We start from the raw sequence: 144,179 nt of genomic DNA, 5'->3' as shown, positions 1-144,179 counted from the left end.
ATAATTGATTGCTATCATGGAAAAAACTGAATAAAAACTTTTGCGCTACCCCCCCCCCCCCCCCCCTTTTGAAGTTAGTGCTTGCTCCTTTATGAAAGCCATTTTGATGATTTGCAGATACATGTACTAAAAATATTTTGATTACGCATTAGAAAACGTAGGCTGCATCAGCATGCTTACAGACAAAGAAAATGGATTGAGATGTTAAGGAGCACTACATTTCTATCTTTCCTGTTTGTTTCTTTTTCTTTTGTTGGTATTTTTTCTCCAATGAGTATTTGGCAAAAAGGGGGGGGGGGGTAATTTTTTTTTATATATCTAAGTGTATTTTAACGGATCTGAGATACTTACAAAAAAAAGTACCTCACACTTTTTTAAGTAATGCATTTATTAGTGAGTAGTTGTTTGAGTAAAGACTAGTGGCAAATATTTTTGTGTACGTCCAGTCAATTTAAGAAGACCTTTTCAAACAAATTATTTTGGAAATGGTGATGCTTTTAGTCTTGATAAGGGGTTAATAAAGCTACATTGAGTGTTATTTATAACATAGAAATATATCAAGTTTATACAAATATCTGGTAAAGAACTTAATTAATAATTGTTATAAATATCAATTTTATTCACAAATAGCTCCTTCTTTATATATACATGGTAAAATTAATGTTCTAAATGCCTAGTTTTGTGTACACTTAACCTACACAAGGCCTACATTGACTATCGACTGCATGTTGACAAAACATGATTTAGACTACATGTAAACATTGAGTTTTATCAATGGGAATGTAATTTTGTTTAGTTTACATGTGAGTTACACTAACACAACTCCGAGTTTAGGTCAATGTGAACACTGCCTAAGAGAATCAAAAAGGTTACAGGATACATTAACAGAGAAATTTCCTAAAAAGGCTGCATGTGTTTTTAATGAAGACAGTGCTTTCCTAGCTTTTTTTGGCTAAATCTGTTAAACTTGCAGTTAGCTATATAGATTTCCATTATTTTTTGTCAGAGCGCCCAGAAATTTATACTCAGTTATATAAATGAAAGAAGTTTACTATTATTCTAATTTTTTTACAGGCGGTTTAACTCCTTCCAAAATTCCACATTTTGTGAAGGACGCTCACCAGCGATATTAATTAACTTGATCATTTGATTCCAATGCAATCTTATTTTTATCGACAAATTTCTACTGGTCCGCCGGACCACTAGCTGACAAAATCTTCTGGTCTGACTACCGGTCCAGCGCTAATTTCGACCCCTGTTTAGATAGTTTTGGATGAATTTAGATGATAATTTACTTTATATGTCTTAAATGTATAAAAAATTTGGTTTATATCACATTTTAGCATCATTTGTTTACGTTTCCTTGTTGTGATGATTTTCGGTTTCAATGTTGATATTCTTACGTCATCATTCTATGAAGTCGGGTAGTTACTCTTTAAAAGCATACATTTTTTATGTGGGAGTCTGATCAGAACAGCCAAGGCAATATATTCATATTTTACCACGGGTGTGTAATCAAAGCTTTGAAGGACATCATGTTAGAATTTGCAGTATCTTAGTATTTAGTAGTATTCAACACTACAGTACAGATCAAGACAGCTTAACTTAGCCCCAAGTCCAGCTTTGTCGACACCTTTCAGTTTCTTGTCATGTCTGTTAATTCCTTTTCTTCCAGACATAAATGTAGTAGACTGTGAAACTCCAATGAGGAAATAGGGAATTTTTATCAGGACTCATACTACAGAGTTCAGTCTGTGCAAAACTTTTGACTATTGTAGGGTTTGTCAGACCTACCGGTAAAGAGATTTTTTTTTCTTTTATCTATGGTTAACCAAAAAATCTAAATATTTCTGTCTGAATGACTGTCATAAAGTGAAAAATTAACTGAACTTGTTTTAGAAATGAAGTTGTAGAGTTGCCAATGAAATAAATCCATTTCCTGAGACTGGCCTGTATAGCCCTGATAGTGATACATCTTAATGTTCACAATAGTCATACTTGCCCACTTTCATTTTTTGTGGGGGAATCCTGGATTTCCCCAAAGGAGGCTCCCAATTGGAAATTTAAAACAAAACAATAAATTTTACCATTGGTATAGCATTGTAAAATTATGAAGAATCAAATAAATAACAAAAAATGAATTTGAAGGCCCTTTTAAAGGTTTTGTAGGACCATGGCAATCATCTTGCATGTAAAATTCTCATGGGCATTTTGAAATGTTGGCAGGTATGAATCTTCAATGTTACAGCTGTCTTAAGAAATTCATGACTTAACTTGTGTGATAATATAATCACCTTGCCACCACTTTTCTCCAATCAATAACCAAGGGAAATTGTTAAAACATAAGAATATGGGTTAACTCTGCCCATGGACAACTCCAAAACTCCTTATGATTTTTTCTTCAACAATGCAAGGAATGTTTTTTTCTCATCAAAACCATTTTGACAAATTGACAACATTCTACTTTCTTCAATGCATTACTGGCTGCTGGTGCATGTATTTACCTTTAATCATCCTTGGTGGGTGGCATACATGTATGTACATTTTTATTTCAAACAATTAAATTTCATTCATTAAGTTAAAAAATATTGATTTAGATTTTAATGCAGTAACAGTATTTAGTCTCACCATGGAAGTAATATTGGAAGGAATAACATCGTCGTCACTTCAAAGGTTTCATCTGCGTTACCGCCCATCTTTCAATAACTCGTTAATTGATTCAATATCTGGCATGGAAGTTTATTCTCCGCATGTGATCGATCAAATCACTGACACTTATCGGTCATTTTCGTGTTCACGGAGAACTACGAACAGACAAGTTTTTGTCGAATATACATGCGAAGTAACCCGAATAGTCCATTCGTTACATTCCGTTGATGTACGCTGCCGAAAAGAGTCATTTGTTCAATTTTTATTTTAGTCCAATTTTTCCCTATTTTTGGTTAGTTTGAACTTAATAGTTAAAACCGACAGCTATCACATACGAAATTGGAGAACAAAGTTGTGTCATTTCAATTTTAAAATTTACAGACAATTAAAAAACCATTTCCGTATAAAGTTAAGAAGATGACTGTACAAAAAATACGTTTGGACACCCTTTATTAAAATACGAAAAATCTAAATCTCTCGTGTATTTATAGTCAATTAAATTATTAACAATTCTAAACGGTTCTATCCTTCAATTTAAGTTCTTGATACATAAACTAATTTGTGTAAAAATGAATTTACCGTAAGACAGATAGATGCAAGCCCATTTCGTCGGTTTGTTATATTTTTTGCTGTATAACTTATTATATAAATACAAGCATTCCACAATAAACACTTTTTAAATATATATTTATGAAAATATTATCCCCGTTTTAGTTGTCCAGTTTCAATAATGCAATCAATGACATTTATGACATAAACATAAATTTAGAATACTTGAAAGTAAATATTATTTCATTCAATCTCGATAAACTTTGCACATTTCAACAGTAAAAAAATCTATGCCTACATTTGCCTACATTATTTTGTTAAACATCATGTGAAACCTGATCGATTCATCGGTATTTAACTGTTTAACTCGGGATCCGCTTTTAACCGTAAAATACTTTTAGAACAGTTTAAAACAAACGGTAAAAAGCAAAAATATGCTAAATTAAATACAATTTTCCATGTTAAACTGCTGTAGTTTGAACAATTCTCGTCCGTTTTTCAAGTTTTTTTCACCATTCGATTTCTTTCTAAAGGTAGATATTCTATGTGATACAGCGCTACCTTGTTATTAATAAACTAGGGATTTCCCACAGGTGCGCTATAATTACCGGACTCGATAAAACCACGTGACTGATAAGAAATACCAGATGCCTTTTACAACCGCGGTAACGCAGATAGTAACCAAAGGCGTCTTACCGCTGAGACTATAATTGGATGAAATCGTATGACTTTAGTACAGAGCTCAGCATGCTAGAAATACATGCTAATTAGTCGTTGTTATTCCTTCTAAATATTACTTCCATGGTCTCACTCTATATCTAGATAGACACTTTAAAAAAAAAATCACATGAAGCAGCAAATGAGATATAGTGAACAATTGGAGTTATCCCTCTTTGTACTAATTCTCTCCTCCAATGTATATAGCTCTAGTTTGTTCTAAATTGTTTTGAAATAAAAAAAAAAATGAGGGGGGTAGTAAGGAGTGTCCTATGTGTTTTCTATATTTATATCATTCAGCACAATCACATGCAGACTGTTTTGAAAAAGGCTTTTAGAGGCAGCAAAATTTTATCACTGTATCAATTTATTCAGACATCATATTGCAATAAACATATAAACAGTTGCCTAGCAAACAGCTCTTTAAAATACCAAGACAGTATAAGTATTTGGAAATTTAATTCATAAAAGTATAAATTTGATCCTTTTCTCCCTGAAGTTTCCTTTGTGGGTCGTCACATTTTCCTGATTAATTGGTCAATGCTTTGTTTTCATGGTTAAGTCTGTATCTCAGATTCTCAAAGCAATTTGTTTACTTTGTTTGCCGTATGGAATGCATACCATTACAAGGTACAAATGTACAAGAATATGTCTTGTCTGGCAAGTTTTGACTTTGACCTCATTGTCATAGTCCATTGCTAAAAAATAAGTTTTTTTGGTACAAATGTACGTTTTGATTGTCAGATATACTATAAGCAATAAATACATGTAGGAGAACTTTGTTGTTGTATGGAATTATTGTAAGGTGTCCATGTCGTCTGACACAAGTGATTGGGTTCACCTAACCTTGACCTTATCACCATTATTTATTGGGAATGTTAAATTTTGTAATACTTGTATAACATTTTTCAATAAGACTCAGCATAGTTTCAATCGTGATCAGTAAAGCTGGTGAGACATTTCAGAGTAGGCACTCTTGTTGTTTCATAAATTTTACTTTTAAGGACTCAAACATGCCTGTATTTAAAAGGATGTACCTGACATTCTCATCAAAATAAGATTTTTATCATTTTGCAGCAAATACATGTACTGCTGTTTGGTGCACAAAAATAATTTTAAAGGATCAATCTTTCCATGGATTTTAAAGCCCTTGCCATAGCAGAGGGGGCATGAAGTTTTACCCTTGTCAGTCTGTGCGTTTGTTCAGAAGTCCCAACTTTCTAAAATTGGTTTCCATTCTCTATGTCTCTTCAGTGATGTAATTAGGGATCAATGTCCAAAATAGAAATTTTTATATTCTCCCTTTCGTGAGATCAAATTTCATGTCTATCATGTTGTTAAGCATTGACATGTGTCATTTCCATGGAGATTATTTGGCTCCACCCCCTCAGTCATGGTCTATTGACTTTGAAACTTTTGCTTAGTTTTCATGTATTAGTTTGTTATTAGGTTGGTTAACAAATGGTTAATGGATAACCCCTAGTGGTAGGTCGATGGTATTTAGTTTGCAGTTGAATAAGCAGTGGCATATCTCATAACCATGGAGGTTTTTTTACCATGCCCCCTCAGTTATGGTTTATTGACCAGAGGCGGATTTAGAGGGGGGGCCCAGGGGGCCCGGGCCCCCCCTTTTTGGGAAAAAATTTGGTTGCTTATATAGGGAATCATTGAAGCGTGACTGGAGCGGGCCCCCTCTTAGGTCAGTCAGTGGGCCCCCACTTATGAAAATTTCTGGATCCGCCACTGTTGACTTTGAAATTCTGCTTAGTTTACATGTAACAGTATTAGTTTGTGTTTAGGTCTGCATAAAGGGAACTACTTATGATAAGTCAATGGTATTTTGAATACAGTTGTATAAGCATTGGCACATGTTTAGCCATGTACTTTCAGTCATGGTTCATTGACTGTGAATATTTGCAAAACTTACAAGTTAAAGTGTTGCTATTTTAATTTCAACATTTGCATTATCAAAATACAAAAAAAGCGAGACATACCTCTGTGATAACAGTTTATTACCATATAAGACTGAGTTTTTGAGAATCAAATCAGTCAATCAATGAAATTGTTTACCCTTGTTTCACTTTTAATGCTGAAATTCTATTCTTTTTGATAACTGAGCAAACCTAATTCATGTGTAGCTATGGGGTTAAATGGAAGGTCACATGAATATGGATGAATTGAGGTTGAATTATTAACCTGTAAGGTAATAAGTCATATGAAATTCTTATTAGCTTATTTTGACAAAATTGAACCAAACAAGCTAATAAAGGTGAATTATTATTTCATTATTTCACTTTCATTCATGATTTAATATGCAAACAAAACATATTTTGATTTGATTTTTTTATATATACCGGTATCTCGTACACATAGCTAATGCCCCTTAAAGGGCCTCTAGTAAAAATTTAATTTAAGAATAATACTTATAAGATTTTTGATCAATATTACTCTTTGGCAGTCTTTGCTTATTATAATTAATTGACACTAACATGACTAATTTGAAATGTGATAAACTATATGTGAAACAATACACACACAGCATTGTAAACAATGTCCATCCAGTGTTCACTTGTCTCAAGATGATTTACTTAATATAAGTCTAATGGAAATCAATTCTGTATGAGAATATATAGCTTGGTCTACAATAATGTTAATACCTTTTAAATATAATTTAATACGCTTGCTTGTTTTGACCTGAAAAGAGTCATTGTTAACATTAAAACAATTTAAAAGTGAAATTAATACCTATATACCTATTGTAAACAATAACTAGTGTATTTATTATGTACACTAACACCATAGGATTAGAGGAAAAGCAGATTATAATGATCCATCATATAATATTGACTATTTCTACCTGGTATTGATTTGGAGTAATTATTGTCTTTAACACAAGATAAATCAGACATGTATGCTGGAGAACCCCCAAGGTAAATATTCCATTATTTATTGTTGTTTCTTATATATTAAAAATTAGCAGGCAATTCAATAATGGATTTTTTTTTTCATTTTGAAATGTTTCCATGACAATAAGCCACAATGTTGTATGGATGCAGCAGCCATGTTAGTCATGTCAATATCATGATTATATTGCAGTAGTATATTTTACAAAATGTTGTCTAAATGAGATTTTGCCTCTGTAACAGTCTTTGTAAATTTTGAATTTTATTTGAAATATTTTTTACAGTTCAGCTGAAATTTTTTTTTTATATAAACTTATTTGTATTCATCCTTATTAGATTGTTTTTCCTTCAAAACTTAATGTAAAAACAAGATAATAGTACAGTTTATAAATAACACATAGCTGAGAGGGTGATAAAGCAGATTGTTACCCTGAGAAAACATTGTCAACTGTGGCAAAGTCATGTTTGACCATGCTTTTTCGAGGGGCACCAATCTGCTCTCTCACCCTCTCAGCTACATGTATGTGTTATTTATTAAATTATAATGAATGTCCTATATAAATACCTATCATTATTGTCTTTTACCGATGAATTTTATCTAAAAGTATTTTCAACGACCTCACATACTTCTGAAGATATGTATATTTTTTTTTTTCATTTTGACAGTCGAATAATAAAATCTGAGTCAAAATGTAGAACTTAGGCATTGTCTTTAATTACTAGATGTAATTCAATTTATTGTCCTTTAAATTATTGATTTTTTATTGGTCTTGATCACAAGAGGGCAACATTTAAAAAAAATTGTCTCCAACTGAGCAATGGAATACAGTAAATTATCTCCCTTGTATTAACCAATTAAAATATGGTATTCTAACATGAAGTATTATAATATTTGAGGTCTAAACTTTAAAAAAAAATATCTTACTGATGCATACCTATCTCATAAGATAATATATTTATTATACTTCACATTAAAATGCCATATTTTGATTGACTAATACGAGGGTGTTAATTTACTCTATCACATGGCTGAGAGGGTGACAATTTTTTTTAATGTTACCCTCTCGTCCAGACCTATCAAAATCAAGTAATAAATACAATACGTTTTTGCTCAAATTTTATTATTTGACTCAAAATAAAAATATAAAACATCTTGTTAAAACTTTTTTTGTTTTTTTAATACAGTAACGTTGTTATGAACGTGACATGATAGAAAATACTTTTGAATTAAGATTAATCTGTAAAACACAATAATGATAGGAGATTCAGTATAATAATTTAAATAACACATAGCTGAGAGGGTGATAGAGCAGATTGGTACCCCTCGAAAAAGCATTGTCAACCATGGCTTCGCCGCGGTTGACAATGTTTTCTCAGGGTAACAATCTGCTCTATCACCCTCTCAGCTATGTGTTATTTATATAGTGTTCAGTGTATGTGTATCCCCCTGATGTTTTTATGCCCCACCTACGATAGTAGAGGGGCATTATGTTTTCTGGTCTGTGGCTCCGTCCGTCTGTGCGTCCGTTCGTCCGTTCAGGTTAAAGTTTTTGGTCAAGGTAGTTTTCGATGAAGCTGAAGTCCAATCAACTTGAAACTTAGTACACTTGTTGCTTATGATATGATCTTTTTAATTTTAAAGCCAAATTAGACTTTTGACCCCAATTTCACGGTCCACTGAACATATCAAATGAAAGTGGGAGTTTCAGGTTAAAGTTTTTGGTCAAGGTAGTTTTTGATGAAGCTGAAGTCCAATCAACTTGAAACTTAGTACACTTGTTGCTTATGATATGATCTTTCTAATTTTAAAGCCAAATTAGACTTTTGACCCCAATTTCACGGTCCACTGAACATAGAAAATGAAAGTGGGAGTTTCAGGTTAAAGTTTTTGGTCAAGGTAGTTTTTGATGAAGCTGAAGTCCAATCAACTTGAAACTTAGTAAACTTGTTGCTTATGATATGATCATTTTAATTTTAAAGCCAAATTAGACTTTTGACCCCAATTTCACGGTCCACTAAACATAAAAAATGGAAGTGGGAGTTTCAGGTTAAAGTTTTTGGTCAAGGTAGTTTTTGATAAAATTGAAGTCCAATCAACTTGAAACTTAGTACATATGTTCCCTAATAGTATAATCTTTCTAATTTTAATGCCAAATTAGATTATTACCCAATTTCACGGTCCTTGGAACATGGTAAAGGATAGTGCGAGTGGGGCATCCGTGTACTTTGGACACATTCTTGTTTTTTTCACTCTTTTAAGTCATATGAAACGAGTCACTGGTGAAAAATAATGTTTATCAAATTCTTGAACCAAGGCATGTACATGTATATATATCATAAACTAAGTGTGCACAATTTTGTAATTTTTTTACCCATCCATATCGTATAATTGTCCAAATTTTATTTCTCTCAGTCTGTTATGATGTGAAAATATGGCAGCTAATTAATTGTCATGTTTTAAAGCTGTAGTTTACCGATCGTCACCTTTGTAAACAATCAACAAAGAGTCATGGATATTGAGCACTTGTTTATCATGTACAATCAAATAATAGTTTATTTCAATGACAGATCCATGTGTAATGCAATCACTAGAATTTTACAAGAAAGGGAATGCTGAGTTGACTGCATAAGGAAAACATATTGGCAAATTGTGCACTGGAATCAAACAATTAAAACAAAGTAAATTTCTTCTGAATTAAGACAAATTATAGAATTTTCTTCAGAAAAAAGTATATAATACAACTTATAAGTTTTATAATAAAAACTAGACATTTAGTCGTGCTTCATTTTTATTGTCAACATGTCAGACATTTACTCATAAACACTTTTACCAATTTGCATAATACTTTGGTGAATTGTTTAAATCTATTGAGGTGAGCTCCCCTTCAGTTTTTTATTAATTTTAGATTTAGACTTTCCGAGGAATGGGGTTTATTCATTTATACAAAAAGGGGGATTTTCCAGTTTTCTGACTATAATTCAATAATGCTTTCACCAACTTACAAGAAATTTTGGTGAATTGTTTATATCTACTCCATGAGCTCCTTTTTGATTTTAATAAATTTTAGAGGTTATGTTTTTCGAGTTTTGGGGTTTTATTTTTTTTTTTAAAGGGGATTTTCTAGTTTTCAGACAATAACTCAAAAATGCTTCCAGCAATTTTCATGATATTTTGGGGAATTGGTTATATCTTTTGATGTAAGCTCCCTTCTCACTATACAAATCCTTGTACATGCTAATAATTTTTTTATTAAAAATTTAATTCTAATTTTTGTCGAGCCTGCAACTTTTGTTGCAGAAAGCTCGACATAGGGATAGTGATCCGGCGGCGGCGGCGGCGGTGTTAGCTAACTTCTTAAAAGCTTTATATTTTAGAAGGTGGAAGACCTGGATGCTTCATACTTTGTATATAGATGCCTCATGTTACGAAGTTTCCGTCAGTCACATGTCCAATGTCCTTGACCTCATTTTCATGGTTCAGTGACCACTTGAAAAAAAAGTTCAAATTTTTTGTAATGTTGAATTCTCTCTTATTATAAGTAATAGGATAACTATATTTCATATGTGCGTACCTTGCAAGGTCCTAATGTCTGTCAGACAGTTTTCACTTGACCTCGACCTCATTTCATGGATCAGTGAACAAGGTTAAGTTTTGGTGGTCAAGTCCATATCTCAGATACTATAAGCAATAGGGCTAGTATATTCGGTGTATGGAAGGACTGTAAGCTGTACATGTCCAACTGGCAGGTGTCATCTGACCTTGACCTCATTTTCATGGTTCAGTGGTTATAGTTAAATTTTTGTGTTTTGGTCTGTTTTTCTCATACTATATGCAATAGGTCTACTATATTTGTTGTATGGAATGATTGTAAGGTGTACATGTCTAGCGGGCAGATGTCATGTGACCTTGACCTCATTTTCATGGTTCAGTGGTCAATGTTAAGTTTTTGAGTTTTGGTCTTTTTTTCTAATACTATATGCTATAGGTCAACTATATTTGGTGTATGGAAATATTTTATGATCTTTATGTCAGTCACGCAGGTTTTATTTGACCGTGACCTCATTTTCACGGTTCATTGCACTGTGTTCAGTTTTTGTGTTTTGGTCTATTTTTCTTAAACTATAAGTAATAGGTCAACTATATATGTTGTATAGAAGCATTGTTAGCTGTAAATGTCTGCCTGGCATGGTTCATCTGACCTTGACCTCATTTTCAAGGTTCATTGGTCTTTGTTTAGTTATCTTGGTTAATGTTAAGTTTATGTGACAGTTGTTATAAAGCTTTACTTTATACTTAGGACTATCAACATAATATCAATGATTAGTATAGAAGGCGAGACATTTCAGCGTGTGCACTCTTGTTAATGGAAATATTACATTGGAAAAAAACTAGGGACTAACAGCTGCATAATATAATAAACAATAACATAGGGTTACTGCATGAATATTGGGGAATATTGTCCCGAGTAGAATTTTATATTGCACAAGCTTGTGAGTGCAATATATGTTCTAAGAGGGACAATATTCCCCAATATTCATGCAATAACCTGTTTATTGTATAGCAATATAATATTTGAAAGTAAAAATTGGTTTAAACTAAGATTTTGTCGTTGATGACGTCATGAATTTTGAAGATTTATTGCACTAGTGCTGTATTGGAATTTATTGCACGCTAACTTTAGGTTACTTTCTTTGGAAAATATTATATTGCAATGCAATAAAAAGAGTTATCCAACTTTTGACGTAAAAATTAAAAAACACAAAATTTGTGATATATCAGATAAAAATTGAGGATAAAAGTGTACACTTTAATTGAAAAAGAACATAAATGCATAGCAGCTGTAGCCCCAATGTAATTTCTACTTTTAGTGTTAAAATGCTATATGAGATTAAAACATATACATTCCATATTGCTGCAATATGAAATATTAAATATTTCCCAAATTGTTTCATGTGCATATAAAAAAAACCAATTGAATTACTTCTTTTGATAAACATTCATGATCAACGTGGATTGGTGTTAAGTCTTGTTACACTTTATAAGTATTATTTTTTTTTGTCTTAAGGTCAGCAAATGTAAAAATAATTTTATATAAGCTATTTAAATTGACAATTATTTAAACCGTTACCCGTTACATTCAAGCACTACTAGTATTCATTGCAGTGACAAGTTCATTATTGTTGGGTTTTTGTTTACTTTATAGACTATTGTTATTACACATTGAAATATGTGACAAAGTAATTTAAATGAAACCTTTCTTTGTGTCTATACCTATACACAGGTATATCAAACCCGTTATTATTTCTACGTTAAATGAGATATTGAAGGAATATCTTTATATCTGTATTTATACTAAGAGTGCAGGATAAGGGATGTGAATTGTTCATTGTTATCAGCTGATACTATTACAGAATCAATAAGGACTGGATCTCTAGAACGTTTTGATAAAGTAAATACCTGGATCAATAGAGTTACCTGTAATAGCATGTTGACAACCATTTAGCGTCACAAACTAAGATGGCCGATTACACTTCCTGATCACTTGTTTTGGGGTTTTGTCTCAGATTTTTTTGACAGTTATTTGATTCTGTTGATAAAATGGAACCCAGCTATAAAATGGGGAAGTGGAGTCCCCAGGAACAACACAGGTACATGTAAACTCTACTTCAGTCTTGTAATAGCTTTAATTTGGAATATAAGAGAAGTACTTAACCTACATATTGACATTTTGACATTTCAAAATCATATGTCCAAATAATCAGTACTTATTGTTGTGTGAAGAGAAATTTTTCATTATATTTAATGCAATATAATTAAAAAAATTATATGGTTCGCTGTCACAATTTATTGAAGTGTTTAACAATGGGCTGAAAATGCCAGCCATTCCAAATTTATACATGATCTAATATAATGATGATTATATAAAAGATATATAGGGAAAGTACTGGTTTTAGTCAAAGTGGGGAGAAAGCAAATACAGCAAAAGGCAAGTCCATTCAAATGTTTGTATAGACATGATAGATATATAAAAAAAGTGTCCAAGGCCTTCAAGCTTTAGCTTAATTGGTAGTTACTTAAAAAAACTTCAATTGGTCTGTTGTAGAATTGAAGACTGTTGTATTGAGATTTAGATTGATTGTTGTTCGCTTTATGTCCAGTGGCAAATATTTCATACACATTCATGATGTAAACAAAGAAACGATTACATAAATGTAATATAAGGGGGTAGATTCTGGAATAGGGTGTCCACTAAGATGAAGGGGGTAGAATCTGGAATAGGGTGTCCACTAAGATGAAGGAGTAAAAAACTTTAATATAATACAAGGGGTAGAACCTGGAATAGGGTGTCCACTTAGATAAAGAGTGAAAACTTTAAATGTCAAAGTGCTGGGAAATGAAGATATATAAATTAGGAAGGGAAAGAAATTTAGCATTGCAACAGGCCAGCTATTATGGATCCCATAAAGAGTCGCAAGGGTTCTTAACATGCACTCAATCTGCTTCTGTTTTGATTTTTTTTCGCAACTTTTAAATTTGATTTTGATAAAGAAATCCACTTTGTTTAAAAGCAGACCACCAAGAGGACATCTGTGATGTAAACAATCATTTGAATATAAACATTGCTCCAAACAGTGGCAGGATACAAGGAGACAATACACATGATACATGTAGCATATTTATACAGTTATTACCTACATGAAGGTCTATTCATACACTTGTATTTGTGTTCCGGACCATATGAGTATTTGGACCATACGCGTATGGTCATGACCATATGGGTATATACTCATATGGTCCAACCATACGCATATGGTCGGGGTAATTAACACTCTGTTACAGTTTACTTTTAATACTTCTAAACTCTTCATATGGTATGACTGTTCATTAAAAAGACGCTATCATATAGGTAATTTTATTATCATATAATAATAAAAAGATTACCGGTAGCTAAATAAAAATTAGAAGTTTCACATAGTTAATTTTACTTACTTGTCAAAACTATAATAAACACATTTTATACCGATGGTCATTACCGATGGTCATCACCGATTTGTTATTACGAGTGCATGGCAATATAGATGTCGGCTTAAAAAAATAAATTCCAAAAATTTCTTAATGATCTGTTGTTACACAAGAAGTCACTGGAAAGTAACATAGTTTATTTAAGTTGTCTTGTAAATATGGTGTATTGCAATCAAGTTACGATATTTGAGATCTAGAGCTTCTTAAAAACACTGTATACATATCGGAATGACCTCGGTATCACTGTACGCAGCTACAAAAAGGCTAGCTTTTCACTCGCCAACAAAAGGTGTAAATGAAAAGGATCGTGTACATCCGACTTGCAAATGCAAAAAAGCTATGATACCATGTGGAAGTAAATGTCACCCCAAGCCTACATGCAAGAATGTAATTAGCGATGAAAACTAACTATGGCATCAATATTTAATTTTTACGTAATATTTGAATTATAAAAATAAAACATTGTCATGTCACCATCATTTTTTTATGCCCCACCTACGATAGTAGAGGGGCATTATTTTTTCTGGTCTGTGCCTCCGTTCGTTCGTCCGTTCGTTCATCCGTTCATCCGACTTAAGGTTAAAGTTTTTGGTCAAGGTAGTTTTTGATGAAGTTGAAGTCCAATCCACTTGAAACTTAGTACACATGTTCCCCATGATATGATCTTTCTTATTTTAATGCCAAATTATAGTTTTTACCCCAATTTCATGGTCAACTGAACATAGAAAATGAAAGTGCAGGTTAAAGTTTTTGGTCAAGGTAGTTTTTGATGAAGTTAAAGTCATAACTACTTGAAACTTAGTACACATGTTCCCTATGATATGATCTTTCTAATTTTAATTCCAAACTAAAGTTTTGACCCCAATTTCACGGTCCACTGAACATGGAAAATTATAGTGCGAGTGGGGCATCCGTGTACTATGGACACATTCTTGTTAGATAAAGTTTTTGTATTATTGACACTTTTATAATGTGATTTAAACAAAAATACCTACATGGTCCAAATACTCATATGGTCTGGCCCGTTAATAACCAAACGAGTATTATATTCAAATGGTCAGACCATATGAGTATACGCATATGGTCCAAATACTACTATGGTCCGGAACATTTGCACAGTAAAATGGTCTATTGCAGTTTTATGAAAATTTAATTGAATAGTTGGTCTGGTCAATATAAACTAGTGTTGGTAGCAAAGTTCTTAGGAATATCCTATCTGCTACTACCACATATTTAGAATTACAGAGAACTTAATGAGAAAATTAAAAACTTTGAATTTTATTCTACTTATAGACTAGGTAACTTAAGTTCAAGTTTCACACAGTCTTGGTCAAGGTTTTCAACTTTTTTGTTGTTCAAGATTATCATGATTAGGGTTGATTTGATGAGTCAAGATAGTTCTTACTGTCAAGATTATTGTCTTGCTTCATTGAAGTCTAAAAATTGTTTCTGGCAGTGGCAGTGTGAACAAAGTTTTAAGTTTTTGATTATGTCATTTTAAGGGGAACCACTAAGTTGTGGGTCAAACATTTGCAGGTCTAATTTCTATGTTGATTATTTGGCCTATGGCTCTCCATCATGGTCCATTGACTTTGAATATTTTGCAAAGTTTACATGAAAGTCCGTGTTGAGTTCACTTAAAGATATGAACTACTAATGATAAATTAAAGATATTTGGTATGCCATTGTATTAGCATTGGGAAGTTTCATTTGCTTTGAGATAATATAGCCCTGTCCTCTCATCAGGGTTCATTAACTCGAAACTTTGGAACCTGGTGCTGGTTTGTATAGGTATAACCCCCGTAGTTTAAAACACTTCAGCCTTTTACCATACACAATCTCCTCTCTACTGAGTTTGTGTTAATTTTTTGCCTCATTCATCAAAATCTGAACCTTTTGCTGATAAAGGATAACACTACAATGTAAAAATGATTATCTTTTTGAAGTAGTATTTGTCTGTTAGATATTGATTTTTTACTGCATTAGTTACTGTATTAGTCCTTATAACTCACCTTTTATTATTTAAGGATGAGTCATATACAACTGGGTAAAGGGTTTTAATCAGAAAGACAAATACTCAGTGCCTTATGGTCTAAAGAGATATACTGGTATTTTTAACTTTCTTAATTGAAAAGCATATATATTTTAAATTAAATCATTGCGATTATAACCCTGTTGCATTTTTGGTAATAATAAAAAAAATTGCAATAATTTCTAGTAATCACTTTTTCTGTCCTTCCAACTATCAATGTGTTAGAAACAAATGGTTTTTGGATAAAAACTAGAGTATCCCTTGACCTTGATTGAATGAAACATAAACAAATGGAAGATACATTTATAAGGCAGGGGAAAAAGGCGATTGGTTTTGGAGTCAATAGGTCACTGTTATGGACAATAAATAGACTTTTTTTTAAAATAGTTAAGGCATGGAAACTTGTATTATAATTTTTACCATTTTGGGGCAAAAAATTGAAGATAGAAAAATTGAAAGAGCAAACATTATCAACAAGACTAGATCTATCAAATTGTGAGTCAACTTCTTATAAGATTTATTGCCCCATGAGGACAGTTTTTTTCCAATCGTTAATTGCCTTTCAGGCAAAAAAGCTATAGTCTAAATTAAAAATGTTTATAAGAATGTAAACAATAATTATCATCAAATTCCTCAGAAGCACTGAAATACTGTGTTGACCTCTTGTAGGAGAGATTGCCCCAAATTTGATTTTTATCAATTTTCCAAATTTCAAATTTCCTGTCAATCATCCCAGTTGACATGACACCCTTTTGCAGAACCTACCTATTGCATTTATTGGGTAATTTGTTCTCCTCCTAAAAGTGCATATTATAAGCCATAAAATATTTTTTTCACTGGACGTTGAGCAATATCCAAATAGGTCACACTGGAAGGGGGATGTCTAAAATCGTAAGGTTGACAATTATGGATATCTACCGACTCATAGGGCCATAACTGCTTGATTATACTGAACAAATATTGACCTCACTGGGGGTGAATATTAGAGTTCACCAAATAGTACAAATTGTCCTTACCTGTGATGCATAAAAAGGGTTATGTACTAGCTGTTTCTATTTGTCTAAGTTATTCATGGGTCCTACTGATTTGAATGAAAATATCTGAATTAATTCACACCTCATGATTTTTATTCTAGTCAAAAGATTTATTCAATTGTACTGTGAGGTCTAACAATAACAATTATTCAATCAATCAACAAATTGTAATATATAATTAAATCTCTTGCATAACAACATGTACAATCAATTATATATAGTAATCCTGACTTCATAGCAAATAAAACATCATGACATCCAGCAATAAGATTCCATGTTTTTCTGGGATCTCTAATCTTTAAAGAAGAAAAATATTGCATAAATTCCCATGAATAGAATAACTCTGGATTTCATCCTTTGTGTAAATGTAAATTGATTGTGTAATTTTTTTTATTTCATAATAAAATGACACAAATTACTAAAAATTGACAAATATTATGAAAATTGATAATGTTAATTTAAGGTAATAAATTTAAGATTTGCAATACGATAGGACAGCTGCACTCTTAAAACATACTCTTTTTTTTTGATTAATCCAAATTAAATTGCTTAAATAATTGTTTTAATATGTCAAGAGAGAAGATATTGTTGCAATTTTTCTGAAGAAAATGTAATTACCTAGTTTCAAAAAGGAACACTTCCTCTGATATATTTCATGTAGTATAATGTGGGGTCAGTTTACAGTATATTATTACATTTTTTACCCTTAATTGTCATTTGTTTACAATTTCAGTCAAATTTTATTTCATGATAATCAAAAGTTAAACAGAAAATGTTAATTACTTATACATTAGCACTCACATATAAAAGCTAAAATGACATATTACTTTTCAACATTGAATTCTTATCATATGACACATATATACATGTAATTAATGAAATTAAGATAAATCCAATTAACCTATGGGTATAACTACATGTGTAGACTTGTTGTCCTTAATAATAAAAGTAGGATAATATTATCATTGTTGTCCATTTAATAATAAAAGTAGGATAATATTATCATGGTATCTATATTTGACAAAAAAGATTTTATCAAGTAAGTGTATATATATAGTATATTTTAATTAACGTTTCCTAATATAATATATCTTTTTATATGTTTACGGTAAATTAATCAAATAAAACACTTTAGAGTTTAAGGACATCAGTACTAGTAATAGTATGTCCAAGGATTTTTATAAACCAAACAAATCTTATAATATAGCCTGTCAATTGCAATAGGGCTTTAACTGCAAAATCTGTTAAAATATTTTAAATTTGAGAGCTTGTCATAGATATTTTGCTTCATGATGTCATTTACAAAGATACCAATGTGGGTAGGATATATCTTTTGGGGTAATGCCTTGGCTCATATTAATTCTACCCCAAAACTAGGTGTTAAATGAACTTTTTGTCTCACCTACAACAAAAGTTACAGACTGCAAATTAAACATAGTGATTACAATCTGTTGGCAGCATGAACTATTTGTTAAAAGCTTTTATATTTCAGAAGATGGACAACATTGTAAGCATCATGCCTCCATGCAGAAGTCTCAGGTGACAATGATTCAGTCTGTCTTTTGTCCATTGTCGGTCACCTCATTTTCATCATTCAGTGATTGCTTGAAAAATATGTATTTTAGTTTAAAATACTCATGATCACTTATTTGAGTAATAGGATCATTATATATTAATATATCAGATCCTTGCAAGGTCTACAAGTCTGTTAGACAGAGTTCACCTGACCTCATTCTCATTTCATGGATTAGTGATCAAGGTGAAAGTTTTCATTGTAGAGTCCTTACCTCAGATACTGATAGCCCCGAAGAGGTCAACTATCATTGGTGTATGAAATGTTTGTAAGCAGGTTTCACCTGTCCTTGACCTTTTTTCATTGCTTATTGGACATTATTTAGATTTTGTAGTTTGGTCTATTCCTCATAGACTAAAAAATCAGTAGATCACTGACTTTTTTTGGTCTATGTACGTAAACTTGTCCCTCTGGTAGGTTTTGTATGACCTTGACCTTACTGACAAACTGTCATGGTTAATTTTTCAATGATGAGATCCATGATTTTGTCAGTTTAACAGATACTATCAACAATAGTTCAAATATACATTTGTATTTGGTGTATGGAATGATTGTCTGTTTCACTCACGGTCTGGCTTGGTGGCCTGACCTTGACCTCATTTTAATTGTTCATTGTCGAATGTTCATTTATGTATTTTTACTTAGTACATGTATTCTTGTTCATATTGTGTGATAACATTTGTATTCTTTCTTTTCCAGTCCATCTGCAGATCCTTTTGGAGACAACACCATGAGTGGACCTCCTGGAAGGTAGGATCAGATAAACTTAATTAACAATACTGTGGATTCATTTATATTAGTTGGAAATCAATTTTTGTGGATTTCGTGGGTACAGGTTAACCACAAATTTAGATGTTCAAAGAATTGTAAATTTTCTATATGCTTTGTATGCAGATATATGCAAAACCACGAAATCAACTATCCACGATTATGTAAGTTTTCCTCAAACCACGAAAATTGGTACCCATGAAAATAAATGAATCTACAGTATTTTTTTTACAAAATTTATTTCAGGCTATATATAGATGAGAACTGGGAACATTTAATTTATTCAGTTTATCTCATATATTATATACAAATAAATTTCTGTTAATTGAAACTACTTAGCAAGTTTTAACCTGATTTTTTATGCCCCCATCGTAGCGTAGGGGGCATTAAGTTTTACCCATGTCCGTCTGTATGTTCTTCCCAAAGTTGGTTTCTGTTCTCTTACTTCAGTCAAATTTCATGAAACATATCATAATGCTGATTGCCACATAACACAGATAAAGTTTGAATTTCAGTAGCATCACTTTAACCGACCTAGAGTTATGCCCTTGTCAATTTTGTTTAACCAAACTGGTATATGGATAGGTCCTCTACAAATATGTCAAATGGTCCTTGTTTGGTTCAAATTGAATTAGGAATTAGGCTATTGCTGTCATTCTATTATTCAGATTGAATAAGTTTTTAAACAAAACCTGATTTTGTGACAGTGGTATATATATTGATCTTTATGTTGTCACAAAAATACATGTACTATATCAGTCACTGACAGAAGTGTTTTGCCTAGAATTTTTATGCTTAGTGGTGTTCCCATGAATTACTTTGTGCCCCTTTCTTTAAAAAGAAATTTCCTGTAACTATAAATAATCCTTCAAAAACAATTCTAGGGAAATCACTCGTCAGTGACCAGGTGATGATACAGGTCTGTAAATGTTATTATTAGATGTATATTCAGTGAACTAGTGAATTATTATTTTCCATTTCAATTTCTTTTATCCTTCATTTCTAGAAGTTTTGTGTAAACAAAAAATGAGTGTTTGTTTCAAGTTTTAGGCTTCTACTTAATTTACTGTGAAATTCATTTAATTATTCACTAAAAATTATTGAATTGACGGTTTATATTATACAAAACTTATTTATTCTCTTTTTTTCAGTGTTGGTGATGATTATAATAATGCAATGAAACAACAAAAGCTAGAAAAAGAGGTAAGAAGAGAGATTTGAGAAAACTTGACATCTCAGAACTGTAGGATTTTTCCCTTCCCTTTATGTCGCAATTAGTTACTTTGATACCATCATTGTTCAACACAATATTTTACACCAGTATTCAAGTTTTTACAATTTGAATATTGATTTGACATAATATCATGAATACTGTAGTAATTGTAATGATAGAATTATTAGTGTACAGTATAACTTCTTATTTTATCAAGAAGCAAGAAAGCATACCAATCTGCTAAAATCATACCTTATGTAAAAGAGAGGCTAAAGATTCCAAAGGGACATTCAAACTCTTTAAGTCGAATTATAAACTAACAAGGCTAAAAGACGAAATTAAAAGACAAAAAATAATAACAAAATAAAACACAGAAAACTAAAAACTGAGCAACATGAACGCCACCAAAAACTTGGGGTGATCTCAGGTACTCCTGAAGGGAAAGCAGATCCTGCTCCACATGTGGCACCTGTTGAGTGCTCATGTTAGTACAAACAGGTTATAATTAGGCAGGACGCTTTGGGGGAAAAGGGATAGGATTGTAGTTATAGCAATTGGAACATTTCCAATGTCATTTGTGAAACGATATTCAATAATGGTCAATCAACTCGTGATGGCGTCCGTAAAAATTTACAAAGGGATGATTATGTAAGATGTTCATAATCTCAAATATTTCTCTTGTTTTGATTTTATCAATATATGTGTGCATTATTTTAAAAAATAATTTTCATAGCAATGAATTGTTATAACAAAATCAAAATTTGATCACAATGAGGAAGAAAATAAAGGTTTTTTCTTATAATTGATTTTTTTTTTAATATATTGTGATTTGAACAAAAATGAAATAATCAGAATCAAATTTCTCATTCAGCCCAATAAAGAATGAAGGGTACTAGATACATTTTTTTCAACAACGGTTTTAAATTAACACAAATTTTTAATTTGTTGAGCCTTGCCTTTGAAGTTGACAAACTTTTTACATTTTCAGAGAAAAAGAATTGAAGACCAAAACAAGAAAAAAAGGCAACAGTTAGGACTGTTCCAGCCAAGTGAAGATATTGGACGACCTAATTCTGGGGGTCGTAGGAGAGGTCGTGAAGAACATCGCCCTTTAGTGGGTAATTCTAAACCCTCCACACCCACAAGTTTTGGTAAGACATAGATAATTACAGATGTACTGGGGGCCTCAATTGCCAAGAGGTCTAGGTAGTTAATCTACTGAATCACTAGCCTGTCAATTATAAGGTCGTGAGGTCAAACCCTGCATGGTGTGTTTGACTGCTACCTTAATAATTGACTAGCCAGTAGTGCTGAAATATGCTTTAAACACTACCACCAACCAATCAATAAACTAAATGTGCTTATTTGACACAAGTACAGTTAATATTTCACTTTACAACGAAAATATAAAGACTTGGGATAAGGCGCCCAAAAGTTAAAAACTTATTTTTTTGGCCATTAGAATGTTCCTCACACTGTTCTCTATTGTTGTATCATTATTTATCAGAGGAAACAAATATTCTGATTTCATTGAAGATCGAGTTTGAAACATTTTACATCTGCATTTAAAAAAAATCAATGCATGCCACCATCATACATGAAACAGGCCCAACTAAAAACATTTACAAATTACTATTTTCTTGGTGTTTTTCAAAGAAATTGATACAAAGATCTTACTATGTATATGCAATAAGATTGAAATACAGTTATACAGTTATGTACATTAATGTTGATTTTGGTTTGAGTTTTTTTGATTGCCTAGACCATGTCACAAAGGCAAGATTGAGATGGTGATGGTCAGTTGCAGCAGCCTCAACAATGTAATTAGTTTGAGATTCTTTCAGTACTGCAGTATGTTGATAAAAAAAGCACTTCTAAAAAGTTAAGGTGTTAAGGATATATTTGAGTTTAGGTTGTGTATTTTACAGAATATGTTAATCCAGCTGCATATGAGGACGAATCATTTCCTGAACCACAACGTGACACAGTTACTGTGTTGAATGTTACAACAGATAGTCACAGTGATGGTGATAGTGATATACCAGAAATATCTGCAGGTCAGTCTAATACTAACTCAGACAAACCTCAGGTCCATTGTACACTTCATTCAACCCATCTTGATGTCTCTAATGTCAGTAATGGGTCATACTGTGGATTCATTAGTATTCGTTGGATACCTATTATCATGGTTAGGTCGGTACCAGTGAACCACAAATTCAAATGTTCAACGAATTACTCATTTTCTATTGGCTTTGTAGCAAACAATTGGCAAAACCAAGAAATCAAATATCCACGAACATGCTGGTTTACCTCTATCCACGAACATGCTGGTTTACCTCAATCCACGAAAATTGATACCCAAGAAAAAAAATGAATCCACAGTATATGGATTAGTAAAGTTCAATGAGACTCTGCTGTCTGATTTTAACAGTATGAAGATATTTACATTTTGGTTTTAAGAGATAGCTATACACATTTGTAAGTTATCTACAGTTGTAAAGGATATTTCTGAAAAATTTGGTACAATATCTAGTTTGATTGTACCAGTATATATTTACGTCTTTTACGATATATGTAAGTACTACTGAACCAGTTACGACTCTACAACAAATTTTATCCATCAGATCACCAGTGATTGTGATACAAGGCAACCAAGTGCAAAAATATAGTGTAAAAAATTCTGTTGAAATGACTTGACTTATCAGATATGATGCACATGAAAACAACTTACGTAAATATAAAAGACACAAAGTAGCTATCATACGAGTACTTGCAGTTACTGAAATCTACTTAAATTAAGCCAATTAAAACTAACAAATAAATTGTGTTCCCCTATTTGACGGTCCCCAAATTGAACCTATTTTGACAGTTTTTTCACCTACATGTATTTATACAGACAAAAGTTTGTTCTGTGTTTTTATTTTGAAGATGTGTCATTATTTACTATATGGTTCCATCAATTTTATTTAAAATCCTTATTGAATCATGGAAAAATTGGGTTGAAATGACCTCAAAACGATCCAGGAATCTGTAATGAGGAGTACCCAAACTGCATCCATGCTTAAATTCACATCCTTAAAAATCAAATAACAGATTTTTTTTTTGATTTCTTCGATTATTTAAACAATTTGATGTTTGTCCATGCTTACTATTCAATTTTTTAGAAATGGATGCTTGTAACATATTTAATTTGCACATTTTTGAACATGTCTTTTAATGAACGTCACATTCCTTTTTCAAGTGAATGCTTCATCTGTTGATCTTTACTGTGAATGTTCTACATGTATTTATATTTGAATATTTTTACCTTTGAAGAAAAACATGTAAAATTTCAAATGATAAAAATACAAATTATTTAGTCTGAAAGAAAATTTTTATGACCATTTTCCCAGCAATTTTTTTTTAATAGGTGCAATTTGGGTACTCGGTGCAATTTGGGTTCTGTGATGTTAGAAAGTTAAGGAATAGTTTTAAACATTGTAAATAGGATTTTTAGTTTAGCAATGTTGTCTTTACTTAAGCTGAATTGGAACGTTAAAAGAAAGATTGAAGTTGAATATATACATGGTTTATATTTTTATTAAGACATATGTCTGTTGCAGGGTAAGTCTAAATCAACATTTCAGTCAATGCTTTCTACAGTACCCTTTTGTCAGTGTTGATATTTTGTAAAATTATTGTTTTTTTAAGAGTTTTTAGTAGATAGATTTATGGTGTTGTCTGTAAAAAAAGAGTTGACATTAAGTTTTCTATTATCTATCTCTAAACGTACTTGAGATTTAGAATCATTCTGATGCCGATTTAAAATACAAAATGGCTGCAACTATAAAACTAAATTTACACAGGGTCCTTATGGAAATAAATATGAAACATTTTCAATGAGTCTTTACTAAGCATAGATAATGAGGTAATGAGTCCACTGACAATGGGGCAAAACACTCATGAATAGTCAATGTTGTTAAACACCTGGCCCCTTATAGTAGTAGAGTAAACTGTCTTATTCCAGAGTATGTTTTTCATTGGATGTTTTATGGTGTGGGTGTGTCCTACTGTCCCTCTGTACACAAATTTGCAAGGACCTAGAGACACAAAGTAAAAATATCCTCTGAATAATACAGTTTGGAGGCGGCATAAAGCAACATCAATCAATGAATCTTAATTTTAGCATTGGGTGTGTGAAGACAGATTTGCATAATACTTAACATTTTCAAAGCAGTAATCTGTGCACATTTTACTCTTCTGTTGTGGCATTAGGCAGTCAAATCACAATGAGATTAGCATAGATCTCTCAAACAAGCTTAAAGTGTTTAGGAGAATTTAATAATTAAGGTAGCACAATACAAAGATTTTTTTACTTGCAATCACTAACCTTTGAAATGCTGTAACTTTCTTATTAATGCATAGAAAATAATAAAAGAGGTATATATAGATAGATAAAAGATTAATCTTTTAAATGAATGCAATATTTTTATTATGCAATCATTATGTAATCAATTATTATGTAATTAGTGGCAAAACCTGGGTTAGTTCACTTGAATGAATTTAGCTCTATCATCTCTTTAACTATACAGAAAATTTTAACGGAATCTTAATCAACACATCATGGGCTTCAAAAGGGTGTCTCAGATTGTCTCTATGGTGTTCCATTCTCTCATAAATCTCTAATTAGTGTAAACATCCTAACCACATAAAAGAAGATAATGTTCAATTAGGTGTAAAATTTGTTCTATACATTCTATCTGAAATCTGAGACACCCTTTTGTAGATGATGGCCATAGGAACAACATATAATAAAATCAACCCTCTAGGGATACCTATGCAGAAGCTAATTTCATTTGAAAGTGGAAATTTGGTGAAAAATATTTTAGACACAGTTAACATGATAATTGGTTATATAATTGTTGCATAATACTAACATTGCATTTATTTGAAAGAGTAATCTGTTAGCTATCCAAAACTACCACTTTTATAAATTTTCAAGCATTATTAAGAAAGTTACAGCATTTTAAAACTTGGGAGTTGGAGTTATAAAATCTTTGTATTGTGCTACCTTAAATCAAGTACAAGATGAACTGTTGTAGATATAATTTATTTTATTGGCTTAAAGTTGTTTCCTTGCTTTTTTGTAAATGCAGTGTTTTACAGAATCTGAAATGTGTCTTTCTTCCTTTGTCTATGTTATGTTGTATAGTAGCTGGAATGTTTCCTGTTTCATTTGTCAGTGTTATGTTGTATAGTAGCTGGAATGTTTCCTGTTTCATTTGTCAGTGTTATGTTGTACAGGAGCTGGAATGTTTACTGTTTCATTTGTCAGTGTTATGTTGTACAGGAGCTGGAATGTTTACTGTTTCATTTGTAAGTGTTATGTTGTACAAGAGCTGGAATATTTACTGTTTCATTTGTCAGTGTTGTGTTGTACAGGAGCTGGAATGTTTCCTGTTTCATTTGTCAGTGTTGTGTTGTACAGGAGCTGGAATGATTCCTGTTCCATTTGTCAGTGTCATTTTGTACAGGAACTGGAATGTTTCCTGTTTCGTTTGTCTTTGTTATGTTGTACAGGAGCTGGAATGATTCTTGTTTCATTTGTCAGTGTTATGTTGTACAGGAGTTATAATGTTTCCTGTTTCATTTGTCTGTGTTTTGTTGTACAGAAGCTTGAATGTTTCCTGTTTCATTTGTCTGTGTTTTGTTGTACAGAAGCTGGAATGTTTCCTGTTTCATTTGTCTGTGTTTTGTTGTACAGAAGCTAGAATGGTTCCTGTTTCATTTGTCTGTGTTTTGTTGTACAGAAGCTGGAATGGTTCCTGTTTCATTTGTCTGTGTTTTGTTGTACAGAAGCTGGAATGTTTCCTGTTTCATTTGTCTGTGTTTTGTTGTACAGAAGCTGGAATGGTTCCTGTTTCATTTGTCTGTGTTTTGTTGTACAGGAACTGGAATGTTTCCTGTTTCATTTGTCTGTGTTTTGTTGTACAGGAACTGGAATGTTTCCTGTTTCATTTGTCTGTGTTTTGTTGTACAGGAGCTGGAATGTTTCCTGTTTCATTTGTCTGTGTTTTGTTGTACAGGAGCTGGAATGATTCCTGTTTCATTTGTCAGTGTCATGTTGTACAGGAACTGGAATGTTTCCTGTTTCAGTTGTCTGTGTTATGTTGTACAGGAGCTGGAATGTTTCCTGTTTCATTTGTCAGTGTTGTGTTGTACAGGAGCTGGAATGATTCCTGTTTCATTTGTCAGTGTCATGTTGTACAGGAACTGGAATGTTTCCTGTTTCAGTTGTCTGTGTTATGTTGTACAGGAGCTGGAATGTTTCCTGTTTCATTTATCTGTGTTATGTTGTACAGGAGCTGGAATGTTTCCTGTTTCATTTGTCAGTGTTATGTTGTATAGTAGCTGGAATATTTACTGTTTTATTTGTCAGTGTTATGTTGTACAGGAGCTAGAATGTTTCCTGTTTCATTTGTCAGTGTTATGTTGTACAGGAGCTGGAATATTTACTGTTTCATTTGTCAGTGTTATGTTGTACAGGAGCTAGAATGTTTCCTGTTTCATTTGTCAGTGTTATGTTGTACAGGAGCTAGAATGTTTCCTGTTTCATTTGTCAGTGTTATGTTGTACAGGAGCTGGAATGTTTCCTGTTTCATTTGTCAGTGTTATGTTGTACAGGAGCTAGAATGTTTCCTGTTTCATTTGTCAGTGTTGTGTTGTACAGGAGCTGGAATGATTCCTGTTCCATTTGTCAGTGTCATTTTGTACAGGAACTGGAATGTTTCCTGTTTCGTTTGTCTTTGTTATGTTGTACAGGAGCTGGAATGATTCTTGTTTCATTTGTCAGTGTTATGTTGTACAGGAGTTATAATGTTTCCTGTTTCATTTGTCTGTGTTTTGTTGTACAGAAGCTTGAATGTTTCCTGTTTCATTTGTCTGTGTTTTGTTGTACAGAAGCTGGAATGTTTCCTGTTTCATTTGTCTGTGTTTTGTTGTACAGAAGCTGGAATGGTTCCTGTTTCATTTGTCTGTGTTTTGTTGTACAGAAGCTGGAATGGTTCCTGTTTCATTTGTCTGTGTTTTGTTGTACAGAAGCTGGAATGTTTCCTGTTTCATTTGTCTGTGTTTTGTTGTACAGAAGCTGGAATGGTTCCTGTTTCATTTGTCTGTGTTTTGTTGTACAGGAACTGGAATGTTTCCTGTTTCATTTGTCTGTGTTTTGTTGTACAGGAACTGGAATGTTTCCTGTTTCATTTGTCTGTGTTTTGTTGTACAGGAGCTGGAATGTTTCCTGTTTCATTTGTCAGTGTTTTGTTGTACAGAAGCTGGAATGTTTCCTGTTTCATTTGTCTGTGTTTTGTTGTACAGGAGCTGGAATGTTTCCTGTTTCATTTGTCTGTGTTTTGTTGTACAGAAGCTGGAATGTTTCCTGTTTCATTTGTCTGTGTTTTGTTGTACAGAAGCTGGAATGGTTCCTGTTTCATTTGTCTGTGTTTTGTTGTACAGAAGCTGGAATGGTTCCTGTTTCATTTGTCTGTGTTTTGTTGTACAGAAGCTGGAATGGTTCCTGTTTCATTTGTTTGTGTTTTGTTGTACAGAAGCTGGAACGGTTCCTGTTTCATTTGTCTGTGTTTTGTTGTACAGAAGCTTGAATGTTTCCTGTTTCATTTGTCTGTGTTTTGTTGTACAGGAATTGGAATGTTTCCTGTTTCATTTGTCTGTGTTTTGTTGTACAGGAACTGGAATGTTTCCTGTTTCATTTGTCTGTGTTTTGTTGTACAGAAGCTGGAATGTTTCCTGTTTCATTTGTCTGTGTTTTGTTGTACAGAAGCTGGAATGTTTCCTGTTTCATTTGTCTGTGTTTTGTTGTACAGAAGCTGGAATGTTTCCTGTTTCATTTGTCTGTGTTTTGTTGTACAGAAGCTGGAATGGTTCCTGTTTCATTTGTCTGTGTTTTGTTGTACAGAAGCTGGAATGGTTCCTGTTTCATTTGTCTGTGTTTTGTTGTACAGAAGCTGGAATGTTTCCTGTTTCATTTGTCAGTGTTATGTTGTACAGAAGCTGGAATGTTTCCTGTTTCATTTATCTGTGTTTTGTTGTACAGAAGCTGGAATGTTTCCTGTTTCATTTGTCTGTGTTTTGTTGTACAGGAACTGGAATGTTTCCTGTTTCATTTATCTGTGTTTTGTTGTACAGAAGCTGGAATGGTTCCTGTTTCATTTGTCTGTGTTTTGTTGTACAGGAACTGGAATGTTTCCTGTTTCATTTATCTGTGTTTTGTTGTACAGAAGCTGGAATGGTTCCTGTTTCATTTGTCTGTGTTTTGTTGTACAGGAACTGGAATGTTTCCTGTTTCATTTATCTGTGTTTTGTTGTACAGAAGCTGGAATGGTTCCTGTTTCATTTGTCTGTGTTTTGTTGTACAGAAGCTGGAATGTTTCCTGTTTCATTTGTCAGTGTTATGTTGTACAGGAACTGGAATGTTTCCTGTTTCATTTATCTGTGTTTTGTTGTACAGAAGCTGGAATGGTTCCTGTTTCATTTGTCTGTGTTTTGTTGTACAGAAGCTGGAATGTTTCCTGTTTCATTTGTCTGTGTTTTGTTGTACAGAAGCTGGAATGTTTGCTGCTTCTTTTCTGATTGATACATTCCATAGCAAACAATGTAGGAATCTGTTGTTCTCAACTGTTTATTGATTGCACAAAAATGCGTGCTGATTTCTTAGAATAAAATTGTCATTTGTCAGATGCTGTTTATAAATAAAGATATACTACATAAGTTAAAAGATTAAGATGTTCTGTTATTAAATATGACATTCTCCATGCTCAGATCTTAATATTGAAAAAAACCCAGACAAACCATACATTTTGAAAATTAAATTTCAATGTGAATCAATTTAATTTAGAATATAGTGTTTCTACAATTTTGTAGTATTGAAATGTTGTTTTATTGTTCTCATAGAGGTCTTAAAATTGTGCTTTACAAGTGAATCATACATACTTGTGTATGTCAATTTGAATTTTTCTCATACTGGTCTTCTCATAGACAAAAATATATGATTGTTAGTATGTTTTGATCAATGTATATGTACATTTATACAGCACTAAAAATGTAAAAAATAATAATTATGTCACTAATAGGGGATGGCAAACATATGTGCATGCTACTATTTATAATTGTTGTACAATGAAAACAAGTCTTGCGATAAATTTGCATGGTAATATTATTGCATGTTTGTCCTCAATATTTGGTGCAGGTGATGATATTCATACTAAAAAAGGAAAGAAAAATAAACATGCCGGTCAATGGACATTACCGCCACCAACATATGATAGTGTTTCTTCCCAAAACACAGATCCTCGTACAAGGAGCCAAAGTAGGAGTCCTATTCCTCAAAACACATTTGAAATACCAAACATTGATCATCAGCAACAAAAAACAATGGAATACTCCTCCTCATCTCAGGATTATAATGGTGATAATGATGTCTCTATTCCTATGTTAGAAGGTATTGGCTAATAGGACGTTCTTTGTTAAAACACTTGTCATAATGCTTCATTATGTATTACAGCTAATTTCCTAATGCTTGTAGAGTAAGACTTTGGTTAGCTTCTTTGCTTTGTTTGTATAAATGTTTATTCAAGCTTTTTACTAAAGATTGACATCTTCATAAATAGGTATGTAAACCCGTATATATGATATTTAAATCCAATTGGACGTTATCCAAATATAATTCTACAAAATATACAAACAAAGCAAGCAAGCTAACCAAAGTGTTGCTCTACATGCAGTAGGAAATTAGTTGTAATGTAGATCAAAGAAATTATTTTATCTCCTCAATTTTCCAAAAAGGTATTATTTTACTTATGCATGTTTTATCCTGGAAAATATGACCCACGTGACAAGTGTTTATATCTAATAATCATAATCATAGTTATATATACTACTAATTTTAGTTATTAGGTTTTAAGCTTCAAAACTAACTCTGCTAGAATTTTTGGTGAAGGTTTAAATGGATGTTTAGTCAAAGTCATTTCTTTTTGTACATTTGGAGCACAAGTTATGTAATTGCATGCTTTATAATGTTAATAAATAAGAAAATATTTTGTTTTATACTCCTGATGCATCTAGTTTTTAGATTCAAAGTCAACAAATTTTATCAGCAGTCTGTGCTGTTAGCCCCTAGTCTGACACCCCAGACTAGTAAAATTTTATTTGGACTAGTTGGTTGTGGCAAAACTTTGATTAGACACATAAGAAAAACCTGGACTATTGGTCTTCGAACTAGCAGTCTGAACTGATTTCGGTGCAGACTTGATCAGTAGTCAAGAGATGGTTTGTCTGTCTTGTTTGAAATACATTACATTACATTTCCAGATAGCTATCGCTGCAAAAAATAGTTTAACCATATCTAAAATATTGTATTTTTTAAATTTTATTTGAAATACTTGGTAATTAGACAAATGGTTTACAACTGATTTGGCTCGAGTTGCATTAAGATTGTACCCTTCAAAATAGAATGGATTGACATTTAAATTCCAAAATTAAAGTTGACTTCCAAAGAAGACCATAATTATTGTGAAAACAGTAAAAACTCTCTTTCAACTTCTTATATCCAAAAAAGTTGTTTCCAGGAAGCAAACGGCACATAAATAAATTTTTGTCTTGTGTTGACGAAAAGAAAAAGCGAGACCTAGCTAGGCATGCTTTTCCCATGGAGATTGTATGGCCTCACCCCTCATCAGAGTTCATTGACTAGAAAATTCGCCATAGTTATCAAGTAAAAGTTAATTTTACGGTTAATAGTTCTGCTCACCAAACATTTTTTAGTTAGATGATCTTAGGTTTGTAGGCAAGACTTGATTATGATTTAGAGAAATTTCACTTGTTTTATTCCTTTACCGTAACATGAAAGAAGTTGATGAGGACTTGTATGCTTGGATGAAGGCCTTGTATCATGTGTTGATAGCAGTGCTTTTCACTTCTAGCTGATATTCCTGACAAAAGTGTTGATATCTTAAAAGTACTGAGTTAAATTGGTGACAAATATTTTTCTTTTTGGTTCTGTTTTGAACTTCATGAATTCGAACTTTGTGAACTCATATAGAATTTTATTTGTAACATTCATAAATATTTTTGTAAGTTTGTTGATATGAATAAAACCCAATCTGACAGGAAAGCAATTGTGATTACTGAATATTAAATTAAGATAAATCAGACTTACAAGTTACAGGTAAAATAAGGTAGGGAAAATCTAGAAACTTAGTTTCAAAATATAGAAATGATCTGTAGTTTTGAAATAAAACACATAATATTTCAGACATAGATTTATAAGTTTTGCATTTAATTTAATGATTGCAGATTGATATATATTTACCTTTTGTTTTATAATGAATACATGTTCTTGAATAGAGGGTTGTTATACTCAAGTCTGTACATGTTCATAGGATTCTTTAAATCTTGGGATTCACTAAATGAGGTTCTATATATACAAACATGGCTACTGCAAATCAGTTAGTAGTGAAAGAGTTGAATGATTTGTCAGGTGACTTACAGTACGTGACAAACCCTGGATTTTACATGGAGGATCCAGAACCCTTTGATTTAAATCTTGGTAAGACTTTTGTAATGCAGATCTTAAAAAAATAAATGTCTGTGTCATTTTGGTCACTTGTGGACTGTTGTCTCATTGGCAATCATACCACATCTTCTTTTTTATACTTAGTAATTAACTCTTGCATAAGATTTGATTTAGTATTTAATAATAATAAGTTTCCAAGAATAAAAACATACATGATTTATAACATGAGAAAAAAACTCCCAGCTTATGAGACCTAAGTCAATCTTCTTATCTCAGTTAATGTAGCATTAGTGGAAGAGACTAAAATATTTATAAATAGATATACGTGATTTCTTTTGACGAAATAAATAAAGCATTGTAAAAAGTGGTCTATAAAGACAACACTAATATATTGGATAACTTTTATCAAAACATCTATTTAATTTGATAATTTACAGTTGGCTATCAGATCTATGTCTTTATTACCGAAAAAGTTATTTTGTAGTTTCATAAATACAACATCTGATCAGCCATGCACATTTTTGTTCTGATGTAATATTATAATAAATATTCTATGGTAGCCTTGTTTAAATGGTCAATATGTTATCTTCTTTATTCAACTGATATCAAATAAAGTTTAAAAAATTGGAACAATATCAAAAAGTCTGTGTAACTGCAAAAATTCTTATTTCCTTTAGGTTTTTTAATTTCTTCTTTAATTTCGTATTTGATTTTAGAGTCTTAAAAGTGATGTACACAAAAATATATTAACCACATAAACAATACATTGTAGTTACCATAACCAATTACTATATTTGACAATATTGAACCTGAACTTGATAACGAAATGAACTTAGTTCTTATAAACATATGCTATATAAGTTTGAACTTAATTAAATCTTCAAGTGGGTGACTAGAGTGGGTTTGATCAAAGGAATGAAAATATACTATGTACTATCCAAAGGCTCTACATTTCCTATATGCCAGTTACTGATTATGTCTGAAATTAATTGAATAGTTTTTGCTTTAATGATTTGGTAAAACAATAGTGCTTTATGATAGTATTTTTCAAAGTGATGAAAAAAATTATAGAATAAATATGTATTCATTTTTTTCTCGCCAAGATAGAGTTTAAAAGCAAGACATTAAAGTATGCTGTTTTCCGGCTTCAGCAACATCAACAATGTATAAGTCTATGATTAGGTCAGTTTATGGGGAACCACTAGTGGTAGGTCAATCATATGGCAGCAACAAGTGAAACACTTCAAGTCTTTATAATTAATATTTGCTGTCTCTTGGCCTTGGCTAAGCATACATATTTAGCAAATCCTAGTCTGCTGAGAGTCTAATTAATTGTTCTTGGGAACTGACATGTTAACAATCCTAGTCAGCTGAGAGTCTAATTAATTGTTCTTGTGAACTGACATGTTAACAATCCTAGTCAGCTGAGAGTCTAATTAATTGTTCTTGTGAACTGACATGTTAAAAATCCTGCTCAACATGTCAGGCTAGTTTAAAGCAGGGTTTAAAGCAGGGTTCAAATTCGTATCCCATTTACATGTTCTAATCCTGATAGTGCATTTAATTCTCTGGATATGAAAATGTATAATAATTAGGAAAAAAAAACATATTACCTTATGGCATTGCTGTGAATAAGTTGTTTCTTAAGTATTGGGACTATTACTCATCAACAGTCTGTTGATAGTCTGTTGATATCACATATTGTTATGATTATTTAACGGACTAATCAGCTTAATACATTGACAGTATAATACAGTCACCAGCTTAATACATTGACAGTATAATACAGTCACCAGCTTAATACATTGACAGTATAATACAGTCACCAGCTTAATACATTGACTGTATAATACAGTCACCAGCTTTTACTATAGGCAGAGCATGCTAAACAAGACACTGTCAAACATCAGAAGAAATCTTTAGTAGTGAATCTATTATTAACATTTACACATTTTAATGTAATGTCCCTTGTAGTACTACATAGTTTTGCTTCCATTTATATACAATAATACTGTTTATCTTTTTACTAAATTAGCTTAGTAATGGTGTAGGTTATATAACCAGTAACAGTAACATTGAAAACAATATCTTCTCAAACCTATTTGTTTGTTATATATGATTTTTGTCTTGCAAAAGTCTGATTGTAAAAAAATATGTGCAATTAAATGTATTTCAACTTTGTCTTCCTTCATTAATATCTTATGAATATGAATTAGGAAAATGTGATTCATTGTAACTCTTTATTTAGTTAATTTAATGATTATGAAGAAGAAACACAATTTTGATGAATTGCATAGTTACAGAATGTATGTGAAAGGATTTTTTCCACTATTAAATATATAGTTAGCATACAGAAGTTCAGAAAAATAAAAAAAACTATGTTTTATTCCAGACACAGGAAAAAAAAGCAAAAAGAAAAATAAGAAACCAAACCGACCTCCCCCTCCTCCATCAACACAGAACGATATGATAGCAGGTGGTAATCAGGGATCTATGGGGAGCTTAGAAGACGACAATGAGCCAGATGAGATCAGTGTACCAGTGGCTCCATTATCCATGAAACAGTCTCCCAGTACAGCTAAACTGAAAAATATGTATAATAGTGAGGTAAGTGTCCAAAAATAGATTTAGTCATTTGGCTTAATTATATAGGGTATTGGTTTCTTCGAAAAGTTGTCTGGTAGGCAATCATACCACATCTTCTTTTTTTATATTTATGTTTATGAAACGTTAGTCTGTTAGTCCTCTTCTTGTAATCTCAACTCCTCTGAAATTACACGCCAGAATTTCATGAAAATTTGTAGATAATAAGTACATTACATACTATGTAGGTGTGCATATCAATAGGAAATTATGATTTTTTTTATAGGAGGTATGCCCCTTTGAACTTAGAATTTTGGCCTAGGTAAATATACTTGTGCAACTGTTTGTTTTCGTAACTCCTCTGAAACAACAAAACAATATGTTATGGAACTTTGTATAGATAATTAGAACATACTATGTTGATGTGCATTTCCACAAAATAAAAATATCAATGTGGGGGAATGTGAGCCTGCTCACAAAGATTCTTTAATTCCTTAATGTGCTCTTCATGTAAGTTATGTATGTTAGGCTGCCACCATTGTCATATGCTACATTCCACTGAAGCATGTGAAAATAGAAGATTATTATTTTTACACTCACGAAAACACTGATGTTGATACAACTTATACTAGGATAACTGTGGGAATCTGAAGTCATGCTATTCTTAGAATTACCATGACCTTTGCCTCATTTAAACATATAATATTGACCTTTATCATTCATTTATCAAGTTGTTAATAGGACAGTTTCTTGTCTTAGTTAATTAAATGTCAACTCTGATTTATAGGTGTGTTGTTGGTTGATTATAATTGTCTGACACCTTGGTTCTATGATTCATGTGAGGTTTGGGCTATTAGGCCAGATTCTTGGTTACAATAGATCAACTGGCACTGGAACTGTCCAATAATCTCTTTTTAAAAGATGTATGAATCAGATATTAGTTTACCACACTATCCTAAATTACCAACCACAGCAAAAGTTACACAAAATTGCTTCAGTATATACTGAAGGTATTTTAAGCCATAAAAATCTAAGCTATTGCTGGTCAAATTTGCAAATTTTTAAGTAATTGAAGATTAGTAACTTACTCCTAGTATTTTATATTTATAATTTGCTCTTTCAGCAGGCAGATATATCCGAAGGAGTAAGTGAATAAGTGTGATGACCTTTACACCCTGTATATTCTAATATTTGTTGCTATTCACTTTCACTTTTGATATGTTTACTCACAGCTTTTTTAGCAATAACTACATTTTTTTTTATCTAGGGGAGAATTACAACTGAAAAATTACACTGTCACCTTGGAGACTTGGTTGTATGTAGTTATTATTACTGATGGCATTTCTAAAATGATATAGCACTAGCATTGATTACATAGTACCTTGTTCCAGTCCAATAACAAATATGGCTCCCAGAGACAATCTTTGACTCTGATTGGCAAATTTTTAAAAATCTACTTTGCAAAGTGAATGATTTAAAACTTTATAAGTTTATAATAAGTTATCTTCTCTCCAGCAGATGGGTTTGAATCCAGTATAATTACAAACAGTACACATCTTTATCAAACCATTAGTATATACCAGTACATAAATTTAAATCCAGGGCATTGCAATATTATGACCTTCTGTTATTTCACATCCCATATTTTATGGCAATATTCTATAAAAAGCACAAATGTTGTCATTCACCATAATAGCTAACCAAACTTTAAACAGACTTATTCACAAGGGATATAGTTAAGATAATGTTGTCAAGTCAAGTGTTTTGGGTACGACCGTAATATTACGGCCTCTGCATTATAAGGGTTAATAATGGCTCATTTTCTGTAAAAATGCTATACAACACCTACTATAAAGCTCAATAATGTTTTATATTTCAGGGAAACACAAATGGTGATGATTCTGAATTAGGAGCTACTGGTCGAAGCTTTACACCCGAAGGAATAGAAAAATTAGATGACTATGTATTACAGCCAGCACCTCAGGGTCAAGTCATCAAATGTCGAATAACACGAGATAAAAAAGGCATAGATCGAGGAGTTTATCCCACATACTACTTACATCTAGAAAGAGAAGATGGCAAAAAAGTGAGTTATATAAGATGGTTTTTGTTTATTTTGACCAACACCATTTAGAAGACATAGCTAAGCTGATACATGTATTTATATTTCATCATTATTATACTGGTTGTATAGGTAAATAAGAGAAACAAAGCCATTGATTTTTTAGTCAAAATATTTATTGAAAGATATGATTAATTAGTGGAAATTCTTATCTTTTGGCTCATGCGTTATAAAAGTGTGTCAACTTCAGTAATTCACCATACTATATCACAATTTTTTATTTGCCAATTTCATTCATTATTATTTTATTTCCATTTGTATACCCCACACAAGAACACATCATACCATCATTTGATTTGACAATTTTGAAGGAATTTCTTAATTTTTGGCTCATTTGACACACATGTAATGACACTCTCAGACCATTGATATTTCTCCTAACCCCTCAAGTAAATGTGTAATGGTAGTTCAATATGTGAAGACATTGATATTAGAATAGTACACTGTATTGTTAAAAGTTACAAACATTTAGCTATGATAATGATGACATATTTGTGAAGTGTACTTCTATGTAAAATTATTTTTATTTTACAGACATTTTTATTAGCTGGTAGGAAAAGGAAGAAAAGCTATCCATCTAACTATTTAATTTCAACAGATCCAACAGATTTATCTCGTGGTGGAGAATCCTATGTAGGCAAATTAAGGTATGAATTGAGATGGTGAACTTTTTATATAATGTTGCATCCTTTACATATAGTTTAAACCAGGGCTTCCAAAAAACATTTGAGCCAGCCGGACATTTTATATCTGATCCCGATTTTAATCCCTTAAGACTAAGTCACAAAAGGCAAATATGGTAATCAGAAGGCCATTCCAATGATAATGACATTAGATTAAAAAACGATTTTAAACTTTACTTTGTTTTGGATGTTTGGATGTAAACTGTTAAATTGGCAGTGCATCATTCAAAGTGTGCACATCAGGGTGCTCATATCTGCCATAGACTCTTTATTTGTGCAAAATGACATGTCAAAAACTTCATTTTCGTTTTTAAAATCACGTTTTTTCTAAAACCGGATGTTGACTTGACAATGGTAAAACATGGACCATAAACGGATACGTAAAATCCGTGTATGTTTGCAAAGCATGACTGTGAGTGAAGAAGCTCTTTCCACGTTATTTCTTCAACAAAATGCTTGAAATGAACGTTTAGATACAGGTATCAATGATAATTTTAGCATTTTGAAGAAATACAGGATGCATAATTAAATTTCCAACCTTTGCACATGCGCAAACGTGTTCTAGTTTATTCGACGTAGTTCTGACGATTTTTCATTTAAACCTTTTAAATTTTGTTATCAAATCATGTAGATAAACTAATTTCTTATAATTTTAATCTTTTGGACTTAATCAATGAGCTACAAACCGCTGAAATATAAGAAAATAATTGTGAATAGACCGATCAATTTATACGATGTCCGGTACTGACTACTAAACATAGTTTACCTGTCACCTGAACAGGTAGATATCACCTGTCCAACAACTAATTAATCATCCGAGACGGGAATCGACACAGGAACCTTTGTGTTAGTAGTCCGATGCACTAACCACTACACCACGGCTCACATATTCTTTACATATGTTCTGTTTTAGAACAAAAAAAATAATCATTTAACCTATAAGATGATAGACAGACAGTATAATATATGAGCTGTGCCAGATAGAAATCAGCATGTACATTGATAAGACTTTGATTGATTTTGGAACATTACAAAATAAAAGCTGATTGGTGGTATGTTTTGTATAGAGGTCTTATATCATGTATATCGCCTTCATTTTCCAACAGTTAAAGACTTTGCATTGAGATTTTTTTCAACGCAAAACAACTAAATACACGTACTGATATTCATTTGCATAAGGTCGATTTTTATCCGATGTAGCTCATATGTTATGTGCATTTTCATTAGGAATGTTTATATCAAAATGTGAACAATAGAGTGCAAGTTAATGCTGTTTTATACAAATTAAAAGTAGTCCTTATGTTCAATAAGAAATAGTCGCAATTGATATTCTTTGTATGCAGGTATGCAATATATTGAATTTGTGGTAAACCTGTACCCAACAAATCCACCAAAATTGGTACCTAACAAGTGATAATATATCCACAGTATATGAATAGTCTGAATAAGACATTTTTATAGTACTACAGATCAAGGTTTAATTTTATTCTATGTCAAGTTCAAGTTTTGTCTTCTGAAAAAAAAATTGAAAATGTAATGTACATTAACTGCCTGTTATGTTGCAGAAGATGTTCAGAGTGGAATATGAAATTTTGTTCAATGTCATGTGGTATAGTCTCAACCAATCAAATGTTGATTTTGAAAATCATTTATAAAAAACAGCTCACAACTCGTGTGTATTGATCATTATGTTTTACACCTCACTATATAGCTATAAAGGTTCATTATGTGGTTACCCTCCGTAATGTGGTGAAGGCATTCTGATCCCATTTCACATGCCAAAATATAGTAATGGATTGTTTATAAATGTTTGTATTGCTTATAATTGTAGGTCAAATATATTGGGAACACATTTTACGTTATTTGATCATGGATGCAATCCTAAGGATAATTATGAAAATGCAAGGAAAGAACTGATTGGTGTAGTTTATGTAAGTAAAATTCTTAGAAATTTACTGTTCTGGTCTCAACCAAAAATTTAGTTTAAATAGTATTTAAATCACTTTGAATATCAATATATAACAAACATATTGATATAATTTAATTTTGGATGTAACATGTCTTCTGATTGGTTGACATTATTTTGTTTATCAGCTCATAGACATAATTTTGTCTTGTGATCATGACGTCATCAACGTTTTAGTGGTTTATGCTGGTTTAAATGGAAATTAGAATTAAATTATAAGAAATGACTGTATATTTTTTTCTGTCTATTTGAAATAACATCAAAAATGTTTTGCACACTTTAAAATAACCTAAGTCTTAGCAGGTTATGCAGTGTGCACCACATTTTTATGCCCCACCTACGATAGTAGAGGGGCGTTATGTTTTCTGGTCTGTGGCTCCGATCGTCTGTGCGTCCGTTCGTCCGTTCAGGTTAAAGTTTTTGGTCAAGGTAGTTTTTGTTCAAGCTGAAGTCCAATCAACTTAAAACTTAGTACACTTGTTGCTTATGATATGATCTTTCTAATTTTAAAGCCAAATTAGACATTTGACCCCAATTTCATGGTCCACTGAACATAGAAAATGAAAGTGGGAGTTACAGGTTAAAGTTTTTGGTCAAGGTAGTTTTTGATGAAGCTGAAGTCCAATCAACTTGAAACTTATTAAACTTGTTGCTTATGATATGATCTTTCTAATTTTAAAGCCAAATTAGACTTTTGACCCCAATTTCATGGTCCACTGAACAGAAAATGAAAGTGGGAGTTTCAGGTTAAAGTTTTTGGTCAAGGTAGTTTTTGATGAAGCTGAATTCCAATCAACTTGAACCTTAGTACATATGTTCCCTATTGTATAATCTTTCTAATTTTAATGCCAAATTAGATTATTACTCAATTTCATGGTCCATGGAACATTGAAAAGGATAGTGCGAGCTGGGCATCCGTGTACTTTGGACACATTCTTGTTTATGTTATTTTGAATAGACAGAAATAATATTACAGTCATTCCTTAAATAACTAAAATTACACATTTTGTATATCATTTTCATGCTGACAATTTTGTTGTATTGCAAATGTAATAATTAATATCATTTATTGTTTTAACAGGAAACCAATGTGTTAGGATTTAAGGGGCCAAGAAAGATGACCATTATTATACCTGGTATGAATTTGGACCATGAACGAGTTGACATTAAACCAAGAAATGTAAGTTTTGTACAAATATTTGACCAAAACAGTCAATATGAGAAATGTACTATCAATTTGCTTAAGTTTTGTTTCAACTTTCATCATCTCCTCTGTAGCAATAAGTCTTATTTCATAGTAATGTATGGCTATACTGTTGAGCTGGTGTCATATTTAACAGCTAGTTTTTTGGTTTTGGTGAATTCTAAATTTTCAAATGACTTAATGTATGTGGAACTAAATGTTAGTCAAATAAACTTATCAGAGATACCAGGATTGAAATTTTATATTTACGCCAGACGCAATTTTTGTCTACAAAAGACTCATCAGTGACGCTCAAATCAAAAAATGTTAAAAAGGCCAAATAAAGTACAAATTTGAAGAGCATTGTAAGGTAAATCCTAGGTAAATCTTCAAATGCACAAATCAGACCGCACCTTTGGTATACAAATACATTTTGGTATACAAATACATATTGTTCTTTGAAGAACATTTTTTGGAAAACAACTGCATTTAAAAAAAAACACTAATTAATATTTGGACAAATAATACTTAAACCTATAAAAGCCAAGATGTGGGGTGATGTTTTTCTTAAATAATATGTTGATTGAACTCATTGAAAGGTGTACATGGTTTTTTTAGTAGTTTTATATGACATTAACCTCATTTTCATTTTTCTTTGTTTATGGTGAACGTTAAGTTTTTGTGTTTTTGCCAGTTTATCACATACTGTAAGAAGTAGGTCAGCTTTTTTATGCCCCACTTACGATTGTAGAGGGGCATTATGTTTTCTGGTCTGTGGGTCCGTCCGTTATTCTGTTCGTCTGTCCTGCTTCAGGTTAAAGTTTTTGGTCAAGGTAGTTTTTAATGAAGTTGAAGTCCAATCAACTTGAAACTTAGTACACATGTTCCCTATGATATGATCTTTCTAGAATGGAAAATGATGTTTAAATCATTTGTATTTATTAAATAGGACAATAGAACTGACAAATGTTTAAATAGATAGAACAATTAGAGATGATTGTTTACAATTCTGTTATAGGATAATGATGGTTTGATAAACAGATGGAAAAGGAAAAACATGGAAAATATACTTGAACTGCATAATAAAACACCTGTATGGAATGATGGTGAGTATAGGATTATAATATTATAATTAGTCAATTGATCTATAAAGGGGGGGGGGGGGGTCGGAGGGTCCCTGATCCCGAAATCCCATGCTTAAAATCATGAAATCCAGAGGTCTTGAATTTAAAGAAATTTAAATCTTGACATTCCACAATTCGAAAAAAAGAATTCCTGGATCCCAAAAGGATCAATCCTGAAATCCAGAGCTTAGAAACAATCCTGATGTTCTGAAAAAAGGTCTGATACCCCTGTCCCCTCATCTATCAAATTAGAAAATCCTTTGATGTTTTATTTAATCAAGATTTTCAACATTGTTCCTATTGCAAATTAAAATGGAAAATGATGTTTAAATCATTTGTATTTATTAATTGTGACAATAGAACTGACAAAAGTTTAAATAGATTGAACAATAAGAGATAAATCTGTGGAAAAATTTCATTTTGTTCTCAATAATTCACACAACTTTTTCATAGATAAAAAATGGATTGTGTGAATTTGGCTTAAAAGGGCTTCTTCTAAATTAAATAAAGCATCAGTGAAAATAAGTTGGTTAGCAGTAGTTGTTAGGATATGAGATGCATTTGAAGTGGGTAGTTTCCATCCTTTTACTTTTATTATTGAATTGAATTGAATTGAATAATTTCAATGTACCTGTATTCAGTAAAACAAATTATGTATATTTCAGAAACACAGTCATATGTATTAAATTTCCATGGAAGAGTAACCCAGGCTTCAGTGAAAAATTTCCAGATAGTTCATGATAATGATGGTAAGTCAGAAAACATTGATAAAGAAGTAAATTCGGTAAGGGTCGATTTTGGCCTCAAATTTCAGGTTCATCTAACGAAAGATTTTGGACACTTTTTAAACACTTAAGTGTCTATTTCAATTGATTCAATTAGTTTATGTGAAAGAGTTTAACTGATTTAGTCGTTCAAAACACTCCGATTCAAGCTTAAATATGACAAATCTATCAATTATGCCAAAAAAACGTTACTTTTCAGATGGTGTTTGTCAAAAATGAAAGTGGCTGCATCTGTGTTCATCCTCAACCTTTGTATATCATATGTATATCATCAAATACAACTTACATTTCAATATTATGAATGAACACGAATCACTAAAATTTAACTAAAATGCTAAAATTGTGAAGATTTCAGTAATTTAGCATGACTTAATGATGCTAGTACCTGATATATGTGCATTGTATTGTAAAAAACAGCCCATACTTATGTAGCAGAAGCATTCTACTTTCTGTCTTACTGAACCTAGTCCTTATAGAAAGACATTTTCATACATGCCAACATCAATGATTTAGTTGATGACCATTATTTCTCCTGGTATAAACAACCCATCAATGTAGACATAAAACCAATACTTGTACCAAATATCCAAGCATAACCAATACTTGTACCAAATATCCAAGCATAACCAATACTTGTACCAAATATCCAAGCATAACCAATACTTGTACCAAATATCCAAGCATAACCAATACTTGTACCAAATAACCAAGCATAACCAATACTTGTACCAAATATCCAAGTATATATAAACACTCTGAATATACACGCCATAAAAGGCTATATTAAATATCAAAGACTTTGTAAAGTGGATAGTTGCACAACAATGGCAATGCTGTATATTAACATAATTCATACATATATTTTCACATATAATATATAATTCAAACATCAGTATCAAACAAAAAACTCTTCAAATAAACTTTAACCAGAAGTAAAATTTACCAAGAAAATTTGAATGTTCAGATTGAGGATGTCGTGCTGAATGATTACATGGGCAATAAAATACAGTGAAAATAATTTTGAAGCGGGAAAATCTTACGCCCTCTATGCTACATATGATGAAAACACCCAGGAGAAATTAATTTCACTCTAATGCACTGCCTGTTTAAACAAATGAAATTACAAATTTTCAAAGTTCAATATCCATGAAAATGCCATGTACAATTAGTTAAGATCGGTGTAAAAAAGGCTTGTTTATTCACAATCTAGCCTCACTTTAAAAAGGTAACAATTGCTATCAGCAGAGCCCAGCTGATAAATGTCACCGACAGTTACAAAGACCAACCTTGTAGACAATAAAACTTTCATCATTTTCCTTAAAAAAAAAAATCAGAAATGACTGAAGAATGTTGCATTCCACAGTCCAGATTTTTATATAGTCAATGGGCTGGTTACCATTAATTTCTTATGTCTGTCATACCTGAATGAAAAGAGACGAAGAATGTATGTAGGATTTTTGCCAACAAGTCAGCAATCCAACGACACAAACAACAAAAAGACAGAAATGTGTTATAACAATATTCTAAGTTCTAGATTGACACATATATAATCTTGTAATAAACCTTTATTTCTTTTTCAGTTGAATATATAGTGATGCAGTTTGGCCGGGTTGCAGAGGATGTATTTACAATGGATTTTAATTATCCTTTATGTGCATTACAAGCTTTTGGAATAGCAATTAGTAGTTTTGACAGCAAACTTGCCTGTGAATAAATTCAGTATGAATGTATAAAATATCAGCTTTAAACTTATTAAAAGTGCTCATCTCCAGAGTTGGATACAGGATATGCATGAGGAAACATTTCTTAATTTAAAAAAATTGCATTATCTGTTTACTGTGTGAAAGATTAAATTATGTGTCTTATTTTTACATACAATTTTATCGTCAGGTTAAATGATTCAGCAACTTATGTTTTATTTTACGTTCTGACAATAGGCAGAATAAATTGGAATCTGTTTAGCAAGAGGCTATCAATAAAAGAACTATCTGCATTTCCAGCATTCAGAAATTGATAATGTATTATCAATATTTGAAAGCCATTTAATTTTTGTGAAATATTTGATTTCGAAATAGTTGTAAAGTAAATTTATAAGTTTACCCCTTCCTGTATGTCTCTTTTTATTAGAATGACATTAGTTGTAATTATTTTGACATCCTTCATATATATGTGTTAAGAATATCAGAGAATATTAGAGATTTACTTAAGAATTGATGTAAACTTGGGTGTTAATTGGTTGTTATTGAAGGCCCCAAGGTGTTAGATTTTTTATTGATTTAATGCTATTTTTTTTCTTTTTACTTTACTTAATATACTAAATGAAATTCAAAATTGGAAAGGATGGAATAGTTTGTTAATAGATTGTATTGATCATACATACCTGCCAACTGTCACTATTTGTGGGGGATTTCCCCCATGGAGGCTCCCAATTTGAAATTTTGAAAGTGAAATTTTGTCTAAATTTTCAAACTAAATAATCAATTTTACCATGCGTATAGGATTGTAAAAGTATGAACAGGCAAATAAACATCTTTTAAATAAATTTGAAGGTCCGTTTAAAGGTTTTATAGGACTATGAATGCCATATTGAATGGAAAACACCCATGAGCATTTTGAAATGTTGTCAGGTATGATCATATAGCAATGGCATCTGTCTATACTTCATTTTGAGTCTCATTAGTTGGTTGTAGTAATGTTTACCCCTATTATGTTTTAAAGTTGAGATTTACAGAGGTTCCAAATACATCAATTTCATTAGCAGCTATAAATAGATTAGTTTTAAGTTAGCATGTCAATGAGGTTGTATGAAATGTAATACATTATTATGGACATATGTTTGTTCTCGTCACTTTTTTAAATGTTGGTTATGTGCAATTATTTCATGTAAATTTGTTATATGTCAATAGACTTATTTTCAACTCATAACGGGACAAAGTTGTGGGGTTATTCTTAAGGGGGCAAACAGATGCTAAATGGTTGAACTATACTATATCATTTGTGTTTTTAAGTTATAAAATGCAGTACTTGTTTATGAATTAACAGTGTGTGAAGTTTATAATATTTTGCCTTACTTGCAATTACTCTGGCCCAATTTTTATTTTGAATTTACTCTGAAAAAAGAGGGGATATACAAAATAAGAGCTGAAAATAAGGTCTGTTTAAGGACTTGATGTTCAATTTTTTATTGATGTGCTTTATCTTGTTGATTCTCATGACTAATTATATTATTATATAGTATTTATTTTAAATTATAGATCAAATTATATGTAATTATGTAAACATTGTAGATAATTTTATATTGAAATGTTGTTGCATGTACATAGATGTAAATACAGATGTCACCCCACAATAGTTTTCCAAACAAACATATTAAAATATTTCCCTTAAATCAAGCTTCGGTGCAGTAAATGAAGAAGAAAAATTATTGCTTTCACTTGGTTTTTTTTCTAAATTTGAATTTTCGCTTCAGAAATCAGCCACATCCATGAACCAAGATAATTTATAATTACATGTTTGAAAATTTAGTTAGTATCAGTAAATTTGAAGGCAAATAATTTAGTCGTAAAATTCTGCTGCTCTATGAATGATATATCTCCCTGATGCCCTCTTCAATGAAATATATTGTAAATTATTTTCTTCTTTTGGTAACAATTGCATTTTTTTTAATTCAATTGTTTGAGAACATAGTATTTATTTTTGTGGGTATTTTCGTCCGTCCTCTAAAGGGTACATAGTTTGTCTGCCATTTTTTTGGAAGTAAATATTTCTTACTGTTAGGATTTTTTTTTAAGAACTCCATACAAAATTCAGAATACCTCGTCAAATTTTGTTCAATTTTGAATATGCTCTGCTGTCCATGCACAGTTTGACTGCTTAAATAGATTAACTAAATGTTGGTTAGAAGAACCTTGTCTCTTATTCATTTTCTTCCACTTTTCAGTTTTTGTTTTGATGAAGTTGATTTATTTTGCATTATAGACACTGTTTGTCTGCTACTCTCACAACTTGAAAGCTTTTTGCAGAACACACACTATTGAAATGCATAACAGTTGAACATTAAGGGTAAAAAGTTTCATTGCATTTTTTCTCTCTTCCTTACTAAAGTTTCAAGGCTAGAATAATTTAAATTTCTAAATGTTTGTTTAGATATCATAAACATATTTTTGAATCAATTCATTCCACTATTTGAAATAGAGTAAAGCATCATTTGTGTATTTAAGACACACAATACTTGCAGAGCAAACAGCCTAAAACTTGAAACACATTAACATTTATTGCCCATATACATGAACTTTGTTAGTGAAATTCTTATGTTTTATCATTTATGTTGACATGTGTACATTGTTTGACTTGACTAAAGGATAGGTTTATCCGTGCCCCCATTATCCATGACTAGTAGATAAGTGTTAAAATATTTTAAGAAAATTTAAGAATCATACTCAATTTTTAATTTGAGTACATTCTCTTCAACTTTCAAAATTAACAAAAACTGAATATGTTCACAAAGACTGATTCAATTGTTTGTATATAAATTGCAGAAAATTCAAACTTTTCATTCCTAATCATTTGAATTTGGTTTTCATATAACATTACTATTAGTGCTTAGTTCTGCAAAATATCATGCATATTTGATTGCCTATTCAAAATGTGTTATAGTTGTGAATATCTTGAGTACCCCTTGCAGTATAAACCATTACCAGAAGATAGTGTTGTGAAAATATTTTAAATCTTGAGAAAAAAGGTCAAGGTCACAAACATTTGAAAGTTTCCCTCCCTAGGTCCTTGTTTATGAATAATGTAAAGTTGTCAATGCCATATCTTAAATACTAGTACCTCTTAGGATTTCTTGATGAAATGCATACCACACATTTCTCAATCTCAAGAAGTGTACAGTGCCACACATGTCCTATTAAACCGTGATATTAAATTTTTCAAGTTTTAAAAATTTGGAAGGTTGTAAAGATTGTTAGTGGTGCATAATTATGAAATGATATGCCCAATTAAACGTAAGGTCAGAATACATATGATATTTTTATCATAAATTCATTAGGCTGTAATATACAAGAGCTATACAGGATTTTGCACCTGATACTTTAAGGTTGTTTCAAATATTTCATTTTCAGTGTTAGAAAATAATAGAAATTTGATGCATTGAGTAGCAGAATTAATATCAATTCCAAACATATCTAATTACTTTCTACCCTTTAAGTAACCATGGAAACATTTATTATCAATCATCACGGAGAGTAAAAAATCAAACTTGACTCAAAACTTGATCATATGATTTGCATTATAGTTTGTATTTTATTTTGTTTGTTTTGTTATCTAGTCTTTAATATCCCACCACTCTAAATATCCGTCCTATTTTGTGAGATTATTAATATCTATATAATTTATGTTTCAACAATGGTTGTTATCATCAACTCTTACCTCTAGATCAATCCAAAAATCAAATAATCCTTTCATACGATACGAAAGTTAAGTGTAGGTTCCTTATGAGAAATCATCTAGGAATATTTTTTAAACTTAATTGATGAGAAATGTAAATTATAAGAAAATGTTTGAAATGCACTGTGCAGTTATTTGTACTTGAGAAGTTTTCTTACATATATCCTCTTCTACAATGTTTAAAAAAATATATACTACTGTGGATTCATTATTATTCGTTGGATACCAATTTTCATGTGTTTCGTTGGTACAGGTGAACCACAAATTTAAATTTTCAATGAATTACCAATTTTTTAAAGGCTTTTTATGCACAGATTGGCAAAATCACCAAATCAAATATCCACGAAAATGTAAATTGTCGTAATCCACGAAAATAAATGAATCCACAGTATAAAGTCATACCAATTATCATATGTTGATTATTCATTTATAGATGATTTGTTATTTTATTTTTTATCTCATATTGAAGTAAATGTTTATAATGGAGCATTTGCATTATCCAAGTATTTGCTGGCATATCCATATCAACGTATCGTATAAAACGTATATGAGGAAAGGATAAATTAAGTCCAGTTGGTCGCGATGAAGATATTTTATAATGCCTTTGATTTTAATTTAGTTTTTATTGAGGCCAGGGCTAAATCATTATTTAATACAAATCTGCCTGATAGGTATATGTCCGTGCACGTATCCAGAAATGTGAATAATGCAAATGCTCTAGTAATGGTAATAGTACTAAGATACATGTACTAATTTTATGTTAAGTTTTACTTTGGTTTTATATCACAAGCAGGAAACTGAAAAAGTTTCTTAGTTTAGGTATAATTTTGTCAAATATCTCATTTATATAAGATAAAGAAATAGTATAGGGAAAATTGACATTCCATCAAACACCGTCCATGTTATGAAAGTGCTGTCTTGTGAACTGTCACAAGAAGATGATCTGAGGAAAATAAAATGTTCACATAATTTGTCTTGTGTTACTTGATAATTATTGCATCTGTTGCTTGAAACAAAATGGATCAAACACAAATTAAAACATACTTGATATTCATACCACATCTTATTTTATGCCCCACCTACGATAGTAGAGGGGCCTTATGTTTTTTGGTGTGTGCGTTCATTCGTTCGTTGGTCTGTCCCGCTTCAGGTTAAAGTTTTCAGTCAAGGTAGTTTTTGATGAAGTTGAAGTCCAATCAACTTGAAACTCAGTATAAAATTGAGAATGGAAATGGGGAATGTGTCAAAGAGACAACAACCCGACCATATAACAGACTACAGCAGAAGGTCAACAATAGGTCTTCAATTATACATGTTTCCTATGAAATGATCATTTTAATTTAAAAAAATGCCAAATTAGATTTTTTACCCCAATTTCACGGTCCACTGAACAAAGAAAATGATAATGCGAGTTGGGCATCCATGTATTATGGACACATTCTTGTTATATTATGTAGTCTTCTTCAGAGTACAATATATTTACTTTACAAAATTAAAGTGAGCATGCATAATATACTAAACTGGAAAGAATATAAGAAGTTTGACAAGATAATGATGAACATATGTGTTTTATCTTTGTTGATAAATTCAGATAATATACCACAAGGTATAAAGATTTTAAAACCTATTGGACAATTGAATATTTTTGTCATAGGAAAGAGCAACTTTTCCTTAAAGCAAAAACTTTGTGTCCAAATTTTATCCTACACATATTACCTTTTTATTTGGATATAACAGTAAAAAAAAAGAAAGGGTTTGAATCCTTGATATCCAACCCACATTGACTGATTAAATATAACCCCTAATAAGTCATTGTCTCCACAGGAGCCCAAAATGACACAGAAATTAACAACTATAGGTCACCAGCAAGCGGGAGATTTCATCCTTTTAGCTGGAGTCTCCCACTCAAAACAGGAGGGTTGGTAGGTATGCTGTATGACTTTCAACAATGAGCAAAGCCCATACCACATAGTCAACTATAAAAGACCTCAAAATGACTAATGTAAAACAAATCAAACAAGAAATAACTCACAGCCTAATTTATGTACAAAAATGAACAAAAAACAAATATGTAACACATCAGCAAACGACAGGCACATACCTATAGAATGTGGTGGGGTTAAACATGTAAGCAGAATCCCAACCCTCCCCTAACCTGGGACAGTGGTGTAACATTACAACATAAGAATGAACTATAAAAATCAGTTGAAAAAGGCTCAACTCATCAGATGAATACAAATAGAAATACTAGACAGAGCGGATGTGGCCGGTACTTGTATATTCCAACAAAAAACACTAAGTACAGATCTGAGAGTACTTGCAGTTACTCACAGCTAGTTCAAAGCCACTAACAACTTATATCATGCATCTATAATATTGTAAGGTGTACATGTCCAACTGGTAGGTGTCATCTGACCTTAACCTCATTTTCATTGTTTAGTGGTTATACTTAAGTTTTGTGTTTTGGTCAATTTTTCTTGTACTGGATGCAATAGTACTACTTTAATTGATGTATGGAATGATTGTAAGATGTACATGTCCAACTGACAGGTGTCATCTGACCTTGACCTCATTTTAATGGTTTGTTGGTCAAAGTTAAGTTTTTGAGTTTTGGTCTTTTTATGCCCACGCCATAGTGGAGGGGGCATTAGGTTTTTCCCTCGTCTATTTAAGTACAGACGGTCCCAAATATAAAAAAGAAGATGTGGTTTGATTGCCAATGAGACAACTGTCCACAAGAGACCAAAATGACACCGACATTAACAACTATAGGTCACCATATGGCCTTCAACAATGAGCAAAGCCCATACCGCATAGTCAGCTATAAAAGGCCCCGATAAGACAATGTAAAACAATTCAAACGAGAAAACTAACTTATCTTTAGTTTGCCTCAACCAAATGTTATGCAACTTGTATACAATGTGTGTTACCTCAAAACACAGATCAAGTTCAAATTTTGGGGGGTGTCAATTTTATTGTTCTAGAGTTAGTTATGCCCATTTACAAATTGAAAAAAACAAAATCATTTCTGTTCTCTTACTTAAGTTTGCCTCAACCAAATTTTATGAAACTTATACACAATGTTTATTACCAAATATTTAGATCAAGTACAAATATGGGTAGTGTCTCTGTCACCGTTCTTCAGTTATGTCCCTTATTTTATAACTTAATATGATATGATGCAAGGCATCATCTGTCTCCCATGGACACATTCCCTATTTATTTTCTAATACTATATGCAATAGGTCAACTATATTTGGTGTATTAGTATTTTATGATGTACATGACAGTCTTGCAGGTTTTATTTGGCCTTGACCTCAATTTCATTGTTCATTGTTCTTGTTAAGATAATGTGTATTGGTCTGTTTATTTAAACCAGAGACATATATACACATGTATATATGTCTCTGTTTGAACTATAACCAATAGGTCAACTATATTTGTTGTATGGAAGGATTGTAAGCTGTAAATGTCTGCCTGGCATGGTTCATTTGACCTCGACATCATTTTCATGGTTCATTGGTCAATGTTTAGTTTTCTTGGTTAAGTCTATTTCTTAGAAACTATAAGCAATAAATCACCTATAACTAGTGTATTGAATGACTGTACGGTGTACATGTAATTTTTTTTGGGTCTATATGACCTTGACCTCATTTTCTTGAATCATGTAATAGTTGTAGTAAAGCTTTATATTCAGGACTATCAACATAACATCAATGGTGAGTAAAGAAGGCAAGACATTTCAGCATGTACTCTTGTTTAATTACTTATTAGATTCATAAATCATCCTGGATTTTTACCAACCATGGTCAGAAACTTCTTACAATCAACAGAAAGTTTCTATAGGAAAATTAAAAAAAAAATCAAATTTTGTTCAGCCTACAACTGACCACCAATGTAGGCAAGACACTGCATGGGTTCCGCGGAACCCTTACAAAGTTTTTATGCAAAAGACAAAAGAGGTTAACCCTTGTTCATATGTATGTCCATCTGAAATTACTTCCAGAAGTTAGTTACAATTCTCAAACTTTGCCTATTACCACCAAACAGATTACGCAGACAAGTTCAAATTTGGGTGGCATCTTTTTTGTCGAGCCTTCGGCTTCAGTCGAAAAAGCGAGACATAGCGATTCTTCTCTCCAGCGGCAGGGACAGCGTCCACAAATATTTACTCCATGGTAAAAGTTTTTGAAATTTTAATAAATTTTTTAAACTATCCTGGATTTCTACCAAACTTGTACAGAAGCTTGTTTATGATCATAAGATAGTATCTCAGTCTAGAAGGAAATTTTGTTCAAATTTTGTACCTGTTTATCCCTATTTTACTTATAAATGGACTTAGTTTTTCTTCCAGTAAACATTACAGACAGTCTGCAGTTAAATTTTTTGACAAAACATTTATTAGATTCATAAAATATCCTGTATTTTTACCAAACTTAGCTTCTTACAATCAAAAGATAACTACTTGTCAAAAGGAATATTTTCATATTATTTTTTCCTCATTTTTGTTGAGCCTGCGATTAACAGCAAAAGTAGGCGAGACACTGGGTTCCACGGAACCCTTACAAATTTTTACCATTCTAGAGTTATAAAATAATTTAATTGAGAAATTTAACCGCCTAACTATAACAAGAAAACAATTTACGAACAACAAATAGGACAGACATGCATGAGCCAACAACAACTATTGAACTACAGGCTCTTTTTAATTGGAAAAATTGCTCAATGAGCCATTTCTGAACTTTCTTTTCCCAAATAAAATGTTCTGAAACTTATAACCAATGCTTATTACCACCAAACATATAAAGTGCAAATTTGAGTGGCACCACTTTCACCATTTTGTGTTATGCCATTTTTATGCCCCCACTTGGCGAAGGGAGCAATAAGTTTTACTCTTGTCAGTCTGTCCATCCACCACAGTAAAAACTGAGGTCAACAAATGAATCCAAATCATTAGAGCTGAAATTGTTCTCATCTGTTCAAACAAGATTTAACTACAAAATAGTTGAAAATTGGATGATTCTGGAAGAAACTTTAGTTTGCCTCAACCAAAGGTTATGAAACTTATAACAATGCTTATTACTAGTATCACAAAATACAGATCAAGTATGAATTTTGATGGTGTCATTTTGACTGTTTTAAAGTCATGCCCCCGTTTTCAAATAAAAATTTTATTTAATTTTCCTTCCGTTCTCTAATTATACTTTTGGGGTAGTTTTACTACTGCAATCACTACCCAGTCAACACCGAGGTTGTGAGTTTGAACCCTGTCCGTGTGGTTCGACTTGACTCCAATCTTAATTGACTAGGAATGTCATTTTTCCTATCAAAGGACAGTGTTTTTTTCGAGCACTCAGGCTTCCTCAACCAATAAAAACTGGCCAGGCCGCAACGAAATAGCCCAAAAGTGGCACCGTTTAACTGAACACCAACAATCAATCAACCAGTCAAAATTTTTTTTTTTACATAAATAAGGCCGTTAGTTTTCTCGTTTGAATTGTTTTACATTGTCTTATTGGGGCCTTTTATAGCTGACTATGCGGTATGGGCTTTGCTCATTGTTGAAGGCCGTACGGTGACCTATAGTTGTTAATGTCTGTGTCATTTTGGTCTTTTGTGGATAGTTGTCTCATTGGCAATCATACCACATCTTCTTTTTTATAACTTTAGTTTGCCTTCACCAAGTGTAATGAAATTTATGCACAATGCTTCATACCACAAAATACAGATCAAGTTTGAATTTGGTGGTGTCACTTGTACTGTTTAGGGAAGTGCTATTTTGCAGGTTGCGGGTTGCAGGTCACACATATAAATATTATACATGTATATGTAAAAAGGTCATACATTTGGGTAATCAATACATTTAAAGTCTACCCCATGACTGATTGATTTACAAATAATTTGTTATAGTACACATACTGTAGCGTAGAAGTATTTTGTCAGTAATCAGTTGTCAGTATTTAATTTTGTCATGTTTTTTTTTTTTTATCATCTTCCAATTCAACAATCATAATTTATAGTTTTGGTGCTTACCCTACTGCTCATTTGCATTAATAGTTCTAAACTTTGAAAAAACTACCAATTGACATAGGCTGAACAGGTTCTATGGAACACATTACTCTGTCTTAATCTAGTTACATTTAAGAATTGAATGCATCTTTTTGTCACTTTATTGGGGTGTAAAAGCGTTGACCGAAGTACATTTTGTATGAAGCACAGTAGCGCATCATCCTAAAAATGTGCGCACGGTCAAGGCTTTTACATGTAAATTGATAGATTTCTATTTTTAGTTGAAAGTTTATAATTTTTACACCAGAAATTAAGCTGTTTAATGTATTTGGATACCCTGCCTTTAACATTGATAAAAGAATTGTGCAAGTTAGATTCAATCCCTCATGGTAATGTCCTTGTGATTAATCTACTACTTTAACCAGCAACCCCCAACCAGTAACCTGCAACCCGCAATCTGCAACCTGCATTTTAGACAATTTCGTTCATTTGTAGTATATTTAGTATTCTCAAGCAATTGTTATAAAATGCGGGGATGGTAAATAGCTTAACATATTGTGTATACTTTTGTCCATCGATGAAGTCAGTGACTAATATGATTCAAAAAACATTATCTAAGAGGCATTTTTTTTGTTTGGCTGCTGTTCTTTTGATTTTAGTGCAGTTAAATCCTTCGGATCATTGTGGGTGCCATATTTCCCATTTAGGTTTAAAACCTGCTTTGTATTTAGAAATAAGACGATGAGGTACGACTTCAGATTTTTCCCACTGCAGTAAATACCCATTGGTGGCCTTCAGTTGTTATCTGCTCTTTGGTCGGGTTGTAGTCTCTATAACCAGAAGATTTGGACAAATGTGAATTAGAATTAAATCAAGTTCAGACAATATATTTTAAGTGCTAAGTTAGGTAAACTATCCTCCTTTAATAGTAGACTAATTGGACAGATAAGCAATCTATCTGTCTGTAGAATTAGGCTACTTCGAAAGGAGGGTAGTACACCTTACATAACAATGACTTCATGGTTCAGCTAGAAAGCAAGCTAACCAACGATATTACCTTTAGCTACACATTCATCGAAATTGGCTGTAACAAAGTCAGAATAAAATTGAGAAAGGAAATGGTGAATATGTCAAAGCGACAACCACAACCACAACCAGAAGTTTACTAACAACCAATAATGCAATCGGTTAGCAGACAGCTGGGTATAAACTCCATTAGCCATTGAGAAATCTGAACTAAAAAGTATTTTGTATAAGTGATTGAAGAGGGTGGTAAAGGGTTATTTTCGTGCAACGTGATCGCCGTTTTTTATTTGACGTTCAACATGTTTTTACTTTTTTATTTGACGTTCAGTCGTGCAAGATGGGTGCCTCGTTCATCGTGTTCTGCTTATTTAATTTTACATGCATCATGATTTTCAAAGTCTTATTTTGCGTGCTCGGTATTTTTAAAAAAAAATTCAAACACTTGGCAGGGATCGTCAAGAAATACTTTTTTAAAAGCCGTAATCCAATTATATCATAAATGTGTATACTAAATCGGGAATACCAAGTAAAACAAAGAGTTAATATATACAAGAAGACAGTGACTCAGTCACAAAAGGTTCACATGAAAGTATTTATTTTTCGTGCAACATTTATTACAGAATCTATTTCACGTTCAACGTGAAATTATGTCTTATTTCACGATTTTTTCATGCAAGCACCCCCCTTTACCACCCTCATACCTGTCAACTGACCCGGAGCTAGTAGTCTCATTTGAAAAAATAAATTTTAGATGATGACAAAAAGTAAAGGACATAAGACTGTGATACACAAATTTATAAAAATCTTTAAAAGTGTTATGAAATAATAATAAATAAGATTTAAAATGACTTAACCAAGTGAACATGCATTGATGTTTTGGTATCTTTGATATACATTATAAGAAAATGTACCATAAATACTGAAATTCAGCTCGAAAAAGTTCGTACGCGTTATGACCTGAGATTTGATTCTTCAATGCAGGTCATGACCTGCATTTTCATCGTCACAGGTTGACAGGTATGCACCTTCATTGAAACAAATGAACTTCACACAGAAGAGTAACTCTTTAGGTTGACTTGAACAATACTTGCAATGCCTTTTTTTCACATAATACAAATAAGAATCACATTTTAATTTTAATCAGACCAGAAAAATTAGAAAAACCTGACATGATAAGTATGAATATTTAACAGTATCAATGTTCAACGTGATCAAGTATGTAATATTAATAACTATCAAAGTTCAACGTGATCAAGTATGCAATCTTAATAACTATCAAAGTTCAACGTGATCAAGTATGTAATCTTAATAATCTTCTCAGTCTTCTGATCAGTGCTTCAACAAATCCATAGTGGCTTCTGTTTTTGCAAAAACTCTGCAAAAAAATTGAAAAAATTAATAAATAATATGTACAAGATATATTTTTTTATTTCCAATATAGGACCCACAAGGGTATAGAGAATACAAGTATAAGGAAAAAGAACATTGACGCTGGTAAAATATCATGTTGTGATTGGTTTAGCACCGTCACATGGTGACCCCCTATGGGACTGTAGGGAGTTAGTAAATTTCATAGGGGGTTCATGACGTCACATCTACTGTTATGGTGACGTTGTCAATTAATGTTGTTGTGTTTATTGTTTATTTTTTCCACAAAACGCAACAGAAAAAGTCCAACGTGTGATAGATTCGTTATACGGTTAACTACTGACCTCCTATGGATCCGTAGGGGGTCAGTAGCGAACCATATAACTTATAATAGAGTTTACACACACAATTACAATACAATTAGACTGTAAATAATAAAACCCTTGCTTTACTATATTTAATATATTTAAATGAGAAATTTTTACATCTAACTCATATTGACTTGAATAAATTTTCCAATAGCATTAAGAACCTGATTGTCTATGTAATTAATGTTAAAAGGTCCTGAAAAATTTAGGCATGAGAGCACTTACAATGATTTTTGATATTATATACTTTCTACAGCAATAACTTCTACCAATATTTTTAACCCTCAAAAGATTTATGATGTTGACCATTTCAATGAAGAAAAGTAACAGCTACTGCAATGTCATTTTAATCTATTATTTACATTTCAAAGATAGATTAGTGGTAATACATCTGAGTTACTGCTATTATAAAACTTTTATGATTTCTATATTTTATTGATGAGAAAGATTGGGGCAAGAGCACTGTCAATTTACCATAGTATATTTCCAAAGGCCATTACTAAAGAAAAGTTATTGGTCATTGCTGATTTTCAACATGTTTTAGCCATCAGCATTTCTATATCCTTAAACATGTGTTGATTCCATTGATTGTAATTTTGTACATCTTTAATTTATGAACCTAAGAATGTTGACAGATTACCTGATTGATCTCCTGTATTTTTTTCAGAAGTGACTCACTGACAACATTAGTAACATTACTCTTGAATGCTGCCAATTCTTCTCTAGAAACAATCTTTGACATCTCATCTGGGTCCTGTGTATACTGTTGTTGTTGTTCTAAAATACTTCTTGGTGATCCAGTTAAATCTAATATTCATAAGAAACATAAATTGGTTTATACATTGATAGTCACAAATATTTAATCTTTAGAGCAATATAGAGTAATATCTACAATTTGTAAATTTATAAAATTCGTTTATAGACTTTTTGACCTGGAAAAATGTGCATATCTCAAAATTACATTATAATTGATACAGCAAAGTTCCTACTATGTGAAATGAGAAATAAATACTGTAAATGTACTTTTTTCACAGAAAATTTGCAGAAGGAATGTTTTATCTTTAATAAATAAACGCAAACATAAATACAATTTTCATGCATATCCAAAACCTGGAATACAATGTGCAAAATGATCTTGACAATTGTAAACAGACGTATGACATTTGTGCCGATTTAAAAAAAATATCTCAGGGGAGATAACTTTGTAAAAGTTGAAGGAAAACGATAGACCCAAAGGGATAGAAAATTCACACTGGCCCAAATGCCAATGGATGACATGCTCAAAATTGCAGTACAGCTTCTTCTAAATGTACACTAAAACATAGGCATTTTACATCTTATAGTCATAATATTCAACTGAACAAAAAATAATGCATATTTCAAGAGGTGAACTTATGTTTAGAGTTAATTTTTGAAATTTCAGAAATTATTGGGAGGTTTTTATTTATGTGAATAATGCAACATGGTGAGTATTGCAATAATTAGAACTCTCATTAGGATATCTGATACAAATTTTCCTGAAATTGCAATAATTAATCTGTCCATTTAAAAAAAGAATTGCGACAGTAAATACATGCAATCATTGTGAATTTATATTATCTTGACCATAATCTTACCTTGTAAACGCCTCATCTGTTGTTGACGCTGAATATGAACTTGGTAGATGGAGGGCTGCTGGTCATTTAGAACACAGTGTACTAAATAATATTCAAGGTGTCTCCATAATATAAATATACAATTCTCTATAATATCTGATAATAGTTAAGAAAAATGTAGACATTTGAGATAGAAAAATAAGACTTACCACGACTTTGCAACTGTAAGAACTGCTCCATAAATTAACCACACGATTCTAATTGTAATTAAATACAAGTTTTAACATAAAGTAGACATATTTTGTCATATTAAATTACCAAAATAAAAAGTAAAAACACAAAAATACTGAACTCCCAGGAAAATTCAAAAAGGAAAATCAAAAATCAAAAGGCAAAATCAAAAGTCCAAACACATCAAACGAATGGATAACAACTGTCATATTCCTGACTTGGTACAGGCATTTTCTAATGTAGAAAATGGTGGATTGAACCTGGTTTTATAGCTAGCTAAACCTCTCACTTGTATGACAGTCGCATCAAATTCCATTACATTGTCAACGATGCATGAACAAAACAAACATACTCAAAGAGTAAAAATGTCAAAAATCAACAGTCAATATTGTGTTATCATCTTAATATCACTACGTACATAAACAACAAATGTAACAAAGTAGCACAAAAAGGCATACATCAAATTTAACATTCTCATTTTGCTTTTCTTATACGGCTGAATTTATCTATGTAAAGTCTACCCATAAATGAAAGAAGGTTTTCATTACTGGTGTAAAATTGCGCGTTTGAAATTCGCACAGGTAGACATAAAAATAATTTTGTCGTATGACGGCATACATAAATGCAGACTCACGTAAAGTAGATATAACAAAAAACAGACTTACAGTAAAAATAATAAATAAAATAATGGTGTGGTTCAAAGTATGACGGGATAAGTGCGATTTATTTAATGTGAAGTGTTTTATAATGAATTGTGAATTTGGGAGTGCAATACGAGGCATTTTTTCAACACCTGTTTGCATTTTGTAAACCTTCTGTGATGAAATGAATGTGATTATAACAAATTTGAAGTGACAGATTACATTTGCTGCAAAAATGAAGTGTACAATTGGCCCTATTCTTGCTAAAATCATCTTATTTTTATTAAAATAAATAGTCCACAAACACTATACAGGCTAGTCATGTGGGATACAGAAGTTTTCATAAGTGGGAAGCCTCTGGTTTCCTAAAAGGGCATCAATGATTCCATAAACAATCAACCAAGTTTTTCCCACAAGAAATGGGGAGGGTGCCCCTTCCCCCTAAATCAGCCTCTGTGCAGTATGGCAGATTACACTTACTCAAAGACTGGTATTTTTTTTTTAAACCATTTATAGTTTTCTCTTTTAAGTCTGCATTTTATGGCTGGTAGTGTTATTTTCTGTGATTTAAGATAAAGTATAGAACTAAAATACTTTGGACAGTCCTCTTCATTAAAATTGAACATCTTGATTGTTGGTGGTCTTTTTGATACCATTTGCGGTGTTCTTCTTTCTTTTACAGACCATTTGAAACAAATTACCTTTTGAGAAACTAAAGGACTATGAGTAATCTCATTGTTCGTACACCAAAATGAAAATATTGTTATGTCATTGGTTGAATTTCAATTGTTTAAATTGTTTTTAACCAATCACAACGTTTTGGTGTACACTTTTGAACATATTAAGAATGCATTAGATTCTGAAACAGCAAATTTGCACAATAACTTCTGTGAGTTAGTCTCTTTTAGATATGCAATAACAGTACATTTGCTTGTTGCTTAGGGTCAACTTATTTTTCATCCCTATTTATGCAACTATTACCGTTATTTCATATTTTATCAGCGTAAAAAGTAATATAGCAACTTTGTTCTAGGTAATATTGATACCTTTATATATAATATGTGCACTTTCAAATTAAATTATCACAAACAAGCTACTCACAAGGCAATTCATCTTGAGAATGGCTTTCAGAGAAAAACAATCATCTTTTAAAATTTTGTCATTGTTTGTCATTGAAAATACCAGAACAAAATCACTGCACTAAACTGTTTTCGATATGAAAACATAACTATCTTTAATTTGAGGATGTAATTGAAAAACAATCATCTTTTAAAATTTTGTCATTGTTTGTCATTGAAAATACCAGAACAAAATCACTGCACTTAACTGTTTCTCGATATGAAAACATAACTATCTTTAATTTGAGGAAGTAATTTACAGTAATGCCACCAAAAATATTTGTTGGACAATAACAATGGTGTGAAAAGAATATTTAGTTTGTGCAAAAAGAATCTTAATAAAAATAAAAATAAATACATACAGTGAAACCTGTGTTATCCCACACACTAGGGGGCCAGAAAAAAATGTCGAATTAAGCAGGGTGTTGGAATACTAAGGGTTTTTCTGCAAGGATAGACATTTTTTGAAACCATGAAAATGTGTGGGTTAAAGCAGGATTTTAGAATATTCAAGTGTCAGTTTAGACAGGTTACACTGTATATATAGCTTGAGTATTGTTTGGAGGATACATGATAACTGTTGCATTTCTCTCCATTTATCATTGACAATTTGTGATAATCTTCTCCTGGCTAACTGCTGTCTTTGGTGTGAGGCAATCTTCTCAGTCATAGGTACTCCAGAATACTGAAAGAAAAATATAAAAGAATATAATACCAGAGATATTATTCATAAACAGACCTGACAAGAAAACTTTTAAAGTCACAGGAGCAAGACACTGTGTGTTTCAATATACTACATGCAACTAAAATCCAAGGATACTGATGTAAATGTATACCAAATCATATTTATTTATTCTAAAATAAATTTAATAAAAAAACTTAACATTAGGTGTAGACCAAATCATATGAACTGACGACAATGCTGTAATACACCCCTGAATTAAAAATATTACCACAGATAATCATTTGTAACTAAAACAAAATGATGCCAATGACTCACTATTCTTTTTAAAGACTTGGTGAAATACATACTTTTTCTGACGAGTAATACATGCAAATTAGATAAAGTTTTCTACAAAGATTAACATAGGTCTATATAGGTTTTTCTAAGTTACCTCTTTCAAATCATCTGTACTAAGACTGCTGTGCTGTTTGCGTTGATGTTGTTGGTGACTATCATAGACATACATAAAATTACTAGCACACTGACGCAACTGATAAACAATCACGCCAAGACTTGGAGTAAATGTTAAACTAGATACAGAATACTCTGAAAAGAAAAAAAACCCAACATGTATATAAAGCAAAGCTAGAACATGTTAAAACTTTTCTGTTTCTGTAGACAGGTAGTGGATTAGAATCTTTGCCTCTTCAGTATTTTGTGTGTTTACTTTTTGCAACAAGCATGCACACCCTGAAATTAATATTTTTCAATTCACCTAAGTTTTATGGAAGTTGGTTAAAGCTTTTTTGGGTTAATGTCCGACATGTTGAAGATGGACTGATGGACAGACTGACAACAATATACCATAATACGTCACGTAAGCGGAATCATAAAAATTGGAGATTGAATACATAATCCTAAAGTGTCATTGTTCGAAGTATCTAGTTTTACGCAAATCTCATACCGTATTTCACGCATTCCAAATTCATGACAGAATACTTGACCTCTGAGGAGTCAAACCATGGATACTTTGGTCCGGTCCCTACAACTTATATGGAATTAACTATTGTGCAATGTACTATCTCAGTATTTTTACCTTCACCACTCCTTATATCCCTAGACAAAGCCTCTTCAAGACTTGGGCCAAACAGAATTCTGCAGTATTGGGATGATAGACCTAAAGAATAAATAAAGTTTGTAATAAAGCATCATCTAGCTAAATAACCACTCAGTCTAAAAAATCTATTTTATTGTGACCTTACTTGTATGTATATCCTTTTTTCACGAATGCACTGTACATTATATTGTTGTTGTTACTTATTGTCTCTTCTAATACATTTTTGAACATGAGAATAAAATAAATTGCTTTGCTGAGCACAGCTGGATACAACCGCAGAGGTCCAACCATGAATCGTTAGGGCACAAATCGATACATTATTTGCGCTTGATACAGGTCTAAATTGGATTGTAATTAAATATTTGACACATAATAGGTTTCTGACACAGAATAACTGTCAAAGAACTTTAAATTATTTATATGATTTGAAATTATATTCAATATTTTGCTATTGTGCAATACACTATATTGTTGCAAATTGATCCCCCCCTTTTGTGCAATTTTTTTCTCAATACTCAAGATGTTTATGGTTATGTTGAATACTTGATGCTGAAATGACTGTCCTACAGTATGATGTGACATACCTGATGCTGAAATGACTGTCCTACAGTATAATGTGACATACCTGATGCTGAAATGACTGTCCGACACTATGATGTGACATACCTGATGCTGAAATGACTGTCCTACAGTATGATGTGACATTAGCTGCTATTTCTAGGTATGTCAGTAGTAACTCCACTCCAATATCTCTTCCTTCCTGGCCACTCTCAAAATTCTTCCACTGCTTAGTCAATTTTTCAGATAAACAGAATTTGGGGAAAAGGGAGATCATCTGACGTTCAATCTGCATCTTATGTGCTCTAAACTCAATTGCCAAAGTGTCAAAGTCATTAAATTCAACATCAGGAACACCTGGAAAAAAATTAATATGATTTCACTCACTCTGGACACCAACACAAAATAGCATATTAATCTATTGCAATAAAAAATCATAATATCTAATAAAATTTGTAGATTTAGCGAACAAAGTCCTTATATTTGTTTATAGTGGGAAATTGTTTTAACGTTGAATAAGCTACAATTAATTACTTTGGTTCATTTCCCAATCAATCTGTCACCAAGGGAAGATTAATAAATCAATTTTCGTTCATAGTCTTTTTCAAAAATGATGAGCGGTTCTTTATATTGGTATGTAATCATTTTAAACGCTTCAAATTTATGAAATTATATTCGTACATCAATGTTTTTGATACACCAATAACAAAAACTTAAATATATTGAATTGATACATTTTGTAATTATTCAAAATTATATCAGAAACCTAAACTTAATTATAAAATAATGAACCTGTTAAGGGGAGAGAATACTCGCATAACTTTTTCGAATTGGCACATAATACAACAAAATGTCACTCTTGCATACAAATGGGACATCAATATAATTAATTATCTGCGAAATCGTCCCCCACCTTCAATGATGATTCTAAATTATAAATATAACCAAAAGTTGTTAATCTATAGATAGTTAAAACTAATGAAAGCTAACCCAATGTAAAAATATTTCTTTGCAATTTTTTAAAACTTCCTCAGAAAAATACTCGAGCCACTTGACTTTTATAGCTCAAAATTAACGTTTTGACGCAATATTTGAATAAAGTAGTTGAAGATTATTTGCTTCTCAAAGTGTAAGACGCAATAAAAATCGTATGCTTGCACCATCCTACCGAAATACGGATTTAATTAAGTCCTGAACATTTCGACATTTCTTTGTATATTTTTAACAAAACCGGTTTTAACCAAATCACAAGTACGTGTTAAGATCCGACTAAATACCTATTTTCCTATATGGTCAGGTAAAGTTGCTACACAAAAGATTTGATTATTTGACTCACAGTATTTAGAATATTGAATGAACTGAAAAAATGTCCTATGGATAGTATAACAAGATGAAGTTTGGCCCCTTGTATAAAGAAGCTATGACTTGCAGTTGCTGAGAAAATTGTGACAAAACTTTATATATATGCAGTGATCTGGAAGGTTTTTTTCACCATGGGCCCAGGGCCCCTCAAAAATAAATTCAATGGGCCATTTAAAAAATAATGGGCCATGTTGTCAAATGAGTGGACCATTTGAATTGACTTCTGTAAAAAAAAAAAAGTATCAGTATATTTTGGCAAAGAGGTGTTGGTACTGACCTTTAGGCCAATTAAAATTAATTGATAGATTTTCATCCCCGCCCGCCCCTCTGAAATCGTCCCGCCCCGTTTTTTTTTATTTTGAAAAATTTACGATTTCCGGATTTGGTTCATCTCCGTCTCCGGTAGCCGTCAAAAATTTTGTTTCCTTCCAAACTTCCTGTTTCAAATTTCGGTTTTCGTATGTTTCCTCGCGTAATTAAAAAAGATTCTGCAGCTCTATGAGGAAAAAATCGTCTTTAGAGAATAGAGATTGATTTCGAGAAGGGCATGTAATAATCGGGTTACAAGTAATACGTTGTGTCCAAGATGGCAAATCGCGGCATGACACAAATTTCTGTGATTAGAAAACCGTTGATTTTTTTATTGATAAAATGACTTTGTGGCAGGAATTTTGGACTGTGAACTATACCCAAAGAGCAAGAATAGTGGAACACATTGGTACAAAAACATAACTGTATAAACAAAACGACGCAAGCACGAACTTGTTCGATTTATGACAATATTTTGAGTTCAAAAAGTCGGTAAACATACACTTAGATTTCTTCTTCTTTTTTTAGTTACAGAAAACCATCAACATTTTGAAGATAACATTCTGGCGCATGTCTGATTGAGGTTGCTTTTTAAAGTTATTTTCAATTTTTTTTATTTTTTTTTTAAATTTTACAATTTTTGTTGAACTTTAAATATATTTACATTTAAAAAAAAAACAAAAAAAAAACAATAGGTACATTTAGTTTAAGTGAGAAAAGGCTTAATGAGTGCTTCATGGGTTAGTGCATCCTTAAAGTCGTATGTAGAAGTTTTGTTTGAAATTTCAGGTGGTAATTTATTCCAATCTTTGATTGTTTGGCTGAAGAATGAGAATTTCAAACTGTTTATTGCATTGGAGCTGTCTGAATGTTAATTGATGAGTAGATCTTGTTTTTGACTGGCTTTTTATGAGAATATCCTGAGATGGTATTGCAATTTCGTTTACACATGGCTTTTCTTTGTTGACAAACAGCAAACACCTTCTGTCCAAATACCCTCAAAAGAGCCATTACACAACTTCTACCTTTTGGTTAAGTTCATGTTTTACATACTAATTATATTTGCAGTTATAAGAAGAATCATAAAAGCAACAACCCTTTTGTTTTCAAAACTGTTTCATTTTATTCTGTACTCGTAATTCTTTAGTTGCATATTTGTTTCATTTTATGGCGACAAAAACGCGTCGCTTAAAAAGACACATTTGGTGAAGGTAGTCCAACTGAAGAGAGCATTCTTCTTTTATGTTGTTGCTGTTTCGGTTTCTAAAGCAGCAATTACATGTAGAACAGTGGTTGTCAATCAGAGATTTTTATTCATGTTAAGATTTGAAATATTATGTACGATTCCTTATACATGGATATACATGATATAAGCTTATTATTACACTTGCACATTTGAAGAATGCGTCACAAGAGAGTTTCATAAGAAATAAAAAATAAAAAATAAAATCCTCCCACCCGCCCCATTTTTTTTAAAAATTTGGATGAAAATCTACTAATTAATTTTAGTTGGCCTTATTTTAAATAAAATCATGGATATTGTTCCTGTGATTTTGTAATTTCAATTTCAATGAATATACAATAACTTCTTCCATCCCCAACAATATTTAAGTTAACCTTTATTTACAATGTTTAAACTGGTACTGTTGCCTTGTTCATGTTCATGTTTTTTTTTGTAGATTAAATTTGGGTCTTCGTCAATACCATACTTATTCCAGACGTTCCGTATCAGAGGACATTTCAGGCATTTCCTCTGCATTTCTTGTATTATTAAAACTTCATCACGGTGACAAGAATAACAGTATAGAGTACCATTAATTCATAGAACAAAACAACAAATCGCTGAAGTCATGTTTACAAATGTCAAAACGAGCCAAAGACCAAAAATTGACAAGGACAGTTAAGCATCTTTTATGGAGACAAAAACTATATTCCTAAAAAGTCTTTGGGGTTCTTCAATCGAAATTATAGCAAGCTTAACTAAATGAGATTATTATTAGAGTTAAATCTCGTCTGTACTAGCCAAATTTCACAAATTTAAAGTTGTTTATAAAAAATATATATCATGAATGATGGTTAATTACTTTTTTCGGGTTATCAGTTAGACCGCATGGTTCTATTATTACAATAGGAAAAACACCCGGGATGTTAAATCGCATGGTTCTATTATCATAGGCAAACACCCGAGATGTCCCAAAAATATATAGGTGTTCCTATTATTGGAGGAACATAACACAGTTGTGTACACACACATGGCGGCACGGAACACGTTCGGAAATTCATTTGACAATATATAAACGTTTCGAAACGAAGTGAAAAATATTGTGCGCCACGTGGGCGCTTACATTTGTCACTGTATGCGCCATTTCTTGTCAATATGCGCTATAGGCGCAGGGCGCACGTCCTTCCCGATCACTGTATATGTGCATGCCATTTTTTAAAAAGACACAAGTTTGTGACAAACAGATAAAGGGAAGTTAACATGAAACACTGTACTGGTATGGGCGTATGATTTGTTGTTTATAAAGTGTTGTATAAACACAATCTAATGATTCATAATTGGTCAAGGACCACAATTATTTCGTAGTGCATTTCTTTTAGAACATAAATGAAAATAAAAAAAATCCCACCTGCGCTTTCTCAAAGAAATTTTTACAAGGTGTTGTACTACTTTTGGGACAAATTATCTCAAAAAATTATAGAAAACTTCATCGGCTCTAACTCAAAATATGGACAATTTTATGTTTAGGGCATCTTGAAATCTTTTGACAGCTTCGGAAGTGCTAATTTTTAACCTTTTTCAGCTGGACCTAATCACTACTTTCCTTTAAAATTCTGGACCCAAATTTTTTTACAGTGTAATTTCACCCCCCTACTTGCAATTTGAGGCATTAAACATAAAGAAATCAATTTGGAAGGGATATAAAAATTAATGGCAAGTAACCCACTGTCAACACTAGGGACTATATTGGAGAACAACGAAAATCAAGGGACGACAATTGTGGTCTCGGACCAATTGTGTTGTTTTCATCATTTGATTGATTGATTGGTACTGCTTTATGCCACATTTGTTTATCAAACATTATCCTGCACATGTACCATTACATTGTATACTGGGTCACGGAAAATCCTTTTAGAATTACATGTATAAATAATTTATTAAATATCTTTATAGGTTCACAATAACCTTACCTAATCACAAACTATAGTTGTTGACCATTAGTGGTTCTCCATAAACTTACTTAATCACAAACTAATGTATAGTTGTTGACCATTAGTGGTTCCCCATAAACTTACTTAATCACACACTAATGTATAGTTGTTGACCATTAGTGGTTCCCCATAAACTTACTTAATCACAAACTAATGTATAGTTGTTGACCATTAGTGGTTCCCCATAAACTTACTTAATCACAAACTAATATCTTGTTGTTGACCATTAGTCAACCGTGAAGAGTCCTATTTAATCCCCTACTTTGAAATACTAAACAAATGCATTATTCCTACCTCTTGACTGGGCTCTAGCTATCACAGCAGTGGTCAAAGACAACTCCTTCAAAGCTTGAAGATCTTGTGGTGGCTGTCTGTCTCGTAAAATGTTTAGGAATATTTCTCCATGGGAAAAAACAAACTGCAACACCTGAAAACAATTAAATTAACATGGAGTCTACTATATATCTATTCCTATAAAAATCAAAATAGAGAGAAAAATTTATAGTTAAAGTTGTCCCACTTAAAAATTTATGATTTATACTCTGTGAAAACTTGTGAAATTAAGGAACATCTTAAACTTACTTTTGACAGTTGAAAAATTAGGCATTCAAATTCTGATGCTTAATTAGAAATTTTATTTGAACTTGACCAAATTTATTCACCAAAAAAAACCCATATCCAAATCAACATTCCATAAAGGATTCAGACTACATTGCAGTTTTTAAAGAAGAAATTCGAAAAATAGTAAATTGCCAAATTTCTTTTATCAATTATCCAATAAATAAATTTCTTATATTAATTAAAAGACCATACATGGAAGCTTTGCCTTTTTGACCAACTTACCTTGAGCTAAAACTTTAACCTGAAGCGGGACAGATGGACAAGCAAACCAAAGGACCCATAGACCAGAAAACATAATGCCCTTCTACTTTTTTAGGTGGTAGGTGGGGCATAAATTTTTTTTCTTTTTTTTTTCAAGTGCTGAACCATGAAAATGAGGTCAAGGACAATGGACATATATATAACAGACGTAAACTTTGTAACATAAGGCATCTATATGAGTTTCAAGAACCATGACTTCCATTTTATAAAATATATAAAGGTTTAAGTAGTGAACTAACGCTGCCACCGCCACCTGATCACTATATGTCAAGCCTCTGTAACAAAAGGTGCAGGCTTGACAAAAATTCAATGTGTTACTGTATATTGCAATCATTACAAAATGTTATATCATAAGCACACAAAATTAAATGCTTTTGACCCATTACATTATAAATGAGTACATGAATCTTGCACATTATAGGTACATACCTGATTTCCAGCATCCTGATTCTCTATACCACAGGAGGTAAGTATGGCTAGACAGAGTTTTAGACAGGCAAATAGTAACAGTCTATACCTGGCCATGGGACTAGGAATAAACTCATCTTGTGTCAGCCCCAATTCATTCTGTAACCTATGGCATATAAAAAGACATTATCTATCAAGAGACAGTTTGCATCATTTGCAACATTTATTAAAAGAAGCAAAAGAAAATTACACAACTTCATCCTTTATTCAGCCTTTAAAACCTTTTTTTTAGGCAAACATAAGTCTTTTCAAGATGAAACGCCCTCTGGTGCAAATACCTGGAATCTATGATGAGTTTATTTACAACCACTGGGTCAATGTCAATGTCGGTGGAGTGTTTATTCCCCGTGGGTAACAGACCATATCTAGGTATTCCTTTGGAGTATGTGAAGAACAAAATAAAACATGTAATGTTGTAACCGTAAATTCAGATGATTCTTTAAATGTTTTTATTATTGACAAAAGTTGTGACATAATAGATTTCAAATAAGATAAAAAAAAAAAAAGTCTTTCAAGTGCTGATCCAGGATTTTGAAAACAGTTTAATATCCCATGACTCCCTTAAATATTGTCAAATCAAAATGCAATATGATCATACAATGTCCAACAATCCTTCAAGTATAACAGATTTCTGTCAAATGGTTTCAGTACCACTCACAGGGTGACACAATAATAAACATTCCCTTTTGAAGGGTTTTACACTAGTAATTTTGGGGGCCCTTTATAGCTTGCTGTTTGGTGCGAGCCTAGGCTCCGTGTTAAAGACCGTACCTTGACCTATAATGGTTTACTTCTATAATTGTGACTTGGATGGAGAGTTGTCTCATTGGCACTCATACCACATATTCCTATATCTATGAGTGCACATGCTGATATGTCTTGCCAGTTTTACTTATTTAATTCATGTTGAAAGTCTGTAATATGAAGTTTTTACTACAAGTATCTCACATAAACTTAACATTATAAATGTTCTATGAAATAACTTCAAAAATGTGATGCACACTGAATAACCCACGTAGTGGGTGATTTTAAAGTGTGCACCACAAGTTGTTTCGAATAGGTAGAACAAATATTTGAGTCATTTCTTATAATTTAATTCTTAATTCCATTTTAAACCAGAGTAAATCATGAAAAAACCTTGATGACGTCAAGGTCACATGACAAAATTATGCCTATGAGCTGATAAACAAAACAACATCAGCCAATCAGACCATGTGTTACATCCAAAATTAAATTATTAGTTTGTAGTAGCATTCCTTTCAATTTAAATCCCTAGTCAGCATAAGATCAAATTTATCAACATACCTGCTAGTCTCTGGTCTCATATCAAAGTAGTTACATGATGAAAGTCTGCTTACCTGCTAGTCTCTGGTCTCATGTCAAAGTAGTTACATGATGAAAGTCTCCTTACCTGCTAGTCTCTAGTCTCATGTCAAAGTAGTTACATGATGAAAGTCTCCTTACCAGCTAGTCTCTAGTCTCATATCAAAGTAGTTACATGATGAAAGTCTGCTTACCTGCTAGTCTCTGGTCTCATATCAAAGTAGTTACATGATGAAAGTCTGCTTACCTGCTAGTCTCTGGTCTCATATCAAAGTAGTTACATGATGAAAGTCTGCTTACCTGCTAGTCTCTGGTCTCATGTCAAAGTAGTTACATGATGAAAGTCTGCTTATCTGCTAGTCTCTAGTCTCATGTCAAAGTAGTTACATGATGAAAGTCTCCTTACCTGCTAGTCTCTAGTCTCATATCAAAGTAGTTACATGATGAAAGTCTGCTTACCTGCTAGTCTCTGGTCTCATATTAAAGTAGTTACATGATGAAAGTCTGCTTACCTGCTAGTCTCTGGTCTCATATCAAAGTAGTTACATGATGAAAGTCTGCTTACCTGCTAGTCTCTGGTCTCATGTCAAAGTAGTTACATGATGAAAGTCTAGACATAATTCCTGCTCTTAGTAAAGCATGAGCTCCAGCAGTAGATTCAGCTATCCTGGTCAATAGACTCTGAATTAAAAACATGTACCAAAAAGTGATGAGTTATACCTTTACTCTAGAAACTTAATAACATTGATGCTTACGAAATGGTTAAAAAGTTGGATGTAATTGTTTGGCCGATGCATTTCCGTCAAAAAACTTTGGTTTTAGTGAATGTCATTTGTGTGTTTAGGGGCGTCATCACTTCTGTTCTAATGTTGAGCGAGTGGTTGGAAAACTATAATACTATATTGTACAAATTTTTCGGCAAATTGAATTCTCATAATTGACAATCAGTACTCCTGTGATTAGGGAATTGTGATTAAGTATCTACAGAACAAATATTATTTCTAGATTATCCTGCATAATGATGATCACTAAGACGCTTGATGAACTTTAATAGTGCAGGGATACAGGCGATCCCAGCTATCTGGTAAATGACATCATAAAGCTACGCATAATTGACAAGTTTTTTCCAGTGAGGGAAAGTGGTCTATTGTTATCTGCTACTTCAAAATCCATGATGGAGTATGACATCCCAGTCACCTTAATCCTTGTTCAGATTCCTAAATAGTTGAGAGGTGATTAAATTTTTTTTAATATAGGATAGAATAATATCAAAATGAACATTTTATAACATAAGCTACTTTTCTTTTAGATTATAGTTGGGTTTTGAGATAAGTTATCAAAATATGATATAATAAATAACATATGAATTATAACTAAAAATAACTCAAAATGATATTAAGCAACTTCCAATTCTCACTCGTTATTGAACAGATAAATAAAAGAAAATCTTACCATTTTAGATTCATATATATAAAGAACTTTAAGCTGTGGGTTTGGACCCAAGAGACTCTGGAGCTGGTTATCATCATTTATCAAACTATCCACCAAATGTTGTAAATATCCTTTTGATGTCATAAAGTTTAACCACTGCTGGAATTTGTCCATAGATAATATTTTGTCCAAAACAGATAATGCCAGCATCTAGAAAGATAAAATGTCTACAGAATATTAGTTACAGGAAATAATCTGTAATCTAATTTGTTAATTTATATGGAGTTTTGTCAGTTTGCTTACATATCATTAGTTTGCTCTGATATCTTTTCTAACAGCAGAAACATTTCTTTTGTACTGGGTGTATTGTTGTTTGTTTGTTTAATCCACATTGGCTAGAGGTATAGAAGAAGGGTTGAGAACTTATAAGACATGTTTAAGCCACACTTTTTGTGTCTGTCACAAGTCAGTAACCTCTAGCCTTTGTTAATCTTGTGTGTTATTAAAATTCTCGTTCATTTGTATGTTCTTGATTTTAGTGCAGAGACAATTTTGTTGAACTAATAAACATTATTAAGGGTCCAGCTAAACCTGCCTGCAGGTGTGAGATTTTGAATTGAAATGCAAAAAGTATACAGGTGCGTAGCTGCATATACGCTAACACGCAGTTGCGTGCACATCGATTCGGCATGCAAAAAAAATTATGGCAAAATAAAAATATAAATTAAATGTTTAAAGGAATCACATATGTTGTCACTTTTTTTAATTAATGAAATGTCATTAAATAACGGCATTTGGTTTCAAAATAAAAGTTTTATTGGAGATCATGACAAAATCGGACAGTAACTTGTATCTTTTACAAGATTTGAATTTGTTATACTCAGTCTAAGACATGTAGTTTCGGAGCACATTTTACGGAGTACGGTTTATCTGTTTGGAATGAGATGTACCAATCGGCATTAGATTTATCAGATCCCGAGGCGATGTGTTCGACAGACAACAAGACCCATTCACCCTGCAAACACGCCAAAACAGTATTGGAAAGTCTCATTATATTTTGCTTTCATGGACCATATGATAATGAAACTGGAGTCGCTTCTGGTATTATTAGAAAATCGCTTATTTGTGCCGTATCTGCTTCCTTGTGTTGTTGGAAATATAACAAACGAAGAAATCTCAACTTTGTCTGAGACATACGAAACTGACCTGGCATGTAATTTTGACGAATTCAATTGGGAGGTCGCTCGATGGCGAACACGTACGCTGATTTATAACACCTCGCGAGTGCTACCGTGGAGATATATCAAGGTACTACGTCTGTTGAAAACAAATGTACGATCAACAATGAACAACGACAGGTTATCATCGCTAGCATTACTGAATATTCATCAGGAATTCAGTGTAATATTGACAAATAGAGAAGTTCGTTTCTGCCTAGACCCGAAGAGCAGATTTTGGACAATTTTGAGTAATTTCGGTATCACAAAAAGGTGTTGTTTATGTATTCAATTTACCATGATTTACTCTATTCAGAAGATTAATTAATAGTTTTCATTCATAAATTGTTTATAAATTCTTTCTACATGTAGCTCCTCTTTTAACCGGCCTATGACCGAAAACCGAAAAAAAAAAATCTGCATAAAAGGGTCCCAAAATTTTTTTTGCTTGCACATCGTTTCGTTCTAGCTACGCCCCTGGTATATGTATAAAAGGTGTATGTTAATTATATATATAAGTAATTCAACTTTTTGGTTAGAGTAAATATTATGTTTTTTACCTACCCTAGTCATGCTAGTCAATATTATGTTTTTGACCTACCCTAGTCATGCTAGTCTATATAATGTTTTTGACCTACCCTTCCAACATCATGACCATCACATGCATCTCTACATACAGTATCCATAAAGTGATTGCCATAAGACAAAATGGTGGCTACATTCTCCTTGGTCAGCTGATCATATTCAGAATCTGTGCCAGATAAAAGTCTTTCTCCAATTCCTTCTACTGATTCTCCTATCATAACAAATAAATAAGCTTTAGCTATCAGTGTACTAAACAGTCCTTCATTTCCCTTTAAATCATAGTCTGTACATTTTCACAGGTGAGCCAAAAATTAAGGCACTGTCCAGGTGAATTGTTTCTCTATCCAATTGAAAACAAAGTGATGATGATAAGATGGACTTAATAATCAGGTTTTATTTGGCAATTTGTGAAAGAAGATAGTAGAAAAGGGATGCATTTTGCAGGAGTAAACTTCATTGGATAATTAAAAATCAGTGGAAAAAAGTTATATTTACGGATGAGATGATGATTGTGATCAAACCTGATAGAACACTTAAAGTTTGGAGGAAGTCATTTGAAAGTCATTTAAAAAAAAAAAATCCAAAATATCTTTCAGCATGCCTGAAAACTGAAAGAATGAACTTTTAAACATATCAAATAGTGAAATGTAAGGAACATATTACAAATAAAACTATCAAAATAAAAGCACAATTGCGGATTAAGCGCAAAACATGCCAAGTCCAAAAGCGCTCCACAACACGAGGCTTAAAACGGGCACCATGCCCTTTCAATATACTCCTGGATCAAACCAAGGAAGTTTTTCCTTAACAAATGACTCCATATTTCTTTGGAGAAGAGCATTGATCGTTAGATATATCACAATAAATGGAACTGACCCGAGTTCAAGAATTGTATGGAATGACTATGACCGTAGATCGCAAATCCTTCAAATTTCTGATGAAAAAAACAAATTTACAAATAAACAACCACATAAAGATTTATTTAAATCAACTGTATCAGTTAGTGTTGGGAAACAAAAACAGTTTGTAGTTACATTATTTTACACAACAAAAACTGGAATGGTTCAGGGTCAGGCCTCCAATACCTGGCTACAGTCAGAGTTCAAGTCCATCAGTGAAGTGATTAACACGATTATAGAATTACAAAAGAAAGAAAATAACAATTATGATGTAGATAAACTTTTTGGTGAAATACAGTCAAACATGTGCATACTAAATCAAATTCCGAAAAGGGACGAAACGAAAAGGGACGAGAGTGAAGAAACACAGGTAAACAAAAACAATAACAACTCACAGTCAGATCAGCTGGTAACATCGAATAAGCCTCATGAGAATATCAACAATAAGAATATGAAACAAGGTGAGGAATTGTTACTTTCTAATCATGAACATGATGATCAATCTATGATATGCCAACTACAGAAACAAAAGGCAGATATCTCAAATCTTACAAAAACAATTCATGATCTAGAAAAGGAATTGGTGGAAAAAGATGTAAAATTAGACTTATTTATAAGTGCATGTCAAGAACTTAAATCAAGGGTAGACAAAATGGAAAAAGAAAAGATTGATGAAGATAAAATGTGCATGCGAATGAATATTATTAAAGAGAAAATAAAACATGAAATAAATGAACAAATTCAAGTAAAATCTACACAATTAGAGCAACAAAACAGACAATTAGCTTTAGATGTGCGTCAAGAAAACAACATCAATAACGCAAAAAATATAGAGAAATTAAATGGAATTGAAATTGAAATGAAAGAGATGTGGGTAAAATCAAAGGAAAAATCTGAAAACTCCACTAGTGATAAAAATATTACTGAAACTCAACAATTGATAGCAGATCAAGCTGATCATGTAGCTACATGTACTAGAAACTCCAACAACAAACCTTTGACCAACATTGGTAGCAAAACTAATGACGAAAACAACAACATTAACAAAAATACGAAAAATTCCAACACAGCTTCAAATAGCAGCTCAACAGAAGAAATCAAAAATGAAATGAAAGACATTACAGACGTATGGATTATAGGATCGTCGACCATTAAAGACTTAGATGCAAAAAGAATGTATCAATACAAAAGAGTAAAAGTAACTACTTTACATGACAAGACAGTTTATGGTGCAACTAAATTCATAGCATCAGGCAAGGTAAAAGCCAAAAATATTGTATTCCAGATTGGATCAAATGACATTGAAGAACGACAGGCAGACCAAGTCATTATGGAGATAGAAAATCTTATACAACAAACTAAAGAATGTGTACCTGAAGCTACTATAACCTTTGGGGAATGCCTACCAAGAATATACAGGGACAAAGTACATACTAAAGAGTTCAATGAACGTGGACACATTCTAAATTTAGAATTGTCTGAACTGTGTAAAGAAACAAATTGTCATTTCATAAAATATGATTATATTAGTCCAGATCATTTTAGAGATGGCATACATCTTAAAGGTTATGGTATTGCAATACTTGTTAGTTGTATGAAAAGGGTAATTAATCCTTTAATAGGTGTAAAATCAGGAGATAGAAGAGATCAGAATACACATGCATCTGATTATAGAAAAGTAACAAATTATGGTCAGAAAGGTGTACAATATATGCAAAAAAATTATCAGTCAAACACTGGTAATTATATGAAAAAAGATCAATTTAATAATTACTATGGTCAAAATCAAAACATGTTTTCACAAAGTAATCATTCTAATAACTATAGGAAAGATCAAGTTGAGGGTAATGGAAACAGAGATAGAATGCTCGAAATGATGGAATATATGCTCCAAGAAATGAGAAATATGAGGTAAAAAGCACAAAAAAATAAGTAATATCAAATGTACATGTAGGTACACTTTAGAATTTGCATTTTAGAATGTAAATATTCAAGTTTTGATAAGAAAATTTTAGTCAAAATAATAAAATGGATCAACTAGTATTATCACAACAATAAGATGATAAAAAAAAACCAATATTTTCTTTTGCATGTAATGAGATAAAAAATGCTTATTTTGAATACATTGTAAATGCATGTAAGTGATGGGTGTTTCAGAAAAAACATATTAGTGTCATGATGAAAGGTAGAAATATCTGTATGTATATTTTTTGAGGTGATTTATTATGTTAAAGTTAGTTTTACAGAATACTTGTAAGATTCAGTTAATTTTTAGTTATACAGAACACTTGTAATATTCATTTTAACAATGAAAAGAGTTATTTCCCTTAGACTGTTGTATTTTTAGCAGTCATAGATAATAGTAAAAAAAAAAATAATGTATTTTGGAACTATGATTATTGTTTAATCTATCATGTTTATAGAAACATTAACCAAACTGTGTAATTATAATAGAAGGTTTTCAGGCTAACAAAAAGGTTTATTATACAATTGACAATAGCAAATATTAAAAAATGAACAGAATTCATAAAAAATTGTCAATTTCCTCATGGAATGTACATGGCCTTGGGGATAAAATGAAAGACCCAATGTTTCTGGATTTTTTAAATAAAGATATAAATATATTGTTAGAAACCTGGAAGGGGGGGTTAGAAGATTTTAAAATTGAAGGCTATAACATTATCTCTAAAGTACGCAAGAAAACAAAAAAAGCCAAAAGACATAGTGGAGGCATTATAGTCATGATTAAAAAACAATTTTACAAGGGGATTTCTTATCTTAAAGATGCTACGTCATCCCAGAATAGATTATGGTTAAAGCTTGACAAGTATTTCTTTGGACTTAAACAAGATTTATATCTTTGTGCTGTTTATATTCCCCCTTTTTCATCAGCACATTATGATAGTGACTTGGAAAATCTTGAAAATGAAATTAGTTCATTTTCTATTGAAGGACAAATTATTTTAATAGGGGATTTTAATTCTAGGACTGCAATGAAAGCAGATTACATAGAAAATGACTCAGATGAAATAAATAATTTTGATGGTATTGACCTTCTTCCAGAGAGCTATATAACTGATATTGATATCAGAAGAGTAAACCAAGATAGCACTTTGAATACATTGGGGAATAAATTACTTGAATTATGTTCGTCCTCAAGGCTTCGTATACTTAATGGTCGTTTTTTGGGAGATTCCCTGGGATATTTTACTTATATGTGTAATACTGGGTTCAGTACAGTTGATTATGCTATTGCAAGTGAGAGTCTCCTGCCTGAGGTAAAATACTTTAAAACAAATGACTTTACATATTTATCAGATCATGTTCAAATAAACTTATATATGAATTGTTCTATTATATCAGATACATGTATGAAGAAATGTTTAGATGAGAAGAGATGGCATTTGATAAAATCATACAAATGGACAGAATTGTCATCTTCAAAATTAATTGATGTTCTATCAACAGAAAATGTTAAAAAGGAAATTTTAGATTTAGAGATGGAACATTTTGATAGCAATAAACTAGGCGTTGATGGTGCAACTGAAAAACTAAACAAAATTTTACAAACTATTGCAGAAAATACATGTAAAGTCATATCTAAACCAACAAAAAAGAAAAAGAAAAAAATTAAACAAGTATGGTCAGATAATGTAGTATATGAAACAAAAAGACAAATAAACTATTTAGGAAATAAAATCAAGAATAACTTAAATGACAAAAGTTTAAAATCTAAATATTTTGAATTATGTAAAAAACTAAAAAAAATGATTAAACAGAAAAAATTTGAATATCACCAAAAACTTTATAAATCACTTTCAGATAATTTAAAAAATAATCCAAAAGAATACTGGAATGTTCTAAAGGCAATAAAAAAGAAACCAAATATTGAAGAAGATATTCCTGAAATTTTAATGAATGAAAATAAAATCATAAAACATTTTCAGGATCAGGGTACACCAGCCTCATATGATAAATCCTTTGTAAATAAACTGGAACGTGAACTAAACATTATAGAAGATAATATTGAATTGAATATGGAAACTGATGCACCAATTACATTTGCTGAAGTAAAACTGGTAATTTCAAACCTTAAAGTAAACAAATCAGCAGGTCCAGATAGAATTGTGAATGAAATACTCAAACACTCACAACCTGTGATAATTAATTCTATTGTAAAAGTTTTTAATTTGATTTTAAAGACGGGTAATTATCCAGATTCTTGGAAATTATCTTTCATGATCCCTTTACATAAAAAAGGTGACAAGTTAGACCCTAATAATTATAGAGGCATTTCTCTTATAAATAATCTACCAAAAATTTTTAATGCCATATTAAATAATAGGCTAATCAAGATTGTTGACAAACAATTAAGTGATTGTCAGTTTGGTTTCAGAGAAAATCACAGAACAGCTGATAGCATCTTTTTATTAAAGTCCTTGATTAATAAATATTTACATAAAGAGAAAAAAAAGATTTATGCCTGCTTCATAGATCTGAAAAAGGCTTTTGATTCAGTATGGAGAACTGCTTTACTTTATAAATTATGTAAAATGGGAGTTGGCAAGTCTTTTTATAGAGTTATAAAACAACAATACTTAAATACTAAATCATCTTTAAAATATAAAGATTATGTATCAGAATATTTTAATATTGCTAGAGGGGTTAAACAGGGAGACACACTAAGTCCCACTTTATTTAATGTCTTTATAAATGATATTGTAAAAAATTTTGAGGGAAATGATTCAAGTCCCCTTAAACTTATAAATAGTAAGGTAGGATGCCTTCTTTTTGCGGATGATCTTTTAATCCTGTCAGAATCAAAAGAGGGTCTACAAAACAGTTTAAATAACGTTAAATTATATTGTAACAAATGGCAACTCTCTTTGAATACAAACAAAACTAAATCCATGATTTTTAGTCAGTCAAAACATAAAAGTGAAACATCACATATTTACTATGAGAATAAAGCCATAGAGAGTGTAACAGAATATTCATTTTTGGGAATGTTGATAAAATGTAATGGAAATTTATCACAAAGTACTTTAGAGCTGACAAAAAAAGCAAAAAAAGTATTTTTTGCAATAAAATCATATACTAAATCATTGAATAATCTACCTATAAAAGTAGCAAATAATCTTTTTGATTCTTTAGTAAAACCAATTATGACCTATAATTCAGAAGTAACATATTTGGATACATATATTTCTTTTCATCGAGCCAAAAGCAGAGCCTTAACTTCAGGAAAAGAAATTAATCAACTTGATTTTATAGACAAAACCCCCATAGAAAATATGCATCTTAAATTTTGTAAATCTACTCTAGGGATAAGAAAAAATGCATCCAATTTAGGAGCAAGAGTTGAATTAGGAAGATTGCCTATAGAATGTTTTATTAAAACACAAACCCTTTTATATTTAGCTAGACTATATAATAATAATATTAATCCATTGTTAAAGGAAGCTTTTTCTCTAGCACAGTCTCTAGATTTGACAGGAACTTACTCATGGTATACATATGCTAAAAATATTGTCAAAGAGACTAACGTTGACCTTAATATTCTTTCTACTTGTAAGGAAATAAAAGATGTAAATAAAATAAAAAACGATATAAAGTTAAAAATGAAAAATAGATATGAAGATTTAATTCAAAATAAATTTCAAAACATCGATGATAAAAGTAAATTTTTTCTCTATAAAAAACTTAAAAAAGATTACAAACTAGAATATTATCTAAATACATCTAATTTTCAGATAAGGAGATTAATCACTAAATTTAGAATAAGTGATCACTCCCTCTTGATTGAAAAGGGGAGATATTTTAAAATCCCAAGAGAGGAACGTCTTTGCCATAAATGTAAAATACTAGAGGATGAGAAACATTTTTTACTATATTGTGAGTATAATAAAACTCTAAGAAATGAATTTTTTCATCACATATGTACAGAAAATAATAACTTTAATAATTTAAATGAAGAAGAAAAAATTCATTATTTACTAAATCCATCATCGCCTTTACAAACAAATAAGTTAGGATCCTTCTTGAAAAAGTCATTAGAACTGAGGGCAGGGGACTCTTAACAACTTGTTTGTTGTTATACATTTTAATGCTGTTGATATTTTGTATGTTTAATATGTATGTATATATGTTTATTGTGTTTATTGTATTAATATATGTTGGTCACAAACTGTAAAGTTTATATGACAATAAAATATTTGATTTGATTTGAAAAAATTAATTGTGAAATGAACAGTGTTTGTTGATCTTTCCGAACTTTACGTGCAGTTTGATCAAATTTAATTATACTGTTAAAATTTATGACAGATGGTATATTTTCCATTACAACATTCTGGTTTACTTCTGACAATTCCTTGCTATTCTTAGATTTTCACCTCATAAAAAGATTGTGTTGTGATGGTGATATAATTGTAAACTATATACCTTTCTGCTGACTTTTAGGTTTCTCTGCAATCTGTAGGTAGTACAGTAGGGCTCCATATAAGTTTGCCCTCACCCTTTGTTGACCCCCACCTAAAAATAAAAATATCCAAGACTGATCATTGCCAACAACAGCTAATTTTCATAATTGAATAACGATAATGTCTGAAACCTGGAAAATAACCCTTTTTTAATGAATGAAATCCCATAACTCAGAAACGTAATTCTAAAATTGATCAAAATAGAAAAATGGAGCTCATGTCAATAGATATAAACAATTCACCAAAGTTACAAAGCTGCATATTGCGTGAAACTTTTTAATACAAGATTTATGTTGGTTAACTCACCAGAACACATCACATGATCAATTAACCCTTTCAATACAAGCTGAAGAGAGGTTGCAAACAGTGTACGTGAACCAGAACTTTGAACCCATGGGGTTTTACTTCCAGGGTCCTCTAACATACTGGAGTATTTTGAAGAGCTTTCCCTGTTTCCTTGGGTCTGCTCTACAACAAAACATTGTTTCAAATTGGCCATCAATGTTAGAAAGGTACCAGAAACAGGAGCCGTCAATTCAGTCAAAGCATCTTCTTCAGCCACCTAAAATATACAATCCTTGGATCATATACAAATCGTTTTTCTTGATTATTCTTAGGTTTATAATTTACAATATACAATCCTTGGATCATATACATGTACAAATCGTTTTTCTTGGTTATTCTTATGTTTGTAATTTACAATATACAATCCTTGGATCATATACAAATCAAGTTTTTCTTAGTTATTCTTATGTTTGTAATTCAATCTGTTTAGTTTTAACCATTTATACCAAACATTTAACATTTACACAAAGGGTAAACTTCAATTTGCTCACTTAAAAATAATCTGTCATACTGATATTTTTTTCTAAATGAAAGTGCATTGAAATGAAAACAAGGTGAAAGAATGATTTCTAAATCTCTAAAAACTCACATTGCCAACGAGGACCTGGCTTGCACATTTTAGTATGAGGCAATGGAACAAATAATATGAACTGTATTGGCTCACTAATGATTAAAAAAGTGTGATTAAAATCACAAAAATGTAGTTGTTTAATCTGAAATCGGTGTACAAATTCATTACTCATGCTGTTTGACACTATAAACTTTTTTAACATCTTGCTCTTTGGGGAAGTGACCATATATTACTAGGCCAAACGAAAAACTTTACTTATGCAAATTTTGTCCAGGATTGCTGAAGAAATTGCCATTTATAGGAGAGTTGTCTCATACCACATCTTCTTATAGCTATATAGAATCAGGTATATATGTGGTTCAAAAAGTAATGAAATGTAGTAAATTGTTGAAATGTTTGAAACAAGCCATTTGAATCACACCTATTCACCAGTATTCTGCCGAAAAACTTTAGAATCCAAGAGTGAGCTGCTGCGCTACCTAACTCTTTTCAAATAATCTTTGCAACAACATTTTACATACGTGACTTTTTGAAAAAAAATCTGTATGGTTGGCGTATTTTACTTAGTCAAACATGCCATATACTAAATAAGAAATAAGTAATATTCTATTCAGTTTTTGGAGAATCAAATTTTGTTTTACCATCTGATGAATGTATGGATGATCAAGATTATATATGGACCTTCTTTATTTGAAAGAGAGATTATCTGATCTGATCTTAATTTCACTTTACTCTCTGGACAATGGTTTAACCAAGTTTTTCTCCAGTACCAGACAATCAGACAAGATTTATGTATTACACAGTGTATATGCATAATCATTTAAAGCTGAAGGTACATAAATAAGTAAACAACTTCTATATAATTGTGGATTGAAGTTTGCTTTAGGTCCAGTAACAAATATCTCATGCATGTTAAGGGTTGAAACAGATTAACAATATAATAAGTGGGTCCTGTTATAGAGGTCGGCCAGGATGAAAACTGAAAATTTAAAAAGCCACTTGAAAATGAGTGTAAATTGGATATGCACAGATATGTAGCCTTGCAACAAACCATGAGGCACCTGCAGAATCCTCAGAGAGTAGGGGCAATGGTGGCACTGACTCCCAGATTTAAACTGGACATTGCTGAGAATTTATAAATGCTGTTCAACCAAAGTGACATCTTGGTAAGAGTTTCACTATTTGTCAAGGATACTGAGAAATGACAATATTTCTACTGTCGATTCATTTATTTTGTGGGTACCAATTTTCGTGGATTGAAGAAAACTTGCATTTCCATGGATATTTTATTTCTTTGTTTTGGCAAAGTCTGCATATGTACCTTTAGAAAATTTGCAATTAGTTGAACATTTAAATTCATGGTTCCCCTGTACCCACGAATTCCATGAAAATTGGTATCCAACAAATATTAATGAATCCACAGTATATGAAGAATAATCGCGTACTTTGCTGAGTAATTCTTGTAGAAGCTCAAACAATACAGTTTGTCTAATTTCCCTAGGCATCAGATCTTCTGGACAGGAAGTTAACCAGATTTCTGCAACTTGTCTCCATGCATCGTAGGATTGCTGCTTTACAGACAAACTTTTTCTCACACTATTACGGGAAACAACATTCTTCAAAATTCCTTGAACTTCCTAAAAAAAAAATCAAATTAAAAGTCAATGTGTAAATTCTTTCCGTATCAAAGCCAGTTCAAACTATTTCTGACCAAATTTGAGCACTTGCTTATCTTAAAAGACTTTTGTGTTGTATTAGGTTCAAAATATTGGATATGTCAAAGCCCTAGTTATCATATTACAGTACTTTAACTATCGAGAGTCAAAATCAATTGATTTTCAAATAATGGTAACTAATTTAAAGAAATAACAAGAATATGATGAATACAAATATAATTTGGGGAAGAAAACAAAACATTTTAAGTTAGAAATACTGATTAAATATTAATTTTGGATCTTGTCAAAGACATGGCAGATAAACAAATCTTGAGAGGAACTCAAAAGAACCACAGACAGACCAATGACACCTGGTATTGCAATAGAACCTCCCTTCCATCAAACAAATGATCTCAAAATTATCCTTCTTTTGACTGAGGTATATTGCCACTTTTGACTCTTTTAAAAGACAACATTATCAATTTGATTCATCATGACTCTCATAATATTATCATTATCATAAAGGCTTACATTTAGTAGATTAAAAAAGTAACCAATTATTGTATCATCAAATTATCTATTTTAAGTCAAATTTACAGGGCCATATAAACACAATATTTTATCTAGTCCTTTACTTCAATTATGACACAACTGATATTTTACCTCTAGAATTCTAGGTCTGTTGGCCACCATAACATTACTCTGGACATTAGATAATTCATTGAGTAATATACTGTGTAACAATTTAACGTTACAGTAGACGGTATCATCTTCTGTCTTTGACTCGGTTTTCTGTATTACTTGTTCTATCATACCAGGATCAAAATACTCAAGTGTCAGTGGTTGAGGATATACTTGAGTAAATTCTACTGAGTCTAACAGGCTTAAGATCTTCCTTCTTATCTGACGACCTAATAACAGAAACAATTACTACTTTATATTCGATGTGTTTATTTATAATATATCATGAAATCAATGATATAAATATAACCAAAATTTTTCACAATTTGTTTGTGTGCATATTTACGTAAAAATGGAAAGTATTGGGAATCACATTTCAAAATATAAAGGTTAAAAGGCAAACTTTGGTACATCCTATTTTTTTTATATGATTATGCTAGGTGAGAATTAGAACCAGAAAACTGACATGTAAAATTAAGAAGATATGGTATGATTGCCATGGGACACTCTCCACCAAAAGATATAGAAGGTTACAACTAAATCAAGATCTCTCACTTGTGTCACAATAGCTAACGAAGACATCATCTCAGAGTAGCTTCTGTCAGGGCAGCTATGTGAAGGGTTAATATCAAAGAAAAATGAGCAAAAAAAATGGAAAAGAAAGAGAGAGTAATGGGTGCTTACAAATTCAGAATAGAGAAAATTTGTATATATATAAAAATATGAAAAATGTTTATGTCAGTTAAAATGACAACCTGCAGTCTTTGGAGGTCATCTTGATAGATAATTCGTTCTATGGTGTTTAGTTTAAAATAAACACAAATGCTGATACATTTTAATGAGTCGATGCATTGTTTTTTTAGGACTTTTTGTAATTGGAAAGAAAATTTCAGTGTTATAAATTAGACATAATAATTTGGGTTAAATTGGTTAACATGAATTTGACAGCTTATGCCCCTTTAATGTAAGTTAAGTAAATTAAGGGTAGATTTTCTTACCTTGAAGCTGTTTGGTTGTGTGTGAATGAAATGATGACTGGAAATAGGAAGTGTCAGAAAACTTATCAAATCCTGTGTCTACTGTCTCATCAATACCCGGAAGTATACCTAAAACAAAGTCACATGATCAGCAATCGGGAAAAAAATTTACAATTTATATTTTGAAAAATTTCATACCTTGCAGACCCAATGGCATGAATGGCAGCTTTCGGTTGTTGTCTGCTCTATGGTCGGGTTGTTGTCTCTTTGACATATTCCCCGTTTCTATTCTCAATTCTATTAAAGTATCATTTCAAATTTTTCAAATTTTGCGAATACCAAGATAAAAATCTGCAAATATTAATAATCTTTTTTATGTCAATTTTGATTGTCACTCAGCTGGATCAAGGTGCAACAATGGCTTCTCTCCAATATTAGATTCTAGAATTCATTACTATGACCTCCTTTTTGATGATCTTGTATTGCAGATTGACTTGATTTACAATTTTAGCATTATTGACCCATTTGTAGATCATGTATTGCTGATCATATTTGCTGTTTACAGTTTCTCTTTTTCTTATTTAGTGTTTGACCAACACATAATGACAATAACACCTATAAGCAGTCAACTCCCCAGCCCAGCCACCCCTTTTCTGGGAAAAATTTGTTTGATTATAAAGGGAATCACTGGAGCATGAACGAAGCGGGCCCCTACTTACGAAAATTTTGGATTCCCAATTGGACATCAATATCAAACTAATCACACAAAAATCCTCATCGAGATATTATCTGAAGAAGGCAAGTTTTGATATATTGAAAGACCACAAATCAATATGTTTTGTTTCCCCTCCCACAATGTTAAACTTTACACATATATACCTTGTTCTTAACACACCCCCCCCCCCCTTTTTGAGATGTAAACTTTACACATACCTTGTTCTGGATCATCAATATGATCATCAAGTAAAAGTTTCATCAGCCGCTGTGTATGTGACCTCTGACGGTTTAAAGTTGTCATGCGTAACTCTATAGCTACAGTTCTCAGTAACCAAGACTGGTGGTTTGTCACAAAAGGACCTAAAAGATCAGAAAAAAATAAAATGCAGAGAATCGACAAAAGTCGAAGGCTTGACAAATTTTTTTTTTAAAAAGTTTTAAAACATTAACCGGGGGTAACGTCGCACAAGGCAATCCCTACGTTCAGATAGGAATATGATACTCAGAAGGGAATATGAAGATTTGTTCCAAATCATGTGGGAAAGTTTCAACTAATCAAATGTTGATTTCGCTATCAAAATTAACATGCAGTGGAATAATATAAGTTATTGATATTATTGACTTTGAAAAAGCAATGTTTCTTTGCATTTTTGTGTTATGAATTTGTCATGAATATACACTACATTCCTCTTTTCCATAGTATTTCAATCTTGTTGCCTTTCAGACAAATTTAAAGAAACATGACTATTTTTGAAGCATTTCAGATAAGAACTTAATTGGGTAAATGGCAATTAAATATGTTAATATAGATCAATATTTTACAAAATAAATTATAACTAACCATTAAATGGCACATGCTGGAGATGCCTGTACAGAAAGTCCCAGGATGTTCTAAGATATCTTAAGATGGCTGCTGATGTATCTTTGTTTGCAGCTAACATATAAACCAACTTGTAGAAGAGTTCTGACAATTTTGGGGTCTCTATCAATGCTTGTGGTCCTCCAAGTGTTCCTATTCCTTTATCCAAAATTGTCAACAATGAATGAAGACAAGTCTTCTGGGATCCAAGAATACCTTTTTGAGTAAAAAATAAAACAAATCTTTTTACTGGTTATTGAAGTACAATGTATATCCCTGGATACATGTGAATGATGCTCACTAAATTGCACGTTTCTTGAGTATTATACAATGTATTTTTTCTATTAGTGGTAATAGTATAGAATGTGTAAAAAGTTATCAATATTTAGGCTTATTACTTACTGAATATTTAGATTATCAGTTAATGGCTAAGGCAGTAGCGAAGTCAGCCAGTAGAGCATTAGGATTATTAATTGTAAAGAGTAAAATGCATGGTGGTTTCCAGCACAAAATTTTTTCAAAACTGTTTGATACAATGTTATGGTCAGTTATTAGTTATGGCGCAGGTATTTGGGGAACAAGAGACTTTTCCTGCATAAATGCAGTCCAAAACAGGGCCATGAGATTTTTCATGGGTGTTGGCAAATACACACCAAATGATGCCATAGCTGGTGATATGGGCTGGAAACCTCCATGCGTTAAACAATGGTCAAGTGTCTTGAGACATTGGGCTAGGTGTTCTATAATGGACCCACACAGGATAAATTTTAAAATTTTTAAGTGGTCTTTACGAAAGTGTAATACTAGAATTAAAAACTGGAGTTTTAGAGTTATAGAAATGTTAAAATTGTATAATTATGAGCAATATTGTAATTTTGAATCAAATGTATTAAACAAAAATTGTATTAAACAAATTGAGGAGGATGTATTTGATAATTTTAAATCAAAATGGTGTACAAGAGTTGCTGCATATGCAGAGGGAAGTAAATTAAGAACTTACAAATTGTTTAAAAATAACTATTGTACTGAAAATTATTTGCAAAATATTATATCTTTAAAGAACAGAAGTTCATTTGCTAAATTTAGATGTGGGGTAGCTCCACTAAAACTAGATACTGGAAGATATGAAAAGAAAGAAGTCCACGAGAGGACATGTTTTAACTGTAGCTCTATTGTTGAAGATGAAATGCATGTCATTTTAAAATGCCCATTATATGTGGATCTAAGACAAATCATGATACATGAAGCTTTACATTTTAATGAACATTTTAACCTTTTATCAGATAATGAAAAATTTATATTTTTATTTAGTAATGACAATGTTGCTGCTATAGTTGCCAAAACCTGCAACAACATTTTATTAAGAAGAAATAGTATTTTATTTCACTAGTTTTTAAAGAAACAAATGTTTTAATATCATTTAGTAAAAATGTATATTATGTCAGAATTTTTAATTCTAAATGTGTAAAAATAAGTTTATATGTATATAGTATATCTTAAAAGTCTCTCATAAATCTTTTTAAGATTGGTACATGCAATGCAAATGTTTTAATGTTTTAAATCTATGTATGTGAATCTCATTTTATGTTTGTATGTGGTGAGACTATAATAAAATATTGAATCTGAATCTGGTTTAAAATGCAAGTATGCTAGGAAGGATAAATAAAACATGCACTATTATTGAAAATTTTTACCTATATAATTGTGTTACAAATCATAATAGGAAACTTGATAAATTAACCAAAGGAAATATGATGACTGCAGGACTGTATGCCCCAGGAAGTTTAAGATAGCAGGTGTCTAGAAAACAAAATTGTTACTTATACTTTCTCAATAAGAATCCTGAGAGTATTGCATTGCAATACATAGTCCCCTATCTCAATAAACACATACATATTTGTAAAGGGTTTGGCATGTGAACAATAAGAGATTTGATAGAGCCAAAAATTATTTTTTTTATTTTTCATGCATTCCCATTTTGTTAACAAGTGAATTTGTTGGTTACTGATCACTAATGATACCCCCCCCCCTGCTCAAAAGTATAAGGTAAACAAAAAGCTGTTGAGTGATGAATCTGAAAACGCTTCACATGTAGCTGACTAATAAAAACCCTGAATTAAAATTTCAAAAACCCCTCTGGCAATGGTTTAAATACATTTCAAGTATAAACTTTGAAATCATCACGGTTCTCTAGATATAGAGCAGAAACAAAATTGTTATGGACAGAGGGACAGACTGGTCACTATAGGGCGACCCGGCATGGGGAATTTATAGTTTCTTTTTTTCATATTTACTTCATTGTAGGCTAGTTTGTATACTTTTTATATACATGTATCAATTGAATTATAATCAAGTGATTGTTTATAGTATGTCTCCTGTTTACATTAATGTTTACAAACAAATGACAAAGCATCTATAATGACATATATGAAACAGTGTGACACTTTCCAATTCATCTTTTATATGAGGACTTAACTTCAGTACTTTTTTTAGAAAGTTTGGTAGGTTCTGTGTCACTCTCAAGTCTTTAGTTTTCAATTTATTGTTTTGTGGACCGTCTTATTTTTGGCCATGGCATTGTCAGTTTCCCTTTATATATTCATGATATTCTAAAGCTATTTTTGTATCCCATCTCAGGATCACAATAATAAAAATTTATCTACAAAATAAAAAAATACCATAGCGTGTTGACAACATTTATTGTTTCCTACTTACCAGGGTCTTGTAAATTTGTTTTGTTGACAGGTTTGGAAAGTTCAAATCCCAGCAGGTAGTGAGCAAGATTTGGTGCAGGCTGTTCTAGTGAGTAAATTATAGTGTGAAGTAAATACTGTCTTGTAGAATTTCTCACACCAGATAATGATATCTCTTCATCTAAAAAACACAAATCTTACTTTCAATATAAATCAAAGCTTTTCAAGTTAAAACTTGTGCATAACTCTAGATCATATTGTGACTTGATTTTGTTCCATTTCTTTTGAAAACTTTTCTGGTAATCCGAAATTTGTCAATGTTTTACTTTTGCTTGATAAAGAATTATGTGTATCTTATGAGTCTTCTTCCAGGTGAAATTGTATGCCAGAAAGGTGAAGTTGGTTTTGATTTAGCACCACTTTAGCTCAGTTAGATCATCTTTAATGTTACGTACTTGGCGTTTTTGAATCTAAAGAACAATGGGTAATTTCAATGTTCGTACCCCGAAATGAAAATAACTTCACATCATTGGTTAAATTTCCATTGTTTATGACATTTTTCACCAATCAGGACGTTTCAGTGTACACTTTTGAAAATATTACCCATGCAGTGTCTTCCCTAGAAAATTCTTGATGCATGGTGGGTCTAAGATGAATTTGCAATGCGATGCGCGGCGTTGTTTTGTAGAATTATTTTTATTACACTTGTGAAATGAATTGTGCATGTCAGTTTAAAAACTTCACATAAATCTGCAATACAGTCAGGAACAATACTTAACATTTTCTCTCAAGGCCAGCCTGGATCCAAAAGTTTTTTCAAGGGCCCTGTAGAATTTTTTTAGGCTCTACCAGGTTTGTTTTACTACAGGCACATGCATATTAATAGTCTTGAATGTTCTTATATAAAAGCCAAAAATATATGTTTGAAATACCTAATACATGTAGCTTGTTTCTGATTATGATGGAAATAATAAAGGAATTAAATAAACATGAGTTTTTCAGAATTAAAATCCATTTAACCATGTATTTTCAGACTGGTGAACTTTATATATATTTGTAATATTATTGAAAAAAAACAGCCCCCCTTTCCATACCCCTAGATGCAAATTATTTTTATAAAAAAAAAGTATTATCAGTTTCACCCCAAGAAATTATTAATTTTTCATAAATAAATCTTAGCAGTTAATCAAAATGATTTCCAAAATGAAATTCCTACTGTCTATAAATAACAATGAAATGTAACTGTTTCCTGTTAATAAGGGGTTTCCCGAATTTTCCCGCCAAAAAGCACATGGCTTTCAACAATTGTAAACAAAGCATTCAATTTGTGATCATGGATTAGTTTTAATTAATTTAATTTGGATATAGATATTCAACTTAAGGTACAGTCAAGCAATGTTTTTACTTTCTTCTGGATTAAAACTAGTTTGAAAGATTAGTTTCAAAAATAAAAACATCAAAACAAAAACGATCTGAATTGTGAATATTCAGTGACCCATAAATTTTTTGAACTCTGCTACGGAGGTCAAAGTTACATCTACAGAGCTTATGTTGTATTGTTATATGTATAACCGACTTTAAATAAATCTTTTATGCTTACATCATGTTTCAACCCAATGATGTGTATTCTCTGTTACAACTAATCAACTGCGTTTGATATAAATATTTCGATGTCAGACTTATGATTTCAAAACGTAAAATTTATACTGCAAAAGGTTTACTTTTTATTTGTTCACAGAAGGATATTTGGAAGCTGTATCAGGCTATACTATTTATCATTAAAACAATTTGAACTCCCGATTTCTATTATGCAATCGAAAACTTGAATGTTGTTCTATCTAATCAACGTGGTTGTAAAATCAGAGCGTTGCATCTAATAACGATCAATTATCAGTCCAGTGAGTTTGAAACACCTGTAGAGTTTTGTCAATTGTCACTTCATATTGTAAGATAATAAAAATTTCACACATAGCGGGATGCATAGCGGGTATGATAAATGCATGGCAGCCAAAATTTTATGCGTAGCGGTACCGCCATGCATGAATAACCTAGGGAAAACACTGCGGCATGATGCATTAGATTCTGAAACGGTCAATTCACAATCTTCATTTTAAACTAAATCTTTTATGTTGCATTACTGCAGTTTCCAAACTTATGTCATGATTAAAAGTTTTCTTTATTAAGATCCACTACCACTTTGAACATATACCACCCATGTTTTCAACACTCCCCTCAATTTAAGTGCTCCAATACATCACAAGCTCAAATTTCTTTTCTAAATCATTTTTTTTTTAGGGGCGATTCACAATTGCATAACAACTACCTTCTCAATTAACTGTTTATAGACTTTTCAAATTCATGCTGAAGATGACGACCAACTTCTTATAAACTGTTAAGAACCATAGCAGTTAAGGTGTAAATAAACTCATCATAGATACCAGGATTAAATTTTAATTAGGCCAGACACGCTTTTTGTCTACAAAAGATTCATCAGTGACGCTCGAATCCAAAAAAAGTTAATAAGTAAAACCAGTATTAAGGTACTATTTCTAATGCACCATAATTATAACACTGTTTAGACCAATAGGATACTTTTGGAGACTTCATCAAATTGAAGGCATTGCTAGGTTTAGAATTTTTATGAATCTTTCAAATTTCAAATTAAACCTGTAAAGCTATCAACATTCAAATGAAAGGTAATATAAACTTAAATATGGTGATTTCCTTATGTTGTATACACAGATCTAGAACAAAATCGGGAATTATTTTTGAATTCCTGAAAATTGATAAGATATGTATCATGAAAACTAACCAAACTTTCATCACTAACCATCCATAAAGGGCTTAGTTTTCATCATACAATTTCTTATCAATTTTCAAGAATTCATAATCATTCCAGATTCAAATCATACTATATGAGTAGCTCAATATAGTTTTTGTCTTCCCTGTGTAGAAAGTCTCAGAATTAGAGACATGGGGATTACAATTTGCTGACGATGGCGTAATAGAGAATATCATATGGCTTTTTCAATATCGCATCTGTATCAAACCGAGACACCAATATAATCCCAAGAGCTCTGCTCGAGGGATTATATTGGTTGAGGGTTGATATGGTGTGTGATATTGAAAAAGCCATATCATATACACTTTATTATATACATATACCTCAAGTAGATGTTTTTTTATGTAACATGACGTCATACAGATTATAGGTTTGACATGCCTTTGCAACAGTGACTGCAATCGATGACGTGACGTCATACAGATTAACCCTTTCGCCAATGAGTCCCGGTTTACCGGGATTCACGCTTCAGACAGCTGACGATGAGTCCCGTTTTACCGGGATCGGAATACCTCTTTTATATTTCCCGCTCAAAACAGTGCAAACATGAGTTATCTTTCTTTGATGAATACCCGGATTAAAGTGTAAACATGGTGCTTCCGTTTGTTGAAAACCGGGTCAAAATCAGACGAAATTTACGAAATTTACGAGAATTTGAAATGAGGGAACATTTTTTTTGAAAGAATATGGAAGAATTGAAGCGAAACTAGTTTACTTTTTTGACATAAAATGTTGTTTTATGTACAAAACACTTGGAATGGACATCGTTCAGTGTGAGGAATTTGTGCAGCCTCATAAAAATTTTCAAAATTTTGCCGTTTTGGGTTAAAAAATTACGATTTGGGGTCTAAGAGCAGAATTTTGAGAATTTCACCAAGATAATGCCGAAAATGTGAAAATTCGAATATTTTATGAGGAAAAAATTATCAAAACATGAACAAAACTGTGAACATGGTGTTAGTGAATGAAATAAATACACAAATAACTACAAACAAGTTTTTATTGACATTTATTATGAAGATCTCCCACTTGAGTAATAGTAGCCAGGGAAGCCATCGTCTCAGAGTAGCTTCTGTCTGGGCAGCAATCGGTGAAAGGGTTAAAGGTGTGATAAAGCTTTTGCAACCGTGCTGCTATCGATATCATCACGGGTGGCTGATACAGCACGCTTGCCAATGATTGTACTACACATACAATTTATCTGTATTTACTACTAAGTATATAATAAAGCTTAAGGTATATAATATCTAGAAAACAGAATTTAAAACAAATTTCAGTCTAACAATAGTTGTCACCTTTAACCAAATATCAATTGAGATTTTTCTCACCTAATGGCACAAGATAAGGCAAAGTTGGTCAAGAAATTTCATCCCCAAACCAAAATATTGATGTATGGGTGGCATTAATCATACTTTTAAGCTGAGCTTGATTCTTAATAAACACAAAGATCATGAATACAAATGAACAAAATCACAAAACAAACCTTTTTCTTCATTCAGAATGATCATGTTGTCTTGTGATACTTCTGGGTCATCAACTTCTAAACATTCAACAAATCCATGCAATAATTCACTTTTAGTTTTCTGTAATAAAAACAATTTGAAATTAATTGAAATAGAAAAATATAACCAAGTAGAAGGGACAAGGACATACCTGCCAACCTCTGATACCGTCAAAGAGGGAGATCTCCCCCTTATCTATGACAGCTTAGTGGGAGATTTTGCACAAACAACATTTTTAAGTATGACCTCTTTATTCATTCATCTACAAAACACATACAAGTGTTAATAGATATACTTTATTTCTTTAAATATGGTTATATGATCCTATACAAGGTGTGTTGGTTCTTTCCTTTTACATCATCTTTTTTTAATATATGCATCCCATCAGAACAACTGTTCAATCTGATATCTCTAGTTTCAAGTGATCAACCATATTCTCATTTTTTATACATGAATAAGACCGTTAATTTTCTTGTTTGAATTGTTTTACATTGTTATTTTGGGGCCTTTTAATAGCGGACTATGTGGTATGGGCTTTGCTCATTATTGAAGGCCTACAGTGACCTATCGTTGTTAATTTCTGTGTCATGTTGGTCTCTTATGGAGAGTTGTCTCATTGGCAATCATACCACATCTTCTTTTTTTGTCACAGATGATGCATGAATTGTATACACATTCACTTTACATTTAATAATCTTGTTCAATACATTTGTTATAAATTTCAATTCAAACAATGAATAGAAGTATAATTCTTTTAAAATATAATTATTTTTTTCGTCCTAAAGCATACACAATCCTTTAATCCTGTGTTGATCTTCATTGGTCACTGAAAATATTTTATATTGTTTCCAGAATAACTGCTCAAACAAATATGTAATTGAATTGATATTTCTCAAAATATTTCTTAGGTTTAAAAAGTCAAGCTTGGTCTGTAATTTGATACATAAATACTCAATAAAATTGAGAATGGAAATGGGGAATGTGTCAAAGAGACAACAGTTAACTTTATCATTACTCAGCTTATTGAAGAATTTATTGATATTTATACATTAAGTTGTACTGTAGAAGTAATATTATTCTCTAAATAAATTGCTTTGCTGAGCACAGCTGGATAGGACCGCAGAGGTCCAACCCCTAACAGTTGGGACCAAATTGGTCACAATATTAGCACTTGATACAGGTCTGAAATTAAATTGTTATTAAACATTTGACACATGAAAGGTTTCAGACACAGAATAACTGTAGTCAAAGAACTAAGAATTTGTTATATGATTTTAATTTATATTTAATTTTTTGCTATTGTGCAATATACTATGCTGTTGCGAATTTCCCTCAAGATATGGTCATAATTTCAATTCAAATTTCTAATGGAGTTTGCAACCATAATTACCCATTTCAATACATTGTCCTATCAATGTGATTGGATAACCTCCTTTAGACTGCTTTAATATTGTCTTAATTGTACATTAACCAGAAAACCCTTGTTTTTGTCCCTTTTTTGCCCCTAATTCCTAAATGGTTTGAGCCATAACCCCTTAAAGTCAATCCTAACCATCTCTTTGGGGTATGGAAACTTGTGGTTTAATTTCAGAGAGATTCATACACTTAAACACAAGTTATTGTCTGGAAACTACAAAAATTCTTATTTGGACCCCTTTTTGGCCCCTAATTCCTCAACTGTTTGGACCATAAAACCTAGATTCAATCCTAACCTTCCTTTTGAGGTTATAAACCTTGTGTACAAATTTCATGGATTTCTATTCACCTATCCTAAATTTATTGTCCGGAAACGAACTGTTTTCGTACGATGCGGATGAAGACGACAACAACGTGATACCAATATACGACAACAAAAAATTTTTGTGGTCATATAAAAATTGTCTTTCCTTGTGATATGTTTTAAACATTTTTTACGCAACTATAATGGGTCACCATATCTTTTTTGCTGTAATAACTGTGTATACGTAATATCTTTGGAAAAATATATACAATCTAGATATTTGATTTGCCATATCTCAGAGAGTATAACTGTTACGCATAGATTTTTTTTCATGTTCATGTGCAGCTCTTGATAGTATAGTTGCATATGGATTCCATAAAACTCTATGACGTGATAGTATAGTTGCATATGGATTCCATAAAACTCTATGACGTGATAGTATAGTTGCATATGGATTCCATAAAACTCTATGACATATTCAATGGATCGCATCAACTCTTCACTGTGTATCTCCATATCAAAACAAACGATATCATCCATCACCTTATGAATTAATGATATACAAACAATAGAATACCTGATCAGCTGTGTATAGATTGACGAGATCAGCTTGTGATTTAATGATATACAACCAATAAAATACCTGATCAGCTGTGTATAGATTGAAGAGATCACCTTATGAATTAATGATATACAACCAATAAAATACCTGATCAGCTGTGTATAGATTGACGAGATCAGCTTGTGATTTAATGATATACAACCAATAAAATACCTGATCAGCTGTGTATAGATTGAAGAGATCACCTTATGAATTAATGATATACAACCAATAAAATACCTGATCAGCTGTGTATAGATTGACGAGATCAGCTTGTGATTTAATGATATACAACCAATAAAATACCTGATCAGCTGTGTATAGATTGAAGAGATCACCTTATGAATTAATGATATACAACCAATAGAATACCTGATCAGCTGTGTATAGATTGAAGAGATCACCTTATGAATTAATAATATACAACCAATAAAATACCTGATCAGCTGTGTATAGATTGACAAGATCACCTTATGAATTATTGATATACCAATAGAATACCTGATCAGCTGTGTATAGATTGACAAGATCACCTTATGAATTAATGATAAACCAATTGAATACCTGATCAGCTGTGTATAGATTGACAAGATCACCTTATGAATTAATGATAATCAACCAATAAAATACCTGATCAGCTGTGTATAGATTGACAAGATCACCTTATGAATAATTGATATACCAATAGAATACCTGATCAGCTGTGTATAGATTGACAAGATCACCTTATGAATTAATGATAAACCAATAGAATACCTGATCAGCTGTGTATAGACTGACGAGATCACCTTATGAATTAATGATATACAAGCAATAGAATACCTGATCAGCTGTGTATAGATTGAAGAGATCACCTTATGAATTAATAATATACAACCAATAAAATACCTGATCAGCTGTGTATAGATTGACAAGATCACCTTATGAATTAATGATATACCAATAGAATACCTGATCAGCTGTGTATAGATTGACAAGATCACCTTATGAATTAATGATAAACCAATTGAATATCTGATCAGCTGTGTATAGACTGACGAGATCACCTTATGAATTAATGATATACAAGCAATAGAATACCTGATCAGCTGTGTATAGATTGAAGAGATCACCTTATGAATTAATAATATACAACCAATAAAATACCTGATCAGCTGTGTATAGATTGACAAGATCACCTTATGAATTAATGATAAACCAATAGAATACCTGATCAGTTGTGTATAGACTGACGAGATCACTTTATGAATTAATGATATACAAGCAATAGAATACCTGATCAGCTGTGTATAGATTGAAGAGATCACCTTATGAATTAATAATATACAACCAATAAAATACCTGATCAGCTGTGTATAGATTGACAAGATCACCTTATGAATTAATGATATACCAATAGAATACCTGATCAGCTGTGTATAGATTGACAAGATCACCTTATGAATTAATGATAAACCAATAGAATACCTGATCAGCTGTGTATAGACTGACGAGATCACCTTATGAATTAATGATATACAAGCAATAGAATACCTGATCAGCTGTGTATAGATTTAAGAGATCACCTTATGAATTAATAATATACAACCAATAAAATACCTGATCAGCTGTGTATAGATTGACAAGATCACCTTATGAATTATTGATATACCAATAGAATACCTGATCAGCTGTGTATAGATTGACAAGATCACCTTATGAATTAATGATAAACCAATTGAATACCTGATCAGCTGTGTATAGATTGACAAGATCACCTTATGAATTAATGATAATCAACCAATAAAATACCTGATCAGCTGTGTATAGATTGACAAGATCACCTTATGAATTATTGATATACCAATAGAATACCTGATCAGCTGTGTATAGATTGACAAGATCACCTTATGAATTAATGATAAACCAATAGAATACCTGATCAGCTGTGTATAGACTGACGAGATCACCTTATGAATTAATGATATACAAGCAATAGAATACCTGATCAGCTGTGTATAGATTGAAGAGATCACCTTATGAATTAATGATATACAACCAATAAAATACCTGATCAGCTGTGTATAGATTGACAAGATCACCTTATGAATTAATGATAATCAACCAATAAAATACCTGATCAGCTGTGTATAGATTGACGGAGATCACCTTATGAATTAATGATAAACCAATTGAATACCTGATCAGCTGTGTATAGATTGAAGAGATCACCTTATGAAAGAATGATATACAACGGTTTTACAACCAATAGAATACCTGATCAGCTGTGTATAGATTGACGAGATTTAATTATATACTGTGAAAGTACATTAATTCGTGGGTATCAAATTTCGTGGTTTGAGCAATATTTACATGTTCGCTGGTTTTTAAATTTGTGGATTTTAGTTTAAAAAAAAAAAATTAAATTGAAAAATTTAAGCCTTTTTAAAAAAAAATGTAGGTTACAAATAGCCTGAATTGAAGGAAAGTGCAATGTAAACATTTACCCCGTAGTGACAACACTAATTAACCCAAGATAAAGTGATCAACAGATTTAAGACCATCAAAGGTGTAAATTAGGCCATAAACATGTCACCTAAAGAAAACAGTAACATACACAAATGCTAGAAACGTATCTTGAATTGTCAAATAATTCATATTAAAATCAAGCCCATATGTACGAGAACTATGAGGATATAAATTGAACACATTATCATACAAGCATATCAATACCGGAAATCTGTCTTTCATCGATCAAAAATATTTTTTATGAGAATTAAAAGATCAAAAGTTGTACTGTTCAGGTTATAAATATTAAATGGGTATAATCCTGCATGCAGTTGTAGTTCTGTGACTGTTATTAATGTATTCTCAGATTTGTCATGGTTCAATATATTCTCTAGATCATATCAGAAGTCAAACCTATATGGGGATCTTTCCATGTCTTGATTTTGAAAATGGTTGGTTTTTTTCATTGGACACTTAAATTCGGGGATAAAGTGATCCACGAAAACCACGAAAATTGATACCCCACGAATAAAAGTACTTTCACAGTACAAGCAATAGAATTCCTGATCAGCTGTGTATAGATTGACATGAATTATTAATATACAACCAATAGAATACCTGATCAGCTGTGTATAGATTGATGAGATTTAATAATATACAAACAATAGAATACCTGATCAGCTGTGTATAGATTGACGAGATCAGCTTGTATGCCTGCAGCTCTGCTCACACTGAATAAAATCTTCATAGCTGACATAGCATGATAAGGCATAACTTGGTTAAAAGTTATGTATCTGCAAAGTAAGTAATGTATATAATATACTATGAAAACTTTAAGGTATCTGGAAAGTAGATAGTATTTATAATATACAATAAAAAGTCTAGACAGTAAGTGGTCAATGTATCATTTTCTGTATTAACCAGGTGCTCTGCAGGGCGCAGCTTTATACAACCCCAGTGGTCGAACCCTCAACAGTTGGGGCAAATTTGGTCACAATATTCAAGCTTGATACCGTCTGAATTTTGATTGTGATCAAATTTTTGACATAATATAGGTTTTTGCCACAAAATTAATGTGGTTCAAGATCTCACACATCTATTGCACAATACTGTGCAATTGAATATTTCTTATTGAAACTTTTCAAAATTTGAAATTTGAAAAATGTTGGGAAAAAAAAAAAATCCCTTACAAAAAATGGTAAACTGAGATCCCCCCCAATTTATTGAAACCCCCCCTTGGAGCAATAACCCTTAAACTCAATCCCATGCTTTCCTTTGTAATATTGAACCTTGTAGTACGATTTCAGAGAGATCCATACACTTAAACACAAGTTATTGTCATGATTGTTTGGAAACTAGAAACATGCTTCTTTTTGGCCCTTAATTCCTACATATTTTGGGCAATTAACCCAAAACTTAATCCCAGCCTCCCCTTTTGTTATATGGTACATTGTGGTACAATTTCAGAGCGATCCATGCAATTACACACAAGGTATTGTCTGGAAACTAGAAAATGCTTGTTTTGGCCCCTTTTTGGCCCTTACTTCCTAAACTTTGGCCGACAACATACCATTATACGAACCCAAAATTTTTTTGGGGTCGTATAAAAAAACAATGGAAGATAAGTTTGAATAAATCAGTATTGCCTGATGACACAATTATTGCCTTGTGATTATAGTTTTTTACAAATAATATCTTTAGTGTGAATAGTGATTACTTGCAAAATTTTCAAACACCTTACAAATTTATTTTTGCATTGTTTGGAACCAAAAGAAAACTTTGACTCATATAGAAAGCTGGATCACTATCCCTATGTCTGGCTTTATGTGACAGAAGTAGGCTTGACAAAAAAAACCCAAAAAATTCAGCAAATTTTATGTTTATAAAAGGGGAATAACTTATGAACGGTAAAATTGATGCCACCAAATTTGGAACTTAATCTGTGTTTGGTGGTAATAAGCATTGTGTAATAGTTTTTTTTAACATTTGGTTGAAGCAAACTAAAGTTAAAGAACAGAAACCAATTTTGGTGACATACAAATCAGAACTAATCTATAAATAAAAGACTTACTTAGCCACATTAATTAGATGGTCAGATTTTCCTGTTCTTGGGTTTATCCCTCTTAAAAGCCTGTCCATTTGAGAAACCATTATCGAAACTCCCATTTCTCTACAAGCATCAAAAAACTCCTCTGCTTTGTCTAAGGTGTATTCAATCAATTGTAGACAACAAAGTGAAGCTTTTTCCATGTACTTCTTTCCTGAAATATAACTGAAAGCTCATTTTAAACTGTATATGGATTGAAATTACAAGATGCATTGGTGATCATTTTTTCATGCTTACACTTTCTGTCTATCTTGTCTATCTGTATAGTTTTCATAATCTAAATGGTATCTCTTGATTTAGAAAAAGCTTCTGTAAATTTTTAATGAAATTCCGTGTAAGTTTATTGATGTTTGAACTTTAACCCTAGACTTCACTAAATGTTGAATTAAAACTGTACAATTGATATAAAAGTTTCAGACAATTTGTTAACATCATTCTTGTTTCCTTGACAGAGAGATCTTTTAACCCCTTTATATATGATATTTTTCAACAACAGTCCCTATAAGGTTATTATAACGGGTGTAAATCATACCTGGAACATTTGAATAGGTCTCTAATACTTTTGCAACATCATCAAGAATTCGTAAAACCTGTAAATGTAACATAGAAATTAACATTATACTTATGACAAAAATAATTAAATTATCTAACTGAACCACTTTAATTTGCTGTATTTTCCTTTTTGATGGGGACATTAAATCCAAAGCTTTAAGGAGCATGCAATGCTCTATGCACATTGAAGAACTCTCACTAATTGGTTGTCAATTGCAAGATCTGCCCCTAAATAATAAACCCTCTTCATCCAAGGCAGATCAAATCTTCCTTTTATATCTAAATTTACAGTAATATAATTTTTGATAGCCACTGGAAACATTGATTAAATAAGGCATGAAAATGAGGAAATGGTCAGATAAACTTATTTAAATCAGACAACTCCTTCAAAAAACTAGAGGCTCTAAAGAGCCTGTGTCGCTCACCTTGGTCTATGTGCATATTAAACAAAGGACACAAATGGATTCATGACAAAATTGTATTTTGGTGATGGTGATGTGTTTGAAGTTCTTACTTTACTGAACGATTTTGCTTCTTACAATTATATCTATAATGAACTTTGCCCATTAGTAACAGAGAACTATATTTGGTAGAAATTAACATATATTTACCAAATTAATGAAAATTGTTAAAAATTGACTATAAAGGGCAATAACTCCTTAAGGGGTCAATTGACCATTTTGGTCATGTTGACTTATTTGTAGATCTTACTTTGCTGAACATTATTGCTGTTTACAGTTTATCGCTATCTATAATAGTATTCAAGATAACCAAAAACGGCAAAATTTCTTTAAAAATTACCAATTGGAGGGCAGCAACCCAACAACCAGTTGTCCAATTCATCTGAAAAATTCAGGGCAGATAGATATTGACTTGATTAACAATTTAACTTCTTGTCAGATTTGCTCTAGATGCTTTGAATTCATAGTTATAAGCCAAAAACTGCATTTTACCCCTATGTTCTATTTTTAGCCGTGGCGGCCATCTTGGTTGAATGGCCAGGTCATCGGACACATTTTTCAAACTAGATACCCCAAAGATGATTGTGGCCTAGTAGTTTCAGTGGAGATTTTGTAAAAGATTACTTAGATTTATGAAAAATGGTTAAAGATTGACTATAAAGGGCAATAACTCCTAAAGGGGTCAACTGACCATTTTGGTCATGTTGACTTATTTGTAGATCTTATTTTGCTGAACATTATTGCTGTTTACAATTTATCTCTATCTATAATAATATTCAAGAAAATAACCAAAAACAGCAAAATTTCCTCAAAATTACCAATTCAGGGGCAGCAACCCAACAACCAATTGACCGATTCATCTGAAAATTTCAGGGCAGATAGATCTTGACCTGATAAACATTTTTATCCCGTCAGATTTCCTCAAAATGCTTTGGTTTTTGAGTTATAAGCCAAAAACTGCATTTTACCCCTATGTTCTATTTTTAGCGGTGGCGGCCATCTTGGTTGGTTGACCAGGTCACGCCACACATTTTTTAAACTAGATACCCCAAAGATGATTGTGGCCAAGTTTGAATTAATTTGGCCCAGTAGTTTCAGAGGAGAAGATTTTTGTAAAAGATTAATTTAATTTATGAAAAATGGTTAAAATTGACTATAAAGGGCAATAACTCCTAAACGAGTCAACTGACCATTTTGATCATGTTGACTTATTTGTAGATCTTAATTTGCTGAACATTATTGCTGTTTACAGTTTATCTCTATCTATAATAATATTCAAGATAATAACCAAAAACAGCAAAATTTCCTCAAAATTACCAATTCAGGGGCAGCAACCCAACAACCGATTGACTGACTCATCTGAAAATTTCAGTGCAGATAGATCTTGACCTGATAAACATTTTTATCCCGTCAGATTTCCTCAAAATGCTTTGGTTTTTGAGTTATAAGCCAAAAACTGCATTTTACCCCTTTGTTCTATTTTTAGCCGTGGCGGCCATCTTGGTTGGTTGACCAGGTCACGCCACACATTTTTTAAACTAGATACCCCAAAGATGATTGTGGCCAAGTTTGGATTAATTTGGCCCAGTAGTTTCAGAGGAGAAGATTTTTGTAAAAGATTACTTTAATTAACGAAAAATGGTTAAAAATTGACTATAAAGGGCAATAACTCCTAAACGGGTCAACTGACCATTTTGGTCATGTTGACTTATTTGTAGATCTTACTTTGCTGAACATTATTGCTGTTCACAGTTTATCTCTATCTATAATAATATTCAAGATAATAACCAAAAACAGCAAAATTTCCTCAAAATTACCAATTCAGGGGCAGCAACACAACAACCGATTGACCGATTCATCTGAAAATTTCAGGGCAGATAGATCTTGACCTGATAAACATTTTTACCCCATGTCAGATTTGCTCTAAATGCTTTGGTTTTTGAGTTATAAGCCAAAAACTGCATTTTACCCCTATGTTCTATTTTTAGCCGTGGCGGCCATCTTGGTTGGTTGACCGGGTCACGCCACACATTTTTTAAACTAGATACCCCAATGATGATTGTGGCCAAGTTTGGTTTGATTTGGCCCAGTAGTTTCAGAGGAGAAGATTTTTGTAAAAGTTAACGACGACGGAGGACGACGACGGACGACGGACGACGGACGACGGACGACGACGACGGACGACGGACGCCAAGTGATGGGAAAAGCTCACTTGGCCCTTCGGGCCAGGTGAGCTAAAAAGTACAATATCTAACCTTCTTTAAAAGTCCTGAATGATTGAGCATGTGTATGAGAGTTATCTAACCTTCTTTAAAAGTCCTGAATGATTGAGCATGTGTATAATAAGAGTTATCTAACCTTCTTTAAAAGTCCTGAATGATTGAGCATGTGTGTAATGAGAGTTATCTAACCTTCTTTAAGAGTCCTGAATGATTGAGCATGTGTATAATCAGAGTTATCTAACCTTCTTTGAAAGTCCTGAATGATTGAGCATGTGTATAATGAGAGTTATCTTACCTTCTTTAACAGTCCTGAATGATTGAGCATGTGTATAATGAGAGTTATCTAACCTTCTTTAAAAGTCCTGAATGATTGAGCATGTGTATAATGAGAGTTATCTAACCTTCTTTAAGAGTCCTGAATGATTGAGCATGTGTATAATCAGAGTATGTCCAGGAGATTTGTTAACAGCTACAGTTCCTCCGGTCTGTAACTCTACCATTTCATCTGTAAAATCTTCAGCCCTTATCTCGTGGCATTTCAACAGTTTAACAAATATCTCCAAGGCAGCTGAAGCAACTTTCCACTGAAATGCAAAATTATTTGAATATTTCTACACTACATGCAATACATTTGATTGTGCAAAGAATCATCAGACCTATCTACTTTCAATGGAAGAAAAGCCATTTTGTGTGCAAAAAAAAATAAATGTAAAGCCAAAAAGAAGAGTTTTTATTGCTGATATCGATCTTCATCTCAAAATCATTGGAGACTTTCAATATGAAGCAATTATTTACACCTCCTACAAATGAAAGATTGTTCCTATCACTGATTCAAGTGGAATTCTTTGCTAAAACACAAACGTATGTTTGTTGACTAGCTTGCTGCTTGTGTATAGAAATTTCGGGTGGTGGTTTTCAACCAGCAATCAGGCCTCCTCCACCAAAACAACTGATTACAATAAAATTGCACAATAATGCTGAAAGTGTCATTAACCATCAATGTTATGCATCAAATATTAAAAAATGCAAGTTACACACTGTCCACAACCTGGACTATATAAATCATAGGATGCTAACAGTGTCCTCTGACCAACTGTCTCTGCTGACATGAAGGATTGCTGACACAGGAATATTTTTAAATGTCAAACAACAAGTAAATTGCATCATTGTGAGAATAGTTAATCTTAAAATAATGTCAATTAGCAAAAATTTGTCACTACAAATAAACACACAAAGCTCTGAATCAACAGAAAGATTTCTTATACTTAATAGTGTTACAGTGAATTCTGGCTAAACCGAATCCTGCATTAACCGAAAACCTATATAAACCAAGCATTTTCTTAAGTACCATCATATCAAATTGTATGTGTTGTGAATCTGATAAAACTGAACGTAGGCCAAAACCAACCAAAATGTTAAGTCCTGAAGAGGTTCGGTTGAAACAGGTTTTACTGTACTATAAATATTTGGTGACTGATGAGATATTGAAGAAATCAAAATGATAAACTGATACATGGTTTACCTTTTCAGCTGGATCCTTGTATGCTCTGGTATCAAACTTTAAAAACACATCATCTCTAATAAAACTGAGATACGGATCAAAACCTGGAGATCTTAGCCCTGTGACTAATCCTGCTGGCACAGGAATATCTGACAAAGAGTTTATCAGACCCAGGAAAGCCAGGATCATTGGGTATTCTTCATTTCTAGTCTCTATCTCTTCTAGCTCTATCTAAAATATAAAAATTAATGGAGCATGAGCAAATTCATGATCACCAATTAGAAAGATAAATATTAACGGGGCATTAGCTGTCAAGTTCATGTTCAACGATTAGAAAGATAAATATTAACGGGTCATTAGCTGTCAAGTTCATGTTCACTGTGTTATAAACATTGTGTTAAAATTTTATTGATTTTTATTCACTTATATTAAAGTTGAACATATTTATGACATAAATCTTACTTGAAGTCCACTTGGCTGCTTCCCTGATCCAGAACGATTTGTTGGTATAATCTAAAAAATTACAAGAATTATTATCATGCTATTAAGCAATCTCTATGCGTTTTATATATTTTTTTTTTTTTTTTTATTTTATACTCGATAGGATAAGAGACACTCTATACACACCTTTTAACTATTTTAAAAAAAATCCTTAAATACAAATTGTAAAACATAGTAAAATGTCAAAAATGCTTTAAAATCATCCAATTTAAAAAAAAAAAATCTTTTGAAACTTGTAGTATAATTTCAGAAAGATCCATACACCTTTCCACAAGTTATTATCTCTGAAAACTGGAAAAATGCTTATTTGGGCCCCATTTTGGTCTCTATTAACTGTCAAGACCATAATTCCCAAAATCAATCCCAATCTTCCTTTTGTGATTATAAACCTTGTGTTTAAATTTCATAGATTTCTGTTTACTAATACTAAAGTTATTTTTCGGACGATGTGATAACAATATACTGCAAATTTTGCGGTCGTATAAAAAGACAACTCAATCAAATCATATACATATTGTACCTGAGAAACTTCTAAGGTTTGCCACAGATTAGCAGCAATATCAGGTGTTTTAGCTATAGCTGATAGTGTCAGTAGTATCTGTGCTTTAAGACCTGGTGGTACACTGCATGTTAGAAGACCAAACAAGCAGACAATCAAGGACCACTGTTGGTTTTCACAAAAGGCTATTCTACAATTCTCATTCTGTAAATAAATAATTACAATAAAAAAAGGCAAAAAACAAGAGAAGAAACTCTTAAATATCTTATAAACAAATAATAACTAAAGAAGTTTTGTATCAAACTTAAAAAGCAACAGATTCATTCTTTTCATGAGGAATGTGTATGTTTTTACAAAACTTTCACATTCACACCCACTTGCCTAGAATAATGTATCACAGATAAAACTGTAAACATCACCAACATCACCAACATCACCTTTAATCCAAAATACATTAAATGCATATAATTAAGCAGGATAGACAGACAAACAGACAGACAGACAGAAACAGATGCAGAGTGCAGTTCGTTACAATTGCAGCCCTGAACAGTCGGGGCAAAATATGGACACAATATTCATAATTGATACAGGTCTGAATTGGGATTGTAATTAAATATTTGACAAATAATAGGTTTCTGACACAGAATAAATGCTTATTTGGGCACTTTTTTGGCCCCTAATTCCTAAACTGTTGGGACCACACACATCAGTTCAATTTATCATAGTTTTTCAAGAAGACTGTATTTATTAAGACTGACATCAGTTGTGTAATTATTACCACTGTATTTACCTTCTCAGCAATAACATTGGCAAGTCTCAAGACAGATACAAGTCCCTCTAATTCCTTTAATGTTATGCCTCTGATATGGGGAGCTCTTTGTGACACCTCTGAGGAGGTTGGTGTCTCTCGTCTCAAGCTTGAGTAGTATTGGTTCAGAGAGACAAAGATATGGTTCCAGGATACAGAACTTGAGGGACCACCTGTAAATCATAAAAATCCATTCCAGTTTATGAAAAAGTTTAAAAGCATGCACAGCAAAATTATTGACCCTGCTTTTTTATTTTGTACCACTATAACATGAACATGCATCTAATGTTTTTAATTTCAAATGTCTTGTTGTTTAATGCGATACATAATACTATATCTAACCTTCCATATGGCATGTGGAAGATTATTTTAGGTGTTTTACCATCATGACATGCAGAAAGTTTTTTGTTGTTTCTAGAATCATGTGTGAAATGAAATTAAACTGTTGAAAAGATTTTTATGTTAATCCCAATACATTTATCTGAATACCTGATGCTAGACCATTTGCTTTCAGTAGTTCAAAACAATGGAGTGCCGACTGCGTGTTGCTGGCTAAACCTGTCAACATGTTGATATAAGGTACATACAGTGAAGGTGGCAGTAGGTCTCCAGCTAGACGTATAAACTTATTTAGAGACACCTGAAAAATGAAACATAATAAATAAAAAAAAGCTTTTTTTCAAAAATAAGACCTTAGAACTATATAACTAGAGGCTCTAAAGAGCCTGTGTTGCTTACCTGTATTTACTGATTCTTTGGAAATCATGTAAAATAAGGTTAAAATCATAATTTATAGTAAAAGATATCATTAGATACTATAATAATATCTAAAATATTAGAAAAAACTGCAAAATTTCTGTAAAATTACTAACTCTGAGGAAGCAACCCAATGACTGGTTGTCAGATTTGCCTAAAAATTACAGGGCAGATATATCTAAATCTGATTTACATTTTTGCCACCAGTCAGATTTGCTCTAAATGCTTCAGTTTGAGAGATATAAACCAAAAACTGCATTTTACCCTATGTATTTTTTTTAGCCATGTCTGCCATCTTGGTTTGCAGGCAGAATCATCAGACAGATTTTTAAACTAGATACTCTTATGATGATTGTGGACAAGTATGGTTACATTTTGTCTTAGTAGTTTCAGGAGAAGATTTTTGTAAAAGAATACAAAAAATTAAAGAAAAATTGGTAAAATTGACTATAAAGGGCAATAACTCCTGAAGGGGTCAACTGACCTTATTTGTAGATCTTACTTTGCTGAACATTATTGCTGTTTACAGTTTATCTCTATCTATAATAATATTCAAGTTAATAACCAAAAACGTCAAAATTTCTGTAAAATGACCAATTAAGGGGTAGCAACTCAACAACAGGTTGTCCGATTCATCTGAAAATTTCAGGGAAGATAGATCTTGACTTGATAAATAATTTTAAACGATGTCAGATTTGCTCTAAATGCTTTGGTTAAAAGCCAAAATATATATTTTACCCCTATGTTCTATTTTTAGCCATGGCGGCCAGCTTGGTTGGCTGGCCAAGTCAACGGACACATTTTTAAAACAACATACCCTAATGATGATTGTGGACAAGTTTGGTTTAATGTGGTCCAGTAGTTTCAGAGGAGAAGATTTTTGTAAAAGTTAATGACATCAACGACGACAACAAAGACACCAGACGCAAAGTGATGAGAAAAGCTTTTTTTCAAAGAATGAAGTTTAAAACTTGTCAATGCAAACAGGAATGTGTCAAAGAGACAACATGAACAATTCAACCAGAGAGCAAAAAACAGCCCAAAGCCACCAAAGGGTCTTCAACACAGAAAGAAAATCACACACCTGGAAGCAAACTTCAGCTGGCCCCTACACAAAAATGTGTACTAGTTTCAGTGTTCTCCCCAGCGCCTTTTAGCATCATGGTAATGTGATTCTATATTGCTAGAATGTGATCTGAAATTATTTTCTTATAGATAGTGTTATAGATGTGATGCTATAATTTCTAGAAACAAGATGGTATTTCATAATTTCCTTTTTACCAGGATGATGTAAATCATTTCTAAGGAGAACAATGCTAGTTTAGCAAACTTTTTTTATAACTATGATTACCTGTTTTTGAGGAGATCTGTAATGGTAAACAGATTCATGCATATTACTTTCTTGGGGGAACCAGTATTCAACTGATAAGTTCATTCCAAGAGGATCTTTACCATATATATTTCCTATCTGTAAATTAAAAAATAAATACTGACCAATAAAGCATACACATGGTTCATTTGACCTTCTGGCACAATTTATAATGCATTTTTGTTATTCAATAATTGCTTCCTGAGTTATATCTTGTCTCACTATTTTTTACATTTTGTCCCAGGTTAATGTTGTTTTTTTTCAATTTTTTACATATATTGTGTCATAGATCAAATTATCGTTCAGCGTATAATGACTTGTTTTTGTCACTATCTCTTTTGATTTTCAATTGATATTTTATAGTGTGTCTTTCTATGTTGTAATGTTATACCACTGTTTCAGATTCTTGTGAAGGTTGGCACCTGCTAAAACATTTAAAACCGCTGCATTTGTATGCACCAGACTGTACTTAGTCAGGAACCTGTTGTTCAGTGGTAGTTGTTTGTTTATGTGGTTCATAAGTGTTTCTTAGTTTTTATATAGATAAGACCATTGGTTCTCCTGTTTGAATAGTTTTACACTAGTCATTTTTGGGCCCTTTAATGCTGGCTGCTTTGATGAGATCTGAGGCTCTGTGTTATAGACCTTACTCTAACCTATAATGGTTTACTTTTACAGATTGTGACTTGAATGGAGAGTTCTCTCATTGGCACTCATACCACATCTTCTTATATCTATATATGAGTATTCTAAATATATTAAGTAGTGAATGTTACTACAATTTCTAACATTAAAATCATTATAAATGTTTTACCAAAAGTAGAAGATACTCAAATCCATGGCTTGCTGATACAACATCTGATTCTTCCACTAAAGTCTGTGAGGCCGATAACCTTGCTACCTCATCACTTCTATTTCTTAATTCCTTTACCTTAAATCAAATATTTGTCAATATGTGCTTATTGTTATCTTTCAATCATTAAGTACCATTAGATAAAATCTTGTCTTATTGGAAGAAACAATGAAAAACATAGAAGTAGAGTACTCTGCAGTACTCTGGTGTGTAGTTTTTTCATTAGCAAACAATCTCCTTAATTCTATATTGATTGCACGGTTTGTTACTCCTGCTGTGGGGACGTAGTAGAACCCTATTTTTGGTATATGCCCAGTTATGGGGTTTTTGCTTGGGAAAGACCTGTCTAATTCAGGAGATAACATTGCTACTTCATCTCTTCTATTTCTTAATTCCTTTACAGCGAGTTGACTGTTAGTGTTGCTCTCCATCAATTGCAATTCATTCAAAATTTTGACCAAATTGCAATTTGTTTTATAAAATCAAATTGTTCAACTGGTCAGAAATTTGAACCAACTACTGTAGAAAACCACAGCCAAGTCATGAAAGTGCAAGGTGATAAAATAAAACATACTTACAATCCTATAAGATTTTAACTCCACTTTAATGATGTTGTGACAAAATTAGTTTTCAGTTTGTATATATAGTTATATTATATTCATTTCCATGCTGAAGGGGAACTGTTTATTTTGAATTGCTATTAAATTGTCCAAACTAAGCTTTCATATAGTTTTTCTTTCTAAAAGTATTCTATATTTATAAGAATCAGACATTATGTGAATTAAAACATTTCATATTCAGTAACATATGTGTAAAATTGCAATATATGTTTGTAGGAAGTTTCCATGGGGGAGATAATAACTTTTCTTTCAAAAAGTCTTTATTCAAAAGAATAATATTTTAGGTTATCTCCCCTGAAAACTTATTTTACTGAATATATGATGTTTTATTTAAAATGATATCTGATTCTTATAAATATAGAATACTTTTAGAAAGAAAAACTATATGAAAGCTTAGTTTGGACAATTTTATAGCAATTCAAAATAAACAGTTCCTCTTCAGCATGGAAATGACTATAATATAACTATACAAACTGATAAACTAATTTTGTCACAACATCATAAAGTGGAGTTAAAGTCTTATAGGATTGTAAGTATATTTTATTTTATCACCTTGCACTTTCACATTTTGACTGAACAATTTGTTCAATATTCTGACCAGTTGAACAAATTGGTTTAATAAAACAAATTGCAATTTGGTCAAAATTTTGAATGAGTTGCAATTGGTGGAGATCAACACTAACAGTCAAGTCACTGTAATTTAAATAAAATATTTGTCAATATGTGCTTACTTGTTATCTTTCAATTAATAAGTATTTTTTCAAAATGTGTCCTTACTTTACAAATGCACAGTGGTTTGATGTCATACAGAGAAGGAAGTATGAATGACAGATGTGAGGGAGCAAGGCAGGTGGATATATGGGGTTAAATTAACAAGTCCTCACCATTCCCTATTGGGGATTATCATAACATTCCGATCTTTTCTCAAAGGAACAAACCAAGACCCAACTTTTCAAGGAGGACATCAAAAGAACTGATTGAAGAATTTAGTTTCCTGTTTGTATTTAGAACATTTTGTTTTTTTTTAATATATGAACTGATCAACTAGAGAAGTTTATGCATGATACAAGATGATTTGATGAAGTGATGAAGTGAGGTTACAAATCAATTCAAATACCTCTCAACGTTAGCAACAATATTATGTAAATGTATGTATTTGTCGATTATAAAAGCTCAGAGAGCTTTACATGTTTATTTGTTATGTAACATACTGACTATAAATAAAGCTTTGAATTGAATTGAACAGGAAAATATAAACTTAACAACATGAACTTCATAATCTATCAACAAGCAATTTCTAAAAAGATATTTGTTTACCTTGAGTGGCATAAAGAAAATAAAGTCTGTAATTAGTCCATGGATTTTCCTTAAATAAAATTCCTGAAAAGAAACAGAATTCAACATAAGTTTAATGCTTATAGCTAAACAAGAGTGCACATGCCGAAAAGTCTTGCCTGCTTCACTAATCAATGATTTTATGTTGAAAGTCTAAAAGATAAAGGTTTTACTACAAGTATCCTATAAATTTCACATTTTTCAGATCCATGACAATGAGGTCAAGGTCAGATAGACATGTATACCTTACAATTATTTCATACACTAGATATAGCTGACCTTTGCCAACATGTACCATACCTGTCAATGGACCCTTATTCTGCGAGTCACACCTGCCAATTTCACCCTATACCTAGGTTTTTTTAAATACCTGCGTGGACCTCAAATAACCTGTGAATTCCGAAATGACCGTATCATCAGGATTCTTGACTGACAGCTTGATTGCCCGTTAAAATTCTTAAATCAGCCTAGACAGCAAGTTCAAATAGCTGTGATAACTGTCAAATTATGAGAACCGTTAAAGTGAATGGCTTCACTTAACAGCTTTGGTGTCAAACACATTGTTAATTAACACCAATTACCGTAGCTTTAGGTCATAAATACTTTGTCTATTTCAAAATTGTTTAACAATAAATTAAAGTTACTTCCCATTTTTTGTCACCTTTCACAATATACACTTTTTCATGGTTTATTTTTGTGAAAAGATTAAATATTAACATAAGTTGAATGCAAATACCAATCATAATATTAAATTCTTTTCTTTTTCTATCATCTTTATATGTTCATAATAACATAAAATATACATTCACCAAGTTTTATAGCGTATAAAATCGATGTATAAATACTTTATAAATATGACCTAAGGCCAAATAAAAAAGTATGTGTGGTTCCAGTTACATCTGAAAAAAAGTTAGGGTAGGTAGGTAGGGATTTTTTTTTATTTTATGGTTTTTTTTTACATTGAGTCTATGGGAGCAACATTCTGACTTTAACAGTGCTTAATGAAAAATGACAATAAAATCTTTAGGGTAGGCTACTTTTAAGCCGAAAAAGTAGGGACGGTAGGGTTACTGGAACCACACATATATTTTTATTTGGCCTAAAGTAAAGGTGTTTCACACTATTTCAGTTCATCAGCAGTATTAACCATTTTCACAGTATTTTTCAGTAAAAACACCACTAGCTTGGTAAGAGGACCTGGGAGCTTGCCCCCTCCCAAATAATAATTTTCGAAATAAATGGGGAATTTTTCCATAGGACAGGATGATGCACCTGCTATTATATCATATAAAGTTATAAAGGGACATAACAGAAGAATGGTAAAAGTGACGCTACCCAAATTTGTACTGAACTAAATATTGTGTATAAGTCTCATAACATTTGGTTGAGGCTAACTAAAGTCAGAGAAAGGAAACCTACTTTCGGATGTACAGCCGGACGTACAGACGGACAAGGGTAAAACTTGATGCCCCATCGCAGTGGTATAAAAATACATGTAAAATTCTGCATTTGGAGAGCTTTTGGATTTAGTTGCCCCCTTTGCAGCCGACATCATTTCATAACTTTATGCCACCTGTCATTTAATACTTTGAAAGATCAATAAAACAAACAATTGATAAATATAGATTCAACAACTGCAACAAGTGTATTACGATATTTCTCCACTTGAGACAGTTAAATTATAATATTTAAAGCGTGAGGCTTGCCGAGCTTTTTAAATAATTAAAATTTAACTGTTTAGAATGGAGAAATATCGTAATACAGGAGTTACAGTGGTGGAATCTGTTTCTCTTATGATTTTTATTCTTTCTTTTCAAAGATTTGAGGACAGTTGTGTACTTTTGATGTGACGTCATCAGGCATGGTGGCCTTTTTTCATGACGTCACTATAAGAAAACAAGAAAATGTAACGTCACAATTAAATTTCAACCAATCATTTGCCGAGAATATATTTTTCACTAGTGAGGAGAAATATTTTACTCACACCGATCAGGAAATGTGAAATAGCACAAAAATTAGAGAACAGCTGTTCCAACAGCTGCGGAAATTCCTATCTCTATAACATCTTTAGATATGTAATTTCTGTCACTGCTCATTCAAGTACTTTAATGTAAAAAAAACAAGTGAAACTGCGAGCTACTGCTCACTGATGATACCCCACCGCAAGTGGATAATATTAATAGTGTAAAAATATGCAAGTGTTCGGTAAACAGGAAGTTGTCGAGTGATGAATCTGAAAACGCATCACACGGTATAGCTGACTTATATTAATCCTGAAATCAAATTTCAGAAATCCTTGTATTGTAGTTATTGAGAAAAATGCGACGAAAAATATTCATGGGACGGAGGGACTGACTGACGGACTGACGGAAGGACAGACAGAGGTAAAACAGTATACCCCCTTTTTTAAAGCGAGGGTATAATTATTCTGAAATGGAAAGGAAATTGTACTGGCTTGGATTAAATTTGTGGTCTGTATTTTGCATTCAAAGTATGTGTAAAATACAAAATATCTGTAGTAAACCCCTCTAAGGGATGGTTTGTGACTATTTGTAACACAAGATATGACTGGCCTACAGACACTGAACTGAAATACTGATGAACTGAATCATTTCACCTCTAGTATAAGGAACATCAATAATATAGCATTCTTTATATTTACCTCATGATGGAAATTTTCAATAGTCACTACAGCATTATCAAGAAAGTGGAAAACATTATTGTCTGTTGCCATTGAAATGACTATTTCATCTTCTTCACAATATTCATTTACACCTTTAAAAAAACAGAATAAAAAGTATGACAAAAGTGCCCAATTAGTTATTAATAACATATTATCCAGCTGCTAGATTATAACAATCACACTTGTTTTGCCATTCAGTGGATAGAATGCAAATCTAGGGTGGTAGAATAATGTAGCTTAAATGCCTTAAAAGGTTTAGACTACAATTGAATATAAATAATGTGTAGATAGTTTAACCTACTGTATGATTACTTAACATTCAAATGCATATAAAATTTATTTATCTGATGGTATTCCAGTATATTTAATTCTAGCTTAGATAAAGCCCCTTTACAATTTCTGAAAGCCTTTATCATCTCTTTTAATGCTGCATATATATACTGTTAATAGACATAGGAAGATGTGGTATGAGTGCCAATGAGACAACTCTCCATCCAAGTAACAATTTATAAAAGTAAACCATTATAGGTCAAGGTACCGCCTTCAACACCAAGCCTTGGCTCACACCAATCAGCAAGCTATAAAGGACCCAAAAAATTACTAGTGTAAAACAATTCAAACGGGAAAACCAACGGTTCGTTGGTACTAATTTTCATGGATTAAGGAAAACTTGCATGTTCATGGATATCTTAATTTCATGTTAAATATGATTTTTATTCTATGTGCATATTAAACAAAGGACAAAGATGGATTTAGGACAAAATTGTGTTTTGATGATGGTGATGTGTTATTAGATCTTACTTTAATGAACATACTTGCTGCTTACAATTATCTATATCTATAGCGAACTAGGCCCAGTAGTTACTAAAAATTGACTATGAAGGGCAATAACTCCTTAAAGTTCAATTGACCATTTGGGTCATGTAGACTTAATTGGAAGTCTTACTATGGTGTATATTATTGCTGTTTACAGTTTACCTCTTTCTATAATAATATTGAAGATAATAACCAAAAGCTGCCAAACTTTTTTAAAATTACCAATTCAGGGGAAGCAACCTAACAACAGGTTGGCTGATTGGTCTGAAAATTTCAGAACAGATAGATCTTCACCTTATAAACAATATCATCCCCCCCTCGTCAGATTTGTTCTAAATGTTCTAGTTTCAGAGTTGTAATCTAAAAACTGCATTTTACCCCATTGTTCTATTTTTAGCAATGTCCGCCATCTTGGTTGGTGGGCGGGGTTATCCGACAGGTTTTTTAACCTAGATACCCTATTAATGATTGGGGCCAAGTATGGTTAAATTTGGACTAGTAGTTTATGAAGAGAAGATTTTTGTATCAGTTAACAGACGATGGATGACGGACGATGGACGCCAAGTGAGAAAAGCTCACTTGGACCTTCAGGCCAGGTGAGCTAAAAAATTTTATGCATGCATAAATTTTACCTTACACTTGTGTTGCAATAATAAAAGATAAAAGTGTGTTTTTGAAAGAAGATCTGGAATTGTAGACAGATGTATTATTTCCTAACATGTTTTATACCTGCTGGTGTTTGGTACTGTGATAGCTGTCTCAATGTCAATCCCCAGGACAGTTGAGCCACACCCTGAAGACCAGGAATGGACCATGTCCTGTCATTGGTTAACTCTTTGTGGACATCAGCTATATACGTTCCATCAGTAATAAGTGGTAATCTTCTTATGTAATCTGTAAGTACACAACATTATCCCTGCTATGAGAACATGTAATTGTAAGCAAGCACAGCAAAACATATAACTTCAAACAACAAATAAGTACTTTTAACGTAACAAGATAGCTCTGTCAATAAAAAAATTCAACAATAAGTATTTGGTATTTAAATGGAAGTTAATGAGCCATCACACAGTATAGCATGATCACATAAAGCTTGATACCAAATTCTAGAAAGTTTCCAATAATATCATGGCACAGTTTCCTTGAAAGTGATGGTATAATTATTTGCAATTGGCATATAAAACATTTTTTTAATATGTTCTAGTAAAATTTGTGTACCCGTTTCAAATCCTAAATTGAATGAAAATAAGTATGGGTTTTGCTCATTGTAGAAGGCTGAGAGGAGACCCATATGTATTAAAGTCATATGAAACCTCAAATTAAAAAAAATCATGCATATGTTTTTCATAACTAAATGGATAGTTTTCATTATACAACTTATGTACATATACTTTTTTCTGAGGAAAATTCTTATTTGTCCACATATAGAAGAAGTTTACTTATTTTTAATTGCTTGCTTCCAGAAAGCAATTCGCCAACATTTTTTCCATATGCATAGTACCTTAGAGTTAACCGCCTCGAAAAATCCGGTAATCGCAATACGCATGGATCTGTCATTAAAATAAACAATTATCTGATTGTACATGTTAAACACGTGCTCAATACCCATGCTTTTTGTTGGTAAACTTTGGCTTCAAAACACGGCATTTAATAAGCAGCCATATTTGTTAAATCATAACAGACAGAGAGAAATAAAATTGACGATTATACGATATATTTGCGTAAAAAATGATATAATCGTGCACAGAGGACTAAGTTTATGATATATACATGCATTGGTTCAAGAATTGGATAAACATTATTTTTCACCAGTCACTCCTTTCGTGTGACTTTAACTTCTATGTCATTTGGTCTCTGGTGGAAAGTTGAAAATCATACCAAATCTTCTTTTCCGGTTTCTAATTGCATTATGGATAATGTCAACTTGATGTTAGGTTGACAGGGTGGACATGTTTTAAATTGCATTTTGCAGGTTCTCATGGTTTACAGGTTGACATTTAGAATTGATGAATTGAATAAATTACTTTTTAAATATTTGATAGAAAAATACACATAATGCATTTAAGGAAATAGTTGTCAAAAGAGAACAAACACTATTACCAATAATTAAATAAAACATACAAATTTAAATAAATAATTTCTCCAAGCTTGCTGAATATTCCTTTTGATTCTGAAAGAAGAATGCTTTAAATTCATGGTTCATATTCACATCACATTAATATATTCTGGTCATGATACTTGCTACTGGAAGACATGGCCTAAACAAAGCAATGTTTTACTCTGTGCATGTGCTTTTTCTCATCTTACAAAGGTAATGGTCATTTGGTACAGTAATACATACCAATTAACTGGCCCAGACATTTACTGGACTTTGCCCAATGTCCGGCGACTTTGGCAACAACTTCTGTTACACAAAATAATACTTTTATAGTCATGTTTGACCCAACCATAAGATAATTCAGAAATGAAACTTTATGTTATCTTATAATGGGCTAGGTGTTTACCTGAATTATTGTCATCTTCAAGAACACTGACATCAAAACAATACAACAATGTTATGATAAGGCAGAGAGTTACTAGATCCAATGTCCCATCAGCAATACAACTTCCATTCTGCTTTAGGAAGGCTATTAAACGTAAGGTGTCCTCTTTCTCTAAAGGACGTTGTGAGGCCAAGCAAAATAAACAATCTGCCAGAATAAGTTTGATCTCGCTGTAAATATCTTGTAGCTGTAATAAAACAAATAAAGAATCAAAACACAAAATATCAGTTTTCATTTACTTTAAATATGTTGTCATCAATGCTAGTTTCTTTAATTGCATAGAAGGCTAACAATTACCTCTTTTGCCATTCTAATCTCAAACAAGAAAGAACAGAACACACAATGTGATCTTCCAGCAATAGTAATATCTATTAACTTTTAAGCCCTCTTCCATCCCGCCTGCTAATAATTCATATCTTAGTAGTTGTTTACTTTTTGTGTCACTGATGAAGGTAATTTTACCTGTAAATCTAATTTCTAGTAGAATCATAAGACCTCACTTGACTGCCAGGGTGTCAAATATACTATCAATTAAATATTATGACCCTGATACTGACTGCTTATATGGAAGAAAGGCTTTGTAAATTTGAAAACATTTTTGAAAGCTGCTATCCTACAGTTAGCAAGTCAACAGTTTGGTTGAATTGCTTGCTTTGTTGGTATATATAAATGTTTGCTCAAGCATTGTAATTAAGATTGACATCTGTTATCAATGGATAGGCAGGGCTTCAGCTTGCATTTCATGTACATATACTTATAAATGTTATTGAAAGTTCAGTTATGTATACAAGTTGAAGCCCCACTTATCTATTGTTTGCAGGTATAAATCTTAATTACAATGTTTGAGCAAACATTTATACAAATAAAGCCAACCAAACCTTTAACTTGATAGCAGTAGTATTTCAACTTTTAAGAAATGTTAGGTTACTTCCCTTGTTTTATCATGTTTTAAGATATCCTGCTTGAAGTACTGTGGATACTATTATACATTGGATACCAATTTTCGTGGGTTTCGTGGATACAGGTGAACCACAAATTTAAATATTCAAAGAATAACATATCTTCATTAGGCTTTGTGAAAAGAGATTGGTAAAACCAAGAAATCAAATATCCACATATATGAAAGTTTTCACCAATCCACGAAAAATAAATGAATCCATATTAATGTAAATAGATAAAAGAATATAAATGAAATACCAATTGAACAAAGGATTATATAAGGATGGCAATTCAATGATTTATCATTATAAACATGTTTAGGACAGATAAGATAATATTTTGAAAATTATTTTAAGGATCTGTACTTCTTTTCAATGTCTTAAAATTAAAATTTATAAGATAAGTATTGACATATAGAAATGGTATTACTGACTATTAGGGTGGTACCTAACACTACCGGGAGATAACTCTGTGAAATCATCTAAACGTTTCAATTACATTGTGTTGTAAAGAGAATATTAAGCTTCTCCGTGATCAAAATTGGTGTTTGTCCAACTGCTATATAACCAGTGTAATTTTTCCGATAAAACAGTTGGTTCAAATTTTTAGAAATTTAATATTTTTGTTAAAGGGTCAAAGTAAATACTTTGTCAAATTTTATGAAAATTAAACGAGCCAAATTAATTTTAGTGCAAATGTTGGGTACCACCTTAAAGACCCTCATTCCAAACTCAAGACTATGAAACTTATCAATTACAATTAATGTGATGTATGTGAAAAGGAAGTAGACAAATCATTCATTTATTTTAATAATGTTCTGAACTAGTAAAATTTCATGTTAGTGCAACAAAAGTTATACAGCAACAGATATTTCAAAGGTGCAAATGTAAGTTTGTCAATTTCATGTTATCTTGATCAAGATATTGTATCTTTAGATGGAGGAATTTACTTAAAAATATATAAACAGTCTTATCTGACTAATTAAATACACATATGCTATGAATGCTTGAAATTGAAGAATTCAACATAGAAAGAAATGAGCCAATGTTAAAGGTGTGCCTCCTTCATAATCAGTAATTTCATAGGATATTACTGTTTCCATGTATCAAATATCCATGATTTGAGACAGGCACATTAACTAGTTGTTTTATTTTTAAATCTGTACAACCCCCACATTTTTTTTTAATTCAGAGGACTCACTAGAGAAAAGAACAAGAATGTGTTCAAAGTACATGGATGCCCCATTCACACTATCATTTTCTATGTTCAGTGGACCGTGAAAATGGGAAAAAATCTCTAATTTGGCATTAAAATACGGTAAGAGAGATCATATCATCGGGAACATGTGTACTAAGTTTCAAGTTGATTAGACGTCAACTTCATCAAAAACTACCTTGACCAAAAACTTTAACCTGAATAGGGACAGAAGAACAGACAGACCAGAAAACATAATGCCCATAAATGGGACATTATAAAAAAGCTACAATAATAAAAGAACCCATGCATATTTTTATCTGTTTCAGGATAAAGGACCAAAATTCCAATATATTTTATTTTGGAAATTTTTAACTTTTTCATAAATATCCCACAAGTAATGATGGCTTTAAAGTGCTTACTATACAATTTACTTTATAACTTTCATTTCAAAGGGCATTTCTCCTCTCAAATAGTTGATTGGCTGTGATTTTATAACTTTGTCCCAAGTTTGGTTAAAGGAGTAGGTCCGGTAAGGACCGATTTTGGCCTCAAATTTCAGTTTCATCTGACGAAAGATTTTGACCACTTTTTAAACACTTAAGTGTCTATTTCATATGATGCAATTAATTTATGTGAAAGATTTTAACTTATTTAGTCATTAAAAACGATCCGATTCTGGCTCAAATATGAGAAATCTACCAAATATGCGAAAAAATGTCACTTTTCAGATGGTTTTTGTCAATAACGAAAGTGGCCGCATCCGTGTTCATCCTCAATCTTTATATATGTTATTTATTATCATTAAATACAACTTCCATTTCAATATTTTGGATGAACACGAATGCGGCCACTTTCGTTTTACACGGAAACCGTCTAAAATTTAACTAAAATGCTGGAATTGTGAAAATTTCAGTAATTTAGCATGAATTAATGGTGCTAGTTCTCAATATATGTGCATTGCATTGTCAAAAAGAGCCCAAATTTATGTAGCAGAACCTTTCTACTATCCAATAAATGACTAAAAGTTTACATTTTAACAATTTTGTAAAACTGCTATATTTTGGGGCCAAAAAGGGGTCTTACTGGACCTACTCCTTTGGTCCAGTTGTTTCAGAGAAGATTTTTGTAAAAGATAGCTGACGACAACGGAGGTAGCAGGGCTCACACTACTTCAGAATTATAGGGAGAAGTGACTTCTCTTTTTGAAACTGATAGGGAGAAGTGGTGAGATTTGAAAGAGAAGTGCTCATTCGCGCGGTGCGCTACAATGTTTGGATTTTACAATAGTATAAAGGGCCATATGTAAATAATGTTCTTTTTATATTGTTCAATTCATATCTGAGTAAAAAAAATACAATTAAAGTAACATTTGAAATTAAAAGTTGTTCAAGTTTTACTAAGGTTCTTGTGAGAAACTTATTCCAACTAAATATCTAGCACTAAAAAAAAATTATTTTAAAAAATGTAAAGAAATTATAATATATCATTATTACAATTTAATTAAAAATTATCTTGTGTATGAAATTCAGTGTTTCTCATAAAAAAATACAAAAGTTATTAAGCTGGGCCATAATATATTGAAATTAGTATAATAGTCTCAGAGTTAAGCAACTTTTAAATCAATAGTTTGAAACAATCCATAAAAAATATAGGGAATTATATACACCAATCAATTAGATGTAACCAAAAGTCTCTTTTTGTGTGTGGAATGCGTAATTTTTCCCTTTGGGATCAATATTCTTCTGTCAGCTGTTCCGTCCGTGCGTCCGTAGTAATTATTGTAAAAGTACGGATTTCGGTCATAGCTGGTCCGGTTCAGATCCGTAGTTTAGAAATCGGTCAATGGCGGACAAATGCAAGAAAATTTACAAAAATAAACGATGTTTGACAAGTTATTTGAAAAGGAACATGACGTTTTTAATGCAATAAATGGATTAAACATTTACTGGAGGCAACTTTTATCACGTTTAAATGAAGTAACAAACTTATTTTGCCGCCGAAATTTAGGTTGATGTACGTTTTCGAGTAACAAGCACCGGAACTTGCGAAAATGCATGAAGTGATAAAAAGTTGTATTTTTATCATATAACCTGCTACACACTGCGAAGACAATGCTTCAACCTCTTTTCTAAAGATAATGAATCGTTTATGTCTGAATTTCTTTAATTATCAATAACAAATTGATGTTTCATCAACTTGGTAAAAATTGAAAATGTCCGATGACGGAAGCGACTGAAAGCGAGTATCGCCAAGAACAGGGCGACTTGACTTCGTTTTTGGGGGTCGGGGAAAGCGAAGTGACGGTCGGGAAGGAGACTTCTTCGCCCAAGTCGCCTGGTAGCGTGAGCCCTGAGGTAGACAACAGATGTGAAGTGATGAGAAAGGTGATGGCCTATAGCTAGATGAGCTAAAAATAATAACAGAAAAGTCATTTACTCTTCATAAGCTGTATAATGTGTAACAAACTGACATCAGATTTGCAGTTTTGTTTTTTTGTCATCACTTTTCCACTTAACCCATTACAAATATAAATATTAGAAGATGTGTCAGAGTACACAAATACCCCAGCTCTATAACGGTTTTAATGACTCTCTGCCTTAATTCAAACTCTGTCTTCAGGTGTGTTAAGTACTAGCATTGTGTATGATTTTCATAAAATTTGCATGAGGCAAACTTGTAAAAGTGGGGAAATAAAATTTTCTAAGGTATAAAAGGTCTAAACTCTAGAAGAGTAGACTCAATTCCCAAATTCAATCTCTGTTTGCAAGTTTTGGTTCTTGGCATTTTTAAGAGTTTCATAAAATTTGGATGAGACAATTTTATTCTAGCACACTGAAACAATAAGGGGACAAATGGAAGGATGGTCAGGGGTAGCACTAAATGCCCTTTCACCCAGCAGTGAGGAATAAAAACTGGGTTAACTGCATGAGATGAATCAACTAATTACACGAAGCTACAGGATTATTTGTCAGATCTCTGGATTCTATTACCTGTTTTTTATGCTTGGGAGGCCCCACAGCTCGAGCTGATTGTAATTTGTTAAGCTGTTTATTCCAATCCATCTCTGTTAGTAAATCTAAAACAAAAGCATCCTATATTTACTATGATGATACAATTATATATTTGGTTAAAGTACTTAGGCACAGAAGATGATGTTATATGTAATAAGTAAATCATAGTCACTGTAATCATGGTAATCACAAACTAATACTTGTTATCTAAGCAAAGTTTTCAAAGTCAATAGACCATGACTAAGGGGGCAGATCCAAATAATCTCCATGGAAATGAGATATGCCAATTGCTTATACAAATGCATACCAAATATCATTGACCCACCAATAGTGGTTCCCAATAAACTGACCTAATCACAAACTAATACATGTAAAATAAGCAAAAGTTTCAAAGTCAATAGACCATGGCTGAGAGGGCAGGGCCAAATAATCTCCATGGAAATGTGACGTGCCAATGCTCATACAACTGCATACCATGATAGACTTACCACTTGTGGCTAACTATAACCTAGACCTAATTACAAACCACAAACATTGCCACCATCATAGCCGCTGGAAACAGCATACATATGTCTCGTTTTTTGACTCCGACAAAAAATGCAATAAAGTGTCTATCTTGATCATGTGTTCTCCTGTCAGGTGTGTCTATCTATATGTACAAGTGATTAGCAATCTTAAGTGATATCCCTGAGGGTTTTAAAACTGTAATCAGGAGTACCCATTGGGTTATATTTCAAAAAAGCTTACAACATTGTATAAAGAGTTATGCAGTTACATGCAATTGAATGTAGTTGCTAACAAAAATGATGGTGGCTAGAGAAAAGAAAAACAAATTATGACAATGCCAGGGACCAATGACTATGGCGGAAGATAATTTAACAATGGTGGGGATCATTTGACAAATGGCAGAAGATATTCTAAGGGTGGTGGTGCACTATCATCAACGGGTAATGGAGATCCCTTAATTATAAGCTAGTAAACTGCAACGAGCCATGCTACATTCTAACTAAAGTAACCATGTTTATAGTTATATCAAGTTGTTTCAGAGAATTTTTTAAGTTTTTTTTAAAGTTTACAATAAAGGATAACAATAGACCTAAGTGATGGCCAAAAGTCTCAGTAGAAAATTAGTGTATTCTTTAACAATCGTCCTTTAGTTTTTATTTTCACCATCATACCTAAAATCTTATTAACAAGTTTATCTTTGACAATCAACTGGTCTGTGTATTGTGTGATCTTATTTGTGAGGTCAGATGAAAGCTCCATTGTCCATGTACGACCCTCTCTGCACTGTAATAAGGTCCTTAAAGAATTGACTATACTTTTCTGACCATCAAAGTATAGCAGTACAGCTATTAAGCCTCTTGTTAATCCAGGAAATTCTGATTGTTTACGGTCACCTAAAAACATAAAAAGAAAATACTGTAATAAAAGTTATATTGTAAATAAATTTTAATTCTCTATTTCCTGATTTTCAGTATCTACCTGAGTATCTCTATTGGGATACATACCGGTTTTTATAGTGTGCTACACCAATTATCTGGTGTAACAATCATTGTGGCTTTTTTGCATTAAAGGCTTTTTACTTTAGAAATAATAGTATTTATTTCTGGTTTTTTTCTTGTGGTACACTGATGATGTTCTAATAAAAACTTTTTTTTCTCTTTTGCGTTAGAATGCTTATATTATTTAATAGAGGGTTGATTGTACATGCATCAATATTAAATCATAAGTTCTTAAACTAATTATTTCAAATATTCAACTATTTTCATATTTTAACAATATCAGCCCTGTTTACCCACCATGATGTCTATCAGTAGAATTGTCAGTAGTTTTGCAATGTTGCCAGTAATACTCTTGATGAGTGCTGCGAAGCAGCACCAACCATCGAGGGAGGTTAAGGGACATACCCCCGCGAAAATTTTGAAAAATTAGATGGCAATTTCCTGCATTCTGACAGTATCTACAGTCTTATTCAGATATTTTTGCAACAAAGTTTATAACCTAAAATTTGCATGATTTGACAAAAAGTTGAGCTAAAGTTTGGAATAAGTCCATACATGCAAATCTGGTATTCACTGTGTACTTATAAAGAAACAAGATATGTACATTTAAAATTTCATTAATTATTTAATCTTGTACAACACATTTAAAATACAAAACCTCAAAATAATAAACTCAATAGGGACTAGATTACAATACTTCTGACAAGAAATTTAGTTGCCATTGAATGACTATAAATATTATCAAGTAACTTTCGATACAAAGTTGCCATTAGTCTTAAGAGTTCAACAAGGTACTATGTAGATCATATTCAATTCACAGTTGAGAGGATCTTTGTTAAGTTCGTTTTTTTTTTAACGCAAGAAAAAACTTTTCACAATGTGCGCTAATGTGGGGAATTTTCATAATTCCAAACGCTGACATCCCAATTCATGCCGTCCATGAAATATACTTGATCGCTATCATTTTGCTTTAAAGAGCGGCTATTCCTAGTCAAAAAAGATCTTTCAGACACTGATCGCCGTAAAGGGATGCAACTCGGATTGTTTTTTTCCGGATTGTTAAAAAATCCGTAGTTTTTCATGATGATTCCATATTGAGTAGTTTTACTACAAAATCTGTGTAAAATACAGATAATCCTTACTAATAAATGCCTCTGCAATATGCAAGCCTTGTTTTTGTTTTTAATGTTATTAATAGAAAGGGCCCAGTTTATCAAAATAGTTTTCACGTTTTCCCACCAAGTTCGACGAGGGGTCATAACTCTACAGTGAACTTACCTGCCATTAACAGTTCTACAGCTGCTATTTCACTCATGTCAAAAAGGTCACTTATAATCAGAGCTTCCTCTATAAATTCTCTGGGAAACGTCTGCTTGATCTGTTCACCCTTTACTGGAAGGCCATCAATGTGTGACTTTTTAACTGCATCTCTGTACAATGAACTTTTTGGCTAAAATAGTGAATGTACAAAATATAGTATTCATAAAATGATGGAGTTTCCAACTAAATTTACTATAAAAGAACAGAGTTCCAATGTCCCCTTCATAAAAGGGACTAAATTGATGTTGTGTAATCATTGATCATTGAATATGATCAATTTCTGTGTCATTTAGTCTCTTGTGGAGAGTTGTCTCATTGGCAAATATACCACATCTTCTTTTTATATGTATGATATAAATCTAAAAAGACAATCATATCAATACATGTAATGCAGTGTTGTAAATCCCTCTCAAGGAACAGAAACCTATTGTTGTTAATATCTGTGTCATTTGGTATCTTGTGGAGAGTTGTCTCATTGGCAATCATACACGTCTTCTGTTTATATGTACAAAATGTATGATATAAATCTAAATAGACAATCATATCAATACATGTAATGCAGTGTTGTGAATCCCTCTCAAGGAACAGTAACCTATTGTTTTTAATGTCTGTGTCATTTGGTCTCTTGTGGATAGTTGTCTCATTGGCATCATACCACATCTCCTGATTTTTATATTGTGCCAATGTGATGTCAAACTTACAATGGTTGAAAATTTGAATTGACATTGGACCAACACTTAACTTTCTCAGTTGTTAATTCCTAAATTGATATTTGTGCTCTACAATGTATACAATTAACCTGCTGCATTTCTATGCACTGTTCATAGTCACACGCTTGTTGTTCAGTGGTTGTTGTTTGTTGTTGTGTTCATGTTCATAGGCGTTTCTCATTTCTCATTTTTTATATACTAAAATTAGACTGTTGATGTGTTAGTTTTTCCTGTTTGAATTGTTTTTCACTGGTCATTTTGGTGCCCTTTACCGATTGCTGTTAGTGTGAGCCAAGGCTCCTTGTGGAGGTTTATACTGTACTTTGAACTATAAATTGTTAATTTTTTAATACATTGTGACTTGGATGGAGAGTTGTCTCTTTGGAACTCAAACCACATCTTCTTAATAATATACATGTACATACTGGATTTTTAAGGAGAGAAATAAAATCAGGTTTATGTCTCTTCAATGCAACTTCAAGGTCGTGCACTGCATCCACCTGCTTCCTTCGAACTGCTGCATCAACTGTTCTCTCCAGTTCTTTATATGGTCCCCATAGCTGGGCCTCTGCAAGAATATATTGCTTTTAAATTTATAATCAATAAGATAAAGAGAACTGTTTATCAAAGGAAAGGAGCCTATATAAATGTGAAATGTGTTTTTCTAAATTATATTTATATTTTATCAAGTCCATAAAAAAAATGTTTTCACTGGCTTTACAGTATCATTTTTTCTAACTTGTCCATTCCAACACAAGTGTCCATTCAGACAAGTGGCAAGAAACATCTTATTAGTCCCATCCAACCTCAATGACTTAACTCACTTGCCCTAATCAAAAGTCACAAATCTTGCATATTGACATTGTTTACAGTGGCATTTTGGGCTTTTATAATACCAAAGGATTCTGACATTTTTTCACCTACATGTAATTTCGGTCATTTTGAAGTTGGTGCCCTTTTTCAAAAAAAAATTTGTCAAAATCACATTACTGAGTATTTTTATACTCATCAAGCTCATAGCATCAACAAACTAGTTTTAACTGCATTTACTTCATGAATTTTCGTCGTTCAAGAGCAGGAAGGCAACAATTTGAAAATGAAATGATTTGAAAGACTCAACATGATAAATTTCTCAGACATTGCTAACGTTTTTTCTGCTTTTGAACTGGAAGTTTTGCAACAATAATAAAGCAAGTAATTCTTGACTCATTTCTGGGATTAGTTTTGTTTATTAAATGTACAGGAAATCATCAGCTTTTTAATTGTTTACCTTTGATAGTATGAATATTAATGATAATAGTTGCACTTTGTTTTATTTAGCATGAAATCATTTTGAATTTATGATTTAAGTGTCCAATCTGAAATTTCATGCATGTGCATAAAGTAGTAAACAAAGCATGTGTATTAGTAGAGAATTCTACATAGATTAAATCTAGTTTTAATCTTATTTTAAATCAGAATTGACAATTGTCTTACATGTAGCTGAAAAGTAATTAAATAACAAAGACAGTTGTTATGGAATTTTAATTCTTTATTATAATAGGTCTCAGCTTGTGATCAATATTCAGACATAGTCACCTAGATTCAACTAACCACTGTACCTCCATGACCTCGCAACTGGTATATTGTGACTTTAGAGAAAAGAAGATATTTTATAGTTTAGATTTCTGTTTCCTATTTTACTAGAATAATTGTCTCACATAGCATTTTTTTAAAGGCAAATTCAGTATAAATTTATTCTTTAAATGTGCATTTACATTTTATTTTAACTTTATCATGTTTTCTTTAACACAGACAGTATAGTTTTATTCCTTTAGTAAAAAGGAAGAGCTTTCAATTTACGTTCCTTTTACTTTGGATTCAGATGCCAAAAGAGGCTGATACATGTAATCATCACAACAATCATGGTTAAGACAATACAACAGTTCCAGAAAGTACGGATTCAACATACAGATATACAACATTTGCAATATTTGTTTTAAATTTAGATTGAACTAATAAATTATAAGTTGCCCTTCTCTTCACTGCATTCACAAAACCGGAAAATCACTGATAATTTCTGTGTATATTTCACACTTTAACCCTGATGCAATGACATTTTACTATAATAAAACTTAATGTGGATGTGTTTAGCCTACACAGGCCAATTTGGCAACTCGTCAATGCTTGGAGGGTTTCTCAGACACTGCCTTAAGAATGAAATTATGCACTTATACATGTACATGTAATTACACCTTATCACTATCCCCGGCTGACCTGAGAATCTGTCCCACTTGTACTATAGACGTCATACAACAATCACTTTTCCATTGTGGCGTCAGATATTTTGTATTATGATGTCAAAATGTTACAGGAATCTGTTTTATGTCAGTAATGGCAGACAAATAGCGATTAGGTGTACAGTAATACAAGGTGAAGACTAGATTATTTATACTAAATAGTTCTTGTTATGCAGGGGTTAAAAAATTTTGTTACAGCTAACTAGCCCAGAACTTATAGGCAGCCGTATTTTACTAGCCCTGTTGGAAGAACTGCTTGTTCATCAAAACTGACTGGCTAGTCCGAGTATGCCTTAAAAATTAGATTTTGCTTCATAATACAACACAGTGGGTGTCACTGTTTTGAAGGCGATATTATACACTGTATTTAATATTCTTTGTTGATCTGCTATTTATTCTGTTGGTGCTTAAGGCCACAATTAAAAATATTTTGGTTTGCCCAAACCCTACCCAAGGTTGAGACAGTGGGTAGGTAGGTAGGCATTTTCTTTTTTTTTTTTTTTTTTTAAAGAAATTTACGTATCGGATATTTATTAGTCTTCATGCCTATCTGATTAAAAAAAAACTTCTTCAAATCAGGACAATAAAAGAATTTGAGTAGGCAGCTTTTTTCTGGGTAGGTAGGGTTTGGGCAAACAAATCTATTCTTTTTTATGGCCTAACCTAACTTAGTTGTTCCCACATACAAAGCAGGCTTTTTATTGGCGTGCTTGGGGAAATAACGACAATTTTCACAGAGCATCGTCTCTGGGGTTTTTTCATCAGCAACAGCCGACCTTGCCCAGGGGAATCAATCTGTATTTTTTTCCCCCTGCTTTTCTCGGTCGTATTTGGCATATTTGGGGGATGAATTTTCAGCCTCGAATTACCCTCTTCATCTACAGTTTTTCGTTTTGAAATTGACGAAGTTCCTTGGGTGCCTGTACTAAAATATTTAGATATATTTTGTTGCATGGTTTCAAGCTCAACAGCCGTCCGTGCCAAAATGATCAATTCTCCATACCCCCAATACGGTTAATTGAAAAATCTCACCATTAGCATTAAGCAATCAAATAAATATACAATACCACAGGCAGGGTATGAGAAATCAATATTTATACATGATACCGGACCACCCAGAGTTATTTGTTCTATTTAAAAGAAATATGTACAAAACCACGAGTGTACAAACCAGTTCAAATTCTTGGAATTCGGATGACGTACATTTGTAATTGAATCTGATTGGCTAAGATAGAATAGTGATGAAAGGATTTTCAACTTTCTTCCTTTTTATTTTGGAAACGTCAAAAAATTTGTGATACTAGTCCGTCGGGCATATTGGGTTACACATTTTGATTGCCTGATGCGTAAATGCTCTAGTCCCGGGTGTCGGGCTAGCGGATTTTTTAACCCCTGATTATGTACTTGTGATTTCTTTCATATAGGACAAATGAGAAATTGTTTGAATGTTATAATACGAAATTTCATAAATAATTTTTCACATTTTAGCTTTTGTTATTTTTATAGGAAACATGTCAGACAAAATCATATAATTTCGATTTGTTAACATAAAATATATGTTCTGGAAACTTTGTTGTAAATAATGCCATATCCATAAACTTTATTCCGTATTAAAGGAACAATTTTATACTGTAATATTTGTTCCAGTGGATTATTATAAATTATCCATAATATTTCTTCTTTCTGGGACTGAATGAGGAGGAACTTAAAATATATTGCATGACACTTTGACAGGTGTTGTGTAAATCTATGGATGGTGCCAGTGGGAATCCAACCCTCAAACACGGGATCTAAAAGCAGCGCTCTAGCCAATAACAATATGAGCCAAAGAAGATCTTAACCTTTTCCCGTAATTAAATAGTAAAATTCACCTGAATTTACCGCCATGCCCCCAGATGCCATAGTGGCTGTAAACTGGTATCCTGATAAAATCCCGATGCTTCACTTCAAACAGACGGTAGTGAGTATTTTGTATAAGGAACCCAGATGAATTCACGTTCTATCGGCACTTTACAATATCGACCTATACAACTCGACCCTTTGATAGAAATGGTTCTTAATCGTGTATTTTATTTTAAAAAAGCAGAGACATTTTTATATATGTATATGTCTCTAAAAACATGCATTATCATATTATGATTATTGTGAGAAAGAAAATAGGCCAAAGAAAATAATAATTATTGCGATAAAGTAAATGGGCCAAAGAAAATAATGATGAAAGATTGTTTACCGTCTTTACCGTATCTCTCGTTTGCGATGGCTGTATATACATCCTTTATGTCAAGGATTTGTATAGTTTACTATCCTTGTCCTTATAAAAATTATTCATAAAAATCAAGTTATACAAAAACTTTTGCATAACTTAAATCCGAACAAATCAGCAGAACCAGATAACATTCCATCATCCGCTTTGCTGAGAAGTCAGCCTATAACTGGTATTGTTCCAGTCTGGCAGATGACTGGACAACTGCCCATGTCTCTCATGTAAATAAAATAAAATCAAATATTGGTGTAAATTCCTAGACAGAAATAATACCAGCCGACATTTACAAATACAAAAATAAACAAACAAACAAAAAAACATACATATTTTCTCAATGATCATGATAAGAGATACATATTTTATATTTACATTGCGTGGAGGTGTTATTCATACAATATTATTAATTCAAGCTATTACAATCAGCTTTAATACTATAAAAGCTCTTAACAACATTATGTTTGCTTTAAATGAATGTTCAAATCATACATATCGCTTATTCCAGCTACACTTACAGTACTAATGTCCGTATCATTACTTTTCAAAATGAAACTAAACTTATCTTGTTCACACATTTTACAGTGACTTGACTGTTAGTGTTGCTATCTACCAATTGCAACTCATTAAAAATTTTGACCAAATTGCAATTTGTTTTATAAAATCAAATTGTTCAACTGGTCAGAGTATTGAACAAATTGTTCAGTCAAAATGTGAAAGTGCAAGGTGATAAAATAAAATATACTTACAATCCTATAAGACTTTAACTCCACTTTATTGATGGTATTACTAAATCAGTCTATCAATCTGTATATATATATTATAGCCATTACCATACTAAAGGTGAACTGTTTTATTTTTAATTGCTATAAAAATGTCCAAACTAAGCTTTTATATAGTTTTTCTTTCGAAAAGTATTCTATATTCATAAGAATCACACATTATGTGAATAAAAACATTTCATATTCAGTAAAATATTTGTGAAATTGCAATATGTTTGTAGGAAGGGGAGATAATCTTTTTTGGTTTCAAAAAATCTTTATTCAAAAGAATAGTATTTTAGGTTATCTCGACAAGGAAACTTATCAATAGCATATTGTTATTTCACACATATTTTACTGAATATATGATGAATTATTTTAAATGATATATGATTCATAAAAATATAAAATCCTTTTTATTTTTAATTGCTATAAAAATGTCCAAACTAAGCTTTTATATAGTTTTTCTTTTGAAAAGGATTTATATCTTAGTAATCTTTTAGAAAAATCTTCTCCTCTGAAACTACTGGGCCAAATTTAACCAAACTTAGCCATAATCATCATTGGGGTATCTAGTTTAAAAAATGTGTCCGGTAACTCGGCCAACAAACCAAGATGGCCGCCATGGCTAAAAATAGAACATGGGTGTAAAATGCAGTTTTTGGCTTATAACTCAAAAACCAAAGCATTAAGAGCAAATCTGACAGGAAGTAAAATTGTTGAACAGGTCACGATCTATCTGCCCTGGAATTTTCAGATGAATCGGATAATCGGTTGTAAGGTTGCTGCCCCTGAATTGGTAATTTTGAGGAAATTTTGCTGTTTTTTTGTTATTATCTTGAATATTATTATAGATAGAGATAAACTGTAAACAGCAATAATGTACAGCAAAGTAAGAACTAAAAATAAGTCAGTATGACCAAAATAGTCAATTGACCCCCTAAGGAGTTATTGCCCTTCATAGTCAATTTTTAACAATTTTCTTAAAATTTGAAGATTTTCAATAACATTTTCCACAGAAAGTACTATTATAGATAGAGATAATTGTAAGCAGCAAGAATGTTTAGTAAAGTAAGATCTACAAACACATCACCATCACCAAAACACAATTTTGTCATGAATCCATCTGTGTCCATTGTTTAATATTCACATAGACCAAGGTGAGCGACACAGGCTCTTTAGAGCCTCTAGTTTTAAGTTAAGTGGTTGCTACTTTATGAAAGCCATTTTTATAATTTGCAGTAGTTTGAATATACTAGAGATGTCTCAATTACGCATTAGAAAACGTTAGCTACAGCAGCGTGCTTACAGCCGAAAAAAAGGATTGAGATATTAGGGATAACTACATTTTTATACGACCGCAAAATTTGAAAAATTTTTCGTCGTATATTGCTATCACGTTGGCGTCGTCGTCGTCGTCGTCGGCGGCGTCCGAATACTTTTAGTTTTCGCACTCTAACTTTAGTAAAAGTTAATAGAAATCTATGAAATTTTAACACAAGGTTTATGACCACAAAAGGAAGGTTGGTATTGATTTTGGGAGTTTTGGTCCCAACATTTTAGGAATTAGGGGCCAAAAAGGGCCCAAATAAGCATTTTCTTGGTTTTCGCACTATAACTTTAGTTTATGTTAATAGAAATCTATGAAATTTTGACACAAGGTTTATGACCACAAAAGAAAGGTTGGGATTGATTTTGGGAGTTTTGGTTTCAACAGTTTAGGAATTAAGGGCCAAAAAAGGGCCCAAATAAGCATTATTCTTGGTTTTCGCACAATAACTTTAGTTTAAGTAAAAAGAAATGAATGAAATTTAAACACAATGTTTATGACCACAAAAGGAAGGTTGGTATTGATTTTGGGAGTTAAGGTCCCAACAGTTTAGGAATTAGGGGCCAAAAAGGGACCCAAATAAGCATTTTTCTTGGTTTTCGCACCATAACGTTAGTATAAGTAAATATGAAATTTAAACACAAGGTTTATGACCATAAAAGGAAGGTTGGTATTGATTTTGGGAGTTTTGGTCCCAACAGTTTAGGAATAAGGGGCCCAAAGGGTCCAAAATTAAACTTTGTTTGATTTCATCAAAATTGAATAATCGGGGTTCTTTGATATGCCGAATCTAACTGTGTATGTAGATTCTTAACTTTTGGTCCCGTTTTCTTATTGGTCTACATTAAGGTCCAAAGGGTTCAAAATTAAACTTAGTTTGATTTTGACAAAAAATGAATTGGTTGGGTTCTTTGATATGCTGAATCTAAAAATGTACTTAGATTCTTGATTATTGGCCCAGTTTTCAAGTTGGTCCAAATCAGGGTCCAAAATTAAACTTTGTTTGATTTCATCAAAAATTGAATAAATGGGGTTCTTTGATATGCCAAATCTAACTGTGTATGTAGATTCTTCATTTTTGGTCCTGTTTTCAAATTGGTCTACATTAAAGTCCAAAGGGTCCAAAATTAAACTTAGTTTGATTTTAACAAAAATTGAAATCTTGGGGTTCTTTGATATGCTGAATCCAAACATGTACTTAGATTTTTGATTATGGGCCCATTTTTCAAGTTGGTCCAAATCAGGATCTAAAATTATTATATTAAGTATTGTGCAATAGCAAGTCTTTTCAATTGCAAAGTATTGCACAATGGCAAGAAATATCTAATTGCACAATATTGTGAAATAGCAATATTTTTTTTTAATTAGAGTTATCTTTCTTTGTCCAGAATAGTAAGCAAGAAATATCTAATTGCAAAATATTGTGCAATAGCAAGATTTTTTTTTAATTGGAGTTATCTTTCTTTGTCCAGAATCAACTTAAATCTTTGTTATATACAATATACAATGCATGTTCACTTTTTACTACCAACTGATAAATTAAAATAATCTTTACCATTCAGTGATAACAAGCATTTTTTTTACATCTTAATATTTTATGATGTATTTAAATGAGTAGTTATTGTTGCAAACTCCATTAGAAATTTTAATTGAGATTAGTTTTGGAATAAGGGAAAGGGGGATGTGATTAAAAAAATTGGGTTCAATTTTTCTCATTTGAAATTTCATAAATAAAAAGAAAATTTCTTCAAACATTTTTTTGAGAGGATTAATATTCAACAGCATAGTGAATTGCTCTAAGAGAAAACAAAAATTTTAAGTTCATTAGAACACATTCATTCTGTGTCAGAAACCTATGCTGTGTCAACTATTTAATCACAATCCAAATTTAGAGCTGAATCCAGCTTGAATGTTGTGTCCATACTTGCCCCAACCGTTCAGGGTTCAACCTCTGCGGTCGTATAAAGCTACGCCCTGCGGAGCATCTGGTTATCTTTTCTGTTTGTTTCAAATGGTATTTCTTCTCCAATGAGTATTTGGTAAAGGAATAGGGTAACGTTTTTTTTAATTTATTTTAAGTGTTATTTAACGGATCTGAGATACTAGACAAACCTATCATTTACCTCACACTTTTTTTAGTCATGATTCTGGAAGACCTTTTCAAATGAATTAGGCAGCAACTATTTACTATATTTTTTGGGGAGGGGGAGGGGGAGCGCGGGGGGGAGGGGTGGGGGGGTAGGGGGCGTCGGCTATTGATTTTTTTCAGGACAAATTTTGGTGACAAGTCGAAATCAATTTTAGCATTATATATAGTGGCAGCTGAGGGTGAAACAAACAAATTTTTTTCAGGGCCAAAAACTGGAAACATATTTTGTTTCCAAAACAAAATCCATAGCTCACCACCTCCACCCCCTTGCCTTTATTTTTTATACTCAACTATAATAGCCCCCCCCCCCCCCCCCCCCGAAATTCAATTGGTTGCTGCCTTATGGGTTCGGCAATGATGCTGCTTTGAGTCTTGATCAGGGGTTAATAAAGTACGTTAAATTTTTTGAACAAAAAAAATCTGTAAAATTTAGACAACAATTGGTGTAGAGAACTATACTTATAATTATCAAAAATATCAATTTTACTCAAAAATAGATTCCTCCTTAAATATATACACGGTAAAACTAATGTCCTAAATGCCTAGTTTTGTGTACACTTAACCTACACAAGGACTACATTGACTATCGACTGCATGTAGATAAAACATGATTTAAACTGCATGTAAACATTGAGTTTTATCAATGGGAACGCAATTGTGTTTAGTTTACGTGTGAGTTACACTAACACAACACCGAATTTAGGTCAATGTGAACACGGCCTATATGTCTGTTACACAGGTTTGATTTGACCTTGACCTCATTTTCACGGTCCATTGCTAAGCGTTAAGTTTTTGTGTTTTGGTCTGTTTTTCTTAATTTGTAAGCAATAAGTCAACTATATTTGTTGTATTGAAGAATTGTTAGCTGTACATGTCTGCCTGGCATGGTTCATCTGACCTTGACCTCATTTTCATGGTTCATTGATCAATGTTTCTTTTCTTTGGTTAATGTTGTCAATGAGTTTATGTGACAGTTGTAATAAAGCTTTATATTTAGGTCTATCAACATAATATCAATGATTAGTAAAGAATGCAAGACATTTCAGCGTGTGCACTCTTGTTTTCTGGTCTTTGTAGTAAAACTTAAACCTTTAGGAATATCAACATTTAATCAATCATGAATGGTGAAGCAGGTGAGATATTTCAGCTTGTGCACTCTTGTTAACACAAAATATGTGGTGAAAGCTGTGACTGCCATACATGCAGATGTATCTAGGAATATGTTGTAACAACTTTATAAAAGTGGGATCTAGACTATCCTGATACTGGAACAAGTCCTGATAGTTGACACTGTTTGCTTGTATTAGCATTATACTTTTTTATTTCAATATTTTTTTTCACTGCTATCGCTGGTGATAAATTACAACTGTGTTCATGTCCCTCAAACGAAACTTTACACCATGAAATTAATATTTTCAATTTGTCTTTGGCAAACTCTATCAAAGTAAATTTCCTCTACAAAGGTTAGAAAGATGTAATGATTATAGAAAAATAGGAAGATCGTTCATAGTATCATTCTTTATGAGGCAACTCTCACTCCAGAGACCAATTTACCTAGAAGATAACAACTATTATAATAGGTCACTGTACGGACTTCAACAATGACCAAAAAAAACACACCGCGTAGTCAGCTATGATAAAGGGACCAGCAATTGCGTTCTTTTGTATATATTGCACATATTAAAAAACTAATTTGTACACTCTGAAGGTTCACTGGCGAATATTTCAAGCATAATACGGATGAAAATGCAAGTACACGTCCACTTCAATGTTTGCCCATTTGATGAGTTCAGACTTTTTCAATTGCAACTGTTTTTTGTAGTTCGTTCTTATGTTGTACTGTTATACATCTGTCCCAGTTTTAGGGGGGGGGGGTGTCTCGTTATCCTATCCTTGTTTACGACATTCCTGCATGTAGTTTATAATAGAAAACCAAAGAATGTGGGATATCCATTCATTACACGACATCAGTACATGCATAGCAAACACACAAACAGAAAAGGAACATAACTTTTTTTGCTGTTCTACATCTCAAAGTATTAGTGAGTCCTTCCATATGGAATAAAAATCACACAAGTTTTGCTTGCCATGATAGGTAACTATAGTGGATCAGGAAATAGTTATCCGTTTGAAGCACCAAAGTTTAACCCAGGTTATTGTTCTGGTATTTGTTTCCCAATCCTGTGTAGTGTTTGTGAACTGTACTTGTCATTTTTCTTCCGGTATAAATGGTACCTTTCATCGACATGGTTTATGATTGACAGTTTTAGCTCACCGGGTCCAATGGACCAACTTGTCTTTTTCTGTCATTAACTTTAAAAAAAATCATCTCCTCTGAAACTATCGGACCAACTTTAACTAAAAGAGGGGCGAGAGATACCAAATGTTTCTACTTAGAAATGGAAAGTCAGTCACAATTGGAAAGCTGAAACTCATCTCTTTTGTCGTTAAGTTTTGTTTCCACCGACCCTCATTGTCAATTTATAGATGTAAGTCAAGATATAAGGCCGACTTCGCTGTATCTGTTGTATCCTTTATCTCTAGTTCGCGATCGATGGGATAGATGCGTTCAAAATAGTCACCAAATTTGAATCTTTTAGTGAGTGAACATCATCTATTTATCGAAAAGTAAAGTTAAAGGATATTGCTAACTTCATATCTTTCTTCCTAAGAAGTTCCTGTATGAAGTCAGTTTCATGATAATTAAAAACAAGTCGGCAAGAAGAGGGGCACAATTGGTTCCCATGGATATGCCGACTGTCTGTTGAAAAACACGTCCTCCAAACGTATCAGGTTTGTTGTCAATCAAGAAATCAATATCAGTAAACTTGGCTGCATTCATAATTAGGGTATCTAGATTAAAAGTGAGTCCGACGACCTGGCCTGTCAACAAACATTGCAGCCATGGTGAAAAATAGAACATGCGGCAAACATTCAAGTTTTTTCTATTATTTTGAAAACCGTTATGAATAAAGAAAATCTGACATGAGCATAAATCAATATTGGGCTCATCCAATTGTCTATACATACGTCAAAATTGTCAGACGACTTCTAATAGGAGTTACTATCCTTTATTAAATGAACAAAACATATTTTTTTCTCTCCATTTTTGTCTATTAAATTGACAACTATGATATATAGATACATAGATGCAGAGAAACATTGAATTGAAAATATGATCAGCAAACAAGATCTCTTCTGACAAGTCACAGTTTGCTGATAAAGGTAATAGGCTGTCACTCTTTATATGAGAGATTACCTAGCCCCTGAAATGAGGATTGTTTACCGTCTTTTGTGGCTTGAGCAAAAACTAAAGAACTTCAAGATAGAATGAAACTGAACTGACTAAATAATAAGTAATACAAGATAAACAAAACAGAGATTTTTGTTGACGAATTATGTTCTTGTTTACAATGCTAGAACGTGTCCTTTGTTAAATATGCACATAGACCAAGGTGATCAACACATGCTCTTTATATCCCCTACTTAATATTCTTGTAAGTAAACTATCAAACATGAAAATGAAAAATAATCGTTTTTACTTGTACTTAAAATTGAGAATGGAAATTGGGAATGTATTAATTACTTCTCGGAAAACTCCAGACCCACAAATGATAAAAGCATTTAGATATAACATAATACATGTGACTGAATCATTCAATGCCAATTTGACATTGTAAGCATTTAGCTGTAAATAAAAATATATTTTTGTATAACATAGATGAGACAACAATCTAACAATGAAGGAATGAAAAATTATTGATGTAGAATATGTCAGTATTTAACGCGTTAAAGTTGCATTTAACGCGTTAAGTTGCATTTAATGCGTTAAAGTTGCATTTAACGCGTTAAAGTTGCATTCAACGCGTTAAAGTTGCATTCAGCGCGTAAAAGTTGTTTTTTACGCGTTAAAGTTGCTTTTAACGCGTTAAAGTTGCTTTTAACGCGTTTAAGTTGCTTTTAACGCGTAAAAGAAGCTTTTACGTAATGTTCTGCTAATCTCAACATTATCGCGTTAATTGACGAAGATATGACACATCCGGTCATTTCATTTATTAGGTTTCGAGTAAAACCTGACGTCTTAAAACTTAGTTAAGGCGAAAGTAGAAAGTTTTTCTGTCATTTTTTGTAGTGATTTGCCTAACGCGTTTAATTATCAATTAACGCGTTAAAAATAATTTTAACGCGTTTAAACTACATTTATCGCGTTAAATGTGATTTTATCGCGTTACTTTATCGGGTTTTTGACATGAACGGCCTTTCATACTAGTACCTCTGGAAAAGATCCACATTTTGTACGTCTTTTAGAAAGCGGAAAGGGCACTTGCAATGTGAAAATTTCAAACTTTTAAGCATATGCTCACATGTATTGGCGGCCTCTGAATGTGGAAGAAAGCTGCAAAAAACATATAAAATATCTTCGAAAAACTCAGTCTGCACCTAATCTTCAAGAGTTATCAAAGGTCAATATGCCAAAACACCCACAAAGAAAACCGAATCAAAAACCCAGGTCAAATAAAAGAAAACCTACTAGAGACTTTGGTTCAAAGCATATCACAGTGACACATGCATCCATGAAAGACTTGGGTAATGATTACGATGGATATTACTTAAAATACTTGATTGGTACACAAATTTGTTCATGTTATGGTTGTGGGCAGCCAATTGGATTGCCGCCGAATATTCCACCGCCACCGTATGACATTGTTATTTGCCAAAAGGAGTACAGAACCTTTAACATGGACGGACAGCTAAAACTCACACTGCAGCCACAAAATGTACATTACCACTGCATAATCCAGTGTATATATAAAAAAAAAAAACATGATGTCTTCATCAAAAAAGTGCGATCTCCAAAGTCAGTCACACCAAACCTTACAGCGTTACATCGTTCGTATCTCGACGCAAACTTCATCATGGATTACAGCTTTTTAGTTCGTTATTCTATGACTTCAGGAGTGTTATGTTTTTTTTGTGTTCAGTAAAGCATCGGAGTCTTTAATACGTTATTATTTTGTATTGTATTCCCGTCTTGCCTGATATCATATATGGTGATCCAGGCATAGAGCACTGCTCTTCCGGCATTAATAACACCAAATTAAATATGTATTGTAATTCGGTGATAAATGCATTTTATATACAGTTTCTATGTCTAGTTACCATGTTTCATATTATCTGTGGGTATCCATACTTGATTGTCTCGTCGGGTTTATTTTACGTTTTCTTTTCATTATACAAGAACAGTTAACAGGAAAAATCGCCAATGTAGAGAAAAAACACAGATATACCACTGAGCAAACAAACACATATATCAGTATATTATCGAGACAGACTGACTTGGTACAGACACCAAACGTGGTGCACATAAAGTCATGTACGGTGACCTGTAGTGGCTAATTTCTGATCCATTTGATTCTTATTTGGTCTATTTTAATCTGGAGAGTTGTCTCATTGACAATCATACCAATTTACAATACCATTGAATTAATTCTTCAAACACAAAAATGAACATGACAGACATGAGACTATATCCTACCACCAATTGAAAGCTAGTTAAAAGCTGTACAAAAACATTTAAACAAACAGAAATAACCCGATCAACAAATATAATACTTAAGAACACGGCAGTAGATATTTGTGTGTTGTTAGGTTGCTGTCTATTTGAAGTTTATCCCCCATCATTTTAATCATTTAATTGTTGCTTAGAAAATCCGAAAAATCAAACGGGCTTTAAAACATAGACTTAATATCTCCTTTATTTATTTATTTCATTCATTTATTATTTCATTTTAAGCTAACCTAGCCAAGGGCCAAGTGAGCTTTTCTCATCACTTGGCGTCCGTCGTCCGTCGTCTTTAACTTTTACAAAAATCTTCTCCTCTGAAACTACTGGGCCAAATTTAACCTAACTTGGCCACAATAATCAATAGGGTATCTAGTTTTAAAAATGTGTCCAATAACCCGGCCACCCAACCAACAATTTTCATAAATTGTGTAAATTTTTACAAAATATTTTAGCTACTGGGCCAAGTTCATTATAGATAGAGATAATTGTAAGCAGCAAGAATGTTCAGTAAAGTAAGATGTACAAACACATCACAATCACCAAAACACAATTTGGTCATGAATCCATATGTGTCCTTCGTTTATGATATGCACATAGACCAAGGTGAACAATACAGGCTCTTTTAGAGCCTCTATTATTTTCTCAAACTTGTTCCTTGTCCAAAAAACATTTCTTTCCGTTTCCGTTCCGTTCCGTATTCCGTTTCCGCCGTTTAGCAACACCCATTTGATGTCATACATTTCACCTTTTGAGTACTATGAATTGTTATATAATAAAGTCAAACTGTAGTCTGGATATATAAAATTGATAAAGTCTGAAGCGAGATGATGTATCAAATACTCTTGCTTTATACGTTTTCAAGACAAAATATTCAACTCAAACACACCCTAACATAAAAAGGTGCACTCGATTTTCTCTTTTCATTACAATTGTTAACAGTTTTGGAAATTTTTCTTGAGTCACATAATGGAAGGGCAGACATGAAAATTACTTCATTCAACTAATAATAACCATGGAATTTTGTTTGTCTGAGGCAAAGTGGCACGTACAGACATTTTTATCTGTAGATATTCCTGGAATTTTATGTTCAGAGTGAATAATAAATGGACTGATCCTGCTCAAAATCTTATTTCCACCTCCAATTGTTGGTGAGCACATGACTTAGACCAGCGGAAGGGGTACTTGAACTTGTAAATAATTGAATAAATTTATAAACAAATAAGAATTATTACCTGTGTTAACCTGTTAAAAATAAATGCGCGCAAATTTAATCAAAAGCTGCGCGCAAACGTAATGCATCGACATAGATTATCCGCTAAATTTTGATATTCATATTGGTAAGATATGCAGGAAGGCATCTCAGCAGGTAAATATTTTGAAACGTTTGTGAGCTTATCTGAACAAACTCAGTAAGCTTACTATTTTCCATACATTTATTTTGTCAAATTTCAATTTCTGCCCTTTGGCATGGCATTTTTGTAAATTTAAAAAAAATAAGGTTTGTGTACGAAGACCATTCAAGCTCATATCATCCGTTGCTTGAAAGGCTAAGATGCCTTCACTGCACATTAAAAGACAAAGATCAACGTCAATTGAAACTTCAAATATATTGCATAAATAAGCACCGTCTGTTTACATGATTTATTAAAAGTAAAACATGGTAAATATTTTTTCAGATATAGAAATACACTGCGGGATATACCACATGTAAAAACTACACAGTTTGGTAAGAAAGTTTTAAATTTGCAGCTGCTAGTCTATGGAACTGCCTACCTGACCATTTCATGACGGAAAACAGTTGTTTTCTCAATTTTAGAGCCTTATAGTCTTGGAATGGTTCAAAATGTTGTTGTTCTGCTTGTAGATAAGCTTTTTCATATTTTAGAATTTGCTCTAACATGTTATTATGCCTTAAAATTTTGCATGTGTGCTATATTTTATTTGTGCTTAAATTTTAGTTGTGCTTCAGCTTTGGCTTGTTTAGATATGTATTGTAGCAGTTCTTTGCATGTATTTCAATAAGCCTGTGCTGTTATATCTTGTCTGCATGTTGTGTGTTTTAATGTTGTGTTTATGTATTTTATATTCGGTAAAAGCTCCTAAGAGATTATGTTTGTATTGATATATGTGAACCGAATCAAAATAAAACTTTCGTATTAGTATTCTACCGGAGATAGAGAAGATTATTTAATTTTGAACCATTGAAATACAAGTTTACTCGTCGTACTAGCCTGTTATTAGAGAAATTGGTGTGGTGAAACATATTAGAAATATTTCCTGGGTGATAATGAACTCCAACGAAAACTGTTTGGCATTTCAAAGCATGAGGGTATTATTATGGAGTATACACCTACATGAAGTAAGTTGGCAGGTCAAAAGAATGCATGAAAATGTCAGCATGTTGAATATTCGGACGATCAGACAAAACAACACAAAAAAAGCAATTACCGACGGGTAAAAATATAGACGGACTGATGGACATGTACAGAAGGCACAGTATGGTAGAAATATAGACCGGCTGGTAGGGAAGACATGTAGACAGATTGATGGACACATATACAGATAGGTGGACATGTTGTCAGACTGTTGCAAATGAACATCTAGATAGACTGTTGAACACGGAGAAGAACTGATTGACATGTAGACAGAATAGTAGACACAAAGACGGACTGGTGAATATGCAGACAGCCTATTGAACATGAAGAAAGACTCAGTCTAATGGATACATAGACAGGTCGTTGAAAATGTAGACGAACAAGTGGACATAGACAGACTGGTAACCATGTAGACAGACTTGTGGACACATAGCCAGACTGTGGAGAATATAGACAAATTAGGATGAAATTAGAAAGACTGTTGAAAATAAAGACAAACAAGTGGACATATAGACATACTGTAGAACAATTGTGTAATTCAAATGTAAATTAACAATAAATATTTGTCAGCATAAAAATCTAATTCTTACTCTGTTGGATTTAATTTTCATACTTATATGAATATAATGAAATCTAGCATATGGGGGAAAGATTGGCATGAGGGAAAAGTGACTATATAAATTATTATTGCCAAGTTTCTGCGGGAGAAGAACTGTAAT

At 32.1% G+C, this 144,179-nt stretch overlaps 2 protein-coding genes across 9 annotated transcripts in view; one reads left to right on the top strand and one right to left on the bottom strand.

Moving 5' to 3' along the window:
* Positions 1–48,893, top strand: part of LOC139492255 (tubby-related protein 3-like) — a 104,104-nt gene extending 55,211 nt beyond the window's left edge. The window contains exons 1-15 of one of the 8 annotated variants that reach the window (XM_071280458.1): positions 6,658–6,845; positions 19,181–19,231; positions 20,401–20,452; positions 21,451–21,613; positions 22,391–22,519; positions 29,704–29,955; positions 34,421–34,635; positions 35,735–35,755; positions 36,491–36,697; positions 37,268–37,380; positions 39,248–39,347; positions 40,464–40,562; positions 41,584–41,671; positions 42,355–42,438; positions 44,055–48,893. In XM_071280458.1, the coding sequence (XP_071136559.1) occupies positions 6,823–6,845; positions 19,181–19,231; positions 20,401–20,452; positions 21,451–21,613; positions 22,391–22,519; positions 29,704–29,955; positions 34,421–34,635; positions 35,735–35,755; positions 36,491–36,697; positions 37,268–37,380; positions 39,248–39,347; positions 40,464–40,562; positions 41,584–41,671; positions 42,355–42,438; positions 44,055–44,188 (1,731 nt within the window). In that variant the 5' untranslated portion in view covers positions 6,658–6,822 and the 3' untranslated portion in view covers positions 44,189–48,893. Of the gene's footprint in view, positions 1–6,657; positions 6,846–11,992; positions 12,468–19,180; positions 19,232–20,400; positions 20,453–21,450; positions 21,614–22,390; positions 22,520–29,703; positions 29,956–34,420; positions 34,636–35,734; positions 35,756–36,490; positions 36,698–37,267; positions 37,381–39,247; positions 39,348–40,463; positions 40,563–41,583; positions 41,672–42,354; positions 42,439–44,054 lie in introns of those variants that run through there. The other 7 variants (XM_071280456.1, XM_071280459.1, XM_071280461.1 and 4 more) reach the window with 7 other exon arrangements.
* Positions 48,894–56,080: 7,187 nt separating this feature from the next.
* On the bottom strand, positions 56,081–131,048 carry LOC139492254 (nuclear pore complex protein Nup205-like). The gene is made up of 41 exons (XM_071280455.1): positions 130,894–131,048; positions 127,169–127,311; positions 125,992–126,163; positions 124,387–124,608; positions 123,188–123,273; positions 118,023–118,248; positions 116,248–116,412; positions 114,682–114,794; positions 112,002–112,064; positions 110,026–110,142; positions 109,194–109,310; positions 107,576–107,726; positions 107,069–107,259; positions 106,300–106,482; positions 105,741–105,791; positions 105,300–105,509; positions 104,179–104,361; positions 101,075–101,132; positions 100,507–100,696; positions 99,109–99,229; positions 93,609–93,708; positions 89,306–89,464; positions 86,573–86,806; positions 85,948–86,091; positions 85,036–85,143; positions 84,020–84,267; positions 83,147–83,338; positions 81,092–81,347; positions 80,748–80,837; positions 73,461–73,618; positions 71,627–71,815; positions 70,740–70,855; positions 68,813–68,957; positions 67,796–67,928; positions 62,726–62,974; positions 62,039–62,119; positions 61,394–61,548; positions 60,849–60,963; positions 58,310–58,444; positions 57,334–57,500; positions 56,081–56,332 (listed from the first exon to the last, which is right to left on the bottom strand). The coding sequence occupies exons 1-41, from the start codon at positions 130,922–130,924 to the stop codon at positions 56,249–56,251; spliced, it is 6,051 nt and encodes a 2,016-aa protein (XP_071136556.1). The 5' UTR covers positions 130,925–131,048; the 3' UTR covers positions 56,081–56,248.
* Between the last annotated feature and the right edge of the window lie 13,131 nt (positions 131,049–144,179).

This window comes from Mytilus edulis, chromosome 10 (assembly GCF_963676685.1).
Source record: "Mytilus edulis chromosome 10, xbMytEdul2.2, whole genome shotgun sequence".
NCBI classification, from domain to species: Eukaryota; Metazoa; Mollusca; class Bivalvia; order Mytilida; family Mytilidae; genus Mytilus; species Mytilus edulis.
Note: the sequence above shows the minus strand (reverse complement) of the source record. Positions and strands in the feature narration are given on the sequence as shown.

Excerpts from the sequence above, each read along its gene's own strand:
- LOC139492254 (XM_071280455.1), bottom strand. The coding sequence starts at position 130,924 with ATGGCATCTGGGGGCATGGCGGTAAATTCAG. Across the intron at positions 124,609-125,991 it reads TGTAGAACTGTTAATGGCAG|GTGACCGTAAACAATCAGAA; the intron begins GTAAGTTCACTG and ends TTATGTTTTTAG. Across the intron at positions 89,465-93,608 it reads CATTCTGAATGAAGAAAAAG|ATGAAGAGATATCATTATCT; the intron begins GTTTGTTTTGTG and ends TGTGTTTTTTAG.